This window comes from Haemaphysalis longicornis, unplaced genomic scaffold, assembly GCF_048455015.1.
Source record: "Haemaphysalis longicornis isolate Haplotype H1 unplaced genomic scaffold, Haemaphysalis longicornis Haplotype H1 scaffold_8, whole genome shotgun sequence".
Taxonomy (NCBI): Eukaryota; Metazoa; Arthropoda; class Arachnida; order Ixodida; family Ixodidae; genus Haemaphysalis; species Haemaphysalis longicornis.
Genome location: NW_027526445.1, coordinates 140,486,045 through 140,630,223, shown reverse-complemented (window position 1 = coordinate 140,630,223; position 144,179 = coordinate 140,486,045). Strand labels below are relative to the sequence as shown.

The 144,179-nt window shown below is 47.8% G+C and overlaps 1 protein-coding gene and 1 long non-coding RNA gene across 2 annotated transcripts; one reads left to right on the top strand and one right to left on the bottom strand.

Moving 5' to 3' along the window:
• Nucleotides 1-61,636: 61,636 nt before the first annotated feature.
• Nucleotides 61,637-142,278, bottom strand: LOC144149797 (homeobox protein six1a-like). Its single transcript, XM_077681439.1, has 2 exons — nucleotides 140,973-142,278; nucleotides 61,637-67,984 (listed from the first exon to the last, which is right to left on the bottom strand). The coding sequence occupies exons 1-2, from the start codon at nucleotides 141,566-141,568 to the stop codon at nucleotides 67,465-67,467; spliced, it is 1,116 nt and encodes a 371-aa protein (XP_077537565.1). The 5' UTR covers nucleotides 141,569-142,278; the 3' UTR covers nucleotides 61,637-67,464.
• LOC144148876 (uncharacterized) lies at nucleotides 101,308-104,482 on the top strand. The gene is made up of 4 exons (XR_013318088.1): nucleotides 101,308-101,665; nucleotides 102,708-102,789; nucleotides 103,259-103,345; nucleotides 103,997-104,482. It is a non-coding gene; the product is annotated as an uncharacterized LOC144148876 (long non-coding RNA).
• Nucleotides 142,279-144,179: the final 1,901 nt, after the last annotated feature.

Below are 144,179 nucleotides of genomic sequence, written 5' to 3'. Positions count from 1 at the left end.
TATAGCGGTGAACCGTTACGCAGCTCATTAAAATTCACGCAAGTTGGCCTGATAAAGCCTCCTCAGTTGACTCTATCTCCGACACTCATCTTTGAGGTAGTCCAATGGGTTCGTGCACACTTCCGCATCACGGCATTGAACTTCCGGGAATCTCACGAGTGCTTGCTTTGAACTGCCAGAAGGTGCCATCATGCCCCGTCATCTCGATCAGTCGACAGGTAAATGAATTGCAAACGTCCGCACGCATGTACGCACGCACGGACGAATACACGCACACACATCGCAATGGGTTTTGTGCGTGTGCATAACGACGACCACAGGAAAAAGAGCAGAGGACAGGAGAAAAGTGTGCGCGTTTTCGTACGCACACTCGCGCGCACAGACGCACAAATGTCGCACTGTGGGGGCGTACACGTTAAAAAGTTGGCGCGGCTTTCTCCTATCTTCCGTTCCAATTTTTGTTATCGTTGTCGTAGTTCCGCAAGTATTGGTGCCGATGCTCTGGCGACGTCGGTGTTCAAGTGGTGGCACCCACGAAGCGGACGGCGTCAGCCGGGCCGTATGCACGCCACACACCGCGCGCGACATCTGGCGGGCAGGGTGCTGCGGGGTGCGGAACGCATTGAGGAGGACTCGGCCCCGTGGCCCGCTACCAAGGACGGCCACACGGGTGGGCTGGCTCGTCAAGCGAGCTGCCATCTCCCCGACAAATCTCTGGGACGAAAGAAGGGAGACACCGGCGAGGAAAAGAGCAGCGCCGACCTGTTGCTATAAGGCCGCCTTTCTTCTAAGCACATGGATCAACTTTGCCTGTATTATTACGCGACCGTGCTCTCTCTCTCTCTCTCTCTCTCTCTCTCTCTCTCTCTCTCTCTCTCTCTCTCTCTCTCTCTCTCTCTCTCTCTCTCTCTCTCTCTCTCATTTAACTGTCGTAGGCTTGTGCATGTTGGAACCTATGAAGTGATAACTGCACGATGAGCGCGTCCACCTTCCTCGTTTCTTGTTTTTACGAAGCAAACTTTACAAAATGTATTGACATACCCAGCTTTCTCGCTCAAAATTACAACCTCTCGGGACCCTAGCAAAACCACTGTAGGAAAATGATATTTGGCATAAAGCTAGAAGCCAACATGAAGATTAAAACTCTAAAAGAATATTTCAGGTTTCTGACTATTTGTTTGTGTAATTCGCTGTCAAATCTAACTCCCCATGTATTTCTATGGGATAGTTCCCATGGCTCAGGAACCTAGTCGCGCAACGTGCGCGACTTGAAACTGTGCACAAAGCAAGTATTCACCCCAAATATTAGCTGTACAAAAAAGTTTTCATTTCGCTAAAAAAATTGCAGAGTAATCACTGTTGAAAGGACTGCCATGAGCGGGAAAGCTGCACATGATTGGGAGCTTAACGCGCGGAAGCTGCACTTCTAAACTGTGAGTTAAGCAACAGTCGAGCCTGTAGCTATGTGTTGACACCGCCAGTGCCCATATCGCCAATACGCGGTAACATTCGTATTTCGCCTCCACGGAAAAAGAAAGGAAGGAAGGAAGGAAGAAAAATATAGTGCGAAAAAGGGAGGGAGGTGGACCAGGGAAGTGCCCTGTTGGCTTCCCTACCCTACAGAGAAAGCAGCCTCTGCGGCCTCGGACAGCAAGTGAGACCGCACGTGCAGGACCGCAAAAACATTTTTGATGCCATAGCAGTACGTGCGCCATCATCAGATTCCCTCGAACTTGCATGCTTCACTGCCCCCAAGGAAACGAAAGGACCTCTAGCTCTTTTCTCGTTGGGTGAAAGGATGTAGCCTTTCGATGAGGCCCCATATCATCGTTCGGCCGGCAGGCCAATGCAGTACAAAGTAGCGATATTCCGTTCCAAGATAGGCACATGCTGCAGCTGCTTCCGGTGCGATGCAGAATGCTGATTAAACGTGCTGATATTCCCTGGCCCACCCCTAAACCTACCTGAAATGTACCATACCACCCTTATTTAGGAAAATAAACCGTACAATTGAGCAGAGAGAACATTTTACAATAAAAAATTACGGTTCTTGTCAAAATTTCTGCACTGCTGGTGTTCGAACCCTTATTGTTCGCGCTACAATGTGCGGTTGTACTTGCTAGGCTATAGTGAGACCGGAGAGCGGGGTCTTGTAGGAGATGCCCAAAAATACAAAAAGTGTTCAAACAGAAAAAGCAGGGTGCGAACAGTAAGTAACGGGCTTGTATCGACAAGGAAACGGAATCTCACTTCAGAGAAATAGGGAACACGTAACTTTCGAAGATGTAGCGGCCATTTCGTGGGACGGACCTTTATAGAGTTACGCGAGTCCCACCCGAGGACTATAGTTCTCGAAGAGGTTGCGTTGTACTATTCTCCTATGAACCGTAATTGTTACGGAGGTTAGATCCGCACGGGGACCTCCTCGTTGCACTATCTCTTGGCGCGGAAGAGAAGCAGAGAGGAAACAAATGAGAGATTTTTTTAACAGCGGTAGTGGTTCTGTAAAAATAGCAAGCGCCAGCACAGCAGAACCCCTACCCGCCCCCGTGGAAGGAGCACGAACTCGCGTGCGTCCGTTGACAGCTGACGGACAGACCGGCACAGGTACGCTAAGCGTCATGAAACGAACACTGAAAACATTGCTCTGTTATTCGTTGCGTTGAGGAGGACCTCTTTAGTCAAAATTGGGACATGTCCCGTGCAACTTTCCGTTAAGGGAATTCTTGGACGCGGCAGGCATTTGGAGATGCTAGCTTCCAAAGGAGAAGTTCCCGCAGTCGCGTCTCGAAATGTTCCCGTGGTACTATAGGCTGGAACGCTCGAATACGACCCGCGCAGAATGAAAAAAAAAACCCCTAAAATTACAGGTCATCCATGACGTCATCATGTTTCTGTATCCATGGAGCAGTCATTGTATCATTGAACTCTGAGCCAGCGATCGTGTAACTGTGGCAGTTGACAGGCTGATCCAAGCACGCATGTGGAAAGTCCAAAGCGAGTTCTATAGAATGAAAAAGGTCTATACGTGATAACTAATTGTGAAGGCACTTCTGAGTCCGAGCCGTTACCCTACTCGTTCTTTGTATGTGTTTCAAAGTTGTCCTAAATTCGATTGCGTTACACTGACTTGTAGGTGCGAGCAATGAGGCGTTCATGGTCCTGGCACCCTGAACTGGCCAGCTCGCGCTCCCACTCTGATTCGCTGCTTTTGGACGCCACCCGCTTTTATGCTCAATATACGTTTTACAATCCAATCAAACCTAGTTGCACTACCTTCTGCATACGACAAAAAAAAAAAAAGGTGACAATATAATCGCGCTTTCTTCATTCTTGCCGCCCGGACATGTTGAGTATTTTCTCAGCGACGGGACAGTTTTCGATCCAGAGTGCCATAGGTCCCTACAGTTTTCTCCTCGGTCCGGTATCTGGGAACGAAGTCTTCTTTCACGGAGCATCTGGCATATTCCGTACACAGACAAATAAAATATTCCCGTTGAGCAGCGCGTGTCTTTGCGTTCCTAAAAAAAAAAAAAAAGTGTTCGTTATAAACGCGCCTCAAAACCACTCCGGGGACTCGGGCATTGTGCTATCGAAGAGCCGATGGGCGTTGCGATAAGCAATCAATGGGGAAGTGGAAAGAAGGCGAGATGGCATACGGGTAGAGGAAGAGCCTGTCGGGATCGGGGGCAGCAGCGGGGCTAATCCGCGAAGCGGCAGATCCACGCCACGGGCGACCACCCCACGCACGCCTGGTCGTGATGAGTGCGTCTCAGATAACGATCGTCAAATTGGCCCGATGCGACGGAGGACCGCTTGTCGACAGGCGCGCGCGTCAAACGAAGAGCGCGAGTTCGAGGGCCGCTTCCGTCACCGCCGTCGTGGCCGCTTCCCGTCCAGGCGGCCACAGAGCGGGGAAAGCGACGGAGGGTGTCCGCAGGGATCGAGGTGGCCCGCGCACAGTTTTTATTATTATTACTATTGTTTTCTTTTTCTTTTCTTTTTTTTTTTTTTTTTTCTGGCGTTGTACAGACGCCATGGCACGATTTCTTCTCTGCGAAACGGGTGGTTGTTAGGGCTGAAAATTGAAATATATGGCAAGATTAAAACGACGAACGGTACTGAGTTGGTAATGAGTGGCAGCGTGTGGTTCCATGCCGAAATTACCTTAGGCCCAGTGTTCGCTGTCCAACTGTTGCGGTAGCTAAGAAAAAAAAAAATAGTGCAGAAAAAGGTAGCCCTTTAACCAGGTTGGCTACCTTGTACGAAGGGACGACAAAATTGGGTTAAAAGAGAGAAATAACAAAACGGCACTTATAAAACTGGAAAGCATGACAAAACGACTGTAAGATAGTTCTGTCGAAACAAATGTGAAAACCAGGAGAAGTGAAACGCAGCACTTTCCGTACGCAGTGTTGCACGGTAACAAAGGCACATCAGTTAACGCTTGAGGCCTTCAAAACGCGAAACGTGCTTCCGTCGTTTTTTGGCACAAAGGTGGTAAACAGGTCCATCAGTATGGTCAACACCAAAACGGACGGATACGTATAGTATTAAGAAGCGTTGCTGTTTCTTATCTGTGAAATAAACTGGGGATGGAAGCATGTGTTCAGTAGTCGCACTGATAACACTTGCGTCACACGGAGCATGGTTAGGGATGTCGGTAAAGTTGATGCCACTTTTTTTTACATTCAGACCAATCATACTTCATATGTGAAGCTGGCTTTTTCTCATTAGCAACGTACTTGCAGTGAAGTATTATTTGCAGGCCCTAACGTGATTGTATTAGACATGAACTCACGACGTCGCTATGCTTCGAACATCTAATCATATCCTTATTCGTGAAGTTGGCTTTCTTTCATTAAGCACGTACTTGCAGTGAAGTAATATTTACAGGCCACAAAGTCACTGACACGGACGCACGTCAGCAAAATGCTTTGAGATGTCCTATCATTCGTGAAGTGGGCTTTTCCTCATAAATCATATAGTGGCAGTGAAGTGTTATTTACGGGCCACAAGATGCGTGCAATCAGATAATACGGGCGGACGCCGGCGGTGAACTATGCACGTTCGCAGTTTGTAGCCAACGCTGTAAAGCCCGTGAAGTCCAAGTTAACTCAAACCAAATACAAGCCAGAACAATCTATCGTGCGTCCAGCCCCAAAATGTTAACGTATGACTGGCATCCATGCTGTAACACCCCACGCCATGTAGGACTTTAAGTTGGTTTTCCGAAGAGTTCTAGTTACGACAGGGTTTTGTTAAACACGAAGCGAGGAATTAACCCGCGCAGCTTTCGAAACACTCAACGCTTGTCTTCCAAACGTTCTTTTGCGGTTATTACCATTGGTAACATGTCTTCTGAACATGCAAGCGTTAACCGGGGCCATGTAGAAGCTTGCAATTTACTTCCTGCATTGGCTATAGACGGATGATCTGCATGTTTTTGGGGGTTGCGTCAGGGCGAAATAACCAAGCTTTCGTTCATAACTTCCAGGAACACTTACTGGTGGCAGTTAGGCTGCACGGAAGTCTTCTGTAGTTCCTGCAGATTATGTTTAGACAGGCATGAGAAGCCCTTTAGAAGTCAAGAATTTCTTGTCGTTCCTACTCTCAAGCTGCCTTTCCGGCGGAATAGCAGGCAACTTCTTCTTTGCGCGTGTTATTTCGTACTTGTCCCGAGCATGAATCGTTACTGCCTCTACTATTACAATGTTATACAGCGTGAACACGAAAGCGCCGCGGGAATGTGGTTGCGCTTTTGTCGCTGGAGGGGGAGCATAAAAGCAGTTCGAGTGCGGAGCAAGAGGGGTGGGTGAGGAGATCGGCGGTGATGGGGGTGGACTGCGGAGGGAGACCCAAAAGGTGTCCCCTTTTGGAGGAAACAAGCATGCTCCTTTCTTCACCTCTTGTCCCCACATTGTCCCCTGCCGGGGAGTGAGCTTATTGTGCGCGCCCCGCGACACACACGCATGCAAAAGGAGTTCCGTATGCTCACCGGACGCCCCTCCGGTCCCGAGGTTAACAAGCTTCCTTTATTTCCCGTTCGCTTTCGAGGGCTGCCTTATCGCAACGCTTCATCTCCCGTCGCACGCCCCCCTCCGGCGTCACTTCTCAGTTCTCTGTCACTCCACCGGCGCACGGAGGAAGAGGAGGATGAGGAGGAGAAAGAGAGGAGGGGGATGTACTCTATTGTGATGACCTGAAAATGCCGAGCAGTCTGGGCCAGCGGGTTCACGCGGACGTCGAAATGGCACGCGGGGAAATGTAAGGCAAAGAAAAAGGAAATGGAGGGGACAGTCGGTCCGAGTGAATTATACGGTACCGAATGTCCTGCGTGCCGGGTAACGACACCTTTTTCGAGGACGATTCCGCTCCGTGAAGCATTCACGGTTTTGCTCCGACGGGAGGGTAGCAGATACGACTGCCAGCACCACTTCAGCGTCCTTTGTACTGTAGATTGTCGCATGGCTCTGCACGTTTTCAATGTGAAAAGGTGTGTGACCGAACACCGATGACGGGGTAGCGGCTACTACATCCGGAGCAGTAGAGAAAATGTTGAGCCTTTCGATATGGGGGGAGGAGGTAATGCTTGAGTTATCTCTGTTGTTAAAATTCGGTAAATTACTTGTCGGGACAAGACTTGGCGATATGGAGCCCTTCACTGAAGGTGTTCCGTGCGTTCATACGATATTCCCTGTAACTACTTCGCAAGCATTACAATGCCAAAAGCACTCACGTGACACAGTAGAGTACAATGCGTTTTGAACTTCTCAAGAAATATCACGTCTGAACAGGAGCTATAAGTTATTTAACTATTATCCCAATGACAAAAAATAGCCACAAATTTGCCTCAAGACCAAGCCAGGTCAAATTTAATTAAGGTACGCTAAACGGAGTTAGAGAGGTGGGTGGTTTCCGCTACCGTACCATTAAACTCATGGGACCATATGTAGTCGTCATTTGATTGATGCATTCAATTTTCAGACTGTGGTGGTTAACCATCTGTTGAACCATGTAGTGTGAAACATGGTGATCAGAAGGACTTCTTTTGAAGCTCGCAGTTTAATTACGTTAGCCCATCCGCGTCAAACGGCAACTGTGTTAAAACTTTACTCGCGACGTCCGAACCAACTCTTCGCTCCATAACCAGATTACCAGAAACTAGGCGTTGGAAGGAAGGTACGGCCAACATACAAGAATAGCGCACTGGGTTATCGTGACTTCGAAGCAGGGACCATTAAAGGGTATTCTTTCTACGGCTTTCTGTTTTCTTCTGCGGAAGTCTACCCAGAGGAAAAGTCCCCACCGAATACACAGGCGCCTGACACTTCATAGGGGCTTGACTTGGTGCTGTGGGTTTTACCGCGTTACTCTCAACTAAAAAAAAGTTTATATCAAGCTTAAAAATAACAAAGGCGCTAATAAGACAGGATATACGCTTCATATTGTCTATAGGTAAGTTTTGCGAAGAATACACGTATTTTCAACTGACATGCCTTTGAGATCGCTACTTTGCTCGCTGCTACCGTCTGAACAGGATGTCGAGCACGGTCTCGATATCGTATTCCGCGAATGCGTGAACGTCTACCTATAGGTAGGGCACGTACAAAATGCTTCGTGCCTTTAATGAAGGCAGCATGGCTCTTACGTGTAGCTTTAAATTTGTGGTGCTTCCTTCAAGTCGTGTATATTACGCGTGTTTTGTTCATTTCTGTCTCGTTCATTTTTTTGTTTTTCTTTTTCTAGCGCAACTATCGCCCTGAACGTGCGAACAAATAACAAAAGTGTCGTCCAAGGTATGTCTGTATGAAGTGGCATAAGGCGAGGACAGTTGTACACATTGAGCGGACTGTGATTTGGGCGAGTTGGTGAACGTTCATATTGAACGTTTGATTGAACGTACATCATGACTGAACGTACATGATTTTCAATCATGCACGCATTGAGCGCTGCACGATCAAAGAGTCACTGACACGGCTTTGCCCCTAACCTACATAAACAGTTCCGACCAAGAAAGGTAGCCGTAAGGAATGCTTATAAATACCCTACCCTCCGTTTAGGGAATCGGTAAGAATACGGAGCATGACGAAGGGTGGCGAGTGCATTTGTATAGACACGCAAACTGCTCCGCAGTTCCCTCCTCCCTCTACTATGATTTGCAAACATGGCATTAATCTTCACGCAATATTACCGGTCCGACAGACAACACTTCCCTTCCCATCACCCTGCACTATCCAAGGAAGAAGAATCGCTGCTTTGCAGACTACAAACCAACACCTTTCCTCACCCAGTTCGCCTGCATCATATGTTTCCAACTCAATACTCTGCTGTATGCCAGTTTTGTTCACGACCCGGAACTCTAGCTCATATTATAATACAGTGTGTGTGCAATCCCAAACTTCCGCCTCTCCGATCCCCTCTTCCCACCCTTGAGCTGTAGGAGAACCTGGTGACCAGCGGCCATCTGGACGTCCAGCAGCTCCTGGCATTCAAAGCGAAGGCGTTTTGCTCACTTGATGAATTCCCGGACTAGGGAACCACTCGCACTTTAGAAAGCTCGAATAAACATTTCTCTCTCTCTCTCTCTCTCTCTCTCTCTCTGGAGGAAAACGACCATGTGTACACGCTTATGATTCCGCTGAATGCCACGTGACCGCACGAAGAAAGATCTTATTACGCCCGCTTCATAACAGGCAAAATGGCGGGTCATTTCACTAAGGCGTCCCGCCGCCCGCAGCTTTCGGCTCGCCACTTCGCAGAAGTAGCGTGAGGAATGGCTTTTTCTAGGTTACGTAACAGCGTGTCTTCGTGATAGTGAATGAGGATGATAACAATGGCGACGATGACGACAGATGATTCTTAAGGTGGTGGTGATAATGACAATGGCGATGATGATGGTGCTGATAAGGAGAAAGGGCAGACCTTGATGAGAGGAGCAAGTTTCGCTTCAAGCCGTGTACTTGCTGTATTCTGTTACAAAATCGCACCTCGCTATCCGGACACTGGCGGAGCAACGCCCACAGCGGCCGCCTTCCTGGCATGTTCAGGACGGAAGCGTGGGACAACTTCATATAGACCCTTTTTCAGAAAAGTTGGCAACATAGTACATACGCGAGCTTTCATGATGACAACACTGAGGTCATTCGCAAACGTCGGCCATGATAAAAAAAAACGCGGCTCCATCATAGCGCGGCTGCGCGGCGCTCTCCTAGAGCCACTCGTAGTCACATCGGTGTTCAGTCTGATTGTCACGTGAACGGATTGTGGGGTGGTCTTAACCAGCTCGGAGAAATGGACACAGGGAAGCCGTTGACGAGTTTGACATACCACACATTTAATGTACACTTGAAAAACCTAACGCAAAGCACACAATAATTAAACTGCACACAAATGAACACACTCAAACCTCTAACAATCCCAAAATACAACTCACATACAAACCCCTAACAGCTCAATATGCAATTCAAATCAAAACTCAAAAGTCTCTACAATAAAGTCCTACACTAAGTATCCTATAAATACCCTCATACAGTTCTAGTTAAAGGGGTCCTGAAATACCTTCCGCCGATGCATGGATGTACATGTACCCAAATAAAGCAATGTATTTGCAATCTCCTCCCGCAAGAATTATGTTAAAGCGATGAGTATTAGCTGAGAAATCGTAAATCAAAAACCGCGCATTATCGTCGCGCCGCGTTTCCTCCTCCTTTCGACTTACTCTCCGCTGTTGACGGCGCGCCAGCCTTGCCTCCCATGATGCTGCGCTCCGCAGAGGTGACGTACTTCCGCTATTGTCGTCTGCTACGGGCAAGCTTTGTTGACACCATGAATCATGCACTCCGCTCAAGGCTGGAAAAGCGAACGAAAAATCTGGCCGCATGTATGCGGCGCCCTGGCCTTGCCCTTTCGCGGTGTACGTTGCTGGCGGCCCATGACTTTTTATCGGCGGTGAACTCGCAGCCGCACGGGAAGGGTCGTGCGCTCGTTCCCTTGATGCACCGCGCACTGTTCATCCAAAAAGCGCCGTATCAGATGTGGCCCCGCTGGTGCCGGGTCTTATTTTGCGGCGGTGGTAATTCCTGCCGGCGGCATGTGAAGAAGTCATATTAAATCGATACAGAACCCGTGCACAAAACGCTTCAATCATGTGACCAGTTCAGCTTGGGGCGACGCGTGGTGGAGAGCGGCAACGTTGGCAAAACATGCTCCGTCGCGGCTCTGAGCTTTCTAGCGCTGGAGCGAGCGCCATTTCTTTGACAATCTCAAACATCGGTTGCCTTGGCAACAAGGCACAAACCGCTCCAGAAGTCAGTTACGGTTGCGTGATCCCGGTTCAGCTTGGGGCCCCACTTCGCGACATGTGGGAACTGCAGGCGTACCACTCACTCCCATTGGGAAGTGCGAGATGCGTTTGGCATTACAGGAGGCGATGGTGTGTGTGTTGTGGACGCCTTTGTTTCGCGATGAAATGCGACGTTGTGCTTCTGCGGGTGGATAGTGCTTCCCATGGTCTGGATTATCTTTCTCGTGCGACGTACGACTCAACCTCGCATGGGGTATGTGCAGTGTGCGTGGCTAAAAGCCATCGGCTTGTGCGCCAGAGTTAAGTGACTTGCTGTTCGTCCCCGCAAACCGCGCGCGAGGTGAGTACCGAATTTACGACGGGCAGGAGGCAACCCATCCTCTGTCAATTGTGGTTCAGACTTTCAACGCATGTTGTGACGTTGTGTTCGTTAGAAACGCATCTCTGGATTGTTTTGAAGTTGAATAAAATGTATGCGTCAAACCCGGGCATTCGGCTCAGGGCGTTCTCTGCGATTGCACGAAAGAAGTGCCACGGGGCTTCAACGCTTTCTTTATGGAACGTACTCAGGTAACAGAATATCCATGTCGTGTTATGGCCGTGTTGCATTCAATACAAACGGTTAAGCGTTTGTTTTACACTTGTTTCGTTTGTCGTAAAATGCCCAAGCACTCCGCTGGCAGATCAGCCGGCGAGCCGACGCTGAGCAGACGACTCATCTCTTTGCCGGAAGTGCGTGAAAAAGCCGCCCAATAGCAGGATGTCTAGCTCATGACGAACATCTGGGAATCGATGATGTAGACATGTGAAGATGGCGGCGCCCAAAAACACGAAGGGAAGGGTGAGAAAAAAACGACAAACTTTGCAACAAAAGTGTGAGCTTTCCGCTGCGCGTACAAGAGTAATACTTGGCACAGAGGACGTTGACGACCCAATCTAACGGTTGCGCTAGTTCATTTAGTGTGCTCAAAATGCCTTTCAGGGCCCCTTTAATCTCTCTCGAACCACAACTCCCTAGTTCTGTCCTTGACAACTGCGTCCCTACTGGACTGGCCTACCCCGGTCGTCGGCGCTGACGTGTCGCACCCTTGCGTGGCCGCGACTCGGTGGCAGCCGTCCTCTTCTTGCTTCGTCGGTGCCGGCGTTCTATTGCGCGCGGTCACTCGCTGGACGGCGTGGGCTCCGCGCGTCCTCACTTATTTTCTTTGTGACTACCCCCTGGTAGCCGCTCCCGCTGGATGTCCTTGATGCCGGCGTTCGATGCGCGCGGTCATCCCTTCGGCAGCGTGCTTCCTCGGTGGCTACCCCCTGGTAGCCGCTGCCGCTGGAGGTCTCAGGTAGGCTTGGCACGAACGTCGCCTTTCGGGGCCGTCGAGACGAACGTCGACGGAGCGTGGACGCTGGCCGCTGGTGCCCGACCGACGCCGCTGGGGCCACGAAGACACAGGTTCGTGGTGCACCTAGGATGACGGTGCCGATGCGAAGTCGGCCCGCTCCCGCCCAGGCTCGGATGGCGTGGTCGATGGCCTGGCCGCGTCCCCCTGGCTCGTTCGTTGAAGCGCACGTGCTCCGGCCGCCTCCTGGTTTCTTCGGTTTCTTGTCTACCGTTGTCTTGCCTCCTCCTTTCTCTTTGTTGTCTTGCCTCCTCCTTTCTCTTAGCCGACCCGTGTGCTGCCACCTTTTCCCAGGATTCCTTGGTGCGTCGGCGCTGGCGCTTGCTGATTGGTGCTGTCCTGGCGCGCACTTCAAAATTCTCGTTCCTTTGTTCTTCCCTTCTATTTTTCGAGGGGTTTCATGCATCCCCTCTCGGGGGGTGCCCTTGACACATGACACTGATCGAATAGGTTTCTGAGCTTTTGCTTGCTGTTTTGATTTTATCACCACATGCGGTTACGAGTATACCAGAGAGGTTGGTGTGCCACCCGGTGATAGGAAAGACCAATCCCCGCGACGCAGACGCCATGTCATCCAGACCCTCAGTAATGCGAGTCCGTGAAGTCCGAGCTTAGGCGATGCTTGAGCGCACTGAGCCGAGCATCCGGCACAAACGCTCTGTTTACTTCATCATGGCCTCGCGCAACGTTGCTCGACTGGCCTTCCGCTTGTCCGCTATGCTTGATAGTATTTTGCAAAGGGTCTATTGCGCCAACAACGATAAATTCGTTGGAACACTTGGGGCAAAATAGGCGGACACGGACATGCGTGAGTGGGAGCTGGTGGGACGGTTGGTTAGGGGATCATGTGACCGCGATGCTGCGAACGATTTCAGACACGACCTGTCACTTCGTTAGAATTATATGATCAGGCCGTTCGGCCAGGCTACTATGCCACGAGATCAAGCGGCCGAAACGACGTTAAAACATTCATTGGGATATAGATGTGATTAATGCGTGGTTATACGCTAATGTTGTTACTCCTGTTATGCGACTGACTTGCGTTAATCAATTGAATTCACTTTCACCTCCCCTCTTGCTCCGCTATGTCCTCCTCTACCTTTTTACCGGTTTCGCGCAGACGTTTCCCGCCATTGTGGCTGCTGGCGCAGTCAAATGAAGCATCTGACGAGCATACGCAGCAAGCACAGCCAGCCCTGCGCCCAACCCTTCGGCTGCGTAAAGCGTTAATGGCACATTTGAAATACGTGCTGGCAGGAACCCGAGACGACAACTGAGAATACCTGGCCCATTTAAAAGCACAGCAGACGCAGTGTATTCAAAGGATTTCGAACCCCTTATTGCTTTTTTGCAGTCTACACTCCAAAGGTCGCGAACAAAGCACTAAACGCTCCCCCTAAACGATATACGAACATTATCCTCGGCTGTCAGTTTCATCGGCTTCATTAGAGAAGGACAGCTTATCGTATTTCCTGTCTGCGCGTTCGTGACCGCCGGCGCTTCGACGGTGTGTACCCAACCTCCTTCTAACAGCCGTAATCGACGTGCATCGTGGTGGCATGCATGCTTAGCGGAGTATAAAACAACAACAATCCGGAGACTGAAAGTGGATGGTCTCGTTTTTACCCAAGCGCGTGTCTCAACCGGTGAATAGCGCAAACGGGCGTGCTCCATACAGCCTTGCGATAAACATCGTTCTCGGCTGTTGCTGAGCGCATGGCGTACCCCAGGGTGCCGACTTAGTGCCGACAGTTTTCCCTCCCTTTTTCCTGCGCACAAAGAGAAAGGAATGGATCGTTTGTCATCCCTCTGCTAAACTGCGGCCCGAACGCATTGTTGTACAAATCGAGATCCCCCTTGCTCTGCCCCCTCTCTTTGTTCTCCGACGGTGCGCTTATCAACGTTGTCATCATCATCGACCAGCGGGCGCCCCTTTAAAGCCCCTCCGCCACCGAGCGCGCGCACTTCAGCGAACTGAATTCGAACAAAACAGCGCTGCCTCTTCTTGCGTTTCTAAAGCAGCGTGCGTTCATTGTGTCGCCGCCGCACGCGCGCACTTTCGCTCGGCGCTTTTCGGGACGACGAGAAAAGGTCGGGTCTCCTCTGGCGTGGGCACAGCGGTTTGCGGGACGAAACTCGAGCTGCGGCGCGTGGTACGTCGTAGGCGCACGTGCAAGAAACCGCATTTGGGGGCCGGTTATATTTTCTGGGGCCGGTTATATGCGTGTATCGCGTGTCCTGTTCAGTCGGTGACGCTGGCCCGTGGGCGCGGGACTGGGTTCCTGGGGAGAAATTGAGGAGCGGGAGAGTTGGTCGGTGAGAATGAGGAAGAGGGGCGGGAAATTTGGTTTCTTTGTTTATGCGGTTCCGCAGTTACCGGCTTTGTTTGCGCTAATTAATTTTGCGTTTCCGTTTATGTGATTTTGTTGGCAACGCCATTTCGAAGCGTACGTGAACACTTTAAGGGGCAATGAAGAGAAAATACAAGTTTGGTAATTCAAAAGACGGCTTTGTCACGAAACCACGATCCCAGTTTTCACCCAAGCATACAACTAGGCTATACAGGGTGTTTTGGGGAAGACTTTGGGGAAGACAGTGTTTTGGGGAAGACAGTGAGTACATACTAAGAAACACATATGCTCTTCTTGCTTTTATAGCCAGCAGAGGAAAGTCTCTGATAGAGACGGTGGGCTTGTCGCAAAAATGAGATATTTTAGCGTTAATTTTGAAATTATGCATTTTAATGTAAGCATATACATGTCAGCACGCGGATTTGCAAAAACGTCTTAATCGTGAAGTAGTTATAATGTTCAATAAGTCATTAAACTTTATTAAACATCAAACAAATATTTCACACTATTTGAACACCCACCAACAAGGGCGATCGCTATTTCAACACACTTTTTCCCACAAGGGTGTAAAGCTACAAATAAGGGTCTTCGAAAATAAGAAAATAAAAGTGTGAAACACCGCTAAATAAGAAAATGGGGTGTAATAAAAGACCAACTTTCGAGTTATTGTATACCCGTTTACGCGTGTGGACTGAACATTTTCTACAAGCGAGGGGATGCTTTGTACCTCGTGATGTTTAAAACAATATATATCTGTATAATTTATTACCATCGGAGCTGTTTAAGCTTGAGCTAGGTTCGGTGGCGTTATCAAGAAATACAAAGAAGAAAAATTAGCCGCGTATCTGCTCCTTTCGTTGCAAATGTCGTCAAAAGACGATTGTCTTTGTAGACATTTGCCAAGGAAATGCCCCCCTTTGCTTTCCCGCCCACCTCTCATGCTGTTCCTGTACCGTCGCGCTCATCCCAAGGTAAACACACTAACGGTTTGCGCAAGGCGATTTGAATTTACCGCGTTCCACTGCTACAGGCCGGGTTCCTCGATGCAAGCGCTGCAGTACGCCGGAGACGCGCGTGAATGGAGGCGGCCGACTTCAAGGTTTATAGAACCGCGTGGCCGTGCTCCACGTGCGCTCCAAGCAGAACGTGGAGCCTAGCTAGTGGAACCTTTCGTTTCTGTTGCCGCGAGATTTTCCATATGCCACCAGGAGGCGGCGATTTTCTGCAGTAGATGTAGAATATCATTTGTTATCGAAAAACCAAGCATCCATGATTTTTTAAATAAAGGAACACTGCAATTATCCCTTGTGTACTAATTTCCTGTCTTATATTTGCGTAATGTCTTGTTCTTGTTCAACAAAGTTGACAAGTATGAACACATAAACCGGGCTTAGACGTTTACATTTGGCTGTGAGTATATAAGACTATTGCGCAATATCAATTTTACTTTGGCCGGGTGGCTGAATCGAGTCACAGACAGACAGACAGACATACAGACAGACCAAAATTTCTGGGTTTAAGTAGCCCAAGGAAGGCTATCGTCTTTAAAACTGCGCCACCTGCAAAGGGTGCACCACTGCAGATAGGGTATTATAACAGTGAAGCCGGCTTTCGAGCCTTAGTGTGTGAGCACAAGGGCGCATGCGCTTGCGTATACCGTTTCGAAGGTAGCAGTCTTCTTCGGATACTAAAACGCAACGAAATTGGCGTAGCTTGCACTATAGTGGTGCAAGGCTATAGAGAAACAGCAATGCTGGGGGTGGACCTATCTGTTTCCCCCTTGCATCCGCTGTCAGTGCGGGGGACACGCTGGAACAGCCTTGTAAAATCCGGCTAATCTTGGCTTCTCCCTTCAACAGCTAGCCTAGCGCAGCAAGAAGATCGCAAAACCTAACAAAACTTTGCAAGGAATAGCAAAACTTAGCAAAGCTTAGCAACTCCGGAAGAAACTAGGTCCACACGAGGTATCCACACGCAGTATCCGCAACGAGGTATCCACACGCAGATAATGCATGTATGCGTTCTTCGGTTGAAGAGTTCTATGGGCGGGCAGGAAACTAGAAAAAAAGGTGCGTTACTCTCATGAAGGCATGTCCACTTACCGAAACGTAAGTACTAAACTTCCGTGTTGTCGTTTTTCATGTGTGCCCGCATTTCACTCGATGGAATGCATGCCTGAATATCCTCCTGCGTACTCGGAACGCTTACTCGCAAATGTCACCCATCATGTGCGTTGCACGCCGGAGTGCAATTACACGGGCAGAGCCAACGAGCAACGCAATCCGCTGCTTATAGATAGTAAGGGAGCTGCAGCGACATCAGATGCAAAATAGTAGTTGGCGGGCAATGTAGTGCGCTATTTAAGTTCACGCGAGGCAACGAACGCGCAGGCGTATACCAACGGTCGAGAAAAGTGTTCGATATATATTCGCGGCGCCCCCCGCCGGCTAAGTTTACGAGGTGTGTCTACATGTTCGTTGCTGAAGCACCATTCGGCGGGCCACTCACAGTGGTCATTTTGCGGAATTTGCGACTGCGCCTAGGTAATTGGCTTCCGAGCTGCATGCCGTCGGCGTAATGGAGGCCACCAAGAATCTTCCAGAGTCGGGTGCGTAGACGCATGTCGTTCTGGTCGAAGCTATCGCATCGGAAGTAATTTCAGCCCGAGCGCTGAAATCTGGTTGTGCAGGATCGACTCCTTTCTCTGCGGTCGTCGTGTTCGGATCATTATTAATCGCTTGGGAACAGTAAATGACCGCGAGACGATATATCGATGGCCACGTTCGAGCGCTCCGAACGATCGTCTTGTGTGGCCACCTGGACTCTCCTTGTGGCAGTTACAAAGGATGCTCACACGTGATTCTTGATAAGGCGGAGAGAGAGCGAGGGGATTGCATGTATAATTGACAGACAGACAGACAGACAGACAGACAGACAGACAGACAGACAGACAGACAGACAGACAGACGGACGGACGGTAAATTTACGCTTCTATGGTTCATGTCAACTAGAAACAGGCTGCCCAATAAAGAAAAGCGTTCGTACCAACGCGCTGTATGAACTGATAAAGCTATGAAATGGTGTGCTTATAATATTGTATCCGGTTATTAGAGGGCGCTTCAAGAAGGAAAATCAGTTTTACAAGCCCTTTAAATTCTTGGATACAAGCTAACCAACGAAGTTATGGAACACACTCGTAGCCCTAAAGAAAAAGTAAACCTTTACAACGACGAAGGCAGTGCTGTGCCGTCTGACCAGTGTTGTTAAGTGTTACCAGATTCATTCACTCTTTTATTCAGAAATGACCCTTTTTCTGCTTTGCGTTGTAGTTAAAACAAGTCCTCTCCGCCAATGAATATAATTAATGATTGGATAAGTTAAAATCACAAACCTATGACATAAACACTTCACCACGTGGATTTTATGAAATTCCCGCAAAATTTCTGAAGGATAGCGAAACGTATTCATTTACAATCCTGTCTTTCCTATGATCAACCCTCTCCGGTGATGGAAAAGTGGGAGTGGTGGCGCCGACGATTAAGCAAGGGTACGTGGCCGTTCCCTTGAGCTACAGGCCCATTACATTAATCAGAATCCCTCCAAAATTCTAGAGCATGTAATTTATTCTAATTTCAGTGCATTCTGTGAAGGAAACAATTTTTTACTGAATACTAGCAAGCCGTATTCTTGCGAAACTCAGCTATAACTTTTTACTAAGGATTCGAACTCTACTCTCATCACTGGTGTATACTTCTGTAGTGTGGGCTTTGAAAGCACATGATTCCATGTCACACTACCCCATATGTTGCAAACTGAGTAAAATAAATTTAAACCGGAGCCTATTAAACGTATTCCCAGCATTTTTAACAAACCCATCGCTATACCAATAATGACAAATAAATCACGTACGCACAATGTACATGTGGGGTTCCCGAGGTTCTTCCTTTGAGCCTATGCATTTTATTATTTATATTAATGATGGTGCAATGTAAAGTTCAGTGTAACCTTAACTACATGTAATCCTGGTGAAACAACTGGCTTATGAACCTCACCCAAAGTGCAATTACATGAGGATTTCGAACACTTGTAGTCACCGTAACACAAATCAATACTTTCTTAATTCAACTGCATTAGACACTGTTCTTCACTAGTACTGGCCTGCTATTCACATTAGTAACGATTTATCACGGCATAAGCATACTGTCTTCGCCACTAGGAGCACTAACCGCATGCTTTGCTGCTTGCGTCAAAATTGTCCACTCGCACCAAGTTTTTTTCCCATGTACGTCTTAGTGTTAACAAGCGCAACTTACCTTGAAAAAAATACTGTTGTATAAACCGCTTACGCTTCAGCGGTTTGAGACCGCCATAAGTCTTTTCTTTCCTCCTTGCTAGAGTAAATTCAAAGCCGCCAATCTTGATTTATTGGGTCTAATTATTCCCGCTCGGCTAGCATATCTACAATTAAATCTAACCTGGGTATTGCTAATTTATCGAACAGGAGGGAAATCCCTGACATTTCTCTTTTTCACAACATTCACTTCTCCCTTACTTGTATAAATACGCTTTCTATTTCATTCCAATGTGCACTCCCGGCGCCCTGTACCCCCAGGTATGGGAGTGCCAACAAACTCCAAAGCTACTCCATATCCCCTTCCCATCTTTTGAGCAGTGGATGGCTCGTCTGGCCAATCCGTAACTTGGACACCGGAATGAACTGGCAAAGACGGCCTGGACGGCAAGTCGCAGCTTGGGTGCCCTCCACCGGAGGGCATGCCCTCCGCCGGACGAGTCCCCCGCCATCAGCACTTACGCTCAATAGATGTTTGCTCTTTCTCTCTAACACCACATGCTTATATATTAAAGTACATTGACCATAGATTTAAAGTTTCCCCGGCAGAATTTGATCGAACATATGGGTACTTTAAATTCCTTTCCAGGTTTTGAACATATTTCCCCGTGAGGATAGCGGTTCAACCGATCGTTAGTCAGTAAGGACTCCAATGTCGGCCAACTAATGCAGTTCGAGTAAACTCTACGGCAACAATAATCACGCCTGCTCGCAGCGTATTTAATAAAAACGGGTGCCTCCTCAACTGCGCCCAGGTTGTAATGTCTCGCAAAGGTGGTAACTTCGTCATGTGAAATTACCTCGATGCGAGATGGGCCTCTTCAGCGCTTAGTTGTGCGTGCGCCAGAATGATAGGCGCTCCATCGGAGGAAAAGTATGGCCGCGATAATCGTTACGAAGCAATGGCTGAAGAGGCTGCAGAAGACTCCGTCCCAACTGATGCTCCCGTATCCCCGGGTGGCCCGAATGGCGATGGCATAACATCCTCTCAGTCGCAGGGAGTGGCTGTTCCGAACGCTCGTTAGCGCTGATTTATTTGTTTACGGGCTCTTGTAAGCGGCGTATACGCGAACAGAGGAGCTGTCCGGAAGAATGCCCGTATCTCAAGGGGAACTGCGTTTCTGTGGCAAGGGCGATCTAACGGCTCCAGGAAGCAAACTTCGCGCCATCGAGTACACCTGTTTGTTGTATGATAAACAGTTTGCGAAAAAAGAATTGCCCGGCGGAAGTGGCATTGAATAAGATCGCGCATGTGGAGCGGTCGTGCTTGTAGTGCTTGTACTGCTCCCTACGTTGCGCAGGGCTCGTGTAAATCAACCAAGAATCACTTTCGTGGAACTATCGGTATGTGAACTGCGTTTCGATGTTTGAAATTGCTGGCGCGTGTGCAAAAGAGTTCGCGCGCAGTGTTGATTCAATTGATGATTGTAAATATTAATCTGCCCTTCTTCAATTATACCCGCTCCTTTCTTTATAGACGGCTGAGTTGTTATGCGTGAGACGAAAATCCCGGCGCACCTGCTGCAATACAGAGGTTACATTACAAGGTCCTTTGGTTGGATTGTAGACATGTGTGGCCATTCTGACTAGTGACAACTATATCATCCTCCTCAACCTCCTGCTCGTCTTCATCATCATCTTCTTCTTCATCGTCTTGTTTCGGTCACACCGCTGGGCTATTTGGTTGCGTTAGGGACACGTGTGGACATTCTGACTGCAGACTGCAGACAACGTCATCGTCATCATCATGAACATCATGTTTCTGTCCACTGCAGGACGAAAGCCTTGTTCCTGTCGTCATTCCTGTCTTGCGATTTTCTGATTTCGCCCGTCGATTGAGTGACTGGTCTTCCTCTACTTCCAGCCCCATCTCCCGCTAGCCACTCGGTTTCCCTGATTGTCCACGGTTGTCAGTTTATTCCACCAGTACCTTCCACCAGTGTTGGTTCTCTGATTTTGGGATGATCCCAAATTTACTAGAGGATGCATACAATTATGGAATGCCCGTGGCTGAGGACGGTTTGCCGGTTGCCAGTCTATTTTCAGAGTGCCTTTTGAAACGATTTACAGTCTTACGTATAGAAAGACATCAAAATGAAAGAACTTTGCTCTGCAGTCTACGTCTAAATGGCGAGTCGTCGGGAGAAGCGTCGGCTGTCATACTTCATGTGCGTACCATTGCCTCAAAGGGGCCATGAAGACAAAATACCAGCTTGGTTCATTAAAAATACTGCTTCGTCCGGTTGAAAATTGCATTATTTTTTATCGCAAACTTCCAACAAATGATAGAGATATAAAAAAAAAACATGTGACGCAGTGGCGAATCCCTAGCCACTTTCCAGAAACCTTTCTATGACGTCACAGAATCTTCTTTGTGTGATTGGCGGCCGCCGAACAGACCCATAACTCAGACACGTGACTGGGCAACTGTAGTGAGTCCTCTAGTTTCTTTTTATCGCATCACTTGAATGCCATCGTGCGGTTAATACACTGATAAAAATGTTTTTAGTGCTTACCCGTATGAAGTCTCTCCTAGCCATATCACGTCATTATCAGCGAAATTTTAAGAACTTCTTGCATCCTCTTCGGTGAAAAAATCGTCTCTCGTTCCTGGGAGGATACTGAACGAGACAATGAAGCTTATTCCTTTCAAATTAAACAAAGTTGTATTTTGTGTTCATGACCCCTTTAACTACCAGGTCGCGGAAAACTACTACACCGCCAACGGACTGTATGATGGCGTGCATGTTCGCTTCTGAATTTACACTAACTACGTACAGACCGCGTGAAGACCCAACTCACCTGCGGATGGAAATTAAGCCACTGCGCGTGTAGTAATTTCAGGGCGCCATAACACTCTGGCGATCATACCAAATGCTTGGCTTTTGCATTCGCGCAGCGTCTGGGCACGAGAGACAGCCCCTCCTTAGCCGATGTGTATACCGCAGTCGTTGGCATCGGGTGGTCGCCGCCGCTCCCTTAAGTGAAAGGCGCTGCTCGGCGGGAGACCGTCGCACGAGAAACAAAGAAACCTCGTTAGCGCGGGCCCTTCCACACCAAAGGCGTCAAGTGTTCGCTATAATGGGGAACCGCGGGGTACCAGCACCGGCGTTGCAGTACCAGACCTCGACTGTCTACAAGGAGGCACAACCAGACCGCGGCGGACGGAGCCGGCCTGCTATTCTTCACGCCGCGTGCGACCTCGCGGCCGCATAGACACGCGCGCACAACTTATGCTGCACCGGCGACTCCCCGCCACTTCCCGGGTGGCCGGCCAACGATACCGGGGACATCCATCTTCGCTGACATCCAACACCCCAGACACCCACGCCGAGCGCTAAGATGGGTGCGCTGGAGCTCCTCGCGGGCGCGCGCGCCATATCGCAGAACTAAGCCTCGTGCTGCTCGATGAAGCGCAAATACCAATAAGCAATTGTATGCACACTCCGACGGGGGTCGTCTCTCTCCGGGCGCGAGGGAACCGAAGAATAACGCGCCTCGCTCTCTGCGGGGAGCTCCGACGGCGGTGAGGCGCGGTTTCCCTTTGCTCGCGACCGCTGCTTCTCCGAGGTGCCGGAACGGTATATATATGTATCTATATGGAACGGCTCAGGTGAGATGAAGCCGCAGTCGTGGCCGGCACGAACACGTTTAGCGAGTGCTTTGGCGCTTCTTTTGGGAGGGAGCGGCAACCTTCTTGTAGGTCACTCCTGGACTTGCCGATTGCCGGCTTTGCGCGCTAGTCCGGACACAGGCTAGCGGACACTTCTCTCCGAATGAAATCACCTGTTGGTAGCAATGCCAAGCTGTGAATTAGTTTTCTCATGATCCTACAAGGCCATCATGATGGCGTTTGTGTTCTGTTCTTGAGGTTCCTCTAAGACCTCTAGTTAGGTAATGTTGTGGTGATGTGCTAGTCATCAGAGCCGTGTTCTGTGCCAATTATGCGCGTCATTGATAGAATTTGCACGCCAAATTTACGGGTGCACACTTGCCCACCAATGCAATTGAGGCTGAAATAGTGTTGTGTCTCACCGCATGCAAGGAGGTCCAGTTCGGCATGCAAGGTGTCCGTGTCTCACGGCATGCAAGGTGTCCGTGGCGGCGTTCCGCTTTCTGTCTTACTTACCATGTAACTGTTGTCGCGCAGCTTTCAGATCGCCGTGCCCGTTGAAAATAAAGCTATATGTGGCAAAAGCAAGCAATCTTCGTGATGGTCGTGAAGGTTGAGTACAGCTTCGCTACCTGCAAGTCTTACGCGGTAGTGTGAGCTTCCGTCATTTTTTTTTCTGTTTACAGCGGGGGCCATTATGGTGCCATTTGCGTTGTCGTGGACGATGTCGACTACAACCATAAAGTCACCTTTCGTGTTTGATGGGACACCTAAGACTTTCGCCTTCAAGACACGGGAGCGACCGGCAGCCATCTCTGTGGTTTTCGTCACTGTGTCTTCAAGGTTCGGCGCACTGGTTTCTCCCAGGAGAGTCATTTCAACTAGCACAGCTTTGTACACATCTGCAGTGCCAATCGCCACTATTATGCAATTAGTTCTGCCGTTAAAATAGCGTTAGGCAATTTGAAAAGTACCAATTCCTTCCCGCAGCAACCTCACGAAGTTGTGAGGAAGCCGTCCTGAAACATTCCAGACGGACTTCCCCGCGTGAACGAGTACATAGGTGGCCTCCGAATAGCCGCTTCATATCGCCCTACAGGTTCGACTCGGGACACCCATTAATACGAAATTTTGCACAGGAGCAGAACGAACCACTTAAAGCGATACAAATCAGGAGAACCCGGTGTCATTGTACGCTAGCTTCATGGTGGGCCACGTTTCTCTGGCGCCGATAATTAAAGCTGGCCGATCGGAAAATAATTCCTTGTGGTCAATGCTTGCCACTTCATGGCGACAATAATTAGTCTCGGAAACCCCAAAGGACAGGCATCGAGTCGTATTACGCAACGCACCCGCCGCGCGCGTTCCCAGCAATAAAACTCCAGCGAAGCGAGCGAGCAGACTTAAACTTTGCTGCACCCAGCTCGCTCTTGAAAGGAGCCGCCTGGATTCCCAGTTCTAACTGCCTTCTCCGTCGGTTCTCGGCTAATTGAACTCGCATCTGGAAAACCATTCGGCGCGAGGCAGCGGGAGCTACGTGAGAAATGAGCAGCGGCAGCGGCAGCGGCCAACCCATGAGACCGCCACCTGGCTACTGCGTGCACCTTCCGAAAACACATCCACGGGTTATACGCCTCGTTGGAGCGGAGGCGAAACGTTCCGCGCTCTCCGATGTCCTTTTCAAGTGCGAACCAGTTCCATTTCTTGAAACTGCCCCCGGGAGGCGCGTCCTGTGGCATCTTCTACCCACCCGGCCCGAGAGACAAACTGGAGGGGGGTAGAGAAGTTGCTCTTCGTTCTTGTCTTTGTTATTTATATCGTTCGGAGGCACAGGGTAGTTTCTTATGCGTACTCGCTTAGGCATGCAATATCACTTTAACTGCACGCGGCGTGCAGTTCCTGGGGGTGCGGCCCTAAAAAGCGGCGCGGCTGTTTCCATTGAATGTTCCGATATATTTCGTACTCAAGAATTCCGGCTGTTGGGAGCTCGTTTCAAAAACGGAGTTTATATGTTTTCCAAAAATGACAGATCCAACCTTTTGAGATTAAACGATCCGTGACAGACTGCTGATGGCTTTTATCTATCCGAAGCTAGCAGAAATGTTTCAGATTGAACGCAACGCGTGTAGTTATTGTTGGTGCCTGAGAAACGTTGGCGAACATTCAGTGTTTATGCTGAAATTACTCTTGAATGTATCGTAGGGGGCCGAAAGGCTGGACATCGGATAATTTCGGAGCTGTGTATTTTTGAAGCGTATGTACCTAACCAAACATTTCAACTATCAATGCTCGTTCCGTCGAAAGTGGAGAAAAAGCAAAATAGTTCCTCCCGCGACACACAGCAGACTATACTGTGACTGCGGTTCCTATAAAAGGCAAAGCTGTAAAGAGAATAGTACATGCATTGTTTGTGTATGCTTCACAATGCTATGCCAAGCCATTGCGCAGTGCACTGAAGTTGGCGCCAATTTGCAGCGCACGCCCTTGTATCGAAAGAGAAACTACACTTAACAGAAGTGTTTTACTGGAATGTCTCAACACGACTTTCTTGAATCGAGGAAAATTCAGTGCTAGAAAGAAAAAGAAACAACAGCTGGAGACACTTAATAGGAGCAGGCTGACATGTGTATAGATCTCATGACGTCATTTTTGTAGCTGGAGGATTACACTTATCCCGCTCAACCCCCTAACAGCACGCACACCCCACGATAACGGCGAATCTGTTTCTTAAACAATGCTTATGTATGAACTGTTACTTCACTAAAGTGGCCATGGAGACAAAATACAAGTTTGTTTCATTAAAAACATTGTTTGGTCCAAATAACAACTGTATCCTAAACTTCACGAAAATAATCGTGATATTAAGGAAAACAATTAAGCAATGGGGACTCACCAACCATTTTCTTTACGGGTATTTATGACGTCACGGGATCTTGTAAAGCGACTGGCAGCCGCCGAAACATGTGTGGGCCAGGAAACATCTATGGGCGATTGGATTGGGTCCTGTAGTTCCGTTTAAGTATATATCTTGCATGCTATCGTATTTTGATGATGTTTGGATTTTAATGGCGCAAGACCAGCTAAGGGCAAAGAGCGCCAAACAAAAGTGATTTCATGAGAGCGACATGAAAGTAAAAGTAGAAAATTTCAGTAAAAATAAACAGAGTAAAACACAACGCAATGAAGATGACTGGTGTAAAGGGCCAGGTTTTCAAGATAGAAGTTAAGAAATGATATGTAAAAATTTTACCTCGGTAAGAAACTCAAAAAAAATATGTTTGATTGAAAACATGGGCTCGTCTCCTAAGAAGTATGACGGGTGTGGTGGAATATGTTGTGTGTATAGTTGTGGGAAGTGTTTGCGTCGTGTTGTGTCAAGTCCCTTGCATTGAATGAGTATGTGGATTACGGGTAGGACCTCTCCACACCCGCTGCACATGGGTCTTGGAGATCCAGTGGGCAGATACGAGTGCGTTGCATGTGTGTGCCCTATCCGTAATCTAGCCAAGGCGACTTCTGTGTATCTGTTGCGTGTGTCGGTGGTGTATGGTCGCAAGTGTGGTTTTATTACGTGTAACTTGTCGTCTGTTTGTTCACTCCAGTGTGTTTGCCATGTTTTGCGAAGTTGTTGTCTGATGTGTGTCTTCACGTCGGTGTTGGGTAATGTTGTTACGTCTACTGTATTCAAGAGTGTAGCAGCAGCAGCCATTCGATCCGCGGCTTTGTTCCCGGCTATACCACAAGGGATCCAGCAAAAGACCAGTTCAAATTTGTGGACATACACAGATATAATACCCTTGACTATAAGATTAAGAACGTGGTTTTTCGAAGACTTTGTTGACGACAATGTCGCACAACACTGAGGGAATCTGTATAGATACTGGATTGTGGAATGTGCATTTGAAGTATATGATTAACAACAAGAAGTACACCATAAGCCTCTGCCGTAAAGATACTAGTATTACTATTCAGAGTTTGAGACATTAAGGCCGGGTTCATGCGCAGCGCAGGACACAGAGGTGGTAGTTTTAGAGGCGTTCGTATACAATTCAGAACACTGATACTTCTGCTGCAAATACAAGAAGTGCTGCAGAATTGCACATCTGGGATCTCGGTTTTTATCTATAAGTGTGAAAGATGTGTCGCATGATACAGGGAGGAGATGCCATGGTGCTATAAAATCTGTTACAGAAGTTTGGATGGTATCTAGAAAGGAGACGGCAAGCTCTGACGCTTCCTCTATAACTCTGTAAGAGAAGGGCGCAGAGAACGATGGTCGATTTAGCAAGAGTTCAGTCATTGACGTATCATAAAAACTGATTTAAAACGATGGTGAAGCATTGATGAAAGTTTCAAAGCATAAAGGAGATCTGTGTATGCTTGTTGACGTTGTAGATTCCATTTATTACACTCCACATAGAGGCTTTCGACCGGGCTAGTGCGGAAGGCGCCACATGCCAGGCGAAGGCCCAGATGAAGCACTGGGTCCAGCATTTTCAGGGATGTTTTTCTTGCTGACCCATAAACTACACTTTCATAGTCCAATCACGAACCTATCAGGCTAGTAAAAACACGTAAAAGAAGTTATTTGTCAGTACCATATGAAGTGTGGGAGAGCACCTTGAGTATAATCATAGCCTTTAAGCATTTATGTTTAAGTTGCTTGATGTATGGGATGAATGTGAGCTTCTCGTCAAGGACTACACCTAAAAACTTCTGTTCATTTCTGACTGGGATTGAGACACCATTGAGTTTGTGGTCTGGATCCGGCGGAATGCCATGCATTTTCGAAAACAAAACACAAGTACACTTCCCTGGATTACATTTAAAACCGTTGCTATCTGCCCAGGCAGCTAGCTTGTTAACACCAAGCGGTACTTGGCGCTCGCAGGTAGACAGGTTAGAAGACTTAAAGGATAATTGCACGTCGTCTACATAGATTGAGCAGGACTGCAGGAATGCCTTTCTGAGTGAATTCATTTTTACAATAAACAGAGTGCAACTCAAAACTCCCCCTGGCGGCACGCCATTTTTGTGTACATGAACCCCTGAGAGTGCACTTCTAACTCTTACATGAAAGGTTCTTTCAGACATGTCGCTGGCAAGTGTGTTAGAATTTTACCCGACATGCCAAAGGACTTCAAATCGCTGAGGATGCCGTACCGCCAAGCAGTGTCGTACGCCTTTTCAAGATCAAAGAATACTGTCATACAGTATTGCTTGTGGAGGAAAGCATCTTTAATATGTTACTCTAACGCAACGAGTTGATCGTTGGTATACGTCCCGCCCTAAAGCCTGCCTAGCAGCTCTCGAGATGACTTTTGTACTCTAAGAAGTACACGAGTCTTCTGTTTATCATCTTTTCGAAGAGCTTACACAGGCTGCTTGTCAGGGCAATGGGACGATAACTGGCAGGAGAGGAACGGTCCTTCCCTTCCTTCAGGAAAGCCACTACTATGGCCTCCCTCCAAGAGCGTGGAATATGCTCCGAAAGCCATATTTTATTGTACGGGCGTAGGAGTGTTTCAAGAGCGTCTGGGTGTAGGTGTTGTATCATGGTGTATGTAATCTTATCTGCACCTGGAGCTGAATGTTTACATGCGGACAGAGCGGCCTTTAGCTCATGTATTGAAAAAGGAGAATTGTAGGAAGTGTGCGACTTGTTGCTATTGCGCAGGGATTTCGTTTCTGCAGGTGTTTTGTGTTGCATGAAACTGTTTGTGTAGTGTGCTGAACTGGACACGTGTTCTAAGTGTTGTGCAAGTGTGTTATCCTGGTCTTCAAGTGTGTCCCCTGTTGGGCTAACCAGGGGCAGGCTGTGTGTCTGCTGTCCTTTGAGCTTACGTATATGTGTCCAGACTTTGTGTGTGTCCGTGTATGAATTAATTAATGTCAAGAAGGTGTGCCAACTCTCTCTTTTTGCCTCACGGCACACACGTTTTCCAAACGCCTTGGCCCGCTTGAACAAAAGAAGGTTACCCGACGTGGGGTACCGACGAAGGATACCCCACGCCTTGTTCTGGGCCTCTTGCGTCCGCCTAAAGTCCTCATTCCACCACGGCCTCCTCTGGTTGCGCGGGGCACCAGAGGTGTGGAGAATGGACTTTCCGGCGGCGTCGAGGATATGCGTCGTGAGTAGTTGGGAAGCTTCTTCAATTTGTAAATGTCTTATGGTTGTGTAGTATACTTTGTATGCCTCTGTAAATGTATTCCAGTTAGCTCTTACTTCACTGAACCTGTTCTAGGAAGATGGACTGCGTGGGATTTTACCTATATTTGTTAGTGAGTTCGGGACCTGGTCACTGCCATATGGGTCAGTGCGCACACCCCACTCGAGAAGAGGAAAGAGAACTGCGGAGCCAATAGCCAAGTCACGATATGAGTGTGTTGTGTCCTATATTAACGTATGTGGGATTATTTTTGTTGAAGAGGCATGCTCCTGAAAATGTAAGAAAATTCTTGATTAGGCGACCTCGGGCATCTGTGTGAGAAGAGCCCCAAAGAGAATTGTGCGTATTAAGGTCGCCTGTGAGGATGAATGGTTCGGGCAGCTGGTCTACCATCGCCTCGAATTCGGAGCTCGAAAGTGCGAAATTGGGAGTAATGTAAATGGAGCATACAGTTGTCAACCTATTAAACATTGTTGTGTGATTTGCTACAGCCTCAAGGACAGTGTTCAGAATGATAGGGTGCCATGCTAAGGATTTCCGGGCGATTATTGCCACACCGCCAGAAGAGTGTGTTTAGTCATTCCTATCCTTTCTGAATACCATACAGCTATTGAAGAAGTTTGTGTGATTTGAATTCAGATGTGCTTCCTGAACAGACATTACACTTGGCTGATTAGCATGCAGGATCTCGTACACATCGTCCAGATTATTAAGAAGGCCTCTGCAGTTCCATTGAACAATAATTTCTCTTCCCATTATCAAGTGTTCAGAGCTACTGGAGTGTGGCTATTTATGTAAGGTCTTTCGGGGTTGGACACTTGGAAGGGTTTTTTTACCTTCTCTGGAGGTTTGGATGAAGGGACCCGCTCCTTCCGCTGCAAAGCAGGCAGGAAAGGTCCCACATCCATCTCATCATCGGAGTTTTTTTTTTGAGGGGGGGAGGGGGGGAAGGGGGTACCAGGTGGACTGGACCCTTTGGACTTGGCACCCTTTCCAGTGCCCTTGGTTCGACCTGCGAGCGACGAGCGCGTCAGGAGCGCCCCGGGTGGCGCAGGCGGTGCAGCGGGGGTGGGAACTGCCGGGGGTGCACCTACGCCTCCGTCTCCTCCGTGCCCTCGTGTGTGCTTTGGGCTGGTGGAGAGGAAGCAGTGGATGCAGCGGCATCCCAAACCGACGTTGTTGCCACCACAGCCGCTGCTGGCTCAGCGAGTGGGGCGGAGGCGGGTTGGGCTGCCTGAAGCAACCCAGGGGGAGATGGGGGCAGGATCAAGTCCGACTCTCGGTACTGGGTCCCTGCCGAAACCAGACGCCGCTCCGCCCCCCGGCGAGCTGCGTCAGCGTACTTCCCCAGAGGGAAAGAGGCGAACCTCCTTCGCACCTCTGGGGATGGGTGTTCTCGTTGACTTTTAAGGCAATGATTTGTTTTTCCTGCTTGAATTTTTCACAGCTCCTAGAATAGGCAGCCTGCGGTCCCTGGCAGTTCGCACAGGTGAAGCTCTCGGATTCACAATGGTCGGTTAAGTGATCATGCGCTGCACATTTTACGCACGTCAGGTTACCACGGCAAGAGGTTGTGCTGTGCCCAAACCGCTGACACAAAGCAGCGGCGTGGGTTTGGCACTTTGGGTCGGACCGGACATCCCATGAAACCTTGGTTGACCGACTCACTCAGGAAATGTTGAGTGGTCAAACGTCAAGATTGTGTGCCTGGTTGCTATTATTTGATCATTTCGGCGTGTGGTGATTCGCCTAACTGCTGTCACGCCCTGATCACGAAGGCCCTCGAGCAAATCTGCTTCAGTGTCATTTATTAGATCCCCATCAGAGATAACGCCCTGGAAGCTATTGAGGCTTCGATGGCGTGTGATCTTAATGTCAACATCGACCATGCGCGTTTGCTTGAGGAGGTTAGAGGATTGTTGTTTGTTTTCGATTTCAATCAAAATTTCTCCCGTTGCGAGTTTCTTAGCCTTGTACGACCTTACGATAAGGCTTTCGAGAAGATTGGAAATCAGAAAGACAGACTGGGAGGTGATGGGTTTTGACTTATTCATGGATTCCATTATCAAAAAGCGCGAGAAATTATCCGGCTTCGGAAGAGACATCGAAGGCAAAGGAGGGAAAGAAACTTCGGTGCGGCCCCTTTGCAGGGACCGAACACGTTTGGGGTGGGGGTTGAAAATATCGTATGCTATAGTATAAAAGCAGGGGACGGGGGTACTTTCTTCGCTCGGGTTACCCTGATACCGAGAGAGGTCCCGAGCTCCCTGCCTGGTAAACAGACAGAGAGCCCATCCGCCGGAGCTTGACCTGGGCTCCGACGGCCACCGTTTGAGGTTTCTACGCTTCACCTTAAAACACATTGCCACGGTTGGTTCCAGCTTATTTTGGGGGGCTCGGGGTCCGCGGTGTCGCCAATACCGTCACCAAGCTTACTCAAGGTGCCACGTGAGGGGGCTATCGTATTTTCAGTGTTTCCTTTCTTTTGTCACTGCTTTGGGTAGCGCACAATATTACATAGTTTTAATACTTTTTACCTTTTTTTTCTTCTTACAAAGAATGAAGGAAACTCCCACTAACGCGTAAGACTTGAAGGTAGTGATGCTCTACGCAAACTTCACGAATATTACGACGGGTTAAGTCGGCGATTGCAGCTGATTCGCTTCTTTGCTGCCGCCACAACCACAACAACTCCATCATTGTTGCTGTTAGTGTGAGCTTCCCTAATCTCTTTATTAGGAGGGGGGCGGGGAAGTGGTAATCATCGAACATCACCTTGGAGGGGCGTACGCTATGACGTGTCTTTCTTGTTCCGAGCAAGTGTTGCCACGATTATGAAGAACGTTCAAGGTCTGTCTTTCTAAAGACGGTAGTCTTTCTTAGGCTACTTAAACCCGGAAATTGTGGTCTGTCTATCTTTAGGCTACTTAAACCCGGAAATTTTGGTCTGTCTATCTGTCTGTCTGTCTGTCTGTCTGTCTGTCTGTCTGTCTGTCTGTGTCTGTGACTCGACTCAGCCAACCAGCCAAAGTGAAACGAAGTCTACGCAATAGTCTTATATACTATATACTCACGGCGAAATCTAAGCGTCTGAGTCAGGTTTATATGTTCATATTTGTCAAAATTGTTGAACAAGACATTACGCAAATATAAGAAAGAAAATTAATACACAAGGGATATTTGCAGTTACTTTATAAAAAAAATCATAGGTGCTTAATTTTTGTGAAATGAAATACTACATCTACTGCCGAAAAAAAATTCACACTGTCGCCTGCTATCGCCCGAGCCACTATAGCTTCTGGTAGCATTTTAAGAATTCAATCAGCAACAGTTACGAAAGATTCCACTAAATAGGTTCCACGTTCTGCTTGGAACACAAGTGGACTAGGGCAACGCGGTTCTATAAACGTTGAAGTAAAGCGCCTCGATTCACGCGCGTCTCCGCCGTACCGCAGCGCTGGCATCGAGGCACCCGGCCTGGAGCAGTGAACGCGGTAAATTTAAATTGACTTGAGCAAAGCTCTAGGGTGTTTACCTTGGGAGGAGCGCGATGCAAGAGGGACAGCCTGAGAGGTGAGCGGGAAAGTGAAGGGTGGCATTTACTTGGCAAATGTCGACGAAGACTACCGTCTTTTGACGACATTTGCAACGAAAGGAGCAGATACGCGGCCTTTTTTTTTTTGCTGGCCAATCTTGGCCAATCTTCCAGGTGGGTATGCTTGGCTTTCAAACGTGCGCAGGGAACGCTGGGCGGTCGTCGTGAGGTACGCGCATGCGCTATAGTCATTTTCTTGGTTTTGTTAACTGCAGGGCGGTCGCCGCGAGGCCAGCGCTCACGTGCAAGCGCTCGGCAATTTCTCGGTATTTTTAACTGGGGACACAAAAAATTACGATCTGCTAAAGATCTTCGCTCTTAAAACCGCATACCGAGTCGATAATACGGCTTAGTGAGTTACCAATGGCTGGTTCTTTCATGTTAAATTTGTATTTTGTCTTAGTTGTCCCTTTAAACGGCGGGCTGTGACGGTGGCTAGCAAATTAGGAACGCGTTAAACGAGTCGCGAAGTCACTGAGGACCCCCACGGGAGAGGGTCGGCCGCAAGCGGGGTTCGCGGCGATGCGATGAATGCGGCCGCGTTTGCGCACAACGGCTGGTTCGTCGCCCCCGTGTATTAATGAGTCCCAGTGGGGGGCTGGCTTTGGACCGCGCCGCGCACGGGCAGAACGATTCGTACTACAGGCAAGGAGACGCACACATACGGCTTCAACAAGACTATTGAACGGCGGAGGGGACGGCGCTGCGGACGCTGGCGTGGTTTCAGGAGCTCTTCTGCTGGCCCCCACCCGCCTGTTTCTGCCGAAAATTTGCCCGGTACGCTGTTAAGCCTTTCGGAAAAATCCTGAATTCAGGGCGCAAAGAATAAATTATCCCCGCTTTCAGTGAAGTATCTCTTACAAAGGATTCAGTTTCCATTACGAGGGCTCGTAATGATGATTATTTAATAATGCATACTATTCCGGGTCCTTTTGTGCGCGAAGCATACGATTTTGTGAGCCACGGCCGCTTCTTTTTGTCGAATTTAGTCTACGTGGACAATAGATTGGAAGCACATGCACTCATTCATGCAGGCACACCGACACACACAGACACAGACACAGACACACACAGACGACGACACACACAGACACAGACACACAGACACGGACACAGACACACAGACACAGACACAGACACACACACACACACAGACACACACACACAGACACACACACACACACACACACACACACACACACACACACACACACACACACACACACACACTTGCCGTATGTACGTGTGATTATCCAGCTGAAATAACAGCATGAAGGAACACGAAGGACACGCAGAGAAATAGATTTTCCTATTCTGCTAGCATTGGTGCCACTTTGCACGTCGGTGTCAGTATTGTCGTGCACGGATGAAACCTTGGGGCTAATTTCAGCCGAAACACGAGTACATAAGTGAAGCCGTCGATGTTCTTGCAATCAGTATGTGTAATGCGTCCGATAGGCAGGGGCAGTTCAAACGCTCGCGGTTAACGCAGTCTGAAGAGATTTTTCTTTACTGATCATAAAATAGCACTATAAAATTGTATAGACCCCATTTGAAACTAACCGATTCAGTTCGTTTCCGCACCTCGGGCATTTATTTCATTTAGCAGCTTTGCAGGGATAGCCCAAACTGCTATACATATCGCGCACAGCGCGAGAACACGTGCATGGAGAGGGATTAGGACCCAAGGTTCAAATGTTTGGCCCGCTACTTCACACCGGGGAGAGGCCAGTTACGGTGGACAATGAAGAAAAAAATAGAACGAATATAGAAGACATTTGAGATTACAATGGAAGCAACCGATGTGCTATATACTCACAGTCTAGCAAGCGACGGGATTCGAAAAGGAATAGACGCAGTTTAATATACAGCCTTTATGCCAATATTACTGAAGTGAAATGGCAAAGAAAAAAATTCCCCGCATTTCCCCTAGGGGAAGAATGCGAAAGTGCGAATGCACGAGTTGAATTTGCGCGGTTCCGTAATGTTCGCGAAAGAGAGATCACACACACACACACACAACTACAAAGAAAGAAAGATGCATTTATTCACAGACACCTATTTGTGTTGTCGTTGTACTTGATTGCTAGAGCGGATCTCAGCTTTGAAATTTCGTGTCAGTACTCCTTTAAGCGGGTGCATTAGCCCTTCTCACGCCCGATTCCTGGTCAATCCCCCACGTGGGTATGTGCCATGTCAGCAGGAACAACAACAAGAATGAACAACAAGAATGGGGACGCGGCCAGGCAGCGCGCGCCCATCTCCCCCCGTTGCTAGGGAAGACGAGGAGCGCGCGCACCCGCAGCTGTTGCTATGCGGACTACGGCGGCGGACGATTCAGGCTCGCTTAAGAAGTGCATTCGCACTTAAAAATCCGCTGTGTAAGACGGTCTGGGATGTGGAGATTTCTATGCAGAGCGATTTAATTTTACTGCACACTTTTGTTTCTAAGCGTCAGCCCACGCTCGGAAAGTCATCGTTTTTGGCAGAGGGCGAAAGTCCAAGCACAGCAAGGCTACATCAAGGTGCAACAGTTATACTTCAGGCAAATGTTGAGTACATACTGTTTGCGGACGATGATATGGATGCAGCCTAAGCTTTCCTCGCAACTAATTAATCGAAGGTATCTGCGCGTAGAGCTACACCAATCCAGAGTCACTGCAAGATGTCCGTCGGCTAGTACGCAGTCGAGGAGGGAGTCAGAACTTTTGATCGGAGTCTATAGCCTCCACAGCCCTCGTTGCCGATTTCTGGGGTCGGTCCAATGCATGCAAGGTAGCAGCGTCTCTAAGCGTTGAATAGAGTATGGCGCTGATGTCTTGTCTTGTAAACGTATTTATAAGCTATTCCCCTTTGTGTATATATTAGGGGCGAAGCTCTTTAGGGGCTCGGGCTGGCGGTGTCTCATGTCGTCACCGTCGTACCCGTCGTCCAGTGTTGTACGGAACGGCATTCCAAAGAACGGCGTTCCTGGAACTAGTTCCTTTTGGGGGGAACGGAGGAACGCCACCGTTTCATTTATGGTCGGCGGAACTGTAACGGTAACTCGTTAGGTTTTTGAAGGAACGGCAGGAACGGTGTTCTGTCTACAAACGTAACACCACTAGGAATTGGCTGTTCTTGATTCCAAGGCTCGAGTACAAAAATCGACAAGTCACTACTGTGTTTCTCTTCCTGTAAGCTGGCCAATTAGCCCGCCCTTCAGCGGAACACGCTTCCTCGAAGGTCAAAGGTAGAAGAACAACCACGCAGCGGGCCGCAGCTTGTGCTTGCTTTCATGCTGGTTAAGGTTACGCGGCCTTCGACGGGTGAATAGCACAGCCGCGAGAATTCTTTTCCCCTTCCGTCGTTTGTCTCAGTAGGCCAGGATGCGCGTCTGGCCGATAGAATTGTTCGCTGACGGGGAAAGGTTTTTAAGTCCGAGCGGCGCTGCAGGTACCTCTTGAAACCACCGTATATTGTCAGGGTTAATTACCGCATTAGTGCGCGCGAGGCGCGGGTGCGTTGCTGTCGAGGGAGTTGCTCTCGCTGTGAGGTCATTCGAAGGGTCACCGAGATTGCAGGGTCATTGGGTCGCCGGGAATTGCTCGGGATTGCTGGTTTGAACCCCTCAAAGGAAAGCGCGAGCTGGTTGTCGCCAGTTGTTTAATCCCAAGGTTTAAGCTATCATGGATCCCAGAGAGCTCTATGCGAGACAAGGCGACCAACGACATAAAGACAGAGCTGGCTGCGGTGACCCAGCCATCCAGCGCAGATTTGGCCACCTCGTCCACGCCCGATGACTTCTTTTCCTTTGGACAGCAAACCCTTCCAGCCGAGGTGCAGGATGAGCTATCGCGGTACCTGACCAGTTGACTACCAGCTGTCGCAGATGAAGGACTTCGAGGGTGTGAACCAACTTTTCTCCACGTACAACACGTCAGTACCCTCAAGCACTTCTGGGGAACGGCTCTTCAACATGCCAAGGAAGTGTTGACGAAAAAACGGGTTTGTCTGTTTGACTCCAACATCGAGATGCAACTCTTGCTAAGTTCAAACAAGAGGCTCTACTTAGTTGCGATTATGCATTCGGGCATTTTGTCCCACTAATGGTTTTCATATTTTTTCATTCATTCTACATTTTTTTATCTTCTGCCATATCCTGTAACTTTGCTATGTACTTAACTTTTTTCTGCTTGAACAACCAAAGAATATGTCGTTCCTGTACTAGGGCACGTGTTTTCTTGTTTCATCGTTACTTTTTATGTATTTGTTGTTGTTTCTTTTACTTTATAGAGTGCACTTTGTGTCCGACTATATTTTTGTAGTGTAAATGTTTTTTGCGCACGTGATTAGACTCCGTGTTATTTCCTGTGCTTTTCCCTTATGCGTATTTCTAACCACAGCATCTGATTTGTGCGTTGCATCCACATACATGGTTATCATTCGTTGTTTCCTTTATCTACTAGCCTGATTGTGTTCGGCATACTTTGTAATTCTTGTGCGTAGGTTTCGTGTGTGACTAAGCTGTTGGCTTTTTTTTTTCTTGTTATCGTCTTCCGACCTAAACAATTGGATTGCGAACCTCGTAGTCATTACTTGTTCTGCTGTGTTTTGTAACTCGCAAATTTGTGCTGTATGATCCGCAAAGATTCCCTTTTGTAACCCACTTACTAAATTCCCTGCAAAAGGTCCTGTAAGGTATTTTAAAACAACTGTAATATTAAATCAGCATTCATTAAATTCCTACGTATTGTTCCTTTCGACGCGGATTCTTATGCAATACATTTAATTGCGTTGCTGCATGTGAGTAACTTTCTATTTGCATATCTGAAGCGCAGGAACCTTACTGCGCATTTGTAAGACCGAAGTGGAAAGTGTCATATGTGTGGCACCTATAACAGACGAGCACCAAAATCGCTGTTAGACATGTCTGGAGTTTGTCTTGTGCTCCCTGAAAAAAAATCATCTAGCAGCGTTTGTTTGGATTCTTTTTATCTCCAGATAAACTACTGCCGGCAGTGTTCATATTCCTATAATATACGTAGTTGGATGTGAGCTTTAAATTTCTCACTTTATTTCGCTTTAGGAATCCGACACCATATTTTGATTACAAAAATGAAATCTAAAGTTGATGTACCGACACGTTCCAATGTTTAAAGTGGAAGTGTAACGCGTTCCTTTGGCACTTGTAACGGGAACTCGTTTCAAAACTGGGAAGGAACGAAGAACGAGCTTTCGTCCCTGTTTTGGAGGAACGCGTACAACACTGCCGTCGTCTCATGTAGTCACGGTACTGAAACATCGGGGCACTCGTTTACGCCCCGCGCTGGACCGCTTCGTGTCAAATAAGAAGAAAGACCAAGGGCCGCGAAGTTTCGGTGATACGGTGGAGTTTCTGTTTACAAACTGGCGAACGAAAACGAAGCAGGTCGAGCTAGAGCTGCTCATGCGTGATGATGGGAACCAATGATGATAATCACGTCTGTGCCGCAATGATGATTATAAAGTTTTTACAATTCGTACTTCGGACACGAGACTTTTAAAGCAAAGTTGGATACCTGCCCTCTCCCCCCAACGGTTTCATCTACGTTGGAAAAAAATTCCGTAATAAGACGGATAGGCGGGCTAGTTGTTTTTACATCTTAACGGTATCTTTTGCGCACTAGAAACGGGGACACAGAAAAAAAAATTTCAAGGCGCTAAGTATGCACTTCTACAATGCATGCTTCGCCCCTCCCAAGTTTTCACATTGGGGGAGACGGCCCGTAATTTGTGGTGCTTTGGCGTCTGCCCGTTCATTTCGTGGGATACGACAGTGGTAACTGAGTGGTGGAGTTTTTCCTGAAGCATCACAGTGCGGCCCTTTTCGCGCAACTTTTTGAATAGGACAGCAACATCTATACGGTCTACTGCTTATACCCGTTTATCTTGTTATTAGCAGCAGCGTTGACTCAGAGTACCAGCAGATAGTACCGTGTCCCTACACAGCACTATAAATAGTCCACCAGCCGCGGTGGCTCAGTGTCTAAGGCGTTGCGCTGCTCAACACGAGGTCGCGGGTTCGAATCCCGGCCGCGGCAGCCCATTTTCTGATGGAGGCAAAAGCAAAAACACATGTGTGTATGAGAATTCGATGCACGCTAAAGGTCCCCAGGTGGTCGGAATTAATCCGGTGCCCTCCACTACAGCGTGCCTCAACGCCTGCGTTGCGTCGGCGCGTTAAATCATACAATCAATCGAATTGTGCGAATACTTTAACTTTACCCAACTCATTACGGAGCCTACCAGAACAGGCCCTACTTCCTCCAACGTTCTCGATCTACTTCTTAAAACTTCACCCGACCTTGTGCATTATATTTCGCATATCCCCGGGCTTAGTGACCATTGTTTTGTGCACTTGAATCTAACAAGTTATGTAGGGTGCCGTGAAAACAATCGTAAAACAATAAGAGACTATTCGTAAGGTGATTGCGTCTCGATTAACAGGAAACTTACTCTTATTTTGAGAGCTTTTTTCATGGCTTCGCGCAAACTGACCATTTCTGCTCCAGTAGGCAATCTTGTAGGCAACACTGGTTCGGTGACGCTCCTTCTCCTTGAATCACAACTGTTTCCGAAGATGTAGATGCGCCATGATCAAGCCATCAACGAGATCATGCGACGCATCAACGTGCAGCTTAGAATTTAGGACAACGCAAGTTGCCTAAGGCCCGTAGCCGGTATCCGAATTTCTTGCAGGCTCCAGTAATTAATAATCGCATCGGCATCTTGGGTAGAACTTACAAAGTCGTATCTGAAATTTTGACTGTGAATCCTGAAGACATGTCATCTTGATGGACTGATATTTCCGGGTTAACTTGCATTCGGCGGGAGCGTTTAATCCCTATCGTGTTGTCAACGTCCAGACACATCTGAATGACATCTGAAAGAACGTAAGCGTCATCCATTGCCTATAGGTAGGCCACTGCCTATAGGCAGCGGTTGACGCGATTGCGTCGGTCAGATGTCAAAGGTGCACAGGCGGTTCTTGTGCACGAGCACAGGAACATGTCTTTGCGGTACGCTACGGCTCTGCGGTACGGGTGCACTGTACCACCAATAAAAAAAGCGCATTAGGTATATACATGTGCAACAAGGAATAAACCGATGGTCACAAAGCTTCCCAGCCATGCACCGGAAGATCGCGGTAAAGGAAAGAAGGAAGGAAGAAACGACACAGGAATGGCAGAAAGGTTAACTAGGCAAAACTATTTGGTTGGCGACTCTATACCCACGGGATTGGGGAAAGAGAAAGAAATGGTATAATAAGGTATAATGGTATAATATAATTGTATAATGATATAATATAATGGACCTGGTACGCCCATTATTGGAATATGCGGACACCATCTGGGACCCGCACACAAAAAAATACACCGCTTGTATTGAGGGCGTTCAGAACAAAGCGCTAAGGTTTATCTATCACGCGTATGGGAGGCCCGTTTCTATCACGGAATTACGCAACAGGTCCGAGCTCCCAACACTTGAATCACGCCGCAAAGTTCACCGCCTCAAAACCCTGTTCAACATTTTCAATGGGCACACTAGACTAAACTATCATGACTATGTACAATATAACACAGCGCGCGAGACACGCAGGAAGCATGATAAGACAATTCTGGTTCCTCGTAGTAAAACAAACGCCCACCGTTTCTCTTTTTTTCCAAGGAAGATTAGGGACTGGAACGTTCTTTCGTATCATCCTTGGATTCTTTTTTGGCTACGCTCGGTTCTAATCCTTGAACGCAGAACTCAACCTGCATGTCTTATTTGAAACCCGACAACTGCTTAACTCTGATTTCGTACATCTGAGTGTCGCTGAACCATTCAATAATATCTATTCCGACGTGTTGGCTGTTGTCTATGCTGTTTTTTTCCAAGCCTGTATTTCCCCTGCTCATGTATTTTTTGTGTTGACGCCATTGAAAGCATTATGGCCTATATATGACTTTATTGCCTTTTTCTGTACTGCATAAGCTACAACTAGTGCTACGCCTGTCGTACACTTTTTTCCAGTGTGTACTTTGTCATTCACATGCCAAATCGTACTGTTACGAACTTGATCCTCACAGATTACAGAATTCAGTAATATTCGTTTTTGTTTCTTTGTTGTTATCGTTCTTTCAATATTCAGCATATTTGTGTTATGTCTGTTATCTCTTGTTCCTCTTCTGTGCTCGCAGTTTGCAAAATCCATTTCACTGTTTTGTACACTCCTGCCATGGCGGCTAAAAGGCTGCTGGCAGTATTGACCAAATAAATAAATAAATAAATAAATAAATAAATAAATAAATAAATAAATACAGGAGAGAAAATGATGAAAAAATTGGAAAAAACAGGGAGCGAAAGTGGTAAGTACAATTAGAAATTTTTTTCATTTCCTTTTGAGTGCGCAGACATGCTTAGGCCATCGTAGGTATCGGTCAATCGTCAGATAAAAAAAAAAAAAACTTAAGATGAGTGACAGACGGAAAAATGCACCTCCGAACGCAAATATAGTATCATATCGTAGGCTTTCGTGCCAATGCCGATGTTGTGCTCTTGGATATTAAAATTTCGACTTCTTGCACTGTAGGTGCCTACAAATGGCAGAATTTGCTCTTTGGAGGAGTGCTTGCGCCTGAATTTGCGTTGCACTTGATGTCTATGTGAAGATATCTCCGACATAGGCAGTGACTGAGATGGTTTCAGCGAATAACTTAGTGAGACCTATAGGAGAACCTGGGCGAATTAGGGCTGAACAATTCTTTGAGGCCCACCGTGAGTTACAGGACGGTCGGCTGCCTCACTGTAAAGCTATAACCCTGAAATTATTTCAACTCCTGCGACTATGTAGTAAATTAAAAGAAGTGCACACGGCCGATTGCATGTTCCCACCTGCTATTTTGAGTGCTTAAAAAGCTGGTCTACAACTTTCTAATCAACACTCTCAGCTTCAAGGAAATAATTGAAAAGTTCTTCCGATAAACATATCGCCAAACGCCAAAACATTCCTGCCCTGGTCCCACCAGAGCCAAAACAAGCGAGGAACTACCAGGGCTTCCTTTTGCGACATTGAGAACAATATGCAGCGAAGGTGAATCTAAAGCAAGCATTGTAGATACTCTGTGACAATATCAGGTATAACAGGACAGTTGATACGTGCACCACCTCCTATAGCAATACCGTAAGTTGGTCTAGTTGGAGCATAATTGAAAACTTCAAAGCGCACAAATAACGGGGACAGACAGGAGCGACACACACTAGCACTTGTGTGTGTCGCTCCTGTCTGTCCCCGTTATTTGTGCACTTTGAAGTTTTCAATCACCTATAAACCTAATTACCCTCAAATACCCCTTAATTCGGAATACATCCTCAAACCCTTGACTATTACTCGGACAGCCCTTTTCTCCAACACGAATATTTTTTCCTTGTTATGAGGGAGGGAGTTAGTGAGTGAGTTAATGAGTGAATGAGTGAATGAGTGAGTGAGTGAAGTGAGTGAAGTGAGTGAGTGGGTGTGTGTGAACCGGCGGACCTCTATCTTTCCAACGGGCTGCACCGGCAGTTGATGAGCTAGAGTGGCACCTTTGTAGAACTATTCCCGGGAAATCACAGTCACAAGGGTATGCGTCCTTCAAAAACTAGAAGACTAACCAAAAGATGCCCCGCGTAAGAATCCAGTGTGCGATCGGGAAAATGACGGCGTTGTACAACGTGGAGGGAATTTTCTTGGTATTTGCAGATACGCCGCCATGCGGAGCGTGGGATGCACTGAGATGGCAGATGGAAAGCGACATCGCCCCGCAAATAACGCCCACCTAAAGTGGTCGCGCATGTATTTTTTTTAATAAAAACTCTTGCTATCGTTTACTGAAATGGCAGGCACGTGCGCGCGTTCGTATACGATGGCCCGACGAATAATTCGATTTGCTTCTGTAGCACATATTGCAGGCTTCATTTAGAATCTGCAGCTCTTCAAAAAAAAGGAGAGGAAGAAAAGTTTGCTCAATTCAGAAAAAGCACTGACGTGAAATGGATAAAATATAGTTTTCTTTTTGCACAAAGTTTTTTTTCTGACTTAAGAAACGGCGTACGCAATAAGTACGCCAACATCTGCTGATGAAAAAAAAGTTCGGAAGGAAACAGAAGCCAAGTTTTGCGAAAGAGCGCCAGTCATTTCAACAGCTAAAAATTTCCAGAGGTTCTGAGAATTGTCTTCAAATGCGTAGGAATTCTGGCGCCACTTCTACATTTCACCATCCTCACATTTCCGCAGTGGCAATAAAATAACCTCTCAACCTGCACATCGTTTTCTTTGAAGGCAAAAGCCTTAAGGGCCATATTCTGCGAAAAGCATTGTTACGGTAGTACTGCTTCTTCATCCAAGAAAATGCTCCCGCTATAACGGGTACATAGACAAACAGACGCGCGATCTAATGGGATTATAACCTGGGTCTACACAGCTGCAGCCCAATTCTCTACCACTGCGCTATCCTACCACTTTTTATGTCTTTATTCTATGGCATTAAAAGAGCGCCTGGAACAAACCTATCTTCATAGCTTAAAAAATCGGTCACACTTATACCGCATGCATATATATATATATATATATATATATATATATAGGGTTTGGAAATGAGGGGCTCGTTAGGAAATATCGAAAGAAATACCGGCAGTCTACAACGCCAAAGAAAGCATAGGGGAATGGTTAGAATATTTTTTAGCGTTAGTCATGTTACATTTTTTTTTAATTATTAGTATGTGAGAAAGAAAGAAAAACACGCGCCCAGAGTGGGGACCGAACCCACGCCTTTCGATTAGATCTCGAATGCCTTACCAATTCGTGCCTTACCAATTCGTGCCTTTCATGCCTTACCAAGCATGAAATTTGCCCAGATAGCAGAATTGGTAAGGCATTCGAGATCTAATCGAAAGGCGTGGGTTCGGTCCCCACTCTGGGCGCGTGTTTTTCTTTCTTTCTCACATACTAATAATTAAAAAAATGTAACATGACTAACGGTAAAAAATATTCTAACCATTCCCCTATGCTTTCTTTGGCGTTGTAGACTGCCGGCATTTCTTTCGATATATATATATATATATATATATATATATATATATATATATATATATATATATATATATATATATACAGAAACATAGGTCGGCAGTCTACAACGCCAAAGGAGGCATAGGGGTGTGGTTAGGCTCTATTTTTTACTACGGTTAATGAAGTTAAGATTTTTTTAAACATAAGAAAGAAAGAAAGAAAGAAAAAAAATAAAAACACGCGCCCAGAGTGGGGACCGAACCCACGCCTTTCGATAAGATCTCGAATGTCTTACCAATTCGGCTATCTGGGCTTTTTTTTTATTGTCGGCTATCTGGGCGACTGTGTTCTCCTTCACTTTCTGGGCTATTTATATTTACTAGAAGTGTATCTGATGCTTGAGGGTGGTAGCCAGCACCACTCTGACTACACGGGGAGAAGGGGACCTTCTTTTCAACCCCCGGGGCGTGACTCAAACGTCTACAGCCTGTCATGAGCGGGTAACTGGCGGGAAGCCCTCTTATGCTACCTAGGCATCAAGGCTGCCAGAACCGAGACCCTCGCTGGCTTTCGCAGAATAATGTAGTAATGAAATGAGGGGCTCGTTGAGGAAATACAGAAACATAGGTCGGCAGTCTACAACGCCAAAGGAGGCATAGGGGTGTGGTTAGGCTCTATTTTTTACTACGGTTAATGAAGTTAAGATTTTTTTAAATATAAGAAAGAAAGAAAAACACGCGCCCAGAGTGGGGACCGAATATATATATATATATATATATATATATATATATATATATATATATATATATATATATATTAACATGTGCTTTCTACATACAACATTACATGTACAATGCGGAAAGATATGTACCATGTTTTTCCAGAAAAGTCGCATGAGACGATGAGTCATAGCGGGGGTATTGCGGCGTGTCAGCCCTAAGGCTATGGCGCACCGCAATACGTTGCCCGCTGGGTGCAGCTCTGCTATACACACCTGTGATACACACGCACCCAAGGTCTGTCTACCCATATTTACAATATAACGTGTAAATCCCGGACAGTAAAAAGTTTTTCGAATTTCGTAAATCAGTCAGGCGGCTCACTAATCCCTTAAAATGCACTCTGCGTGGCGTTCACCTCCTAGCGGAAGCAACGTCAGCATTCAGATCTGCTAACCGAGATCTACACAGACTGTACATGCCAAGCAAAAAAAAAAAAGTTCATAGGGCACTTCATCCCGGGAACACACAGGCAAGTACCGTGTGGAAAACGGACGGAGGACAAACGACTTTTGGAGAGTTCTCTGAAGGGTGCCCCAGAAAAACACAGTCCTCCGACAGTGTAAGAAGGCATGATAAAAAGTTTCAGGGTCTCCACATATACCACAATTTACAGATGGAACAAATTTACCGTGTTCATGCAGCCCTGATCTTACACGCGGTGTTGCGGACTGTACTTTAAAAGGAAAATTTTATTCCTTGGAGCAATGGGCGTACGTTTACCACGGTTCAGAACATCCCCGCCGTTGCAATTGATGTAGGGAATACGATATAGCGAGGGAGGAAAAATGTACCTAATGATGTCAGTATAAAGCATTTTTATAGTTACAGTAGGCGAAACAATACGGAGAAATGAAGTGACAAGCATTTAACACTCTCGTTCACCTCTTTTAAACATGGGCTCAGTTGGTTCTTGGGCATGGGCTTGGTTGGAACGTTCTTACAGCTGGTAAAAACGTTCTTGCAGAGTGAGCAGTCTGTCTATATTAAACTTAGTTGTTGACGCCAATACCAAGAGGCAGCAGTTAAGTCTAGAATAGAAAATGCCATTGTAACTCAACCTCAGAATATGGCCATGGAATACATAACTATGCCTACTAATTGTGATACGTTCTCGTAATGGAGTCGATGTGGATGTCCCACGACATTGTTTTTTGTAAAATAACGCCCGGGGACTACTGAAATTGACCACCTTAAAGTTTTAGCTTGTGCAACTATGTTTTTGATCTTAGCATGAAACATGACTGCTTTCGCTTTGTGAACGTTTATTCTTAGGCTATCTTGCTGGCTCCATTCTTTCACTTTTTTGGGCTTGACATTTGAGGCCGCTGCTAACTCACAACGTGGCTTCCCGGTTGGAAAAGAAAATACTTGTATCATCGGCATAACTTATAAATACAGCGGCTCGACCATTACAGTAGACATAACTTACTTACATATTAAAGAAAAAGGAGCCTAGGACGCTACCCTGTGGCATGCCATGTGAAACCTGAAGTGAATTAGGGAAGGATTTCTCTACTGCTACAATTTGAGTACGATTTTTTAGGTAGCATTCCACAAGAGCACCGGCTTTTCTTCGAATGCCATATCGAAAGCGTTCCGGAAGTCAATATAGATGCCCAAGACTAAGTTTCCATCTTCCATTTGGCTCAAAATATCTTAATTCTGTGTTCAGTAAGCAAGCTGCTTACTGAATTCCTTCTTGCATGTTTCACGGCAGTGCGACGCAGAAGAAAGTCCGGTACCCCACAATGACCTTCACTACGCTGAAGACACGCAGTCCTGTCTTCTTGGAAAATCATACGAACAAATGACAGAGCTGTAAGCCCGCACGGACATGTGCGTCGGTACTAGCTGCCTTTCCTTTCTTCTTTCTTCAATTCAAGCATTTCTCTTTGGAGGAGTTGCAGTCGCAAGCAATGGCACTCGTTGGTATAGGTTCCTTTTTTTAAAGATAACAGTGAACAGATTCCGTAGATTCCTTCGTTCTGTGGAAAACGCCCTTTTCGCTTTCGCGGGCGTTTACATGTTATGACAGAAAAAAGAAATATCGCTGGCATCTGGACCAGGATCAGGGCAGACGGTAAACCTGTTAGGACGTGGACGACCGGAAGGTTCTTGTCTTCGCGTATGCGCCTTATACCGCGTGGTGGTCTCCCCCGTTTTCTTTTTCCAAATCCCGTGTCAATTAAACCCCCCCCCCTCAAGCAATTTGCAGGTAAGCTAGGGGACACTTAATTAGCGCAATGGAGGCTATATCTGCCATCGGCATTTCCCATCTTGCTCGAAACCGGGCGCTTTATCGGCGCCGTAAGACGCTAATAATTACCGCCGCAGTCCCGCACTTCATCATTTCAAGGTTGCCGTGCACCGATCAGGTTTCGCGATGCTGTTTAGCCGCACCTTAGGACCCGGGCCCCGGTAATGGAGTCTGTCGTGCCACGCCGAACTATATAAGGGCCTTCCTCGCTCACGTCCACGCAGCGAGGCTCACATGACGAGCGAAAATGAACGCCCGCTGCTGCGCCAAAGGCGTCGGAAGAGGAAAACTTCTCAATCTTGTGAAACCCGAGAAGCCGCGACCTGCCCTGTGCCGTACAAGGTGGCTAGACGAAGCAAAAACAAATCAACCGAAAACAGCGAGTAATGGAAAGAACGGGGCTGGGCTGCTGGCGGGCACACACAGGTGAACGAAAATGGGGGCTTGGCATACGCACACAGGTGTTTGACCGCTTTCGACGTATACACAGTAATAGTACGATGCCGGGCTGAGTTCGGTTCCGCCTTCCGTCGTGGCTGAAACCATCGTAGACAAAATTGGTAATTACACAATTCAGGGTGCGGCTTAACCCTCCAGTGGGCTGCGGCGAAGAGTTCATTAAGGTTCGTAGAAATCAAATAAACTTGAGGCTACTATTTATACAGCATGTCGGACGATATGATACTGCGACGAACCTTAGTCTAAACACAGAGCGCACGGTGAGATATCTTCGCATGGTTGTCGAATACGAGAGCTTAAATTAACTGCTGCAATATTTTAAGCGAGATTGTATGAATTTACTCGTCAGTCTCCATTTCGGGCTCTCCCTCATTAGCAACTTGAGGACTAACCGGTCACGCTCCTCATTAACGACCGCAAACTCTGGTCAAGGAGCATGTGGTAGGGGGCGGGGAGTCGTTAATTGCTTTCTAAGTTAATATGTGTACTGCAAAATCCCGTTATTTTAATTCCTGCAGTGCGATGATGATGATGATGACGACGACGACGATTATGATGATGTTGATGATTGACTTTATTCAGTGATTAGGCTCGTAGCCAAAGGTGGGGGATGGGGGCAGGGTTTACAGGAAGGAGATTGTTGGGTAGACTCCTTCGTGCCTTCAGGATCGCTTCAGATTGCTGTAGGCTACTCTTCGCGCGTAGCGGCCAATTTTCCTGAGCAAAGATGGTTCTCTGCGGAATAATCCGAGATGTGCATTTAGGTTGGTAGGGGCTTGCCCGTTTGTGTGTCGCGCTGTTGTGGCTGCATTCAAATCCCAAAGAGGCGTTTAATGGTATTGCTGCCACAGTGCTAGTTTTTCTGCTGTACGTCATGTGCATTGATATTTCTTCGTATTTTGCAGATGTAACTTCATCGACTTTTTTCACATTGAAGGGTTGCTACGCCTGCAATGTGCAACTTCGCCTCAGGGGCATATTCTGCTGAAAGATTGGTTGTCTGAGAGTAGTGTTGTCGTCACTGTCGCAGCAAGAAAAAAATTGAAAAGAGCATTTCATGCATTCGTTGGTGCTGTGCTTAAGGAACAAAATATACCTTTCGGGACACGTAATACAGGCGAAGAAGAGAGGTCACGTCGCTGTTTCCCAGGAGCCTACAACCTCAACTTTATTTCACAGTACATCAAGGAAAATCTTGGTCGGAGTTGCAATTTAGTAATAACGTTAGGTACATTCAGATGACAGAGTTTATTAACAGAACTTACTAATACACGTATACGCTTCGGTGGCCTGCTGATAAAGCTATCACCGTTGCGGCTTCGCTTGCTTTTTTTGCGAAATTTTTACACTCGCGGCACTTCGCGGTACACCACCAGGTGCCTAAATAAATACATGTAGCTTCCAAGAGACATAGTGCAAGCTGTTCACTGACTGTGGCCAGGCCTGGGCACAATGGTGAATCGGTCCCTGTGGTGATGCTGAAAATTTCTGCTCATTTCTGAAAGTGCCTCCACACGGAAATTGTAGAGAGCATGCCCTCAGACGTTCCAGGCAAGCCAATGAGCCCTCGATCCTTCCAAAAAAAAAAAAAAGAAATCCAAACCAAGAGCCAATCCCCTGGGAACTCTGGCCAGAGTCGTTTGTACAAGGTCTTGCCACAGGGTTTCATACTTGAAGGAAATTTGTTGCCACAATGGGCGCCGCCACAGCAGCTGGAAACCTTCCTTTCGGACTTGTCCTGGATTGCAATGTGCCGTCTTGTGGTGCAAAAGCGAATTCCTAACCTATACATGTTAACTCAGATTGTGGGAAGCTTGTGAAAAATGCCGGACAAAAACGTCTTTTATGAGCAATACTTCTATGTTGATAAAAACTTCAAATAATCTTTTATTAACCACAATTTTGGTTTTTGCAGCTACTGGCAGCTTGTTTGCGAGCCATGGCATGTAACGGAGGAACGGTTCCACGCGGTATACAAGATGGCACGGTCGCTGAAGCGCGGCTCCGTAGACACCAGTGCTAGATTTCCCTTTAGCGCATTTCAATATGAAAATCATCAATCACTTGCTTAAAGACTAGCATAAAGCGAGCGATAATGCCTTCCAACGTTCATTGGGGTTATAGTGTGAGGTGAGCACTAATAAAGACAGCAAAGCGAACGCGAAGGCTGTATAAGTACACCACCACGTACAGACGACGTTAGCCTATGGATTACGTTCCTTGAATGGACGCGCAGCCTTTACGTCCTCTTCTTGCTGCCGCCGCAGCCCCAAAGAAGGTGCGGCACCCATTCCTGGACATACGTTATCGCCTAGCGTATACGGGACGGTGCAGGGTAATAAGGCACACGCGAGCGCCTATCCGCAAGGTTCCTCGTTCTGCGCGGCCAACAACTTTGCAGTGCACGCATGGCAGATAGGCGCGCACGCCTGGCGCTCTCCTCTGGTAATTTGAGACACTCCCTCGCATGGTCTCTATCGCGCGGCCACGAAGAGATTGCCGCCCGAACCGGCAAAGTGGTTCGGGGCGGCGGCATGGGCTTGCATGTATGCGAGTGCGGGCGCGTCATTTTCATTAAGATCGTGGGCTCGTTCGGTAATGGAGCCCGGTCGTACTCAGATGCGAGTTAATGGGGGATACCTGGTGCTACGGCCGTCGCTCGTGCCCGGTAAATGCTCGCCACCTGCTGCTTCGGTCCTATCGAGCAAAATTTTACCACTTTGGTGTGCCTAAACTGTTTGTTCGGTTTCACAGATGAGAGACGCAGTCTAGACAAAGTCTAGCCATGTGATGCCCAAAACTTTAATATTCCTTTTGCTTAAGATTATGAAAAACATTTTTTTTTGTCTGAAAGAACTTCCGACATCACAAATATGAAGTCAGAAAAAAAATTTGGTTCATTAGGACGGACACAATGACCCACTGGGCACTGGGAAACACTGGGCACCGACTGCCCGTAAATCAGTTGAACAAGAAAGCTACTTTGATCAGCGTGACTTATGGTTCAAGTAAAGACAACAACGTAAAGTTTGTATTGCTGTCGCTTGTATTAAGAATAAAACTGCCCAATTTCGCTTACCCGTCACAAGCACATTGAGCCCCCGGGCTCGACACGAGTTGACACGCATTAAAGGGCAGTTGAAGAGCTTTCCAAAAAAAAATTTGCTGGGGGCATTAATTAATGGTTTTCTTGACGCTGAATTCGAAATACGTGTTTAGTTTATGTGTAAAACCACCCAAACCATCTTTCTTTTTTGTCAAAACAAACGACCCCTGCCCGGGAGCGCGGTCAGAGTCCTGGCTGCCTTTCGCGATTGGCCGGCGGCAGATGACGTCATATTCGGAAGTGCCAGCACTGCGGTGACCGCTCGGCTGAAGAGCTCATTCTGTTTGCGTTCAGGTACGGGCCAGAAAGTCCTCTGGTCAATGCAAGACCCACACAATATTTCCTTAGAATAAGAGAGCCCGAGGAAAGTATAAACGCAACAAGTTCGCTCGCGGCGAGCTTTCGAAAAGGGTTCTTCCCCAACGGCTCATGGCCGCCGACTTCTGTTTCTCGGATGCAGGGTAGTTGTGCAGATATTGGTTCACCGCTTCCACCACCAGCGGTAGTCGCAATTCCTAGCACAGTTTTTCGACACACCATCATCCCCTTCTTCACATGTGTAACTTTGTTTTTACATTCGGGCAGGCGGTAACAAGCTCTGTGTAGTGGCCTGCGATGCGCACAGGCAGCAGCTAGCTAAGCGGCCGCCGCCTGTCGCCTTGTCGCGCGGAGGTGCTGGCGCCAGGTCGCGTGTTTCCAAACGCTTCGCTGCAGAGAGCACCCACGTGACATGTGTGATGTCACTTCGCGTGCTATTATTGGTGCTGACGGCTTGGGTTCGACCCCCGGCAGGTCTATCCCTTAATTTTCTTCATTGCTTAATTTCATCTTGAAATTAAAATTTTTTTCTTAACTCAGATCTACGCGTTTTGTAAATAATGTTGATTTGGTTCGTCTTAGTTCGCTTCAGGTTTGGGGGGCAGCCAATGACCACGTTGAATTACCCTTCTCCATCGCGCTAACAGACACGCCACGTGGGTGCTCTGTGCAGCGAAGGGTTTGGAAATACGCTGCCGGTTCGCTGCGCGGCTGGTCAGCGGAACGTGGCAGTGCTGCACAAACGCAGTTTTAGAAGAGGGGAACCCAACGTTGGGGGGCCCCCGAAAAGGTAGGGATACCAAATCTCAGCACGCTGGTCCGCGACGAGCTTTACGTTTTCCCCAACAGCTCCAGCCGGCTTTGGTTGCACGGATCGGCTGGGATATTGAGAGCTTTGGGCTTAGCACCGAAGCAGATATTTGGTCGCTGCTATCTCTACAACTGCGAATGACTATCCTCAACACAGTTTTCCACCACACTGTCATCCCTTTTCTCGCATGCGTAACTTTATTTTCACGTTGATAATCATTCTAGCGATCGGTGCTGTGTTCATTCTTGCGCGCAGGTAGTGCCATCCGTCGGCCTCTCGCCGCATCTCGTGCTCGGGCAGGCGCATTTGCTGCCGTTGACGAGCCTCCGCGGCCGTTCGGCGTTTTGCATCGCGGTACAAGTTCGATCAGCTCTTTCAAAATCACCTCGTATGACAATCCCTAGCACAGTTTTCACCACACTGTCATTCACTCTCTTGCACGTTTACCTTGCTTTTCGTGACTGCCTTGAATCTGGACGGCAGCGAAGAGCGATTGCTGCCGCGGCATGCGCGGTTCGAGCCGCTCGTGGGCCGTACGGGCATGCACGACCGGCGAGTGCGCGAAGTTTTCCGCGCGCAGAAACGCTTCATGCTTTTATGCTTGCTTGTTGATTTATTCTTAAAATCTACCGATTTATCTAAACTGTCGTTATAGCCAACAATGTTGATCGGGAAAATGAGCAAGAAGTTCGGGAAACACGAGCGTTGGTGTCCCACAAATTTTCTGTCCCCTTATAATAATGGATCAGGAACTTTAGGCGCCTACGTATTTGTTTGAGCCCGTCGCTTCGCGTATGAAACACGGAGCACCCGCTCGGGCGCTAAGGTAGGAAATCACTAGGAGCCACGAGCGCTAGGATAGGAAATCTCTGGTATCTAAGAGTCGCTTTAGGAAATCTCTAAAAACACAGCAGCATTACGGTTAAAAATCTACGCAGAAGCACCTGTAGACAATTAGGATTAGTAAAGTGAAGATTACACGCCAGTTTAATTCGTAACCTCGCCCAGAAACCTCGACACAGCGAAGCGGCGGCGCACGCCGCTGGCCTTCTTCCGAATATTATGCTACTTCCGATCGCTGCCCCTCGCTTTCTCGCACTTCCGGCGATGCGGGATGGAGCTGTGGGCGGGGCGTAGGGTCAACTTTATCGTTGAATACCGCTGTACCCAAGCTAAAAATAGCGAAAAGAAGTTTACAGGCACAAATTGACCAATGTAATAATTGTAAAAAATACAATTTTACCCGATTCAGTAGCCCTTTCAGACGAATTTTTTTAGAACACGGATGTATGTGCTACCCTCTCTTTTTTCATTTTCGAAGGTCCGACAAACTTTGTTTGTCTACAGATGGAGTTAAATGTCGCAAAAAAAACACACAAATTGCGAGAGAAGAAATATTGTTTGAGTTGTTGCTACTGAGAAACATTGGGCATTAAAGGTCTACTGGTATGCGCCCGATGAAAAGTGAAGGCAGAAGTCATCCTATGAGAGATAGTTACCAGGAATATTCGGTTTGCATTGTATCGTTGTGGCGGGTATGCGATCTGTAACGCTGCCTCTAACTGACCGCTGGAGTTGACTACCCTTCTGTCTGCAGAAGTCCAGTAGGCGCGACGAAGAACTGCCACCAGGCATGTGTCATTGCGCGTACGAACTCAACACATGGTGCCATCTCTATGCACAATGCTCTTGAGGTGATCGTTCCGTTGCGGTCTGCGCTAGCACTCGATTCCGCACACCTTCTGTACAAGCGGTAATTTGGATGAATGACGGAATCTGCGTCTGCCCTCGTTGGTGGCATTCCTGCAGTCTTATCTTGAGGAATAGAGTTTGAATAGGTTCACAACTTCAGTGGAGAATGTGCATGGAGGAACCTGAGGATATGCGTGCTTGGAAAAGAACATTTGGGCCCGCGGCATGTGTCATTCACATTACATATTAGCAATCTTTTATACCCTGTTTCTGAAAATCAGTTTATAGATGCGAAGCATCTCATGCTCGGGGCTGTGTCCCTCCCTCCCTTGTCGTTGTTGTCCGCCGTCCGCTCACCCACTGCGCATGCCTCCAGGCACCGCTGATGATGATTGTGGCAGGATGCCCCTAGGGATTGGCCAACCAAAGAATTCATCACGAGATGACTTCGCGTTCAACCACCGTCGTCATCTTCCCGTAGGGGAACCCTAAGTACCACACCCCCACTTGGCATGCCTGGCCAGGCAACGCTGGTGATGATTGTGGCAGGATGCCCCTAGGGATTGGATTAGATGCGAAGAATCTCATGCTTGGGGCTGTGTCCCTCCCTCCCTTGTCGTTGTCCGCCGTCTGCACACCCACTGCGCATGCCTCCAGGCACCGCTGATGATGATTGTGGCAGGATGCCCCTAGGGATTGGCCAACCAAAGAATCCATCACGAGATGACTTCGCGTTCAACCACCGTCGTCATCTTCCCGTAGGGGAACCCTAAGTACCACACCCCCACTTGGCATGCCTGGCCAGGCAACGCTGGTGATGATTGTGGCAGGATGCCCCTAGGGATTGGATTAGATGCGAAGAATCTCATGCTCGGGGCTGTGTCCCTCCCTCCCTTGTCGTTGTCCGCCGTCCGCACACCCACTGCGCATGCCTCCAGGCACCGCTGATGACAATTGTGGCAGGACGCCCCTAGGGATTGGCCAACCAAAGAATCCACCACGAGATAGCTTCGAGTTCAACCACCATCGTTATCTTCCCATAGAGGAACCCTGAGTACCACACCCCCCCTGCGCATGCCTGGCCAGGCACCGCTGATGATGACTGTGGCAGGATGCCCCTAGAGATTGGCCAACCAAAGAATCCATCACGAGATAGCTTCGCGTTCAACCACCATCGTCATTTTCCGTAGGGGAGCCCTGAGTAGTATGCGAGGCATTCCTCCTCTCCTCTCCGACGCTCCTCTACTCTCCGGCATTCCTCCTCTCCTCTCCGAAGCTTCCATCCTCTCCGGGATTGCGCAACGAATGGCAACACCTGCGGCTCCGCGCGCGATAATGCGAAGCAGCTTAGGGTTAGAGACGCGACGGCAGCCGCTGCATACTCCGCTGGGGGCGCCACTGTAACTCCGCCGTATAAATAGAGAGTTTTAGCAGTACGTATGCTCCGTTCGTTACGTTCGTTACGTTGCTACCGGGTTTACCGGGACCCGACTGCGCATGCGCCATTTGTTCCGTACGCGACCGGCGTCTCTCCCGGCGCTCTGCTTCCGTGTTACCGTATCCGGAGCCCGCAACCGGCTTGCTCGGGTGTTAGAAACTTTAGGCTTAGCGTCCTGGCGAATATTTGATCGCCGCTATCTGTGAAACTGCGAATGACACTCCGTAACACAACGTTTCACCTCACTATCATCCCCTTTCTCGCATGTGAAACTTTATTTGAGCTACAACTGCCGTGAGCGACCGGTGACCGAGACATCTGCGTAGCCTGTTTCGATGCTTCCGAGGCAGGTATCGCCATCTCTCGGCCACTCGCCGCACCGCGCGCCGCGGCATCCATGGCCGGTCAGCATATGCTTGCATCGCGGCAGATATATCTGATCGCCGCTTTTAAAATAAGCCCCGAGAACAATCCCTAGCACAATTTTTCACCACACTAACACCTACTTTCTCGCAGGTGGAACTTCGTTTTAGTGATCAGATTGATTTGGAAGAACAGCGACAAGCGGTTGCTACCGTGGTCTGCGCCGGTTCGAGCCGCTGAGTGTGCCGAGCTGGCAGGCGCGACCGGCGTGTGCGCGGACTGTTTCCGATGCAGAAAACGCTTCACGATTGCCTGCTTTATCCATTTCTTGCGTACAAACCCGCGGAATCTACAAATTCAGCTCAGCGATCGTCGTAGTTGACCATGGTGCAAAAACAGTGGGCGGAGCGGCGCCGACGAGGCATCGCACACCCGCATCGGGCCATGTGTCTCAAATTCACGCGTACGACTAGTCGTGGTGACAGTCGTAACGATCAGTCGCATACGAATCGCGTGTACCAATTGTACATGTGTCTAGCGCTTCAATCGGGCAAGGCCAAGGCCATTCCTCCACGTGAACGGCGCGCGACCATGTCGTCACCTGCGCTCGCTCTGGTGCCGTCGCCACCACCGCAGCCCCTGCCTCACAATGCGTCCGGCCGAGCGCGATTTATTTTAGATTTGCAATGCTTTAGGGGAAACTGCGTTGTTTATTTACGTATTTTTAGCGTGCGGATTTTTGCAACTACTCGGCTAATCAGCCGTCACACGGAACGAACGGTACGACGCTACGGAGTGCTAAAACACGTTTTCCGTCTCACTCTACGGAAAGAACCCGGTACGTACGCGCGCATGCGCAGTCGGGTCCCGGTAAACCCGGTAGCAACGGAACGAACGTAACGAACGTAACGAACGTACTGCTAAAACTCTCTAATGACGCGCGCTCACGCTCCGCTCCCCGCATTCTCCTCCCGCAACGCCGCGATCGAACTGAAAACTAATGGGAACTTGAGTCGACCACATGGCTGCTTCGCATACTACTCAGGATTCCCCTACGGGAAGATGGTGAAATTTTTTTGTATGTGTTGTTGGGGAAGGCACTGATGACTATTGAACTATTGCCTTTGAAGTTGTTCAACTAGTGAACACAGAATGCACCTTATTTTTGCCTCCGATGTCACAGTATTTAAAAAGCACCGAGTATAATCCCATTTAGCATTTCTTAAAAGGCTTGTTTTCATAACGGATAACCTCCTTTGTTCGGGTGCACAAATCAACCCGCAGCCCGACCGAGATCCCCTGTCAATGGCGCAGGGGAGTTCTACAAAAGCGTTTCCTAATTTTTGTTGTTCAATGGGAAAGAATGCGCGGGCACTAAAAATATCATTGAAGTAGCGGCAATAGCCAAAATCCATAACTACACCTGCGACACCAGAAGGTTTCAGACGGTCTCTCCTCGTGACGGGGAACGCGATGTTTTGGGCTATGCTGATCGGCTGCTAATATCACGTTCGTAATAAGGCGTGCTTATTGCTTTAGAACAGCCGCGATTTTCTAATGATGCTACAGTACTACTGCTATGTATACGCACCGAAGTACTAATGCTATGTATACGCACCCACACTAAATGAACATAAACGAAACAGAGTGGATTGTTTGGAAGGCACGTATACAGGCGGTCTTGGGGTCTTGAAAGAGCACTTTTCGAAGCCACGTGTAATTTGTGAGTGGTTTGCTTTGACTTATGGTTTGCATGCGGAAAACTTCCACACAATTTCGGGGTTGTGCTGCAGTCCAAGCACTTACGTAGAGCCCAGTTACACAGACTTGTCGGTTATTCAAGCCCTGTAGCAAGGTTGTTGATGTAGCACTGTTGCGTTGTCCTGAGTTCTAAGCAGGGTGTCGAACCGGAATTTTTTGGGGTTCGGTTCGGGTTCGGGTTCAAGCCTTTCGGGTTCGGTTCGGGTTCGGTTCCAGAGCACCATTCCGTTCCGGTTCGAACCGGTTCGAACCGGAACGGAAAAACATGCATAGGCGTGTTTTTTTCTGCTAATTTTTTGTGCTCGTTTTTGGACCGCCAGCCGAGCTCAGGGTATCCTGGAATAGGGAAGCCCCCCACCGGGCGGGTGCCCTAACATCTGCACCAGCTTGACAAATAAAGATTTATTCATCATCATCATCGTTTCCTTTTCAAGTCGGCATAAAAACAAAGTAATAATGAAGGTTTCTTTGTCCAAATATTTTGTCTTCGCCGAACTAAAGCGACCCTGCAACACTTTTTTCAGCTTTTTTCTAAATCTTGAGTGCTTGCAGAAAGTAGTCGACCGACACATTAGATTTCGGGGTCGCAATGTGCCTCAGCCAAAAATCACTGCTCTCTTCTCGTCAGATAACATAGAAACTTGCTCAAAATATTTTTCTCTCCTTCCCGGTCTTCCCGTTCTTCGACCGCTGAATAACGTCGTTACAGCGGTGTAGCGACTGTTAGCCGGCTTTCTTTAAGTTGCAGAATAGAACGCATTTGATAGCCACTTAAAAAAAGCCACAAACGGGAAGCAGAAACTGAAGGTGTATCCGTAGCGACGAGCAAATCACGCACTGTTGCTCTGTGCTGGCAATAGCTATAGTTTTCGCAGTGCTTCCAGATGCGAAGAAGAGTGAAAGCGTTTATCGAAAGTGTTTATTTATTTATTTATTTATTTATTTATTTATTTATTTATTTATTTATTTATTTATTTATTTATTTATTTATTTATTTATTTATTTATTTATTTATTTATTGTTTAACGCGCCGATGCAATGCCGACGACGAGGCGCGCCATAGTGAAGGGCTTCGGATTAATTTGACCCCCTGGGGATCTTTACATGCGCCGAAATTTCGGACACACGGACGTTTTCGCTTTTAGCTTCCATCAGAAAAGCGGCCGCCACGGCCGGGAATCGAACCCGCGTCTGTGTGCTCAGCAGCGCAACGCCTCAGCCACTAAGCCACCGCTGCGAGTTTATCTAAAGTGTTGAAGAGCTCCTTTAACTGTACTTGCAAAATGCTTTGTATGGTATAGTGTGACGAGTATGTGGCGCCGACTGCCAAGCGTGGCAGGTGGCATTTAGAGAAATTTCCTTCTGCTCATCTTTTATCTGCTAACAGACAGAGCAGTTAGAAAGAAAGAATGGCTATAAAGACTCATTGGACGGCATGTGGCATGTATAGGACGGCATTGGATGGGGAACCAGCGGAGATAGGAACTTGCTAATGGCCCTTCAGCGACCGGTGACAGCGATTGGGCTCTTGGAAAGATGATAGCTAAGTGAAGTCACAAGCAGCAGTAATGATCACTTGGAGAGAGAGAGAGAGAGAGAGAGAGAGAGAGAGAGAGAGAGAGAGAGAGAGAGAGAGAGAGAGAGAGAGGGAGAGAGAGAGAGAGGGAGAGAGAGAGAGAGAATGAAGTTTAATTAAATTGAGGCAAAGTTTCAGAGAGGCGTCCTCATTCGAGGGGGCCGAATCGACAGCCGTTTCCACCAAGAGCAACTGATCTTCCAGGCCGGAGCTGGCCATGGCTGTCATCCAATTCTCTATGGAAACGTGGAGGTTCGATGGATCTACGGCACACTTGTCGCAGCCGCCTACTATGTGTATGAGGTTCCCAGGCTCTCCACAGAAGCAACGAAATGGAGAGAGTTGTGTCCTGTCAAAGAGGTGAAATATGGTGTTGTGTGGGAAGGTGTATGTCCACAAAGTGCGGAGTAATCTTTCCTGGTTAATCGGTAGGGATTTCTGCGGGGAGGAATACGTTCTATGGAAGAGGCCATAGTGCTGAGTAACTTCCTGGTCTGTGACTGCAGGATGCATGCACTCGGGCCGGGCTTCATCAGCGCTGGCTAAGCGAGTCAAATCTCGACCCGCGAGGTTGGTGATCTTGTTTGCCGGGGATATCAGTATGAGCTGGTGCCCATACAATCGTGACTGGTCTCGTTGGTGGCCTCTGATTGATCATCGGAAGTGTTGTAACATGCAATCGACCGTTGGCAAAGTTGGGCCACGCCTGATAACAGTCTGTTATGAGAGTTTTGGCGCCGCTTTGGCTAAGCGCACGTGCTATCGCCGCTTCCTCAGCTTAGAGGGGGCTGTGTTCGGTGGTTGAGATGCTACACCTGTGGGAGGCTGCAGAACGGTAACACAAAGAAAGAGAAGGTATTGAAGAATGCTATCGGGCGTCTCTTGCACCAAACCAGTTGATCGTTCCTCCCTTTTTTTCTTGCAGTTTAGTTTCTTTCCAACTGTCTCCCCTCATATGATACACACGTTTTGAAAACCCTTTGATGAATATAAAATATGCATTAGGCAATTAGTTATTAACTTTAGTGCGAGATGTCAATTTTAATATAGCAACAACATAATAGCGCAATACGGGCATAAAGAAAGACCTTTTATAGCTTTCAGGGGGTCGTCACATAACTTTGTGGCTACTTTGTGCGTGACAAAATTTCCTGATTGGTCGAGAAGGAGAACGCTGCAAAATTTCCAAATGCCAAGGACCCAAACGATATTGCCGCGAACCATGCATGGGTTTGTTTATTTATTCTTTGTTTTTACTGCCGGACCACACCCAGATGTGTTATTTGCGTTCCAAACGAAGCGCGTCTTCCATTCTTTATTTTTTATTCCGCAAGGGCTATCTCATTCAGATAAGCAGACTGTTTCATCTTAACGTCACTAGCCCAGAATAATCTTTTCTGATCTACAATGTTCTGGATGTAAATCGACGGTTCCAGAAACACTCGCGCCGAAAGATAGAAGCCTGCAGAGCAGACGTCGCGGCATTCCTTTCGACGATCCTCGCCTGCGCAAGTCAATTTGTTGACCGCTGCTTCGGCGCCTCTGTATTCTTTTGAGTTGTTAGGGGAGCACAAGTTCGCTCCAATAAACTTGTTTTCCTTGAAGACAACTGCGCCGTCTTTGGCCACGTGACAAAATCATGTTTGGTCCGACCGCTGAATCCGCCTTAACTGACCCGCTAATTCCTTTAATCCAAATTAACACACCAGTCCCACTAATTCACATTAGCTCATTCACTCACCTAACTAATTCACCCCAGTCTACCCGCTAACCCGCACTAATCGACTTCAATCCATCCGCCTCTTAAGTTTAAGGTTGAGCAGATTCAAGATAACATGAAAATGCTATCAAATATACTTTAAAAGTGTGGAAATTAGGATTCCCCATTTTTTATATCTCATGTTCTCTTAGAGCAGTAGCCAAAGGACACAACGGCACTGTATACAAGAAAAAGTGACGTTGATTTTGAGAACTGCGAGTGTTAGTGTCTCAGTGCTGTTTGTATATAATTGCCCATTCAAACTAGAATCAGTGGAAGATATGGATTTATTGGTGATGGTGTCCCTGAAGGCCTCCACAAGCGGACAAGGATGCATGCGAAGTAACAACACATTGAAAACTTTACACGATTTTAAACACCATGTAGATAGAAACCATGAAGAATATTCCATGATATGTTGCCTCGTAATATGTGTTATAACTAAGTTATGCTAAATGTAAAAGATAATTGGGAGAGATGGGCAGTACCTAACGCAAACTGATAGTATATACGGACAACTTTACATTAAATTGAGGACAATAATTAGAAGAGAACATGGTGGGCCTTGGGAACTGCAGACTACGCAAAATATTTCATGGTGCTGTCTGGCGAGTGGCAAAATATCTTCAGACGCAAGGTAGGGTACCGAAATTGAAAACTAGAAATCACATTTTTGAGGCCCCGGAACCGGTTCGGAACGGTTCTTTCGATTCGTTCCGGTTCGGGTTCAGTTCCAAAATGGCGGAAAAAATATGGTTCCGGTTCAGTTCCGGTTCCGGGCAAAAATTCGGGTTCGGTTCCGGTTTTCGGTTCGGTTCCGGTTCTGGTTCGACACCCTGGTTCTAAGAAGCAACTGCTGTGTGGAGGCTCTCAAAAAAAAATCTAGACTATGAAGGTCTCAAGTTATTGCAAATACTCGGAGGCACTGCAAGCTGAAATGGCTTAGGTGTGCTAAGCAACCATCCAGTACCCTCTCCAACTATCTCAACTTACGTTGTATATATTGTACTTGAGGTTTTGTGTACTTTATATATTTATTACTTTTGGAAATTAAACACCCGATGTGCTTCCTTTACACCCTGGTGTTGTAGCTTAGTTGAACTGAATTTCCGATCTCTCTCTCTCTCTCTCTCTCTCACACACACGCATATATATATATATATTTATTTATATATATATATATATATATATATATATATATATATATATATATATATATATGTAGAGAGAGAGAGAGAGAGAAATAAGGGTTGGCAGTCAAGTAAACCTCGGAAAGCGAAGGGGAGAATTTGGTAGGTCCTTGAAACAGATGACGAATGTGGAAAGACAGAATGAAAGTGGAGGAGAAAAAATGCCTGCCGGGTAGGATCCGAACCCACGGTCTCCAGAATACGCGTCTGGTGTGATAACCACTACGCTACCGGCGGTGCTGTTTTCCCTTCCACTTTCTCGGGTATTTATGTTAAGGTATTTTGTTTCCTGTGCTTGGGGGTGGTAGCCAGCGCCACTCCGACCACTCGGGGTGAAGGGTACCTTCTTTATAACCCTCTGGCCGTGACTTGAGGGTCTACGACATGCCAAGAGTGGTCGAGCAGCGTTGAACCCCTTTAACACCAAGACTCCCAGAACAGAGGCCCTCGCTATGCATGTAGCGAATCAGAATTGGAAAATGAGGGGCTCGTTGAATTAAGACAGAAATAAGGGTCGGCAGTCAAGAATACTTCGGAAAGCAAAGGGGAGAATGTGTTAGGTCATTGAAACAGACGACGAATTTTCGAAGACAGAAATAAAAAGAGAAAAAAGTTCTCGCCGAGTGGGATCCGAACCCACAACCTCCAGAATACGTGTCTGGTGCGATGACCACTAGGCTACCGGCGGGGCTGTCTTCCCTTCCACTTTCTCGGGTATTTGTGTTACGGTATTTTGTTTCCGGTGCTTGGGGGTAGTAGCCAGTGCAACTCGGACTACTCGGGCTCATGGGGACCTTCTTTTTAACCCTTCTTCGTCTTTTGCTCTCTCTCTCTCTCTCTCTCTCTCTCTATATATATATATATATATATATATATATATATATATATATATATATATATATATATATATATCACCTGACCTGTCGTGTTCGGTAGCTACCAAATACAAGACATGTTTCTGTTAGTGGTCGTGTTTCTCTATATTTAACCATTTCATCGAATTCTTGAGCACACAGTTTCGAACCTATTGGTCACGCAGGTGTTTGTGGGTATTTCATATGTCGGGCCAATGCGCTTTTGTGCCTTCAGCTTCCAGTTGCAACTAAGATATGTCTCCCAATGTCGGTTCTGAAATAAACACAATTTCACGGTAAATTGGAGTATCCCTTTTTTTCTCTACAAGGATTTAGGGTGACTCACTGCCACGCTGATTCGCCTGGATGCGCAAGTGAATCACACACCCGAAGCGAAATACTCAATGCTAAAGAAAAGAGACAAGCATTCACGCAGGTCCATTTTCGCCCATCCATTTATTTATACTATCATCTCCCTATTTACAAAAGGACAGAAAAACACAGAGGCATGTACACTTTTGACAAAAGACGTTGTCGTCACACACGCCGACTCTTATAATAACTCTCGTAAATCTATACACTATTAGCATGTGCACGGCAGTCATCGCACAAGACCGCCGTTTACCGCCAGGTATAAGCACAACTGCGGTCGCGTGCCGAAAACCTGTGAAAAGGTTGCACGTGTCCTTTCGGTGACCTTTTATGCAGAGCGTGAGGCCAACCATTCCTTTTGACGGGCAGGATTGGGACAATATGTATACACACCAGGAAACTTTAGCAGCATTCTTTCGGGTCCGTAGCTGCTCTTTTCCCCACATTGTTTTCATTTCTTACATCTTAAGGGTTTTGAAACCGGGGCCACTGGAGCAGTCGCCCTCGCACGAACAGAAAATTTCCCCAGGAGGTGGCGCAGGTACCAAAATTGGTATTCATGGAACTTGCCGTTCCTTTTCGTAGCCAGCAAAACAAGTCTATAGCAAGTCTGAGCCACATGGGACAAGCTAACCTTGTCTAACCTGGACTTCAAAGTCAATCACGCGGAAGAGACGGATGCCTAAAACGACCGCAGCAGCGGAACACGGCTGAAGTGTCACAAAATAGTTTGGAGCCGGTAAGTGACGTCCAAGGGGATTCCAAAGATTGCGCTGTGCGGGCAAGCTCCGTGGACGATGCAGGCAACTTGCCAGACTAAAACCGGTATACCTCTGACGTGCAAGCCTGCTTCATACGTTCAAGAGGACTGAAGCTAAAACTACGGTGCAGAGAGAAAATGAATTAATGAGAGAAGGAATCGCATTGCAACATTTACTAAAGAGTAGAGCCATCGCCAAGGTTAGGGTGCTAGAGATTTGAAGCGGCTGCCAGAGACGCAGGTTTGCTGCATGGATGATAAAGTGTTTTATACTAATATGTAACCTCGCTACTGTTACGCCCTTTAGCAAAATGGGACACTCACTAAATAAAGAATAAATGAAGAACTTCAGTGGTGTGCTCGCCAAGGAACTGAGTGAGCTCAAGCTCGACCCAAGAAACAAACGAAGCGAAATTTTCGTGCCCCACGTTAAACACGATGTTACACAGCAAACGCAAAAATTGGTCAGCTTAATTAATTATTAACGTCCATCAGGAAGGCTGAAAGGGTCTGGTCACAAAGCTACCTAAAAATAGAGGGAAGCCTTCAATCATCCTCATTCACCACAATTACCATAGGCAGCAGATTCAAGTACAGCTTTTGATATCGGGTTTTGTGTAATTCCGGGAACGAAAAGATCTGCCTGGTGATGACGTGATTTACTCGCGCACATTGTTTGTGCTATGGGAAGCATGAAAAAATTTACGGAACCCACGAGATGCATAAGCCTCCCGTGAGGGCTATGTGCATAGCCACACCACCCGCGCACTCGGTTGAGGTAAGTTGTCTTTTAACATAATTCTACTGCGGAGCCTTACTTTAGGAGTCAATAAAAAGCGTAATCGAACAATTATAAGAAAGACACGATAAAAAAACAAATTTGCAATGAAGGATCTGATTATGTACAAACAAAAGTGGCTTGTGTGATCAATACTTAGCACCCTCCCCATAGCCCGAAACATTGGCAGCTGGAATCCGGACTAATTTCGTTTTTCGGTAGCCCGCATTTCGTTTTGCCTTGGGCACCCCGCGTTACTCGTCTCTTCACAGGTAGAGTTATTGCTGGTTTCACGCCAGTGCCCGTTCCCAATTTATAACAACAGGCTGTCACAAATAGCTTGAGCATCCAGGAGCAAAGACGTGTATCTCGACATGGAAAAGGCTGCTAAATTCTTCCGCCAAATGCCCGTTCAACGTGTACCCATCCGGAAAGATTACGAAGCGCCACAGATCTATGTGACGCGTCACGGGGGGAGAGCCATCGAGATGGACTGACGTCGTGTCCAAGAACTGTGCCAATCACGGCAGCCTCAAACTGTGCGTACTTTCTCACAGACCTGGCGCTGTGGGATATCTACGGAATCAAACCCATCGCTAAACATTGCATTGCAGCGCTATTGTGAATAATTTCCCTTTCTTATTTTATTGCAGTTCAGTTCGTCCTCACGAGTCGTAAAGTCCTGCTGGCAAGCACAGCTCCCAGCACAGGTAGTCTAGCAGACGCGTTGAACCCATAGCTGAAGAAACCACCAAGTGATTTTCTACCCAAAAGGAAATGTTATGGTCATGGTCTAGGGCGGTAATGCCATGGAACAACTTTTGAAGATGGCAGAAAATTGACGTGGAAAGCGTTAATTGGTCTTGCCCACGCTTCGACGCTTGCACACGTAAATAAATACGACTTATTCTTGCTTTCTTCACATCTCGTCCGTCGTACAGTCTCTGTTGCGGCGCCCTTACTCCGCAACGTTACCTCAAGCAGCAGGGTCATTTTTTGCGCTTTTGGAATAATACGTCACAGTGCTATCACAATAGCTGCGAAGCGAGAAAATACACCATGGAAAACAACTAAAAACACGTAATAGAACGAAACACCCGATACAAAAGACATCTCTTTCTACTTCCACTGGTCAGAACAAAAAGAAGGGCCCGTGAAGTTGAACAAAGCATCCTCAACAACCCAGGTGAGTGAGACAAGCACGTATTTCTACATACAAAAGCTGCGATTTCAATTGTTCTATACACTGCCTCTCTTGAGTACACAATGTTGCCACAGGTTCGCACCACCACAAGGCTAAAGATAGTCTTGGTGTCTACTGAAAACATGAAACTAGCAAAAAAGTCTTTGCTCTCAGAATTGTGACGTTTAAATAGCAGAGACCGCCGGTGTTTGCACTGTCACAAGGTTACCATTCGCCACTTGTATACGTTTTTTATTCGATGTCCAGCGTGCCTGCTGCACTCATGCTGCTTACTCCTGACATAGACATCATACCACTCAGAGGTCCGTTCACCTTGGCACATTGCAAATTGAGGCCCAGACTCAAGCTTTGTTGTCATAACCAACACCAACGCTGAAAACTCCGATATGGTATATTTCGTTATTAACACCCTTCAGACATCTATAAGAGGCATTCGAGTTCAGTTGTCGGTGACCACTGCTTTTAAAGCACTGCACAAAATTATTGGGACACGACATGCACCACCTCCTTATAGTGTTATGCTACGGCACCTTAAAACCGATGTGCTTACATTATAAAAGGTCAACGTAATAACTCAGTCGACTGCTAAAGCCATCAGGAATACTATGGTATGCTTTATTGCCGGAAAAACAGCGGTGACACACTTCTGATGTTTTTTTTTTAATTGTGCATTTTGCCGCCAGCTCTGATTGTTATTCCGCACGTGCATCAACTTCCACAATTGCTGGAGGCTATTATTGCGACATAATACTAATTTTTCCCTTGAATGGGTGGATATCAGTTCAGTTGAAAGAAGTTCTCTCTTGCGTGGTGTCAAAGGAAGAGGCATTTTAAGTGCGGTATTTAATACGGGAAAAGACCACACCCCGTGTGACGGCGCCTGGCTATCAAATCGCTGTCCATTCTTAGATTGCCGTCAGAATAAGGAGCCTTCAAGTCCTGGATTTACGTTATTTAATAAACACGACCCTATACCATCCACGGCACTCTAGTTTTTGTCCCTTTAACGTATACAAGCGACAAAAGAAAATGCTTCGAGCAAGCTTGCTGTGTTAAATGCGTTGAAGATGAAGGTGATGGTGGACGCAGGTATTGATTTGCACTAAGTTACGAAGTAAAGGGAAACAGAGCATCGGCAGCAGCGTGCCCACATTGCACAGGGCACAAGCTCCTTTTTGCGAGAGCAAGAGACTAGAATCTATACACGGAGGGAAAAAAACTGGTTGAGATGCGCATCTATACGCACCTCAGAGTTTTGGTGCAAAGTATTTTTCATGTTTATACAATGTGGCCATCTAACACAAATGCTCATACACACCAAAACACCCAAGCACACACTACACACCATCTTCAATTCTGGATCAACAAAGTAGACAAACTGTGATGTTAAGGTTGCGATGATATCTTTCAGCCTTTTGTTCTGTGTACAATCAGCGGTAATCATCCTTCCTTATCAGAGTAGCTGAAATAAAAGAAATAGGGGTCCGTTTATAGACAGGGCCATCGCATGGGTGATGCGTACATGCTCCTTGCTTCTGCCTAGTCGCCGTAACAGGCGATGTTCCGCATACTGGAAGGATGATCACTGACGTTAGCTATATGTCAGCAATCAGCTCTGTTTGCCACGATAGCTCGTTTGATTTCTTTCGAAGTTGTCGGTTTGTCCAATGTTGCTCTAGCTTCAGAAAAATCACTTCAACGCATAGTGTACATTCTAAGCAGTCGCCAGTCAATGTCACCATGTTGACAGCAAACGTTTACCGAAAAATAAAACCAAAATTCCGGCCAGTAATCCGCGTACTGCAATAGGGGAGAAGCGACATGGTGACATGGCAAGCCTCTGCTTGCTTCTATCGCACTTGGTTGCGCCAAGATATCCATTTACCACTGCTTCACTGGCATTCGTACATGAAACAGACACACACACACTCAGGGGCGTCGGAAAACGTAAGATGATGCCGCTGGGCACTATAGTCTCGCCGACCGAAGCATTCCGAGCTTTTCAACACTCGGCGACTAGCATGCTCGGATCTAGCAGGGCAGTTCGACGGTCGTTCGAGAGATGGCGCCTGTCCGACCACTCGCCATCGCATCGCGTACAAACTCACACTTTCGTCACAGTATGTTGGTTCACACACGAGGATACGACCTTCGGACACGTGTCACACTCGAGAGGTCGGGCGATCAGAAATTGGCGCTGAACTCGTTCGCTCTTGGAACCTCTGGAAGGAAGTTTTCGGTCGTTTATTGCGACACCGTAATTTGATATACGACGTATAACGCAGCTGGAGTTGTCAATTGCACGTTGTTGCATGAAAAATGCACCTACATGGTGAAACCTCTCGGCCAGGAATAAAGTGTTTTTGTAGTTTTGAAACGCCCCTTCAACAGGCCGCCATGTGGCAAATTTTAAGATGCCTGCATTTTAAACGGCTATTTAGATTTCAGCAGCTACTTCTTGTATGTGGTGCATTTAGGGCACCACTTGACGTAACCTAAACAAGCAGGGTTAGGTTGAAAAATGGGGCTTCTTGTGAGATTCCGTCCCGACAGCAAGGAGACCGACAAGCTTGACGTGATTTTCTTGCACCGTTCACCCCTCAGGAATTTGGAAACTACCTCAACAAACAAAAAACCTTCAATTGTGCGGTAGCTATGGTCCAATAGCACGACTGAACAAGTTCCCACATCAAGCCACTTCCAGAGATCCTGACCTCTGCAGCAGCGCAATCGAATTCAGCGCCAGTCCCGAAGCGCTAAAGACCTACACCAGGCACCACAGACAAGGCCGGCAAGGAACGAGTTTCCAGCTTCCACCGTCGTTAGCGTCGTCGTGACAACGATGATTCACGTCCAATAGTCTGCCTGGCACTCCGACACGAACAGAACACCGAGGGGCTCTCAGCAGCGCGCAGAACAACCGGCGGCGACACTGCTTGGGAGAGTCAGACGACGGTCGCGTGTATGCCGCAGTCGGAGCCCGAGGACCTCACTGTGGCGGGGAGGGTTACGTGCAGAACATGGACTCTGTCCTGGCCGCGGCTGCAGCGGCGGCGGCTCCCCTGGACTGCGCCGCCATGAGGTGCGGCTCCGGAGGGAGCAGGCAGAGCGGGGACCACGCCGATTCTCCGGCGGTCCCCGCAACTGATTGTCATAAGGCCTGGTAGTCCGGCGTCAGGCCCAGGCTGAGGTCGCTGAGGGCGGCGGCTGACACCAGCGGGTGGCCCAGTCGGAAGCCGCTCGCCCCGGTTCCCGGAAGTACGGAGCTCGGGTCCCCGCCCGCGGCGGCTGCGGCCGCCGCTGCCGCGGCCGTGAGTGTGGACGACGGGTGCACGGGGGGCGCGAGCACCGAGGCAGCCGTGGAGGACTGGCTCTTGAGGTCCGAGCCGAAGAGGCCGTTCATGCTGTGCGGGTGGTGCAGGGACAGCTCGGTGGTGGGCGTCACGGGGCTGCCCGGGAGGCCGCCCAGGTGCAGGTGGTGCGGCACGCCGCCAGAGGTGATGGACGACGCCGGGGGCGCGGGAGACGGCGACGCCTTGTGGTGCTGCCGCTCGGACTTGAGCAGCGTGCTGCTGTCAGGCGGGCTCATGCAGCCGCCGGAGTCCGAGCCGGACTTGCTCGAGTGGTTGCTGTTGCCGGATCCCTTGGTGGGCATCTTGTCGTTCGGGTCCCTGCGAAAGTCGACAGAAGAGCATAACGTGTGAGGCGTCTGTCTGCTCGCGGTTTTTGTGGGAGGACGATGCAGAACAGAGCATTGAACACTTCTGGGCTAAGATACGTTCGTCTTTTTTTTTTTTTTCAACGTGCAACTTTACTTTAGATCCGGATTGTTTTGCTGTGGGAATGTCGAAAGCCCGTGATTTCGCCTTCGTCCACCCACTGGTGTTACCGCAGCCCATAGCGCAATTATATATTACCATTTTCCTTCGTACTATTGCAGCGCTTGTGAAATAGGTGCTTGGGAGAGTGAGGCGAAAGGTAAGAAGGAGGGCCCACACCTTCCTGTTCCATCCCTTCCAGAAGCGTTCATGCCTTCACGGTGCGAACGCTTTTACTTTCAAGATAACTTAGGATTGCCAAAATTGTAGCTCAACATGTATTACGCATTTTCAGCATTAAACAAACAGAATTTTTCATATTGAAGAAGAAAAGTCGCATCGTTTTGCCCATCAGCCGACATTTCGGGCAGAGTAAGTAGCTGTGATAACCTTGGGGCTTCTTCTTATATACGTACACTATCCAACACACCCCATTGTACTTTTGAAGTAAACTTTGAAGGCTGCGAACGACCAAGTGTTCTTAATTATGGCAGCCCGAGCAGCAGCATGATTAATTCATTTCGTGTACTCGAAGATGATGACCACGTTGACAGTAGCCCTCACAGGCCTCAAGAAAGACAGACATATATGAAAGCATGAGAGAGACAAGAAAACCTTTTGAGACATTGAAGCACGAAAGCAAGTAGGATGAATACCAGAATTTGAGATCATAAAGCAACTTTTTAAGAGCGCGACTCATGAAATTTTCACAATTTTTGCTGTGTGTCTCACCGTTCGTTAATTTTACATAGAAACGTAAGCACGTATACACTCATGCCATACATTCCCCCAGCTCCGTAGCCCCCTTATATATGCCAATCACACGACCGTCATCCTCGAACCGGAAGTTCCGCTATGATCGTTCTGCCGTGCGCATCACTTGGACATGTTACATTTTTGCGCGCCTGTTGTCTGTACCCGTCACAGTTGCACCGCAGGTTTGGTCGAGCTCGCGCTGAACTGCCGTTTTCACCACAGCGTATACTAACGGCGCTTCTTTCGTCGTGGCCGCTGAGCCGAACACCGGCTTGGTAGCCCGTTTTCAGAGACTCACCACACAGGAGACCGAACAGACCGAAAAGGAGTCGGCGGATATGAAATAGTGCCAGTCGGCGCCCTCGTCTGGCGTGGTGGCTTCCTCGCGACCTCCCCAGACGCTGTAGCTACCACTCCCCTCGCTTTCTTTTTTTCGTGAGCATGTTCATGCCTCAGAGTTCCCTTCTCCACTACCATTGCCTCCCAACGTTCTTACCCATATTTCTCTCTCGTTTCCTCCTCTCCCCGTCAGATGCTCAGCGCCCGCAGCCGCCTCAATCGCCACTTCTTTCTGGCATGATTTATTTACAGCGTCCCACCGTGGCCCTTGTATCGTCGGTTGAGTCCCCGCGCAATCCCCTTCCTTTCTTTAATGTTTCTCCACCCCTTCGCCTCGACCAGACGCTGGCGGCAAACGCCGCCTAGGTAAAAGGCCTGCGAGTCGCATTAAGATCAGACGCTTGGTATACGTCCATTGTAATTCCGATTTAGGTGAGAAGAAAAACAGCGACACCAATAGCGGTGCGACACAGCCGGCCATGTGGTTACATTAAAGAAGTAACGGTGTGAAGCCGCTGCGCCTTGTCACCTACAGGTGGTGCTGGTGGCTGCGGCGTCTCTTATCTCCCGCGACGCTCTTGACAGTTCCTTGGCTTTGATTCATTCAAGGATTCGCGCCGCACTGAGCGCGGCGTTTTATATAAGCGCGTTCGCTCTGTCCCGACGCGCGAGCTCTGTCTGTCCCACATCCTTCTCCTTTCTTTTGCTCGCTCTCTTGTATTTTTCGCTACCGCCCTCCTCCCCGCTCTCGTTCGTCTAGCGGAGGAGAGAGCGTCATATTTTGCTCGGAGCATACGACCCTGCATGAGCACCCCGAGGAAGCAACAGACGCAAGCCACCGGGCACCCTCGCTGCCTTCTGTCGCTGCTTGAAGTCACTTTGTTGCCGTCCCGCTTGCCTGTTGTCTGGTTGGTATCTTTCTTTCTTTCTTTCTTTCTTTCTTTTTTTCTATCTTTCTTTCTTTCTTTCTTTCTTTCTTTCTTTCTTTCTTTCTTTCTTTCTTCCTTCCTTCCTTCCTTCCTTCCTTCCTTCCTTCCTTCCTTCTTATTACGAATTCACTGCTAAAGGGACCAAAAAGAACAAAATACGGCCTTGTTCAGTTTGAAACTAGGCTTCAGTAACAAACTCAGCTGCATTCCTGCCACGAAATACGTTTGTTTAACCAAAAAATAAACACAATAAATATGCAAAAATTACTAATTTCGTGCTATACAGTCACTCAATATGGACAGCATTCAAACTACGGTTATAACTGTGTTAACTGGACTTTTGAATTTAGGGGATACGACAGGAGAACCCACTACCATCGATTGATCGATTGATTATGAGGTTTAACACGCCGACGCTAGCTACACAGGTGACGAGGCGCGAGGTAATGGAGGGCTCCGGATTAATTTGGACCACCTGGAGATCTGCGCCGAAATCTCGAACACACAGCCGTTTTTGCATTTCGCCTCCGTCAGAAAAGCGGCCGACGTGGCCGGGAATCCAAATCACGTCCCCGGGTTCAGCAGCACAATGCCTTGGCCACAGGCAATTGCACAAACTGTGGCTCTGGACGGCAGTTTCCAATTGCACAAACAACACTCTGTGACGTCACACAGAAATCGACCTAAAGCGGCCGGGCAGTGGTCATTGCTTCATCCGTTTTGTTTGATATCTCTATTGTCTAAATTTTGCGATAAAATTGTTATCGTTTTTCATCGGAACGAAGCAGTCTTTGTAATGAACAAAACATGGTCTTTGTCTTCATGGCCCCCTTAATTACACATGGTACTGTAAATATGAAAATGTCCTGAGTCTTTGCACACCTGACCGATATGGTTCCGTTGGTCACGCAATGAAAAATGGTTTGATTGTAGACCAATGGGTACACAGTTAACTTAGGGCCGCGTTCACAAACTTTTGAGAACGGCATTAAACCACCAAGATCACCTTTCGGCTGGATTGATACTTAAAGTAGAATTGAACAGCGCAGAAAAAAAATCGGCACGAAAGGTAGAAACGCGGAGAGAGACAGAAGTGCGTTGCATTAGACGTGCTGAAGGATGAGGCAGCGTTATGCGAAATGATGTTATATCTTACTTTGCCTAGTATGTCAGTGACATTTTTTTTTCCGAGCATACTAAACACGAGGGGTACAGGAAAGCTGAAGACGAAAAAAAAAAACATTACGACGAGGGACCCTAGTTTGAAGCTTCTGCAATAGACGAGAATGACATCTGTGCGCGTTCCAAGTCCGCGCTGTATACTGCCGTACTGCAGTCGGCCAGACGTACACAAGAGCACAACTATTGCGGTTGTGCATGTATACACTTTCTTTATTCCCCGTTTTCAGCCCGAACAAGTCATGGGTTGTGTAAGCGCGCCTAAAGGGACGGCATCACAGAATTGACGACCCCAATGGAAGTGATTACGACAATCCCGGGGGGCACACAAGAGTGGTTACGTAACATATATTAACGGACAGGATGCAGTGCCGATGGTTTCGCATGCTCGAATAGTTGAAGTGCAACAACGGCTCAATTGTGCGTTATGGCGCGAGAAAATTCCCCAGCAGCGCGCGCCAGCCGTATTCTGCTCGTTACGAGCCCTCCCTATACAACGAACATGTATTATGTAATTCATGCTGCGTCATTTGCTGCCGATCAAGAACTTCATCGTCCATTCCTAAAGGAAGTTGAGGGAAGAGCGAAAGCTTCGTCCGATCCAAGGAAAGTGCTTCCAATCGATCGTCAAACCTCCACAGACCAAGATCGCAATTTTCGTGCGCTATAAATAAACGCATCTACGAACGATCTAAGTATATACCTAGATCGCTCGTAGATGGGCAGCCCCAATCTACCACTGGTTTACAAGACGTGGTTTATGAGGTGAAGGTATACTATCGTACTGCTTCTTTATGATCGATACGTGTGTTGTCTTATCCAGAACAGTTCATTTTCCGCGATCTTCTAGAACAGTTTTTACACAATGGGAGTCCGGTTTCACGCACGGGCTCTGTGTCCAGAGATCCTATCAGAGCTTTCGGGAAAATGCATTAGTCCTTTGACAGAGAGCCATCGGTTCCACAAAGAAAACTTTGGCTTCAAAAACTTACAACGAGTGCCCACAACACTTCCTACATATTGTAATGTCTGTGGGAGTCTAGGCTCCAGGGGCAAAGACCACCATGCAGAAAGGGCTACCATGGAGATCACAAGCTTTAACGGTGTCTTTGAGAAAGATGAAGCAGCTCGAGCGATCCGTCGATTGGTGACGGGTGCCGATAATGATGATATCACCGCTGCAACGACAATGATGATATGTAAAGATTCTACAAGAGCCTCGAAAGACGAGTGCTGCAGGACATATATTCTGCCGTCCAGCCGTCTTGGAACACCTGCAGTGAACCGGATGAGGATGTCTACGAGAATATGGGATAGACGATGATGATGAGGATGGCTTCGAGAAGTAGATGAAGCATACGATAGCATCCATAAGGTGCCTGTAACTGTAGTGGTTGTCAGTCAATGCACCGGACGTTGTGTCTCTCAATTATAACTGCCCAGAACATACAGCCTTACAGCCTCTTCGCGGTCACAGCAAGAGTATACATTATGCGATTAAACATGAAATTACACGGAGTTTCAAGCATTTCCTTGAGTAACATGACCTTAATGGACGTGGACGGGCACAAATATTTTTTAAATGGTCAATCATCTCAATGTAAACCCGTCCTTTCGTCTGTCACACTTCGCCGCATACGAAGAAGCCATTAATAAGAAGCTCTAGCGCCTTGCTACTTCGCTATCGCAATTCTTATGTTGCTTATCACATGGCCTCCCAGCATTGTACTTGTGTATAGTTGCGAAGCCTACTTTAAATGGTATCGCCGTATATTACTGGTGAATTTTTGTGAGGAATTATAAAGGTGCTTATTTGAAGGCCGTATGGCCCTCCCATGTCTAGTATCATACTCCTTATATGGCACATGAAGCGGTTCTTCCTATCAATGCACGGGCGTATATGTAGTGAAGCCAACTTTAGAGTGGCTTGGTCTATTCGGTCGAACCTTGTTACAACGGAATTGTATCGGTGCAGTAAATTGGTTCGTTATAGCCAATATTCGTTGTAACAGCGGAGGTGAAAATCGCCACTGACAAGTCGGTAATCCTGCTCGCGCAAACATCCTAGATAGAGAAACGCATTATTCTAGGCTTGGAACCCACTATAAATGAGGTAATCTTTCCCTGTCTCCTTGTGGCTTTTCAGCTATAAATATAGGCCGGAGCGTGAGAACTTGAAATTACAACGGAACAAATTTTCTTTCGCAACGCAGGCCTGCGTTCTTTTTTGCTTAAAGAAGGATGTGATCTTCGTCTCGTCGCTTTTCACAGCACTGACCAGGATGAAGTCTTCCACATTGTTCATGCCCGAAAGAACATTTTCTACGTCTGCAGTTTTACAACGGCGGGAAATTTCCCAAGTAGCTTCTCAGCCTCGCACCAACCAAATATTCCTTCGTTAAAGCCGATACCGCATTGCGGCTTCCGTTTCGTTATAAAAAGAATAATTGTCACTGAAGTAAAGCATGACCGAGAAAAGTTTGTATTTAGCTCGTTACATGCGATAATTCACTGTATCAATGTTTGTTATAACGAGGTCCAACTTTTTATAGCGCCTTAAACATTTATTCGGCAGTTCCCACTTCGGATTTCTGGGATATTTTCCTTCCTTCCCTTCCCAGTCCATCGAACAGAAATGCGATCGAAAAAAAATCCAGGGCCATCACCACTAACGTGAAGCCTGGGGAGGGGCGAAGCATGCAGTGTATAAGTGTACTCTTGGCGCCTTGGCTTTTTTGATTGATTGATTGATTGATTGATTGATTGATTGATTGATTGATTGATTGATTGATTGATTGATTGATTGATTGATTGATTGATTGATTGATTGATTGATTGATTGATTGTAGGGTTTAACGCACCGACGCAACGCAGGCGATTAGGCGCGCCGTAGTAGAGGGCTCCGGATTAATTTTGACCACCTGGGGATCTTTAACGTGCGCCGAAATCTGGCAAACACGGGCGTTTCTGCTTTTCGCCTCCATCGAAAACCGGCCGCCAGGGCCGGGAATCGAACCCGCGTCCTCGTGCTCAGCAGCGCAACGCCTTAGCCACTGAGCCACCGCGGCGTTTTTGCCAACGAGTATGACACCGTTTTGGAGAGGGGGGGGGGAGGGAGGTGTAGAGGTATACAGCTTTGCTGTAAAAGTTTCGCGTCTTTGAAGCACGAAGCGTTCTAGCGCGAGGCATAAACGATTGTCCCGGTGCTTTCCTCTAAGGCGTTACGAATCGTTCCAGCGCGAGGCGTACACGAGTCCCGGTTCTTTTTTACTACGCACGTTACGAAGCGTTCCAGCGCGAGGCTTAAACGAGTGTCCCGGTGTTTTATTTTAGTGCCGTGACTACATGAGACGACGGTTACGACGACGACATTAGACGTCGACAGCCCGAGCCCCTCTTCGCCCTTGAAAGCGCTCACCACGCGCAACCAAACATCGTCGCTCGGATCTGATCGACACACGGATCCCCCCCTACGAATTTCTGCGTACGTGATCGCGCGCGAGATGCTGCCCGCTCCTCGCTCATTTCTCATCCCACCGTCCTCTTCCTCGCGTTTCCTCCTCCTTCTCCTTATCCTTCGATTCCACGCGAGAATATCCTGTTTCATGCCACACGGGCGGCCGCGGCAGCAGCACCTCCAAGGCCGCCGCCACGCGTGAATATTGGCGACGGTATACGGATGGCACACGCACGTTCCTCCATTCCTCGAAGCGTGCAAAATCGGCGCTGGACACGACATACGTGCCTTAGACCCTCCGGACGTTTGTTCGGCTGGAAAAAACGGTGTCCCATGTCCGCGAACGCGTGCCAGCACGTTTCTTGCGCGTTCCGAAGCTTACTTGGTCGGCGCGTCTCAAAGCACATCAGTAGGAAAGGATTTACGCCGCGAAGCCTTTCCGTAATTTCTTTTTTGCGTGATGTGCTGAACTACTGCATTTATCTCGAGCCTTGAGGTACACGTATGTGCGAGGGGGTGAGATTACACGTATAAATCATTCACCAGATGCCTCGGTTTCATCTCCTCTACGTGTCCTCCGAGACACTGATACGCCTTACCCCCTGGAGAGAGTAAATGGTCTGATTTACGCCTCAGATAACACCGTCTATTTGGGAAATTACTCAGATATACCTAGATAGGTTTTGAAAACTGGCTGGCGTCTGCTTAGCGTTGACCTGGTGAGGAAGGCCTCAAAGCCAGCTGCAGGCAAGGTATATGGATTATGGATGCACCCCACCGGGCGTGTCTCCTGTCATTAGCCCCTTATTGATGCTCGATTCATCATTATCATCATCATCATCAACAACAACAACATAATCATCAAAAACAACGAAAGCTACAACAGACTATACTTAGGTTCAGTTCAGGACGAAGGCCTCTCCCATTGACCTGCAACCATCCTGCCCTGCGCTGCTCGAGTCCATCTCTGTCCCGAATGTCTTTATTTCGTCCCTCCATCGTTTATTATCCGTCCCTCCAGTCACTTTCTAAGATATCACTCATTATTACTGATCCGAATGACAACACTTCTCTCCTCCACATCCTAAACTTTCAAAAGAAGAACAGTCACTACTTATCCGACTGCTGAGCAATAACTTTCCTCACCCAGTCCGCCTCCACCGCATGTCGCTTACGCAATGTCCTGCCGAATGCAAGTTCTGTTTACCACCCGGCACTCTTTCTCATATCATAGTAGAGTGAAAGCACAACCCCAGCCTCCCCCCTCTTCCATTCCCCATTGCAACCCCTGAGCCGTGGGAAAACCTGGAGCCCAGCGGCGATCTGGACCTCCAGACACTTTCGGCCTCCAGAGCTCATCACGAGGCATCCTGTAATTGGGAACCACTCCAACTTCTCCGGCTCAACGAAACGTTTTTCACTAACTCACTCACTCACTCGGGTATTATAACTTATTCACTCCATCACATAACCCACCGCGATGGATCAGTGCCTAAGGAGTTGTGCTGCTGAGCACGAGGACGCGGTTTCGATCCCTGCAGTGGTGGCTGCTTTTCTGTAGGAGGAGAAAAGCAGCCACACCCGTGTGTACGAGATTTCAGCGCAAGTTAAAGATCCCCAGGTGATCAAAAATAATCCTAAGTCATCCACTACGGCGCGCCTCATTGCCTGCGTTGCGCCGGTGCGTTGAACCCTACAATCAATCAACTCCGGCACTTAGCTTTGAGCAGGTTGGGTGAAGAATAGGGAAACATCTTTGCTCCTAGTTTTCACCCAAGTCCACCTCCATGCTTCACTGTGCTTTACTGCAATGAAGCATACATATAACAGGAGCTCTTGTAACAAATTCTCGTGTGCTACCAATGAAGCCGACCATTTTCTCCTTGCACACTTCTGCAAGGATAAAACCCCTGGACCGTGACTCGAGTGTCTTCGACATGTGGAGAGTGGTCGACCAGCGTTCAACCCTCTTAAGCTACCTATGGCGCCAAGAGTGCCAGAACAAAGGCCCTCGGTATGCATGCAGCAAATAAGAATGGGGAATGAGGTGCTCATTGACAGAAAATAAGGGTTGGCACTCAACAATACCTCCAAAGCAAAGGGGAGAATGTCGTAGGTCATTGAAACAGATCAAGAATTTTGAAAGACACTTTTTCTGTCTTAATTCAAGGAGCCGCACATTCCCCATTCTAATTCGCTATATATACATACATACATACATATATATATACATATATATATATATATATATATATATATATATATATATATATATATATATATATATATATATATATATATATATATATGGGAAGAAATGCCGGCAGTCTACAACGCCAAAGAAGGCATAGGGGAATGGTTCGAATATTTTTTACCGTTAGTGACGTTACATTATTATTTATTATTATTAATTACATGAGAAAGAAAGAAAGAAAAACACGCGCCCAGGGTGGGGACCGAACCCACGCCTTTCGATTAGATCTCGAATGCCTTACCAATTCGGCTATCTGGGCGACTGTGTTCCGCTTCACTTTCTGGGGTATTTATATATACTACAACTGTATGTGACGCTTGAGGGTGGTAGCCAGCGCCACTCAGACTACACGGGGAGAAGGGGACCTTCTTTTCAACCCCCGGGGCGTGACGCGAACGTCTACAGCCTGTCATAAGCGGGTAACTGGCGGGAAACCCTCTTATGCTACCTTGGCATCAAGGCTGCCAGAACCGAGGCCCTCGCTAAGCTTTCGCATGATAATAGGGTTTCTAAATGAGGGGCTCGTTAGAAAATACAGGAAGAAATGCCGGCAGTCTACAACGCCAAAGAAGGCATAGGGGAATGGTTCGAATATTTTTTACCGTTAGTGACGTTACATTATTATTTGTTATTATTAATTACATGAGAAAGAAAGAAAGAAAAACACGCGCCCAGAGTGGGGACCGAACCCACGCCTTTCGATTAGATCTCGAATGCCTTACCAAGTCGGCTATCTGGGCGACTGTGTTCCGCTTCACTTTCTGGGGTATTTATATATACTACAACTGTATGTGACGCTTGAGGGGGTATATATATATATATATATATATATATATATATATATATATATATATATATATATATATATATATATATATATATATATATATATATATATATATATATATATATATATATATATATATATATATATACATACGTAATGAGGGAGGAAGGAATAGAGGGAGGAGGGAGAGCTGCCCAATCAGCGCAGTTGTCGGGCCAGTCATAAACACCCCGAGCCGTCGCCACTCGAATGAACCTTTCCCGTACAGCGAGGGTTAGGTGGTAAGCGGTCATTAGATAAATTATGTGGGCACGCTTGCGTGACCCCGGCGCCTCTCACGCAATCCTAGAGGCGACCAAGGGCACGAAAAAGCAGGAAAACAAGCTACACTTAAAACTGCAGCACTTTTCTTTCTTTACTCTGCAGGCGAAAGGTGCTGCTGTTGGTGGGGGGAAAGGTTCCGGGCCCGCTGCAGCTGCTTGCCTTTTTTCATTGTCTGCGCCCCACCACTCGGAGCTTCGTTGCAGGCGCAATCTTGAATAAGCATCTACTTTTAATATGCGCCTCCTCCCCCTTTTCCGCCATCGACCTTCCAGCAAGCTCTTCGTTTTGTGCGTTTTTTCCCGCCTGCATCGTTTCAACAAAGCCCATTCACCCGACACTTGCGCACCCCTTGCTGTATATATACTTGGCAAACGTAGTGATGATATGTGAGCACGGGCATTTCAGAGACGCGAGGAGCACAATCACATTTACCGCCATTCCGCTATAGTCACGCAAGAAGGGCGAAATGCCGCTTCCCTGCAAGAGGACCGGTTAAGCGATTGTTAACCATGAAAACAAAATACAAGTTAGTTTCCTTAAAAAAGCATCTTTTGTGCGTAAACAATGATGACCCCGATTTTGTCGGAAACTTCAAAAAACTAATCGAGATATTAAGGAAAACACATCAAGTAGTGGCATCTCCCCTGCCACTTCCAGGCAATTCTTGTGAATAATGCCGTTCGCAACCGAACGCGCCACGCATGCGCAATGGCTCGCTTGGTTGCTGGGTTGCGGGCCTCTCCGCTCCGATAGCAAACGGAGCGGAAAGGACCGTGAAAAACAGTCAGCTCAAAATCACCAATGGCGAGTTTTAGCTGATCGTCTTTCACGGTCCGCTCCGCTCCGATAGCGTGCAGGAGTGCCATTGCGCGTGCGTGGCGCGATTGGCCGCGAACGGCATTGGCTCCGGTTGCGCTAAGCGGGCTGCCGATACCGGAGCGGAGCGCCGACAACGGTTAGCTAAAACTCTCTATTATCTCTATTATTCGTTTGAAGTTTGCTATAAAATTGGTAGCGTTGTTATTGGGAAAAAAAAAGTCTTTTTAACTGCTTAAACTTAAATTTTGTTTTCTTGGCTCTTTTCATGCTTTCGCAGCCTTCTAAATATTGATTTCGACCCATTGCACTCGTAATATCCACGTCTTGTTTATTCATACGAATGTTCTATAGCGACTAAAATGTTCAGCAATCCGCTAAATTTGGCTTTGCGTACTTTGTATGTCGCCATGGCCGACGTCATAAAATCGGCGGGGGAGGATAATGCGAGAGAAGCCGCTGTTCAGCAACGCAATTTTCCGCTTAAAAACGCGTGTCAGTCAGCGGGAAAAAAAAAACTCTTATCATAATCTATTCATTCCATAATTAATACGTTAATCCTGTAAGGAGACTGAAGAAAACCTGTAACTCCTTTCAGAGCCCCAGGCGACAAACGAGCAGTATGGTATACACAGTATTAAGGAAGAGTAGTGCATCGCAATATATAATTCGGAATTCGTCGGCGTCACGCGAGTACCCGACGAAACAATCGTGACGTCATAGAATATGCACACTAATCGCAAACAGTTCGTACTATTCATGCAACCCTTCTTTTAAAGGCTACAGTATTTCTTGGGCTACCTAAACGCCAAAATTTCGGTCCTCGGCCTGTCACTCGATTGAACCTCTCGTGACAGAGAGCTCCTCATCCGAGCTACAGCTCTTGACCACCACCAGGGCTCAAGATTACCTGGCGCGCCTTCCTCACCTAAGGGACGCTCGTTGACTGAGCCTTGTCAGAATATATATATATATATATATATATATATATATATATATATATATATATATATATATATATATATATATATATATATATATATATATATATATATATATATATATATACATATCTTTCTCGTCTAAAAACATGTGAACGAGTGATTAAACACGAACTTTAAATAGGCAGGGCCGTTCCAAAAAAGGGCACCTCAAGCAGATTAGAAGGTGCGTTATCACTTAACCAAGAGTACCATCAATCTTCTGATTAGGAATACACGTTGGATTGGTTTTTACGATAAGAAATTTTAAAAAATGCATGTTAAAAGAGCTGTCAAAGAGAGGGGACACAAAAAATATTAAACCAGAAGACGTCGGGCTGAGCTGTTCAAAGAAAATATTGTGAGAAACTCTATGGTTCCAAGCACAACACAAACACCGACAAACACCGACAAGCGGGAAAATTGAATTGAACTTTCCAATCATCCCTCGTGGGAGAAGAGAAGAGAAAAGAGGGTGAGTTACGTGGCAGAAGCAGCGGAAGACTTTTGGCATTCGCAGTGAAGCGAGCACGTACGCAGGCGATATTTTAATGTGGCCCTGCAGCTGAACTACGTCATTCTCCTAGAAGACGTGCGACGACATATTGCCCTACAGCTTTCAAGAAAGCAAGCGCGCGCACAGCTGATGTGCGCAGCCGGAGTGGCTGAAGTGCCCGATCTGCGATGAGCATTGGCACCGCGCCATAAGGACCTTGCCTGCAAGTGAAGGCGCATACCAATCCAATCACGACCCTGAAGGTTTCTCTGCGTACGAACGACAAGGAGAGCATTACTAGAGGGAACTAGAATACTTGGTATTCTAGTTCACTATAGCATTACTGCGTTCGTGATTCGCCGAGCACTTTTGCTGTTTGTTTCGGGGCTACCTCCATTTTGCCCTTAAGCCCAAATCGCTTATACCTCTCTCTCTCTCTCTTTCTTCTCTTGGCCGAGTGTAAAATATCCCCATCTCTCCACCTGCCTGTTTATTCCTATCTGTAGATCTATCTGTCTTTACTTTGCATAATAGCCTCATAAAGTGCGCACGTGGGTCGCTGACTTGTGCGGGATCATGTTTCAAACGCTGCATGCGTGTACGAGCGTCGCCTCGCGGGCCAGAAGGAAGTCCCGCTGAGCTATTTAGCGAGCAGCGCTTAGCATTTTATCGCTCTCAAATCTTGTTTTTCTGGCGTATAAGCCGCCTAATAGACGCGGCTGCGACGGTACTTTTTTCTCTCTTCGCAGCAATGGCGGGAGAAGGCAGGTGCTCGTATAAAGTGTTGATTATGGCGCCCCAATGCAGGACCAAACTCACGCGCAAGCGGCAGAGGTTTGCATAAGTTTCTCGCCCCGACTGAGAAACACGGCCGAACCCGCTGCTATCCGTCAAGGAGTGAAGACTACAGCGCCGTTTGAAAAACAGGTTGCGCACAACCGGACCTATATATACAGGACGCGTCTGGAACCAAATCTGGCGCGCAACGTGGGGATCAGGAATTTAGTTTCCTAGACTGTGATGCTTTAAATGGACACGAATGCCTGCTTCAGCACACTATGGTGCTGTGAACATGAACGTACCATTCGTGTCAGCAGGAGTTGCTTCATAAAGGTTAAAAGATCAGAAGCGTGTGAACCACGATCACCTTCCAGTACCTTTTTTTTTTCGCTGTTCGATTTATGACACCACAAATTATAAAACGACATTGCAGGAGCGGGTGAAGTATGTTAGATTAGGCTACGCTGTTGGTTAGGATAAGTTAGTCTAGGCGATGTTGTCTAAATTGAGGCATTATTTGATCACGCGGGAATCATTGTATGGCGATCTCGTTGCGATCGCCGCAGCTACCGACTGTTTCCGTTGTGACATCCGTCGGACGCATGCTTTTTCCAAGCCACGACTATTTGGGACACGGCTGCGTTTTAAACAACAATGATGAAATTTGCGAAGGCGACCGCAATGCCCAAAGACACGGCCAGGGCTGTAGTACGGAATTAAGTGACGCGGACGTGTTTGCCGCAGACAAGACATCTGTAAAGGGGTTTGCCACGGGCTCTGGCATAACAGCCTGCACTTGGCGCAGCTGGCTAAGGCATCAAGAACTTGGTATAGAGGAGGGAGTACTTGGCCGCAGCGTCTATGAAATGTCGAGTGGACTGTCAGTGTCAAGTGGGGGTCACGAGATCAAAGTGGCATGAACGAATAGAAGGAGAGAGAAAGAGAGAGCGCGATCGTTAACGAAACTGACGAGGTTAGCCTGACAAAGACGATTGGCTCGCTACGCCAAATTATTAAAAGAACTGATGATAATGAGAGCTCGAATGACGATGATGATAATTATCTGCATGCCTGTATAGAGCGTTTTATAGGCGATGGTCCATTCCTGTATTTCTGAAGATAGTCAGCAGACATTTGATCGCACGGCAAGCTCGTTTAGGGCATGACCAGGGGCCCCAACGCATCGCTCAATGGCATGTCGTGCGGAGAGCGGCGTTCCCAGGGAGACCAAAACAGACATTCCGGATGGTTGAAAACCACGCACGTTCACAAATCAGGTGGTTTAAGTCCCAGCGCACGTTCCAGAGTGAGCACAGAGGCGAAGTAGCCTTAAATAGCTTGAAGAAGCTTTAAGATGAAGTGAAGATGAAGTACTAGCTACATTGACCCGCATCCGATGTAGAAATCGTTTCGTTCCTAATAGTGCGAAATGTTCCAAGGATTAACTGGAGCTCAGCGCAGAAACCGTTCTTCCCGGTCACTCATTTGTGATGCCCACATTCTTTCTGGCGTACTTGGTACAGCGAGCCTTTCGTATACGCCGTCGCAGCATCCGGTCTCAAGACTGCTTGAACACCGTGAACGTTCATTCGTCATCATATACAGTGCCTCCGATACCTAGCCTCATTCCATCTTCTCTTGGCGCGAATTACAAAAAAGGATGAACACAAAGGCAATTCGTCATAGCTTGTCCTTAACCTCTCTCCGCACGCCAAACACAAAAAAGGATGGCAACGTGGAGGTGGATGCAGGAACAGCAAAACAGCAACGGGAATACAAGAGAGGTATGTGTCTGCGGGGTGGGGGGATGGAAGTGTAGGCGGGAAGTTTAAACGGCGGTGTGCAGAGGGCGTTTCACGACTGGCCGCCAAATAGTTTTGTGGGAGGGTCGCGGTGCGCGCGTCTGGTGCGCATTGTGTGCAAGAGGGTAGGAAGACAGGAAGATTCATTACTTAAATTACAGGTTGCGCGGCGAGCTACGGAGGGCAAGTTACAAAGCGCTGAACTCTTTTTTGTTTTCTCTTTGTGCTGCTGTTTCGGTTGTTGTTGGCGCGCTGGGTGTACGCAGAAGTTGCTGCCGTTTGCGGTCGAAGAAACTTTTCGCTCTGTAACAGAAGGCACAGGTGCGTGGGAAAAAACAGAGGTCGGCGGAGAGCAACTCTATATCCTGGAGAAATTGCGTTTCGCACCTCCTTCGCTTTATGGGCGGTGATTTATTTGAGCTTTGTAAGTGGTTTCTTTTCTCTCTGCTTTCCGCTGTCTTTTGTGTGCGGATTTGCTGCTGGAGTTAACTAAGGAGCGCTTAAGACATTCATTAGTCCTGCGTTCCCAGGGCTGCGGAGAGCTCATTGTCTCAAGCGCCCTAAGATGCCCGCTAAGAAACTTGTATTCCGGCTATACTCCGAAACACAACGTCTTGCATTTCTCGCCATTCTTTCCGTGCTTCCATTGCTTGCTTTCGTGCCACCTGAGCCGAGAATGAGTCTTTCTAAAATGACGTTGAACCTTATAACTAAAAACTTTTAAACTTAACTTTCATGATGGCTACGTCCCCATTTGTAGTACTTCACGATACTTTCGACTGTCTACGGTTCGTTGAAAGCAGTGCGTGCGACAGTATACCAGGAATAAGTGTGCACTATACGAGGCATCGCAGCAGACGCTGCTAGCAAAGGACGTCGTTTCGGTATTTGAGCTTCCATGTTAGTCATACATTCAGCAGGAGAACTGTTACTCGTCCTGTCCTTCTTAGGTTCAGTCCAAGATGCCCATTTAAAGCTGTCCGCGTCACTAAGGACATAACTGCGGGGAAACTGCCGCGCGTGCACGCACGCACGCACTTACACGCACACACACACACGCGCACACACACACGCACGCACGCATGGTTCTTCGCTTTTGCGCACTTCTTAAGCATTGAGTGATTGAATGATTGTACGGCTTAACGCGCCGTAGCCATACATGCGATGAAGCACGCTATCGTACAGGGCTTTGGATTAATTTTGACCACCTGGGGATCTTTAACGTGCGCCGATATCTCGAACGCACGGGCACTTCCAAACCACCCCACTGTACTCGCATGTATGTTTATGCGAGTACATAGGGATAAATCTCCGCCGGAGGGGTAAAAGCATGGCTTCGCTGTGTCATTTTCTCTCCAAATGCTTTCCTTGCCAACCGAAACCCTGAATACCACACAGTGACCCTGCAGATCAGCCTAGAGTTCTAAAGTAGGCTACAGTTATGACTATACTTCGAGGAGCCCATTGCAGGCCGCGCACCACCGCACGCATCGCCTCGCCACGGTTTCGATCACCCAGCATATACAGTGCGAAAAGGTGGAAGGAATAAGGTTCCCAGACGACACGCAACATAGCAACAACTGCTTCTTCCAAAATAAATAAGATCGCCGGCGTACTAAGTGCCCCAACGGCTCAATGAGCCAGGCCCGCGGGGTCCTGCACGACTGCAGGAACCCTGACTTCCGGCGTGTAGGGAGAAAAAAAGAAAAGAAAGGCGTCTCGGCCGTGGGCCCGTCTAAAAATAAAACGTCTCCGCAGCAGCACTCTGCAGCGGCAGCCAGGCGACGCAGAAGGCCTCCTGCTCAAGGAGCCACGAGAAGGGCTCCCCAGTTTGCCGTAGCGAACGAAGAGGCCTCCTCGTCGTCGGACGGGCCTTCTCGACGAACGGCCGTAGTGAACACCACCCATACGCTACAAGGCCCTAGAGTTAAAACTTGGGCTTTAGCCACGGTGTAATTTCTGAGATTCAGTGATCTCAACTAAACAGAACGGTTCCCCGGAAAGTGGTACCGAACAGAACGGTGCAGTATCCTAAGCGTGATGACAGTGGATGGTCAGGCCTTGTTACCTAGGGGTTGTTCCTTGAAAAGTTCTTGCGTGCTTGTTTGTGGGCATGTATTGCACAACCGTGGTCCCGTTTCCTGTGCAAGACTCAGAAATTCCGAAACACTGTGGAGCTGCAGCCCCTTCATTTCTTTGTTTGTTTGTTTGTTTCTTTCTTTCTTTATTTCTTCGCTTCTCAAAGTCTTGACGCACGCACGCGGTTTTGCAAAGAATGCCCTCGGGCCGTGCCAGGAAGCGCGAAACCGGAACGATGGAGTGTTAGCTAAGTGAGCCCTGGAAATAGTTACTCTGAATGTTTGCTGGCACAAGCACGTGGTAGTAGCTTATAAGGCTTCTCGCATTTCCCTTGATACCTGCGCCATTGCGCCATCCTAAGGCACCGCCAGACCTGCATTCTATTTACAGGATGCTTTATTACGACTGCAAGTCATCCTGCAATGCTCCGCTATTCACGAGCCATTTCATCTCTCTTTTATAGCATCGCAGGTTTCTGCTTTGCTGGGTCGGATGCGTTGGCACCTCTCTTTTAAAACAGATACTTGGGTTTTCTTTTTGTTTCACTGTTGCGCAGCGTTATTTCACCGTTCGCAGCACCCGTTTGGCCTTGGTCCGAGCAACGCGTTGTCTGCAGGAAATCTAAATGTTGAATTCAGACTATTTTAACTAAGCCACTTTTACCAAAGTGAGGTCAATATCGTTGTTTAGAAGGTTTTTTATTAAGGCTCTATTCCGCTGAGTTTCAAGGCATAAGGTACAATTATAACCAAATAAGGCACGCGTTACCCCCTTCACTCGCCGTTAAACTACGCACACTTGCGCGGCTCGAGGATTCTACTTATCGAATTCGCCTCACCACTCTGAAGCCCCCTGCGACATTGTGGCGCAGGGCCCATGCGGTTGTAAAAAGATAGATGTAACGCCGTACAATGCGAGCAACGTTAACCACGAGATGGAGGGTCGGGTATGTACATATAAAGATGAGGACAAGGTCACTGAGAAGCTGTCATGACCACGGCGCAGTATACATATATGCCTATCATGTTCAGTACGTTAGAAAATGGTACGGTATGGGCCCTACTGTAACGCACACTTTCTTTTATGAGTATAGGCATTCAAAAATATCTGCGCATTACAATCGGACCACCCGCAACTCAAAACCACAAAGCCGAAACGAAGCCGCTCAATGAATGGTGAGGCTTCGCTCAAACGCAAAGTAATCGTCTTGGCGGAAATGGAAATCTTGGGTGTTCCCGATTGGCGAAAACAAGGGAACCACATTTTTCACGGAAGCGCTGTGTCACGCCACAGCGTGGTTGGATTTATTTGCAAATAAATGTTTTGTGCAATTTTGAGACGTCTTTCAACGGCATTATTTCATGTGTGAGCGGTACAATCGGCGCCAAGATATGCTTGTGGATTAGGGATGTTGAATTGTACGACGCGTTACAATTGCGGGCGCGTTAGAATAGTACGGTATGCAAGCTTGAAGAAAATGTGCGGCACCGGACCCGGCCCTCCTTGCTCTTGCATCTGGTCGTGCCTCGGGCTTTCAAGTCGTTCTTCGAATGAATTCGGGGGTAACCCGCTTTTGGGAGAACGGAACCAAGCCTTTCTTGGCTTGGGCTGCCCGCACCTGTAACCTGTTCCTTTATAAAATAAAGATAAGCAGTAATATGATTCCGTTTCTCTCCGTTTTGGAGCACGGACAGAGAAGAAGACATGCTGTGTAGAATAGGCGGAATTCTCGCGTTTGTTCATTTCATGTCAGTTTCAAAGTGTCCACTTTGAGGTAGCCCTGACTGCTTAAGGAAAAACGAGCGCTACAAACGAGGACAGAAAAAACGAAGAACGACGAGACAGATGCGCTTCGTCGTTTTTTCTGTCCTTGTTTGTAGCGCTCGTTTTTCCTTAAGCAATGAACCAACTAGCCCAACAGCATATTTTACTGAAGTAGCCCTGACTGGCTGAGGGCAGGCCACCGGATGTGACGCCGCACAGCCAAGTCCAGCCACGTCATTGGCCAGAGGCCTCGCAAGCACAACCACATCACACGTGAAATGGGCGCCAATTGGAGATTTCGGAAACGGACTAAACTGAGAATTCCACCAATGACCGGTAACCCCAATCGGATTTTGTCCATCTCAAGGTGTCCATTTCGACCAAGCCATTTTTGGCTGCAAGCAAATGGCCCGGATGTTACGCAGCACACAAGCAAGGTAGTTTTGTCGGTGGCTGTGCATATTAATATTTCTTACGCAAGTGCAATGACATCACGATCGAACTGGGCGCGAAATGGACATGTTCAAAACGGACACGACTCAGAATTCTGCCCTTGCACGTTCACACGCATCGCGTTTCCATGCTGTTGCGGCCCAGAAGACAAGACAGTGTAGCGTCCTCACATACGCGAAACGTGCGAACGTCGGCGTCGGCTTCTCCCGTTTCAGCAGTGGCTGTATCAGCCCGCGTCGGCCCGCAGAAGCGCACGACAAACGCGACATGGCTTAGCTGGCGGTCGCGATCTCATCGCTATCAGGGGCTCGGGTGTTGCCGCCGCCGGTCGGGTTTCGAATGTCGCTGACGCTTGCGGGCGCAGATTAGCAGGGCAGAGCCTGCGCGGCACCGTCGTCCGTTTACGGTGGTCTCCCGTACAGGGACACGCATGCGCTGACACTACAACCGGTGTACCAATACTTCGAACGAACAGTTCCCTTCCCTTGAGCAATATTACAATCCCGAATTGCCGAACTGTACGATTTGGTCTGGCTTAGCTCCGTAGAAGCCTACGTGTACAAAAAGCGCGCTACTTCGAGTGCGAGTAGGCCTCACCATGGACAATTCGAACTAGTGTGAAGCGTCACTGAGGCACGCAAGTGAACAACGGCGGCCATTTTGATGTTTATTAGTGTTGCCAGATTCCGCTTCTGGGGCCTCATCGCTAGCTTTGACGAGTTAATTTCTAAAAAAACTGCATAAGACGCTGCAACACGGCTTCTTCAGACACACTTCAGCAGCTGAAATACTGCGAAGTGCGTTATCTTTGATTCTCGTTCGGAACGACGCCATTCGTGCGCAGCCGCTAACCAGGGAGGAGAAGCTGAGACTACCACAGCTGACCGAAAAAAAAAATGCATGAACAACAAAATGGCGGCTCCCATGAACCATCGTAGTGTAAACAAATGTAACGTGATGCGAAGTGACCAATGATCGCAGCGATGGCACGGAACAATCGGAAAAAGCGTGCCGATCATTTGTAACCTTATGTAGGGACACTAGGTTTCACCACGGATAATTCGAACTATACCAATGCCACCGCGCCGGCAGCTTGGCGCCAATAGCACATGACCAGTAAACGGACCCGGTGCTTACACGTGGGGAAGCGTCGCCTGCGGAAAGGAGGGGAGAACGGAGAGAGAACGGAAAACCGGGCTAAACGCGATTTTCGTTTAAAATATGGGGTAAATGTCTTCGGGACTACGTCGACGTGGAAGCGAGAGCCAAGGTGTGCGGTGGTCGCAGCTGGTGACGACGCGGAGGAGAACGATGACGAAACACCGGTGCGACCTTCCGCTCGGAAGAAATGGCGGGAGGGAATTCCACCCGTATTTCCTTCCGTTTTGAAGAAGGCGAATAGGAGGCCTTCGGCTGCATTCGCTGGTTGGAGTGAAAAGTGCTTGGTGTCGCCGTCAAGGAGGAAATAAGGCAGACTTCGATAACGGACTATTTCAAGCATCAAATTGTTGACATGCACAAGTGATGTCCAATCGCATGTGTACTGTTGTTATCATTCACTTTCATTACTTCGAACTGGTCGAATTAAGAAGCCGTTACTGTATCAATATGTATATATATATATATATATATATATATATATATATATATATATATATATATATATATATATATATATATATATATATATATATATATATATATATATATGCAATAGTAGCTCAAAGCAAAGAGTTCTCGTTATCGGCATCGACAAAGATACGACAGAATGCGTCGTAACAGTACAAACGACGTAGACTCAAAGCGAAAAGCAAAATTTACTTCGCCTCAGTGGAGTTGCTTGCTAGATAAACCGAAGAGTAAGCTGAGAACGCTTCAGTGAATAGTTCACGTTGTGTTTCCTAAAGCAAATATAGTGATAGTTTAGCTTAAAATCATTTTGGCCTGGCGGTGTTTGACAAGAATGTCAACGTGAAACGAAAGCCCGCGGCGTTAGATCGTTAGATCAATTAGAGCGGCAGGGAAGTGCACCGGAGATCGCTCTTTGTAAATCTCGTTACGTTCCATGACGAAGTAGATGGTGACTTCCCAAAAAGTAAAGCCATTCCACTCAATGTGAAAGCTGCGGGAAGTGCAGAGCAGGGATTCGCCATAATGGGCTGTAGCGCCGTTGTCCGCTCACTGCTACCACCCAAAGCAATTCGAATTTCCCGCCTTCACAGTGCTCGCGCGCCCCCTGACTGAAACAGCACCAACGGGATTTCTGTTCTTCTTGTGCTTGTTTTTTCTCCCACACGTTCTGGCATTGCACCGCCACTTTTTTTCGCTTGCTATCGTAAAAAACAACCCAACGAGTGTTCCTAACTAAATGAACGCGGGCGCTGCCGGTTGATTACGTATATTTTGCCCCAAATGTACCTACAGTTTTCTTTGCGCTAAACAACGGGGATACGTATGACAAACGCCAGCGGTTCACGAGTTTCAAACGCTTATGACTATATGAACCGCTGGCCTTTCGGAGCCCCTGGGTTACGCCCCGACGACAGCCGTTACGACGGAACGCCGCATACTTCGGTCCAGTGAGCGAGCTACAACGACAAGGCGAGCCTCCGAAGTGCTCTTCACTTTTAAAAAATGTTGTTTACAGACAGCTAATTTACGCCGTGTAGCAGGCAGACTCGACAACAAACAGCATCAGTTCCAGAATGAATGGTGTCATTCAAGGCCTATAAGACTAGGTATACAAGGACCGAACTACCATATACCCTTCTGTTCTGCAACGGACTTATATGTTAGAAACGCCTTTGGACCCGGTTCCCGAAATACGAACGGGCCAGAGATAAACGTTAAGGCAGTATGATCATCACTGCCAACCAGATTTTCAGACAAGGTGATTGTTTTTTTCGCCAAGATCCCTATACCGCGTCTTCAGTTGTTCAACACTAGTCCCTCTAGGAGCATTTTTCGGACGCTTCAGTGCTGCGCGTAAAGGTCACACCGATAAACAACTTCCGATTTGCGGTAAGGCTTGCGAATAGTGTTCACAATATTCCAGAAGCCGTGAGTGCGAAGTACACAACCATCTTGACGGCTTGTAACACCCTAACGCAGGTTCGATGAGAAGAAAACAAACTTCATCTGAATCTACATGATGTCCAGATAGTCGAATGCCATACCGTCGAAGCTTCCTGGCTGTCAGATCCACGGAGAAGGAAAATTCGGCTTCATCTGAGATTGTTGTCTTAAAAGGGCCATGAAGACGAAATACCACTTTGTTTAAGTTGGAAGAAATAATCTTCGGTAACTCCCTAACCACGTTTTCTTTTAGCGAGAAAAAAACAACACCAAGAAATCTTCTGACCACTTTCAAGTTCAACGCTACACGACGTGAGAAGTGACGCATTAGAGGTCTGCTAACCGCAACGTTAGGATTGAAGCGATACGCTCGTACGGAACCAAAAGCACATCAATAATCGTACAATTATGTTTCCCTGAGGTGGCTTTTGTCGGCGGCCGCCAAAAGCGCAAACAAGATCTTATGACGTCATAAGAACCAGATTAGAAGTGTTTGGTGAGCCGCCACTGTTGAATCTATTTTCCTTGGTATCTAGATTATTCCTGCGAACTGTGCATTAAAATTGGCGTGATTGATACCGAAGCAAAGCAGCTTTTTTAATGAAATAAATGTGCATTTCGTCTCCGAGACCTCTTAATAAATGCGAGGCATTATTTTGCTTTGGACAATTACTCGCAATGACATCACAGTAATAAAAAAAATTCCCCCGCATTTCCCCGAAGGGGAGCATGGGGAAGTGCGAATGCACGGGTGATGCGAAGGAACTCTTTTTGGCCAATCGCCCTAAGTGGGTATGTGGTGCGGACGGACGGACGGCGGTGGACGCGTGATTCACTCCACATTACACCCGCAGCGTCAGGTCCTGATCATGCTTGCTGCCTAACCACAGGGAAATATTTCCTCCAGGAAAACCATGATACTTCATCATAAATAGCCTTCCTCTCGGTCTACTTCAGCCATTTCGGTACGAACAATGTGGGCCACACCAAGTTTGTATTTGGAGATTTTCTTGGCCAATCGCCCTAAGTGGGTATGTGGTGGGGTCGCTTTCGCACTTAAAAACTTTTCTTGGCCAATCGCCCTAAGTGGGTATGTGGTGCGGACGGACGGACGGCGGTGGACGCGTGATTCAGGGTCGCTTAAGAAGTGCATTCGCACTTAAAAAGGTTATGATCCCTGGGTCCTCACAAGAGAAACATTCCGTAGTGCCAGCAGTAAAAGTAAGCTTCACCGCAATGCAAAGGTTTGCTTCACCGCCAGTACACTATTTCTGCAGGGGTGCACCCTTTAAATGCGCGTGGCTGATACGGGGCTAGAAAGGCAGCCAGCCGGCAAGTCTTGCGATCGAAACAAAGATTATCACATAAATAATATTTCCCCTTAGTAACGGCTTTACGCATAATGGTGAAAAGCGCTTGTTGTTGTTAATATTCCATGGAGGATAGGGTACCGAAAATTGAAGTGCTCTTCGGGAGCCTACTTAAAAAAAATGTACCACAGCTGATAACCAGAGTTATCGATCTCATTTGCATCGTATACAAGGAACGGTTCTTTGTATGAGGACGCAATGAAGGAAATGAAGAAAGAAAGACTCGTGTATTTATCTCTGTGGGGATTAAACCACAGACTGGACCGCACGGTCCATGATCCGAAATCCAGACGGTGACAGACGAGAATTTTCTTCAAAAGTGCGCCAGATAGCTCCCTCTGGGGGACGGGGGGAAGGGGGCGGAAGGGGGATGTGCGAAAAAGCGATAAACAGCAGCGGTGATCAACAACAGGTTTACCAGAGGCTGCAGGCTTTCGAAGCCCGCTGACCACTTCCATCAAGCCGGTGATACACATGTCAATCGTAAGCTAGCAAAAAGCAGCGTTAGTGACGTAGCTGCCAAGTCAATGCCTGAACTAAAAAAAAAAAAAAAAAAAAACGAACGACGGAAACAAGTCCACTACAGCTTCATTACCCGACGGTGCTGACCAGATAAGTAGCAGGCCTTGCATCTTACAACAACACTTCGAGATAAGCAGGAAACGTCAGTTCGAACTTACAGTTCGTATGCTACTTGGCTCATGTTAATGACATCTCAACTTTAAAAAAAGTGGGGGAGTCGTAAAACGTCACTTGGTCCAAATAGAGAGCGCATAGCTAATCGCAGGACGCCGATAAGGCGGGGGAGCGGCCATCAGATATACGGCGGCCTTCCTTATCGCGCCGGTGTTGCTTACCCGCGCTAAAAAACTCGGGCGCGCCTGATTAATATTCCGCCGGCGAGCGCAGCGCTAAACTTTGCGCGCACGCGTCTCACGACCGTTTGTTGACCCGCAACGCGCCCGCCCTGTTTACAGACTCCGCGGCCGGTCTCTCGAACGGCCGCAAGCGTTTGCAACCCGCATCTCTCTTCTTGCTTAGCCTTTTGTGCGTTCAAGCTTCTTTGTGCCGACACAGATGTTATAATTTCGCACGTTGCGCCAGCGCTTGGCTTCTTTGCTTCTTTATTTCTTTCTTCCTTCCTTCCTTCCTTCCTCTTTTTTTCGCGACTTAATTTCCGCTTATTCCTTATCATAGAGGTTCATACTAATGTATACAAGAGATAAATCTGCCGCTGAAATCACGTGCCATCGTGGGCGCCGCCATAGCCGCTAGCAACGTTCCTCTCCTACTTGGCTTGGCTACTTATTTTCGGTTTTCAAGCCAAAATCAACCAAAGAGGGTACCATCTTTTTATCGATTGTCTGGAATGAAGCTTCTAAATCATCCCCGACAGATAAATCTGTTGGAGCCCTACTTTTCTGTTAATAAAACACTTTAAATAACATTTTACAGTAAATATTGTTGTTATTCTTTTGGAGCCAATGCAACTTTTGCGATCGCGAGCCAAGCTACGGTCAAGTTGAACATTCCTCCACGTTGCATGGCGGCACCCTCTCTGAAGCGCGGCTCGCCTAGACACTAGCGCGAGATTTCCCTCTAGTATATATTAGTATAAAACGCAATGTTTCACATCCCCATCCTCTGCCCCCCGCCATTGCTGTTTTATTCTCAAAGTGTATTAGAAAATGCATGTCCGATTTGCTCATAACGTATACTTAATAGAAGTTTTCCGTGGTCTAGACGCTTAACAAAACAGGAATGCGATTTGATTTTCTTTGTGCAAAAAAGTCATGGGGTCCGAGCGACACAGCTAATCTAACTCTTGAGAAAAAAGTCCGTATAGGGTCCTCACTTCGCGAAAATAAAATGAACTTTCGTGTGCACATGCGAGAGCCCTCTGAAAAACAAAAAAGTAATTCACGTTTTGAGCATCCCTAAGTTACACTAAAGCACGTACAAAATAAAAGACCTCTGCGTTACAGGAACAAGATTATATAAAGATTTCGGCGTTACAGGAAGATTGGTAGGCTGATAAAAAGAAAATTACGGCGACTGGAATGGAAAAGGCGTTGAAGGACAATTTGAATACCCTCGCGCACAGGAAGAAGATTGCCTCGAAACATCGTTTAAACTCATTTAAGCCGGGGCATCGACGCGATAACAAAGAAAACGAGTTCCTGGTGCACGACGAAGTGAAGGCGTTTTTCCTCCGGCGCAGGGTTGCGTTTGAATTTTGCATTTTACGTGCCACTCTGATTCGGCATTTATCGCTCGAAACGGCGCGAATGACCCGAATCACGCGATCGCGCGTTCGCTGGAAGGCGCCCCAGCTAGAGCCATCACGTGACTGCTACCACCCACCCCACGCCGAGAGCCTTCATTTCTCCCATCACCAGCCGTATTCTTTCATTTATAACTTTTTGTTGTATCGTCTGCTGCGAGTACGCGGGAAGAGCGGCGCAGAATTTTGTATCGTCTGCCGTCGCATCTCCGCTGCGCACAGCGCCTCCGAAGGTGGGGTGATCAAATAATCATTGCCCTACTACTGCCCTCAATGGAGCGCTCGCTCACGCAAAAGACCGCATGCAGCAGCAATCGTTGGAGGGGCCCTTTCAGAAATGGCGTGCCCGTTGCACCGGCGGTAATGCGCCTGGTTGCAGCGCTCGCCTCCGCCTCGATGGAGGGGGAGACGGGCGTCGTCTGCTCTTTTTAATTCGCTGACGCCCGCCGCGCCCCCTGGCAAGCAGATTGCGTGGCCGCCGCGCCATTGCTGCGGTTAGAAGGAGGGAAGAGGACAGGCTGCGGGGGCCTGAGGGTGGGGGTGGCACGCCTCGCGTTGATGAGGCCCGTACTGCGCATGCGCTGAGGATCAAGCGCGTCGGTGGCGCCCGGTAGTGGGTGAGAACAATAGCGGTGTGGGCAGGTGTTGACGCGCGTTTCGGCGGGGTTCGTTTCTCTCGCTCCGACCGGATCTGCCTGCGTAGATCTTTATTTCGTACGCGCCGTGGCTTCACTTATGATTGGTCGATTGTCTAAGCCCTCGTCACCCCCCCCCCCCCCCCTTTTCCTAACTTTGGGGGTCAGACGCAGATTGAAGGATTGCTGGCGTCGCTGAAACGAAAACGAGGCGTTATGCGGGTGTCGCTCCCTTCGTCGGAGTGGGCACGACGTCCGCGTCGACGCCGTTCATTGGACCCCCGCCCGACTGATTCGTCGCACTACGGGTTAACGCCGCACGGGGACCATGACCGAACCTTCTTTTCTGATAAGCATCTTGAGATAGGCTGGCATGCAGGCTAGACGAGATTAGTAAAACAGTGTTTTTTATATATAGGCGTATATATAGCGTTCGCCTTATAAAGTAGACGGATTTAACGCCCCTTCAACGTTCGGACAAAAAAGATAATTAAGCAAACATGGTCAGCCGCGAAAATTCTCGCCTAGGGCCCGCAAAATGCCGCTCGAGGCACACCGCTTTTTACTATCCATCAGAGGGGCCTCACTTTGATCAAAATGAAATAAGCGTCAACACCAGGGAAACCTCCCGAGGTGAACAACTGAACTGAGGTTAGGTGACAGTCAGCGAGTGGGGTTGAATCAGTGTTGCCTTAGGGTTTAACCTCGACATCAGCCGGCCACATTTTAGGTCGAAGCGTGCGCCTGGTAATGTTAAGTACCACATCTGCAAGCTTACAATTTAGCACGGACGCTTTCTCCATTTTTTAGCCATTTTGTGTGCACCGGAATCTAGCGCATCTAAAACAAACGATTCCTCAACTTGTGCCACAAAAGTTATGCACACACCTGTCTAATGACGACGATGGCTGAACGCGAAGCTTTCAAGTGAGGGACTCCTTGGATGCCGTCTGAGTTTGGACTTTCATTCGCAGACGCTTTGGACATTGACTCGTTGTGCTTTGTCACGCACGCAGTTTCGTCTTTCGATAGCATCGGCTTTGACTTTGACCTTTCGCTATTCGATCTGGCACGAAGAAAGCTTTGCGTTCAACCATCGGCGTCGTTAGACGGAGGAGTACGTGAATTTCTTCCTTCTCTACAAGCCCGTAACGTCCGGGATAATGCTAGGTTGGGCATTCTTTTTTACAGCAAAGCTGTATACGTCGTCCCCCTTCAACTGTTTCATCGCCGTGGGCAAAAACGATCTCCGTGGGCAAGAATTCCAGTGCGCCAAGGCCTAAGACGCCGAGCGCGGGCGTCAGGCTAACGGGCCATACAGCATAGAGCTCAGAATTATTTTAAGAAAACCACAAAAGAAGCATCAGAACCACATTATGGATGATAAGGTGCGAAAACGGAACGGACATGTATATCAGACAATACACCCACCGATCACAAAGAACGCGCACAATAGTATACCTTTATCTTATAAACCGCGTATCAATGTACACTTAGATCCCTCGTATAGATATATATGCGTTCACTTAGCGCGCGAAAAATTCCCATGGGTTTGCTCGTCGTTTGCCATTCGAGTCATTGAAGGTTTGGAGCACGATTGGTCGCCCCGTTTCAGCGAAAGTTGAATGCAGTTTTAGCGAAGGTTTTGACGCAGTTTTGATGTTACAGAGCTTTCGCGCTTCTGTAAACTTTCTTTAAAGGAGGGATTGTAAACTTTTTTTTCGGTCATGTTTGCTGCATCGTGAGAAATTCGATACTTGGTGTATTGTGTTTCGAAAACAACGATAAGACAAAGAAATCAGATTTGGTATTCTACTGAGCCAGCTTGCTCCTGAAATGTTCGTGCTGCATATGGCCTCGAAAATTTCGAAGTTTGACGCGAGTTTTGAAGAAGCGTCGCTTTTCAAACACGCCCACTAAACTTGCGCTATACACGCGGTTGTATAAATCGGAGTGCTATACAACGTGGCTTTCCAGCATAAGTTTCCTTTGCAAAACTAAAGAAAAAACTACTGTTTCACAACCAGCGAAATTCCTGTGAAAGTACCCGGTAAAAAAAAGAATACGATGAGAATACGAGCTTAACTTTTAAAAATCTGAATACACTGAAAGTTCATCAAACACAATAGACACTTTTGCTATTTTTCATCACCGAGACCTTGAAAACGAAAAGGTATTTAACGAAAAAGAGAAACAAGGGCCTTGAAAATTCCGGCTGACGAATTTGAGCGGAAAGGAAATAGAACAGAGGGCAGATCACAGCGTCTTTCCTGAGTTCATCCAGCCCCAACGGACGGTTATTCTGCGCTAAAGCGAACATAATACCCCGATGTACACAAATGTGCACTCACGAGCAGCACCGTAGAAAACGCACCCCAGATAAGAAGTTTAGTGCGTTCTTTCCTAGCGAATCTGCCTCCAATGGCTTTTTCCAAAACGCATTGTTACCACCTTACTGTTTTCCAACTTTGATATTTGTCATTGTACTGGCTGCTGGATAGCATCGACAATGCGGATGCGGTGTTCGGGCATTGTCACCTAGGGGGTGTTGACTGCACCGTAATCCAGGAGAAAGGTCTGGCTTTCGCGTGCGCTGATGAGGACGCCTCGACGTGAATCACCCGCTTCGTCAGCGAATGCCCGGAGCTGCTTTCCACTGCGGGCAAACTTGAGAGCTCGAAATACTTTCCCACGCCTTTTGAGCGAGTTCGCGTTGCGACAAACGGAGCAACTGTTCCTTTCTTAAAGCTCAAGACGCGTGAATGGGCGCTGCCACAAAGGAGGCAGCAGGAGTGTGTAATTAAAGCGATTGATGGATCGCCTCGGCGACGAAGGTCAGTGAAGAATAAAGGTGAAAGTGGCAGCTCTTCCGTTCGGCCTGTGTACGTCTTTTTTTTTTTATTTTTCGTTGTGTATCAGGCACATCCGGCGAGAAACGAAGAAGACCCTGCGCCCGCGCTGGGTTTACGTAAACTTTGCCTCGGCAAGAGTTGCTACGGTATGAGCAATAGAATTGCTCATCGCATCAATATTTCTCGCTCTTCCTTTTCTTACTATTTTTTTTTCTTTCTTCCTCATTCCCAGAAACGGGCGAGGGCGCTCAAGGACGGCGGTCATTGACAAACACCCATTCTGGCATCTTGTTGTCTTCCTACATGTGTTAATAAAGACTTAAACATTATGCGTCCTTACGCGTATATTACCTTTCAGTAATCCCACTTGTGCGGGAATCCCAACATCTTCTACAACCTTTCCATCCTCCGTATCCCTTCCTGAGTAAGCAAGCTGGCGCAAGGACCACTGTACAACACCAAGACGCCGCAGGCGTTCCGGCGCCGTGTCAAGTTATGGTGAGTGCAGCGCCAGACTACAACCTCGGAAGTACACAGAGAGCAACATGGACGGCCTTCGGCATGACATTGTTCGATTTATGTTGTTCGTTTGGAAGGAAACCGAAGTGGTTCAGAGGACAATCACAACCGAGAGCTCCTGGCACGACCAACATTTAGGTTAAAGATTAGACGTCAATCTTGCTCTTCCGAAATCTATAACACTCAGTCGGCTATGATAGCTTGCGGTCTCATTTCTACTGCTTAAAAACTGCCCAGGGACTGCCCTCGCAATAGAAATCTATGGACAACAAACAAAAAATACACGCAACTCCTAGCCAGGAGCATTAAGGAGGCATTCTAGAAAGTCCAAACCCCGAACGCTCAGCTTCGGCTGGTCGAAAGGGCCCGCCAGGCGGCGACCGCCCAGGGACTTCTGGACTGTAGGAAGACCTCTCCCATCGCCGTGGGTCCAGAAGTTAACTACTCTTTGGGCCAGTTGAAACGTACTCCTCCTTTTACGGAGCGGCTCTAGGGCAGTTCTCGGGCAGGGCAAACTGGGAAAACGAGGAGACTGTTCACTCTCGTTCGTTGTGCAGCACGCGAGATCTCTCTTTCGCCTCCTCTCTGCTTCCTCACGACGTGTTCGATTGTTACCGCGCAGTGAGTGACACGGCTCCGTCACGCACGGTTAAAACGACGTCCGCACCTCAGGCCGCTGACGTTCTCATTGGCTTCTCCATTCTTTAGCTACGGGCCAATCCAGAGCCAACGCGCCATTTGCCTCTTTTTACGCCTGATTGGTCCGTCACCGAGTCACCTATCGACTCATGCCATCTCGGCGGGCAGCAACAATTGGTCTGCTCGCCTTGCGAAAGAAACAATCGGCGCACGTCTCTCTATCCGACCCGCCGATCTTTTGTTTCCCAGCACGACATTGGCGGCAGGGGTCGCAGCCGCTATTGTTTCGCTGGGCAGGGTGCCTTAGTCGCATAGAGACGTCACGTCACAGCCGGCTTCACGGAGAGCATTGTTAACGCCGGGGCGAACAGTAGTACCACGTGGGTTGTACTTTTTTGTCTTTCAAATGCGCCTGCCAGAGCGGCGTCACTCAAGAGCCCCTGTATACTATCACGAGATCGTATCATGCGTGGGTCATTGTTGCCTCCTGGCCTCACGATGAAGCGAGAAACGATGACGATCTCCTGACAGACGTTGACGAGACAATGGACCTGTCAGTCACCTCTGGCGCCAGAGAGCTGCGCCGACGGGGCATGCGCAACCCCGTCTTATTTTTGCAGACCCCCGCGCTGGGACAGGGGTGCCACAGGGCTGTCACTCAAAAGTGTTCGCCGCTATTGTTTATGCGCGATCGTATCGGTGACGACGTCCTTATTCCTTGCTCGGGCTTCGTTAAGATGGCAGATCGTTAGGAACGTCTTTCTTCCACAGCCTTTCCCCCAGTCTTCCGCTACGGGCTTTCGCGTGCTGTCGCTCTAGAGTGCTGTTTACACAATAGCTGGACGACCACAGAACGTCGTCAATGACCACAAAACTGGCTATCCTTCTAACTGCACGGTTTCGGGCATGGGTGAATCTATATGTGCAGCTCCTTCAGACCATGGTGGTACATCCCCATGAGCAGCTAGCTCAAGAAATCAATGACCTGTCCGCGCAGGCTGTAAATAAGCACCACGTTCTTATCATGCAGTAGACCCCAGCTTAGTGTAGTGCGAAGAAGCCGACCGAGCAGATGCTTCAGCTCATTGCGAGTCGTTTATTACCCAAGTGCCTTTCACAAGGCAAAGCGGAGTGACTGGTTGCTTCTTCGATTGCAAGGTGCTCTCAGCATTTGCCCTGGACCGACCTCAGCCATGTAGGTGTCTTTACATGCACTCAACCTAGTCGGCAGCTTCCGGATGCCAAGTGGCGTGCGTAATCAATCAATCAATCTTTATTTTTCCAGAAAAGTCTGGACGGTACTTCGGGGGCTAAAAGCCGCTCTAGGTAGCTTGACTGGTCCCTGAAGACCGTTACATTTGCAGCATATGACGTTTACAGCAGCGTATGAGGTGTAAATGAACATTGTTGAAGAATGGGTTAAGGCGAAGTGTTTAACTTGGTAACGTGCAATTTACTACAAAAACAGTATAATAGAGTAGGATTCATTAAGACAGCAATGATTGACTTCAAACATATATAGCATGATCAACTTAATCGTATAAACAAAAGAAAACTCGACATGTAGAGAAAATATTGTAAGCCGAGGTTTGATAGGGTGAGTATACAACAATAAGAGTGCACAGAAGTTGCATTATGATGGCAAAAAGATATGTGGCACAAAGGCGGCAAGAATGCAATAAGAACATAAAAAGGAATAAACCGATGCTTGCAAGGAAAACATACGTGCACCTTCCCAAGGATCACACCATGAAAGCTGTTGCTCACAACGTAGATGCGAAAAGTTCGCGCAACTGTCGGTGTGTTGCTCTATTTAATTCACAAGAATTACTCAGAATTGATGGCAGGGTAGAGTGAAGTGCTTGTGACTTATACATAGTGGGGAAACGGTGCACAAACCAGGTTAAGATTAAGAGAGGTTAAGGTTAAGGTTAAGACACAAATCAGGTTACGGTTAAGAGAGGTTAAGGTTAAGGCACAAACCAGGTTAAGGTTAAGAGAGGTTAAGGTTAAGGCACAAACCAGGTTAAAGTTAGGAGAGGTTAAGGTTAAGGTTAAGGCACAAACCAGGTTTGAAGTTAAGAGAGGTTAAAGTTAAGGTTAAGGCACAAACCAGGTTAAATTTAAGAGAGGTTAAGGTTAAGTCACAAAACAGGTTAAGGTTAAGAGAGGTTAAGGTTAAGGCACAAACCAGGTTAAGGTTAAGACACGAACCAGGTTAAGGTTAAGAGAGGTTAAGGTTAAGACACGAACCAGGTTAAGAGTCCTCAAGCCATCGTGTATCGGATTACACTCAATGTGGCGGACACGGAGTATTTTAATACGAATGAATTAAAGCGCTTACTCGCATACCCACCACAGAGCAACCCTTACACGCAGGAGACATTCCGTTCCCAGATGGGCACGAGTCCAGCACTTCCTGCACGCACCCACACTCTAATCCTGGTAACCCATAATGTAACTTCTAAACGGGAGTAACCTATAAAATAAAGGTTACAATGGATTCATTTTGATGTTTTCTTTATCCCAGTCCGTTCTAAGGGTTACAAGCGTGAGGTTAAAAGCGATTTATGGGTTACAATAATGATTTATAGGTTACATCAACAAAATCTGACATGTAACCTCTACGTTGTAACCTATAAAACGCCCTGTAACCTCTAAGAGATGCTCGTCGTGCCTTCTCTCCCGGCGGCCGTTGATTTCTCCGTTGCATGACGGGATATAGAGAAATGGCGGCGCCGGCAGGCCCGGTGGCCGCGTTTTCGCGCCACTCGAGCCTTTTAACCGCTGTGATACCCCTACGATGAAGCGAGGATTGCTGTTACAAGACTTATTTGTCGGCGTGAATCGCGGAGGCTGCGGAGAGCCCATTTCTGACTGGCAGCGCTTCACGGCCCGTTCTTCTACGACCAGCATCAAGTTCGCATGTTGGACCAATGCCCCGGCGCCAGTGAAAGCGAACTCGGTGAGTATATTCCCGTGACGGTTTCGGTGTTTTCATTGGATGTATCTTTTCGCTGGGGGCTTTTCAATTTGAAATTGCAGCATTCGAGAGGGATTTTCGTTACCTGACTGGTTGCTGCGCTGGACGTTTTCTGTTGTCCGCGACGGCATTTGAATGAAATCACGGGCTTGCGTTCGTTGCGTCAGACTAGAGCGGACGATCGGGAAAGCACAGATAACGGCGCCCGTGACCTGCTTTCTGCTCTGTTTGCGCGCCTTCGTCATGTGTTGAGCGTTTTGTTTACGCTGTTCGCTGCATCGGGCGCACTTGACGAGTTATTGGCCCATGTAATTGTCAGGTAGCTCTGTTTGAATAATTGAATTTTTTTCCCATTAAAGTCTTATATTATCGCGCTATTCTCTGGGTATTATCATTTTGTTTCAGTCGTCGGGAAATGTTCATTTTTCTCGCTGCATATATTCGGAATGGTGTCCATTTTATTGGTCTTGTAGTAATATATCCGGATAAACACACGGTGTGTGCTGCAGAAAAGTAGTCCACTAAATGCTGCCCGAAATTTTTAAACTCACTTTTGTCCAGCACAAGCCTCTTTTTTGTGAAAGTTTGCCTTACGGCACAATAAAAAGTTTTCGTATGTACAACACTCCTCATTTTTTTCATTCTTTTCCTTGAGTGGGTAAATTTGGTGTTAGTCATTTTGAGACAGCGGGCTATTTCCACCATGTTGAGTGGTTTATTATTCTCATTCGCACAAATCAGTCGTTTATTTATTCGCGTGGAATTGCAGGGCAAATGATTGTCTCGCGTGATCCTAGTGTAGTGCAGTAAAGCGACTTTACAGAATGGTGGTATGTATGAGCTAGCATGCAGGCTGCTTGATTGTTGTTTTTTGATGATACAGAAATTGTGACGAATTACACAGTGACAGGTGCAGGTGTCAAAATGTGTTCTGCACCCTCATCGGATCCTGGCTGTTCAAAAAGTGTGGTTGCATCTGGCTACCTATGCTATGACTTATCAGCACTACTGTTTTTTCTTGCAGGCAGTGCTCCTTGAGCTGACAACCAGGACTCCCCTGCGTATGACACAAGTTGAAATGAAGTCTGATTTCAGCGGAAACAACGGTATGAAAATGCAATAACTAAAACATATTCATTCAAATATTCTTTGTAAAGATGGCACCCAGGCCTGCACAGACAAAAGTATGATTCACTTGTAAAAATGCGAGGCCTTTCTTCAAGTGTTATGATGTTATATTTCGTATCTTATTTTGCCTCATGTTTAGTGACTCTTTCTATCAGTTCGTTACTACATGAACGTTATGAATTCACATAACGATTTCCTCAGCATGGAGCTTTGTAGTTTTTCAGCAACTCTAGCTATTCTATAAGATGCGTAGTTTTGCAGAGCCAACAAGAACTCTTTTTCTAAAATAGCTCTGTAAGAAATCTCCAGTTGTTAGTGAGTGCTTGTGCTGTGTTCTTTTCTTCGTCTTGTCAAGTTTGAGGTGTTCTTTCATTATGAATGTATACCAACTGCCTAGCTCTAAAGCCTATTACATTTTAACCCAAATAACCCTTCGAGTCATTACAGGTACAGACCTCCTGGGAATGCCACTTGAAGATCGGTGCAAGTTCTAGATGTATCCTCTCCCACAACACATCTGGACGAAGAAAAAATGTAAGTTGGCGATTCCTTTTTACTGATAGCCGAGGAAGTAACCACCGATAAGAACACTTTACTTAAATGAAAAACGTTTCGGCTTCCACGTGGGATCCTTGTTCAAAATGAAACTGCCAGTACAAGGGGGGGGGGGGAGGAGGATGTTTAAGTACAGCCAAAAATGTGATGCAGGTGGCGTCAGCATCGTGAAAGCACGTTTCCTGGGTTTAGTGCGACGTTCGCTGTTTTGTGTACTAGTGATTCCACATGAAGGCGCGGAAACGTTTTTGTTTTCTCTTTGCAAATGTATGTCAGTTTATCTCGTAGCCCAAAGTTTCTGCCTGTTCTGGGTGAGCATGCAGAAACATTTCGCGAGATAAACTGGAACACGGCACGATTAAAATTCGGGAAGGTTGGCCGGTATGACTATAGTGGCTTCGCGTTGTTCTGAACAATGCGGCCAAATTACTCTGTGTAACGATTACTGAAATGATGTGAAATTATTAGGAAAGGCCGTAAATCACTCCTCTGATGTGGCCTTTCATTTCATTCTCTGGTCTCCGTCTTCATTTCCGTGCAATATATTTTTCGTACTTCACATGCCTGTGGTTTGGTGTGAGGGGCTTATGGTTGCACTGGATTTTGTTCTTTTTCTGAAATTTTCTGTAGATGGCTCTTCAAGGTGGGGAAATCCAAGTGACGGCCCCTCACATATATACCTCCATCTGCGGCAGCAGGGAACAAGTTATTCAGATGACCTGGGGAAATCTTCAGCGTGCCCTGATTTTGTGCCTGCTTGTGTACTACCTAAATTGCGAAGCTTATCTCTGAATTTTTCCAAGCGCCTTTTTTCATGCACGAAATTATAGATACCATTTAAAGTTTGCCCAAAAGACAGATTGCAATCGGCCTAGAAACTTGTTAGTGCTGCATAAAAAACGATAGCTTGGCGTGGGAATCACAACTCAGGTGGAACTGTAAAGAGGAACCTAAGAGGGAAGTGTAAAGATGGATTCGTAAAGACGAGTGAATTTCAAGTGTAATATTAGACTGAGTGAAACGGAGAATGTAGGGAACACAGCCATAAACACTGCTTTTTATGAAAAAGTGAATTTGTAATAAATGTTCTTTCTACTTTCCCACATTCTGCGTTTTTTCTGTGGGGAACCATGACCACAACGCTGTACTGGGAAAGTGCACCCCTGAGAACCATCTTATAAATGTAGCTCAAACTCGAATTCGTCTGAAATTGTTCAATGGCAGTATCCAAACAATTTGGAATGCTTTGCATACATCCGTGCAAATATTGAGGTAAAGAATTTGTATACTTGGCCATGTTTGTGAAGCTGTTCACGCAACATTTATTAAATAGGTTTAATAAGGATATATGAATAAACCGAATTTTACCTGGAAGTCTAAAGCAATATAGGAAACACCAATTCGCCCAGGAAACCGCACTCGTCTAATACTCATTAAGGAACGATAATAACGCTGGGGTGGTTCGCAGCTTTGCTTTTTAATAAATAGCCCACAGGTGTTTCATAATAATAAATGTAAATGTTCAAAACTACCGATGCCAAACTTCTGGAAATGCGCTCCTGTTAAATGCGCAAATATGTGTGCATGTACTGCAATTCTCTTTTGATAATCATGGCCTAGGTTGTCAGACAAGAATTTTTGGCTTAAGGCTATGTTATCATAACTTTGGCGTCCTTTTGAAGCATGCTATCAAGTGCACGTTTCCACTCAAGCTTGGTTTCACTAAAGCCTAATGTTGTTTAACTAAAACTCAATTTAGCAAAAGACCTATCATGCATGTTTGATACTGGTTTCTTAAACGGCACAAAACTGATGCAAACATCAAATTTATTTATGCCTATTTATAGGACTTAAGCGTTGCCAATACTCACGAAGATTTTTGGGTGACAATCTGGGTAACGATTATCGAACAGGTAATGCAATGCATATATATTAAGAGAACATTTTCAAGCTTTTTGGCACTGCTGTTTTAGGAATTATAAAAGTAACTTCTCTTTTAGTCCCAGCCATGTGGCCGGCAGTTTATTCAAGGGACGAAGAAAAAACACCCGACGCAAAAGTTTAGACGGCGCAATGGACAGCATGGTCGCACATATCTTCCACTAAGGCAATGTTTGTTTACCACGCGGGAAAGGCGCCTTCGGGGTGTCGCCACAGCGGCGCCGGCGAAAGCGCGCCTGGCGCGCAACATCACACCTTCCAATTTCTGTGGCCTTGGACGGCGGTAGATGTAACTTATATAAAGGTATACATGCTGAAAGCTGCAAAGTAACCCATAACTGCGTGACCCTTACGTGTATACGTATATAAAGGTTACGAAGATATAGGTTACATTTGTACCTTATAAATTATAGGTTACAAAAATTCGAAAATGTATACCTCTATTAAGGGTTACCCAGCTTAGAGTGCAGCGCCGTCTACTACTTCGCTGAAACACTCCTATTCATTTGACCAACGGCTAAAAGAACTCCGTTGTTCGGTCTTAGCAGCCTAGGGGTATAGAGCCGCAGATTTTGGAGCCAACAGCCTGGGTGCAAGCCCCAGAAATGCCAAAAATTTCTCCAAAGCCACGTCATGCCTTAATGTAAAGTTCTCTCTCAGCTCAATTATATGCAGTCTTACCGTAAATTGTGGGTTGGGTATCTTTTAGGTTGGTGTAGGGGGGGGGGGTGTATTAATAGGCTCAATTGACGTTGCTGATGGCACCATAGCTGCCCCGCTTCTACAGTGTTTCATACAGTTAATATATACTGCCCACACTGTGATGACCCTCCAGCACCTGCTGTGTGAATGTGCTCGATTCAGTGCTCAAAGTGCGTCCCTCGCTGTGTCTTTGGGACTGCCCCTTTCATTCGGCTAAAGGACGTTTTAGGACCACGGGCTTGTCTCAAACTTGCTTTACGGGCTAGGAAAGCTCTGATAGAGTACCTGCAACACACGGGTCTAGACCAGTCGCTGTGAATAACTCGCCGTTTCTGTGCGCATCAAGTCCTTGAACATCATCCCCATCATCTCCATCACGTCATCAACTGGCGTAGCAAGTTAGCCATTTTAGTCCGGCTAATATCGTTCTCTCTCTCTCTCTCTCTCTCTCTCTCTCTCTCTCTCTCTCTCTCTCGCTCGCTGCAATCGAGAGCTGTCGTGGGCGCCGCCATAGCAGCTATAATAGGTTTTCTCTCCTACTTGACTTGCTATCCACAAGGCTTCTTCTTGCTCTCGAAGCCGAAATCAGCCAAAAAAGGGGACGTTTTTGTAACAGCATATCTGTTTACGTTTGAGCTTGATCCGGTGGCGTTCGCAAAGAGCACTCACAAAAAAATATGAAAAAAAAAATACCAAGCGCACGTGAGCCTGCGCCTGGTGCGGAGCGCAGGGCGTCGTCCAGGCTTGCGCGTGGGCTTGCTCCACGTGAAAAGCTCGCAAAAATACCAAGGGAATACAGTTCACATGAGTTCGCCGCTGAAGTGGGTAGCACAGACGCTTAATTCGCGATCCTGGGGCGGTATTCTCGTGTTTTGTCCCTTTTGTGTCCCTTTCAAAAGTGTCCCTTTTGAGCGAGCCCTGATTGGCTAAAAGCGAACACCCGGATGTGACGCCTTACAAGCACGGCGGAGCTATGAGCCGTGGCTAGTCGGAGCAGACGATTTGGAGCAGACGATTTTTCGTCGCCTTATTGTTGGTTCGCTCGCGGAAAAATAAACACATAAAAGATACTCTGATACGGTTTCAGTTCTTTAAAATGCGTTTGCAAGAACAGTTACGGTATTTGAATCAAAGGCCCACTGCTTAACCGGAAGTACGTCACGATGAAAGGGACGCAAAAGGGACGTTTTCAAAGGGGACAGTTACGAGAATACCGCCCCTGGTTGCCGTGGCTCCTAGCTCGTGCTAACGCTGTCCACTTTGGGAGAGATGTGAAAGCCTGCAGACGAAACGATCCGGGACTGCCAGTCATGGAGAACTTTCCGCGGCAAGTTCAGAAATACAGGTGAGGTGCAACAGCAGGCTCTCTGTCCCCAAATAAGGGAGATGGGCCGCCAGCTCCGCTGTTTTTCCAACCTTACACCACTAGTGCCAGCTACGCCAATTTGTAGTCTTGCATGACTCTTCTAAATAATTCCTGTCAAGTGAATCTACTGAAGCTCCACTTTTCGGTTAACAAAACAGCTTTAAGTAATTGTTTAACATAATTTTTTTTTTTACAGCCTTAGGCCGTTCGCCAGCTTTTCATGAGGCATACCAAGGACAAGTGCGCCGTTCCTCCCCAGTACGTGACGGCACGCTCGCCGACACGCGACTCACCTAGACAGTGGCGCCAGATTTCCCCCTGGTGTACGTAAATATGAAACTCTACGGTACCCATCCCGGAACGGAACATAGTGAGTCGCCGACGCGCGACTCACCTAGACAGTGGCGCCAGATTTCCCCCTGGTGTGCGTAAATATGAAACTCTACGGTACCCATCCCGGAACGAAACATGGTGAGTCGCCGACGCGCGACTCACCTAGACAGTGGCGCCAGATTTCCCCCTGGTGTGCGTAAATATGAAACTCTACAGTACCCATCCCGGAACGGAACATGGCCCCATCTGAATCGGATCGCTCGTCGTCTACGTGTATCATCCCGTCGTGCGTGCACCGTTTTGCCGCCACGTGGCCGCGTCGTCTTTTTCTCGCAAGCGGCGCGAAGAACTCCGTGGGGGCTCTGCGCTCGGCGGGAGACACGGGAGACGACGCCGCAGCCTGTGCTCCTCGTTTCGAAATAGCGTCTCCTCGCCGCTTGGGCGAAGCAGCGGTCGGCGAGCCTCAACAGACTTCCCAGAATAACGCGGCGAGAAGGAGAGGCCTCCTCCTCCTCGTGAGAGGCCCCGATGCCGTGCGGACCGCTGCTGTTTCCCGGCTTCTGGGGGACTTCGACACTCGTGTCGCGCGCTGCGGGTCTCCGTCGACGTTTCCGAACGGCTTCCTAGCATAGGGCGGTACGCCCGAAAGCTTCCTCAATGAAACGCCGCAAACGTCAATGAAATCCAACTTTTAAGAAGCTTTATTTGGAGTACACGAGCGACAGAAAGAGTTTGAAAAAAGAAGAGGTCGGCCTGATAGAATAATCTTTGGCCTGGTATACTTCCCACTAAAGCAAGCGTGCGGGATAGAAAGAGCGAAAGTGGATGAGCATTGAAGGTATGATACACTGAAATCAGCCAATGGACTGTATACACTTAAGGCACGTGTAACGTGCATTTTACTGGAACCAGAAGCCTTCTAAAAGAAACCGTGGGAGCCGGAATTGGTGGCCGCTTAAGTGCGACCATCGAAATGACCGAATCAGAGACTGCGCTTGTGACGGCCTTTGCATAAATAGGCCATCTGCAGGTTCGAGTGATCCATCCATCTTCATCAGCAAGCGATCGGCTCCGCTTACGGTAGTTGCCGCCTCGGGCTGTCGTCAAAATCTTATACTGCACTTACTCAACAGGCCGTAGGCGCTGACCTTGCCCCAACTTTACCTCACCAAGTGAGCTTGAAGCCTGTTTTATAATACAGATCCGCCTCCTGAAGGCAAAACAATACATTTTTTTTTACCAGGTTGCTCACTCGCGGAGGCCTGTATATACATGCAGCGAATGCCTGAGGAATCAATTCGTGTTGTGGTTCCCCATGTTCCGGAGCTATAAACCGCGCTTGGAAACTAGTAGGCTTTGCGATACCGTATACGTCCTCGTCCAGCACGGCACGATGCCGTCTACTAATATTATAACCCGTGCGTCGTCACACTGTATTAGTCAAATTCGCTCGTTGAACAAACGATCCCGCATGAGGCAGATGCCAAGCCAGAAAGTCTATCGGCAAGGGCGGATGACGATGGCAGTCGATAAGAATGCCAGACGGGCATCTTCACTATGAGTCAGGGTTATACCTGAAGAGCGCTCTCAAGCTCGGGGAGTAAGTACACGCGTCGTTTGAGCCGCGAATTGGCTCGCCTCGCACATGGCATCGGACCAAGAAGTCATGAACGAACTGAAGAGGAAGAACAGCACGCAACGAACGCCACGGAAACCGCGTCGATGCCAGAGAATGCCATCGAGATCGCTTCCTGATCAAGTAGACTCTAGAAATAGTACCTTGAGAATGTCACCGACCCGAGGTTTTTGCTCATAAGCATCGGTTCGACCGCCATTTCCGTCACGTTTCAGGTGTTCTTTATTAGTTTCTGTCTTTCTTTAGCCGTGATTTCGAGTTTGGCAGACTTCCCCATAATAAATAAATAAATAAATAAATAAATAAATAAATAAATAAGATGTAAAAAAGAGAGAGAAACGATAACTGCCCAACTGATAACTTCCCAGACCTATTCGCGGCGAGAACGCGCAGTTAACTTGGACGCAACCAATGTCATTTTCTGATAGCACATCCCCTGCCTCCCTCTCTCCATATTCCCTCTCTGAACCGCTCCCCATGGCAGGAACGGCCGATTTGATGCTTTCACTGCGCAAGCTGACGAGGCGCTGGCTATAGAGTTTGCGCTTGAAGGTCAGTTTGACGCTGAGAGGGACGAGCCCTTTTCTGGGTTTGACCTTTGCAGTAATGATAGGCATCGCTTAAATATTAAAGCGGGCCATACGGCCGAGACACACAGAAAACTCGTTCAGCACCAAAACACGCCAACCCTTTCTCACGCTGTTTTAACCTCCTTCGCCTCCACTTGCCACTCGAGCCGCATATACGATATATAACACACGTGCACCCAAGACCCACAGCCTTTTCCCTATAGTTGCCGCCATATAACATCGTCCACCCGCTCACAACTTTCGGCAAGCGCGGTAACGGCCACCTTTCTTTCAACGGTTCTTCGTAGTGCAGTGGCGGTCCCAAGGGGGGGGCGAAGGGGGCGGTCGCCCCCCCCAAAGAGGTCCTCAGTTTCTTATTTTTAGTTTTTTTTTTAAGCATTCCACTTGCGCGAAGTTAAATCCCAGCGGGTTTCACCGCATACGCGCACACGCCTCCATGGTTATCACCACCTCCGCAGAATTGGCGCAAGGAGGAAAGCGATTCTTTATTCGCCTCGCCCCCCCCCCCCCCCCCCCAAAAAAAAAAAAAAAATCGCCCCCCCCAAAACCGATATCTGGGACCGCTACTGTCGTAGTGAGGTATATACGACACGTCTGCATCACGGCCCTGTTTTTTCTCTTCTGATACTCCAATAAACGATTCACCGTTTTTCGCTTCGCCCGAAATGCGACGGGAGTAACAATAGAATTCCCATCGACATGCGCCCATCGCCGGCGGAACTCCCATTCAGTTTACGTAAACGAAGACGGGCGAATTCCTTCCTTTATAGAAGGGCGGATAGAAAAATATGCGTATAATCGTTATAAAACTGCACCGAGACGTATACGGAGCAGGACCGGCGGTATACCGGCACGTGCTTTCGGTTGGGGCCGGTGTTTACATCTCTGTATCGCCCGGCTTGCTTTGATTATGTATACTGTTGAGGAACGCCGTCGAAGGAGAGAGAGAGAGAGAGAGAGAGAGAGAGAGAGAGAGAGAGAGAGAGAGAGAGAGAGAGAGGGTAAGGGAAAGATAGTGAAGGAGAAAGAAAAGGAGGGAGGAGGAGGGGAGAGTGAAGAGCGATCGGGGTCGTAGGAGTTTGAGGAAGACCCAAAGTTCGGGCGTGTGGTGTTTACACTTGAGGGGGAATAAACAGGCCTCTTCACTGCTTCGCGCGATGAAGGCCGTCGCAACGGTCTAACATCCGGAGTTAGATACGCGCTAAAACGAACGTCGAACTATCCTCCCTTCCGACGCAGCTAGACTTTTTTTTTTCTTTTTGTATCTTCTTTTCGGCTTTGTAAACAGGGCGGTAAGGCGGCGGTGCCCTACTTTTTTTACTTGGCTTTTTAAGCGCGCAAGTACAATTAAACATTAGTTATAACGGGATTGCTATATTCGTAGTTTTCCAAGGACCCCGCAAGCTGCAGTGAACGGAGAGCAAATCATTCCCGCTTTTAGCGAAGAACCGTTTATAACGAAGTAAGCTGGCTACCTCGAGGACATCATTAAGATCAGGGTTTAGTACTTACACCCATATGCAAAGTGTCAGAACCGAGGCTGCCATGCGGGCGAAGCAATTAATAAACGACACTGGTGACTGCGTGTGTCACGGCCCCCTGAAATCTTTCATGGGGTTACTTTGCCGCCACGCACCTCAACGACTAACCGCTGTGTCCAAGGCACAAAACGCGACGAATAAGGAGACTAGTGATGTAATGAGGCTCGTTAAATTAAAGTAAATGAAACTGCCTCGGCCGGTACTTCATACGTATCGCCGGATTAACTCGAATTTTAAAATAAATGAATTGGCTTAACGGCAAATGAAGTTCAGATCATCCAAGGGTGGAGATAAAATAAACGGGGAAACGTAAGCGACACCACGGTAAGGAGAACGGGCCCGGGGACACTTCCCTGATCTCTCCTGTGAAGTAGCGGGAGGGGTCGGGTTGTGAGGGGGTAGAAAAAAAAGGGAAGGGGTGTTACGGCAGTTTGGGGGTGAATGGGGAAAGATCTGACCCACCGAAGTCTGACTCCTTTAGAGGTTCTGTCTGCCACCTCGGGATGGGCATCAGGCTATGCGAATTAGAATATCGATGTATGCGATGGGACTCTAAAAAGACTGCTTGCGTATCTGCTCACTTCTCCACAAATGTCCCGGAAAGACGGCCGTCGTTTGCCGCCCCTGGCACGTAGCTGCCTCTCCTCTCTCACTCACCCACGTCTCACTCCCTTCTCCTCCTCTCTTTCTCCGCCTGGCATTATTTCAATGGAGGTTCGCCCACTCAGTTCATTTCTTTCATTCAAGACTGCAGGCTTGTTAAACCCAAACAGGAGAATTCAATCCAATTTTCCGGCGTTCTGGAATAGCTCGAGCCAACACCATTTGTTTTAGAGCTTGCTTCGATCTCCCGCCCCGTCTTCGACGCCGTCGCGTTTTTGACCCACGTGCATTGTTAATTTAAAAAACACTGGTATTCGCAGTTAGGAATCTTACAATTTGGCTTATATACACACACGCCTGATGAGCCGTTTGCCTTGAGTAATGTGGACATATATATGAACGATGGCAGCAGTTCAAGCAGTTTGGAAATGTCTCACCTATACGCATGTGAACAATTCGTCAATAATTCCTGTACAAAGCATTCTTTTGACTGCCATTTGGCCGGTCGGTTGACTCGAATGAGAAACAGACAGACAGAAAGGAATTTTTTCGCGTTTAGGTACACGTCAAGATACGAAAACCGTCTTTAAAAAAATTGCCCCAGCTTGCACTTAAAATGCAAGGCTGGAGAAACAGCAGAGCTGGCGGCCCCTCTCCCTTCGTCGGAGGCCCGGCTGTTGCGCCTAGCGTCACACACTGGAACAGCCTTGTCAAATCTTGCTAAGCTTGGCCTCACCCCTCAGCATTTAGCCTAGCCTAGTAAGAACATCGCAAAACCAAATAAAATACAGCAAAGTCCATAGCAAAAGCTTGCAACACCGGAAGAAGCTAGGTAGACCAACAGCTCCGCTGTTATTTTTTTTTTTCTTTGGCAACTGAACACCTATTTTACATCCTTTCTGCACACAGAAAACCGAGGGTGTTGCAGCTGGTCAACACCATTTTTGCCCCATAACAAGGGTGTAAAGCTACAAATTAGGGTGTTGGAACCTGATCAAAAGGGCGTAATGACTTCCGAACACCCATATCCCACTTATACTGCACCTTGTTGAGGGCAAATAGGGTTGTAAAAAACTTCAGTGTAATGGATAGCCATTTAATCCCGGCTTTTGGTGAAGTACCGCTTTTACAATGTCAGGTCTTCGTTCCGAGGGCTTCTATGTAACGAGGGTTTACTGTTATGTACCAGCGTGCATGCGATTCACACGCGAAATCACTGAACGTTCTGTGGTTTCGCTGGTTTCGATTCCTGTCCGAAGTATCCCGGCTAACCTCTTCGACTGGGCTTCGTTGGCCGGAGCCCAACTCGGCTCAAGGAAACTCAATACCCGATGAAGTCATCCCGACAAGTCTCTTCAACATCGCTTCAGTGCACTGTCACGGAGCGACGACACAAGGCGAGATTTCTCGGAAAGTGACGTATGAAGTTCACGCAAACCCTCTTAAGGCTGGATACACGGTGTGAACGCACTCAATAGTCGGCGGCTCCGGTTTCGCACTGGCGCAACTCCGGTGGCAACCACCTCAGGCCGTCGCTGGGTGAGCGCAGATCTGCGGCGAGTTAATTGGTCGCAAGGCGAGAGACAACGAACACCCGGCCGGCCGCGGCGCCGATTTCTCCTCTTTTGTGGCCGTTGCGAGCCCGCGTTCCTCGCTGCGTCTGCTGCTGCTGCGTCCAGCCATGCGGGCTTAATCCCCCGGTAACGACGTGCGCCGCAGAGATACGGCGCGCTTGCCAGCAACACCTCGCACTTTAGAAGGCCTGCGCACGCACATACCTGCTCCAACGCTCCCGATTTCTCCCTAGCCTACCGATCACTTATTGAAAGCCCCACGCCGCGAGCGGATAGCCTACAATCGCCTCTTTCCACGAGTCCATCTTAACTTAGGTGTCACCTCAGGCCTCACGTTCTAGGGGGTGTTTGCGCCGCTCGTGGCGTTGGCCGAAGCTGAACTCGGTCTGCTAAGGGTCTCTGCTGCTGCGCGTTTAATTAGCCGGACAATGGGAAAAGAAGAGCGCAACGTGACGCGGCGCATGCGGTTCGGCCGCTCGTGACACGGATCGCTTCCAGTTGAGGTCCGAGTGCGCCGCGGTTAGGGAACGTTAATCCGCCCTTTGTGGCGGGCCAAACCGCGCTTCGCGACCGCGGCCACGTCCACGAGGCTGTTAACCCTGCGGGGCCGGGAGATCGCGTTTCGGCTACTGCTGGGGCCGGCCCGGTGGACTGGCGGCTCCCGTAGCAGCGATGTTTGCAGCTTACCGCCCCTGACGGTAAAGCAACCTTTTCGCAGCGAAGCTGTTTAGCAAATCGTAATTTTTCCTGTCCGCAGTTAAAAATACCAAGAAATTGCCGAGCGCCCCCACAAGAGTGCGGGCTTCGTGGCGACCACCAGGCAGTTAACACAACCAAGAAAATGCCTATCCGCTCTTTCCAGCCCCAACAGGTGGCGCTGCGGAGAACGGCAATGGCGGACGAGATGGTGATCGGGCCCCCGTGGCAACATACGTGCCAGCATAAGTAGCGGCCTAAAAGGCCATAGTTCCGCTTGAAACAACTACTTTCTTTTAAAGAATGAACACAGGTATACGTTGCTGATTACGAGACAGCATTCGATTCGTTTCAGGGTGTGTCTGCTGCCGTGTAAAAAGTGCTGCGTGCGAGGCAATCCGCTGTGCACGGCTCAGGCCGCACGGAAGTGGTTTGAGAGCAATCCCGCCTCATTGGACAAACAACCTGCTGCAGATTGTGCAACGCTAAGCTTTAGGACATTATTGCAGTGTACGTCATCGCAGTGTACGTTTTACTTTAGGCGTGTTCATTTTTTCACTGTGTGCACACTAAGCAGAAGCCCACGCGCACCCCGCATGGGCGATAAGTGCGCCTTGCGGTGTTTTGCTTGGGTGTAGTAAAACTTATCTATGACTTTGGGCAGTAAAACCGCGAAGACAAGGTTCCCATTACGTCGTATCAAGTAGTATACAAACGAACGTGTTAGCATTTTATGAAAAAATATATATATATAAGCCTACGTATTTACTCGTGGCATACACTGGCGTGTCATATGGAAGCGTACATGAAAATACAGGCAGTATTTTACGGGTGCGCTTTTGGCTTGCGATAATGAAAGAGAAATCTCCTGGCTGAAATTACGTTATGTTGATTTGACTGCCGGTAAGATTTGTAAGTGCGTTGATGCTTGTGATAAAAAAAAAAGGGGGGGGGGGGCTACTAAATGATTTCAAGAGCTCGCGTTTAACTAGCAGACCCAAAGTTATAATACTGGCATTGCTAAAACATCTTGCTTCAACATAATTATATATATATTCAGTCATAATCAATAAACGCATCCCCACATTTGCTTTTCGCCTTCGCGTGCAAAAAGTTAGCATTTGTTTCTTCATTGAAAAAAAAAAAAAAGCAAGCGGATTGGACACTCTCTGCTGCATATATGTTTGAAAACAGTAAAATTGAGCCAACAACACCTAAGCCAATAGGTTGACATATTATGCGGTAGTGAATCTAAATAATATCTGAAAAAGACGATCACAAGGTTATACAAACAGCCTACAAACTCGGCGCCCTCACAGCAAGGAACTAGATATTAAATGATGGAGCCGTAATTCAGCAAATAATAATTTAAGCACCACGTAAGCACAGGTTGGTCCGAAAGACATGTTTTTCTCCGCAGCAGACACCGATGAGGCCCAAAACTCTTTCATTTACGCGCCGCTTTTATAGCTTCAAGAAAGTTTAGAGAAAATGAACGCTCGTTCAGCCTATCTTTTCCGATTATTTATATGGCATTTTTTATTACTATAATAGCGATTACTGTTTTATTTTCGCTTCTGCGAGGCCGCACGAATGCCGCCGGCCGCCTCCACAGGGGCGACCGGTGCGCCGATCACCATCTCCCGGCTTCGGACAAATTCCGCGCGGCGTCACTAGCGTCGCTGGAAAGAGCGAACACTCGGTTACAACTCAAGAACAGCACCACCTCATGTAGTGTATCGCTCCGCCAAAACGCCGGACCCGTGACGTCAGTGCGCGCGCGTTTTGAAAGGGGTTTGCTATGAATGCGTGATATCGTCTGCCTTGTCTCACGCAGTTTGTTTGTCGTCACTGGAGTCGTTTATAAGCATATTAAGTCCAAAAAATCACGGGAACGGCTCACGCCATGTTCAAAATATTCCCAGTAACGCCCTACTTGCGCCGCGCGGAGAAACATCCGGCTACGGTGATAAGGCACAGCGGCAACTTCCGGTGCCGTTCTTAAGTTGTCACCGAGTATAGTGCTCGTGTGTGCGTGCCTCACGGCTACCGCCAAGCGTCTCTGGCGCGAGTTTGTCCAGCCAAGCATACCCACTTAGGGAGATTGGCCAATAATAGCCAAAAATACTCCAGCGTTTGCCATGATCGTGGCAACACTTGCTCGGAACGAGGAAGACACGTCATAGTGCACGCCCCTCCAAGGTGATGTCCAATGATCCTAACTTACGAAAGAATTGAGAGTAGCTCACAGTTATACCAACAATGATCGACTAAATGTCGCTCCGGCAGCGAAGAAACAGCAAATCGGCTGCAATCGTGGACTTAAACCGTCGTGATGATCGTGAAAGTTCGCTACCTTCGCTACCTTCCAGTCTTACGCGTGACTGTGAGCTTCCTTCATTTTTTTTTTTAATACGAAATCATTAAATGGCCAATTGAGCAAACAACGCGTCTGTAGCAGAGGAATGCGCTTTCTTCATTTTCTTGACCAAGTGCCTTTAAAGCACTCCATTGTGGGGGGCTTTAATATACACGCGCTTTACGTCAGCGGAACGCGGCCGTCCATGCCACAGATGAAGTAAGGGATCGGAATAAAGATGCCGTCATCGTCCATCATCGTCGTCAGCTCTCCCGTTAGATGGCGTCAGGAACAAGCAGCGGGCCAACGCGTTGGAGACAGATCGAAGCCATTCGAAAGAGTAAGGCCGGAGTGGATCGCAAAGCACCACGTGTAGGCATTGGATTGGGCACCATTTCTTACGCATTCAGGACCACTGAAAGTGTTTGGACGTCCTCGGGACCTTATATTGGAAAAGATAGCACAGCAAGGTCAAAATGAAAATGTAGACACCATGCCTGTATGATCCGGCGTACTTTCAGCGTATACGTAAAGGAATAAGGAAGTTGAAGAGGCTGCACAATGACAACGGACACGAACACGAATGCGCACAGGATTCGCTCGCTAACTTCCAACTTTGTTCTCACTGACAGAAAAAAATACTACCATTAAATATATACTGACACTTGTCGTCGGTGCAGGCGTTGTCACAAGCAATCACGAAGCAGCATTACCCCGAAAAATTACCAAAGGAAAAGAACTGAAAAGAAGAAGAAGAAGAAGTGAAGAAGGAAAACCCTCGGTAACGCCCACAAGGAACTTTGTGAGACGAAGCAAACGGAGAGGCAAGAATCCGTAACATGTCACCAACTAAAAAGAAATGCGCGTAAAAAGCTTCCAATAAGAGCACGATTACGAAACGACAAAGAGCTGACGCGCAAGTGTTATAGGAAACCGCCCAATGGGCAGGCATGCAGAATGGCAATTTTGAATTCAAGGAATATAGCTGCTTGGTTTTGTAAACTTCCATATTCGTCTCTTATTTTAATTACTGTCTTATTTCGTAATCACTGTCTCACTTTAAGGTTTTTGCCCGTTTTTTTTTTATTAAAAAAAAGGTGATTTCCTTGCAGATTCGTGACATTGCTTTTGCTTTGCCTCACCAGGTTCTCTCTTGGTGTTGTTGGGTTTTTATATTTATTTTATTCATTATTTGTTTATTTCGTCTACTTCTTTCTTTTGGGTCTGAAAAACTGCGCTTAGGTGACGTATGCTAGCGCAGATAGAAAAATTTGAACGCGACATGCCGGCAGTAATGCCACGTTGCGAAGCGTGAAATAACTTGCTCTTTAATGCTGCTTACTCGCCCGAAGTTGTAGCTTATTGCCGCCAACCCCTATCTCAACAAAAAAGGCAGTCGCACAGAACACGGCCGGGCTAGAACAGCGGCGCGTGCTGCGCGCACGGCGCCGCTCTTGCCCGGCCGTGGACAGAACGACACAAACGTCGCGTTATAGTAAGTCAGATTGTTTGCTTCCGCAATGGGTGACCGTCATAATAAACCGACAGTAACTATCAGAGACAAATGCCTACAGCTCCCCTCAGTCTCGTTCGCCGAGAAATAAGCACTGAGACTTCCTTTCTTTCCTTTTAAACGACAATGTGCCGCCATTTACCACCCCAAGGTGTTAATTGTGTTAATTGGGTTACGGTAAATTAGGAAAACTTGTCATCATTTCTCAAAGAAGGTTGAGAGAAGGGAAAAAAGCTAAAAGTGCGTTCAACCTTCGCTGGAAGTGCGCCCAGTCGATCGTAAAACCTTCCAAGACTCAAATGGCAAACAAAGAAAAAACCTAAGCGACGATTTTCGCACACTACGCGCCCGCATTTAAACAAACGATCTAAATGTACACCGAAACGTGGTTTGTGAGATAACAGTATACTATCGTACTCCTCCTTTATAATCGCTGCCCGCATTTTCTTATCTAGAACGGTCACTTTTTCGCGATGTTCAAGTAGCCGTTTTGACACAACAGAAACCCCGTTTCAGCACGCACGCGCCATGTTTCCAGAGATCTTATCAGAGCTTTTCGGTCTACCCATCGGTCTATGGAAAAATGCTTTAGTTCTTTGACAAGACGCCAGCGGCCCCACTAAGAAAGCTTCCGCTTTAAAAAATGGCTTCTTCGCCATCAAAGCCAGGACAATCATTGTTGTCACCGTCATCGGCCCCTTCGAAACCACAGACAGACAGGTAGCGGAATGTATTTCGGCACGAAATGCCATTTCCGCAACAGTATACACCACCCACACATCCACCACTGTGAAAAATGTCACTTAAAAACGGTCGTCCAGAAAACTTCAAGCGAACGAAAACACACGGAATGGCGGTTTTTTTTATGAAAAAAAAAATACGTGTGCAGTTGCTTGAGAGCACTTACACACAAAGATATCACGGGTTAAACAAAAAAGAAGGTTAACAAACGTCTGGGCTCGAATCCACACCACTACAAACGCACGGATTGTACGTCAAGCCACGGAATTCGGACGGAAAGTCATTTTCAGCAGTTGGTCATAATAATGTTACAATGTCGCGAATATTAAAAGAAAAATTCCCCCGCATTTCCCCGAGGGGGAGAATGTGAAAGTGCGAATGCACGGTTGTCGGCCCGCTTGCGGCGCTTGCGCTCGGCCCCCGCAGCCCACCGCCTCGCCGCCTTCTCTTCCATCTCTTCCATCGGGTTTGTAGTATCACGTGTACACCACGCAGTTATCAAGCCGCTATAACGCCGCTGAGTCGCCAACGCACGCCGCTGACGACGTAGTTTGAGTGCGTTAAAGATATAAGGCGCGTTCTGACACCGATATCAGCGTCGCGTCCGTAGCTTATTCGGTAGAGCGTCGGGCTGCGGCCCGCAAAGTCCTCGGATCGAAACCTGGCGCCGGATGCTGTTTCTTTCTTAAATATAGAGGAGCACTGCGGACGCCGCCGCCGGCGGTGGATGGTTTGGGGTCGCTTATAAAGAGCATTCGCTCTTAAAACCGGTAGATGGCGTTAGGTGTTTTCCGGAAGGGTCAGTGCTGTACCGTTTAGGAAACAGAATGTTGCTCCAGAGGCAGCAGCGTAAAAAAGCACACCCGCTTACATCTCCTAATTGCACTCTGTTATTTTTTTTTATTTGCACACTACTTTGTGCGCGCTACGGTGCACACATTGAAAACTTATGAAAGAGCATCGCGGACGCATACAGCGGACACTTCGGGTGTCGTAACGCCCTCTCCTTTGTGTCCGGGTCGTTTACACCCGGCGAGGTGTGAATACCGCTGTATACGCACTCCCCTGCGAGCGTGTCTCGTTCAGCCTTCGCCATTCACATGCAAATGACCGTGTACGTATACGTGCCGTCACAGAACGCTGTTTTGCGCGCCCAGGCTCGCGTATCCTACAACAGAGCGGCCAGTATATTGTCTGAGAAAGAAAGAGAGAGAGAGAGAGAGAAAAGAAAAAACAGCTTGCTTGTCCCTTATTTTAATTTTGTTGTTTAAATTATTTTTGTTTCTTTCGCGCTTTCGCGTACCAGGCATGCGGGCGATTCATTAGCGAGTAACGTATACCAGACCCCTTCTTTCTTCTTCAGCGTGGAGTGAAACACGCCACGCAGTTTTCGAGGCCCCGTATGGGCAGGGCGCGCTAATTGGCCTTTGGCCGCCGGTCACTGGGGCCCGGATATCCATTGGTCACCCCGGGGCGTGTTCCTTACTCTTTGCTGAGCCGGACGCAGTTAGCGTGCCCCCCTTCTTGCACACCCATATTGTTGCACGGGCGGTGCGGGTGGGGTAGAGCGAACACCCTGCACCACCTATATGGAACAAGGCCCTCTGTACACCCTCTCTCCCCTCTCTGGGCAGGGGCTGTATTCTCGTGTTTTGTCTGTTTTGTGTCCGTTTCAACAGTGTCCGTTTTGAGCAAGCCTTGATTGGGTAAAAGCGAACACCCGGATGTGACGCCATGCAAGAACAGCGGAGCTATGAGCCGCGGCTTCTCGGAGAGCAGATGATTGGGAGCAGACGATTTTTCGTCGCCGTGTTGTTGGTTCGCTGGCGGAACATTAAACACAGAAAAGATAGTTTAAAATACGTTCCGTCGTTTAAAATGTGTTTAAAAGAACAGTTGTGCAAAAGTAAAAACAAAGCCCAACTACAACTGGAAGATACGTGACAATAAAACGGACTCAAATAGGACATTTTCACAACGGACAAACATGCGCACGAGAATACCGCCCCTGGAAGTGCTGGGAGGTAAACAGTGGCCAGTCTACACCCCCCCCCATTCCAGGCCGCTTGACTGAACGCAGCACCACACTGAGGTGACATTGGCCTCCAGTTCCCTTGTAAGATAGTGAATGCAAAGGGGCTTCTAATGGACGTACATTTCATAGCGTACACCGGAAACTCTTATTTTTAAAATCAAACTGGAATATAGGACTAGTCGGAATACTACGTGACGTTCATTTGCGGAGCGTAGAAAAGGCGGAACACAACGAGTAAGAAACAGAACCCCCACCCCCCCCCCCCCCCCCCCCCCCCCCCCCCCCCCCCCCCCCCCCCCGGACGCTGCGCGGTGTCCATTTCTAATTCGTTGTGTTTCAGCTTTTTTACGCCGTGCAAGATGAACCATTTTATTTAAACAGAATTTATCACAAGCATCTTGAAGCTCTCGGGACATTTCCTTAATCGATAGTTTCAAGGCGGTATAATTAACAGGTTACACGGACTGAGTGTCCCTTTTGCAGAAAATGTGCCGTGGTCATGGGTCCGTCGTCGTTATGTATGCACGCACGCAATTTCTTTTTCCCGTCGCAGGACTGCAAGTGCTGCTGTTGTGCTTCTACGAAAGGGAAAAAGGAAATGGTGGCCTGCGTACCTAGTAATTATTTGCCTTCTCTGCTGCTTTCAATTAGGTGGTCTGAGTGGGTTCACTTCCCTGCATATGAGCAACCGATCGCAACTATACGAGTGATTTAAGCGATCGGAAAGACGCAACCATTCATTCCCCAACCGAAAACTAATCTCCACTCATTCTGAAGCTTGCGTCCAAACTCTGACAAAAAGAAGAAAAAAGAAATCCCAGAAACACAGCAGGGTTCATTCCACCTCCGTTTGTACACTACTGCACTTTGAATATCGCCCTATCGCACTTTCCGTCACAGCACTTTGATCCCAAGGTTATGGCCTGCGGTTAATGCTTATTTGCAGACAGCGTGTATCATACTAGCAGTTATCATCACAAAAAAATGGGTCTGTGTGCCGAGGAACACAGCTTACATATGAGACGTTATATGGGACGTGACTAAGTGTGCAATTATGCCTGTGCCGAAATTCTCCGGCCTTGTCGTCTAGGCGGTGCCCTGAAAGGCCCGTGCTCTCCCTCCGCATGCCGGGGCCAGCTAGGTGGAGCGCTAGCGCTGCTGCATCGTGCCGGACTTTGCGGCTCGCACGTGGCACGGCTCGGTGTGATATTGGATAAGGTGCGGCTGGCACGCGCGTTATCCTGTACGCGGTATTCGGCGTTGCGGGCAGCGCTTAATAGACTGAGACGACGTTAATTGGCACGGCTTAATACGGACCTTGCCCCCACTCGTCATCCACGGCGCCCCTTACCCTCCCTTCTCTCCGCTGTGTATAGGAAGGAGCAGATGTGTTCATTTCTTCGTGAGGGCTAATATACAGTTTCACCTGTGCAGAAAATATGTCTGTACAATGACCATGTCCCCAGCTCGCGAACTATAATCCTTCTAGTTTCCTTCTTAAGCTTTATTTTTGTTCTCTCTTTTTGTATTAACGAAATTAGTCTGAGAGTATAACTGAGCTCCTCCCCACGTTAACACCGTCAAACTACGCTTACATCGCCATGCGCGGTTTTTATGGCACGGTTTCTTAGGTAATTTGAAACAGGCGCCTTCTGACAAGCAGTTACGCCGTGCAACGGCCGCATGCACATTCTTATGCAGATCACGTCGGTGTACTTGGGTTTCCGCCACGGCGTGGCCAAATGCACGCGCTGCCAGCTCAAACCTTAATAGCTGCTCCGTAATTGTGCCTTAGGGCGGCCCGTCTGCCGGCAACTGGCTCGACAACTCGTACGGCTTTTCTGCATAATCAAGTTCGTATACGCCTATGCGCTGCAGCCTTTATCAGTTGGCCGTACGACCCGCACGTCCTAATAGAGGCGATCCTATCGCCGTGCACAACGTGTTTATGGCATGTCTATTTAGAATGATTGCTGGCCTCAGAGAAGATATAAGCGACCAACTCTGCCTATATGGGGATCTATGCGGTAGAGGCCACTTAATACCGTCGTCACACGCTGCGGCGGCGCGGTGTGCCCCAAGGCTTCCCGCTGGTACCCATGCTGTTCCCAGTTTGGTTCCTGGCGGCGCGGTGGCTGTGTATCGCTGATAGATGCGGAATATATAACAGCAGTGAAATGTTGGGTCGCATTAAAGGGCTCCAGGTGGTCGGAGTTACTCCGTATCCGGACGCGTATCATGGTCCAGGTGCGTGTATATGCGGCGTGTGAGGCCCTAAAGTGCTTGTGTTGATCCTTTTATCCGTGAAGCGTGGAAACCAAGTAACCCTAGCGTATAACCCTTGTGCTTGGACGCTTGTACGGTTGATCAAAACTTGGTGGTTTAACACGCCCAAGCTATAAATCTTGGCTGTAAGGCGCGCGGTATAGTGACGGGCTCCGTATTAATTTAATTCGACCACCGGGGATCAATTTGAATTTCGCCAAAATCTCGCCAGACGGAAGTTGTCGCTTTTCGCCTCCAGGAGAAAAACGGCTGTCAAGGCGGGGTCGAGCCTGCATCCTTGGGCTCAGCAGCGTTGTATATCCACTGAATGCACGTTCGTGAACGGATATTCAAAATTTGTGGTTTTGAAAACACCCACGAGTTGCACATGAAATCGACGAATTAAAAAATAGGTCGCCTCCCGCAACGGTTGGAGACCTGGGTTCAAATACCAGCGGAGCACCAGTATTTTTTTTATTTACTGTTCACAGCGGCTACCATTTCCTGAAAAGTAACGTACAAAAAGAATTTTTGGCATACTGAGACCTTTATTTGAACGGAAAGTGAAAGACCTATCCGGGGAGAATTCCTGGGGAAGGGGGGGGGGGGGTCGGTACTGTTAATAGAGAAAAAGTCCTATTCTGTGCTGTAATGATTTGCCTACTGGTGTATAATTGATTTCACTTGGCGTCAGTTGGTGGGGGGTTAAGCCAATAGTTTTCAAATGGAAGTACGTGGACCACGTGGGGTCCGCGAGGCCTTTCGAGTTTTAAGAAATGTCCGCGAAACCTTCCTCACACTGAACTCCCCAGCCCCCCGTTTAGTACACATTACCTTTTCGCCAAACTGCCACCATTGCAAAAAAAAAAAAAAAGTGTATTCGCTGCATTACAGCTACGTTTATTTTTTCTCCGCCCTGCACACCTTTGCCTGCTTTTTGCGCAACACCCCAGCTATGGGGGAAAAAAAGCCAGACACACAAACGGTAGCACGTAAATGCTCGAGACATTGTCAGCTGCAAGAGAAAAATCTTTTGACTATAGTCAGAGCAAAAGCCAGACATTGAATGCGTGCACGGGCTACTTTAGCTGCATGTGCGAATTTCTTGACATTATGGCGTAGATCAATATAGTACATCGTGGGGTCATTCAACATGTTTGCAAAGCCAAAAGAGTTTCCCGGCACACTCATGGCTGACAGCGACAGTTCTGAGTGATACCTCGTGAAAAGAGGACAATCTTATGTTGGAGGTCTGGGGAGGCCTTCGTTTGGCATGGTATAGGATGATGATAATTATCATGGTGCTGGTGAAAATGAAGGTAATGATGATGACAGGTGGTAAATACAGGCAGCGTTTTCTTTCCGCCTGTGTCTAGAGCGCCATCCGACGGTATTATAGGCACTTCACTATATCGACGTCCACCGGCGTTTTATAACAAAATTGCCGCGTCTGCAACACTACATCGCTATAGATAACATAGTGCTAGACAACCTAACCTAAACATTAAGATAACACGACCTTTCGCACATAAAGAAATTGATCAAAACACCAAAACTAACCTTATCGTACACATTATAGTTCAATTTAAAGATGAAAAAACAACCGAGGCAAGAGCCGGTCCCGAACCAACGTCCTTGGGATTAAGGAGGTGCGACGGATTCACTACACTACAACGATAGACGTTTTGGTCGGTTCTAGCCTCGTCTTAAGTCACTGGAATGTCGTCTAAACGCTGCGTTTCTTTTCTTTCTCGAAGGTTTTTTTAAACGCGGCTGCAGCTTAATACATACTGCACGCACCGCCGATAATTTTACAGTACAGAGATGCATGGTCTATGCGGCACATACTGAAAAAATGTGAAGGCAGTTCCACTCAATTAGTGAAAGCTGTCAAGTGCGGAGCAGTGATTCGCCAGAGGAGCTGTGGCGTCCTCTCTTGACCAGTTTCAGTATCAGCCTGGCGTTGATACCGAAAGTAGTTGAAAGGGCGCCACAGGCCCTGAAAAGGTCTTTAAAGAGTCATTGGATTGAGTTTTTATTAATTTGAGGCAATAACTGCGTTAATTCGTCGTTTTCTTCCGTATTTTATATTATTGTGTACTCAGTTGCGGGGTGTACATATTAGCAATGGGAGCCTCCGTTACAACGGCACAGCGCAAAGATTACCTCGAACACTTTGCATATAAGGGACGTGTGTTTCTGTGGCGCAATGGGATTGACGTCGGCTTCGTAACACGAGGAACCAGGGGAAGCGCGATCTTTTCGGAGCCTCTGTTTGCGTTCGTGACGCCGCGTAAAGGGGCCAGATACCGAGACTCCGGGCAAGCTACGACGACAAGCCGGTTGCACAAAGTGTTCCGCACTTAGGAAGAAAGATTTGGAAAAATTGGCCCGAGCCGAGTGTAGCACGACATCAGCACACTCCTCGGATCGCTTCTGACTTACACGGAACACGCATGACTCGCGACAGCCATCCATTCGAAAGTGCGGAACCCAGGCGATGTTTTACGCGAAGCCTGCCTTTACATCGGCGGCGGCGAGGCGAGAACACCTCTTCTCCTCCGGCGAGGCGTGCGCGTTTCGGGGCGAGGTCGGCGACAACGTAAACATCCGGAAAACCGTGCCGCCGCTGCTTCGCGGCCGCACATCCACGACCGAGGAAGAGGGGGCTGTCTGCGATGTTCGCTGCCCAGCTGTTATTGCTGAGTGCATGCATCTCAAGCGGACGCCCGGCCGCTTTCACCGCTGCAGAATTCAATCGCGACGATTCAGGGTGATATCACTGTGCGCGTGCGCAGGCCTAATTGTAAAGGTTGTGATGATTGTTCTCTTCGCATTCCTCGACGCGCAGCGAGGGGCCACAAACTCTGAACTCCGAGTCAGCCGGTGTCCCTCGGAGGGTGAAACGAGTGTGTTGTGTGCTTGTTCTTGCGCTTGTGTGTGCGCCCTTCTCCTTCCCTCTCCGAGCCTGGGACGGCCGGAAAAGGAATTCGGCCCGTTTCTCCCGCTGTCCTGCAGCCGCGGCGACGTGTTGAGTTACGTTACGCAGAACCGTGCCGCGCCTGGGTCCAGAGACGTCACGACAACCAGTCTGCTGTTGCCAGCCCTCGGGACAGCACCACTTTTTTTACGGAGCTAACCAGAGGAAGGAACCTTTCCTTTTTCGACTTGTAACCTTTTCCTGTTTTTCATTTTTCCTTAATTAAAGTTTGCCTTTTTTTTTTTTTTGCGGGTTCGATTCCCGGCCGCGGCGGCCGCTTTTCTGATGGAGGCGAAAAGCAAAAACGCCCGTGTGTACGAGATTTCGGCGCACGTTAAAGATCCCCAGGTGGTCAAAATTAATCCGGAGCCCTCCACTACGGCGCGCCTCATCGCCTGCGTTGCGTCGGCCCGTTAAACCCCACAATCAATCAATCAAAGTTTGCCTTTAAGCCTTCCAATGTTTGCCCGTCAGCTTTATGGATAGCGGACGCATCGACCCTGTCGAACAGCGCGCCGCGAGGCCAGAATAATGATGATGATTGAATTTCCAAGGCGGAAGGCCGGCTAAGGGCAAAGAGGGTGCCAAAGAAAAGTTATTTCGTGAGAGTGCAACGACAGTAAAAATAAAGTATTTCAGTAAAAACAAACGGGAAATGGAACAAAAGGCAATGAAGATGCGGCTGGTGTAAAGGGTTTGGTTGTCCAGATGCATGATGGGAATGAGATGCAAAAATATGACGCCGGTGAGAATCTGAAAAGTCGCAAATAGGAAATCATGGAGTAATTACTTAAAAGTGTGAGGGGAGGCGTGGAAAGTGTTGTCTGCGTAGTTGTGGGAACTGGTTGCGTCGCGTTGTGTCGAGTGCCTTGCACTGGAGGACGACGTGCACTACGGTATAGGCCGACTCCACCGCTGATAGGGGTCTCGGAGGTACAGGTGAGCAATTTGGGGTGCGTTATTTGCGTGTGGCTTATCCGCAACCTTGCTAAGGCAACTTTTTTGTGTCTGTTGTGTGTGTATCAGTCGTGTATGGTTGCAAGTGTGGTTTCATTATATGCACTTTGTTGTCTGTCTATTTGCTCCACTGTATTTGCCAAGCTTTACGAAGTTGTTTAATGTGACTTGAGGTAAGTGCAGGGTACTGTTGTTATGTCCACCGTGTACGGATAGCGGAATTCGGTTCAGTATACAGTAAACTCTCGTTCTAATAAGATGGCTATAATCGAACTGATTTAATGTCCTCGCTGTAGTGAGCAGAGAGCAAATCATTCCCGTTTATAAAGTAGCCAGCTTTCTTTCCCGAGTACATTCGTCATAGCGGGTGTTTACGTAGTAGTTCGATCTGTATATCGGCTGTGTGCGCACTCGTATACACGCGTAAATGTGCACGCTCGCAAGTGAGTCGGTTTTGAACACGTCTGTAACCAATATATGAGTGAGGCAGCCCGGCATGTTCCTAGCCTCACTCACTAAGCATCATGCATCTCACTCGTGATTCTCCCGCGACATGAGTGTATTCGTGAAAGTGCACGACGTTTCGCGCAAAACTGAAGTGGGTATACGCTGTTGAAACTCGCATGGGCAAGGACCTTCTACAACCGCACTGGAATGGTAAGGTTCTCAATGAATTGAAGGCAGAAAGCAAGTCCGAATCGGAATATCGATTCCCGCCGCTGTTCCTTTTTGTTAGGTGACGCTGCGCGGAGTTTTCGTCCCTCCGCTATTCCCGCGGACGCCCGGTTTTTAGCCTCACGGGGCTCACAGTACTTTCTGATTAATACTTAACAGCGCAATTAGGCTAGTCAGCAAGCGGAAGCGGTTTTGCCGGTTAAGTGAAAATCAAGACAGCTGGCTCTCTTGCAGATGCGCGGCGCATGCGCGGAAAGCCGTGTAGTGCGAGGCAAGGCGTGTATCATGGGCGTGGAATAAAAGGGGTCATGAAGATAAAATACAAGTTTGGTTTATTAAAAAAAGACTGTCTCGATGACAATTATGCCGATTTTGTTGCAACCGTGAAATAAATAACGGAGATACTAGGCAAAACCGAAGAAGCAGTAGCGACTATGCAGTCACTTTCTGGCGACTTCTTTGTGACGTCACAGAACCTTGTTTGTACAATTCGCCGCCGCACGCAGATGCACCTAAGCCACGGCGCCGTCAAGGAACTGAACCGGGTGATTGTAGTGGCGTTAGTTTTGCTTGATCGTATTACTTGAATGATAACGAGCAGTTTACACACTGATAACTATGTTTTGGTAATGCCCATATTACGTCACGCCTATCCATATTAGGCAGCGCAGCTCCAAATTAGAAAGTTTTTTTTTAATATTTCTTGCGTTTCGTCGGTTAGAGAGACGGCTTTCTTATACTTGGAAGGCAGCTGAGTGAGTTATCAAAGCCTACTTCTTTCAAATCGAATAAAGTTGCATAGGGGGCGAAGGCCCTTAGGGGCTCGGGCTGTCGGCGTCTCATGTCGTCATCGTCGTCGTCGTAATCGTCGTCTCATGTAGTCACTGTACTAAAACACCGGAACACTGATTTACGGCTCGCGCTGGAACGCTTCGTGCTTCAAAGACACGAAAATTATGCAGCAATGCTGTGTACCTCTAATCCCCTACGGTTTCATCTCCGTTGGCAAAAAACACCAAGGCGTCAAGAATACAGTTATACCCTGCATGCTTCGCCCCTCACCAGGTTTCCCGTTAGCGGAGATGGCCCGGGTTTTTTTTTTTTTTTTGTATTTATGTCCCCTCTGGCGCACTAGCGTATACACGCAGCTATGTATACCAAGCACGCGGCGTCTCTTTCACGATTCACATTCCCAGCCACCTTGAATGTTGATGCCCGCCCGAAGCGTGTCGTTGACCGATAACCTTGCGTGTGCAGCCTCTGCCACGGCGAATGAATGCCTGGATAGGGCCACCCCGGTGCCCTCGTTACTCGGGCCAAGTCGTCGTGCACGCCCTTATTTACACCGTGACCTTTGCACTGAAAAGAGGCTCGAGTGAGCATGAACGAAGCATGCGAGCGGTTTGACCTCTGCGCGCACGCTGGTGACGCCACCATCTAGCGTCCGTGATTATACCCGAGGGGTGCAGCACTGGAACGTTCAAATGAGGACTCGCACGCGTGTGGAAGAATGCGTTGCGCGATCGTCGGAATCAGCTCTGTGACTTGCTTATAAGCGTTGTGTACTTTTTGCACGCCGAATAATGCAGATCTGATAGCACTTCTGATTAAAAGGTTAAGGTGCGCGTTTCCCATAGCTGTTCTTTTTTTTTTTTTTCGTGAGCAGGGAATGGATTTTAAGCAACGCAATGCTTTCTGTGGAACTTCACATGCGCTGAAAATTGCGAACTTCACTCGATCGGTGTTCCATTGGTATACATTGGTCCAGCTATAAACACGTCTGTATAAGTGACTAGATTTTGGTACAACTACAGGTGTAATAGTTAGTTAGGCGTCAGAAGCTGCAATAGGTTGTTGTTTTGCCTGGAGTTTCGTTACGGGTGCATTTGCTGATTTACTTTTTTTTTCGTTGAGTTCGGCCAGGAAATTAGACTAACATAACGAAGATTTATTTACAATCATCATCTGCTGACTTCATACTCTGAAACAACAAGCAGCGCATAATCGATAGCAATAATGCGTTCGTCACCCTTCCCGCTTTTCTGCGTGTATTATTACAACATGGTGCCCAAATAAAGGTGCTAGTCTCCGGGTGTTTTGACAGACCCGAGTAACCAAAGCTATCCGAATTTGTCTAGGGAGTCATGGTACAAGTGTTCGCGCATGCGCACGATCGGGATGCTGTCTGTATACAATAATTGAACCCGAGCCGCCTGTGGGCGCTCTTCGAGAACCAAGATAATATATTGGAGTTTTACGGACTGAAGATACGCCTGGGCTATTTTATCCCGCCACATTGAAGGACTATACGGATTGATTTATACCGCGGGGATCTCCATTGCGCACCCAAACCTCGACACGCGGGTATTTTAGTTTTTCGACTCCTTCAGATGATGTATATGACATAGGTCAGAGCTGCGCGAACGTCATGCATGCATGCATCTTGGCGTTGTTTTCATAGAGCTCAATTTATAAGTATGCAAACGGTAAAACGCTTGTCTATAAACAGCGACTGCAACTCAACTAGTTACCTATAAGTAACTACACCCGAAAACTGCCGAAAAATACTCTTTACAAACATGTTGGAAACAAAAGGGGTGCGCTTTGTCTTCAGAACACCGGAGCAGTTTTTTTATTTTTATTTTTATTTTCAAATCCCGCTGGGGAGAGGCAGATAAGGCTGAAAGTAGGAAAGCTGTGTATTAGACAAGCATTTTACCGACTGTGCATGCACCATTCTTGTTGATTAAGTCACATCGCAACGACCGAGTGCACGGACCCGCATGCTGACCTCATCACGGCCGAGCAGTTGTGAGTGCACCATGACTTCTTGTGTACGCAGAAAACTTCATGTGTGAGATAAAATGCAATTTCCTGCAGCGTGTCCTCTGACGCCAGCGTGATCGACGCGCACGCAGAGCCCCCGATTAGACGAGTGACGCAGACAAAACGCAGCTCGAATCGGTCAGTCAAAGCGTAGTAATAGTTCAATCTTCTGGGCAATTATCCGTTGCAACCAACTTCATTATTATCAGAGGTGCGTCTCGAGAGATAAAAACTGATTCATAAACAGTATTATTCCCGCGGGGAAGCGTCAACTTCGTCCTCTACGCGTAGCACATGGGGCTGTGAGGATGTGCACAAAATGAATTGTGTAAGATAATTCCTTTCTTTATCCAAAGATCTCAAAATATGACCTATCTACAATGACAAAAGCTTCGCTGGCCACTGATAAATACTGTGTAAGTTGATATTAAACGCCACAAAACCTTTTTGGCACCCATAAAGCTTCTCGGCAATATAGAGGCTGAACATATATAACAGGCGGAGGATTTTGTTCTTACTCACGCATGTTCTCGGTTTTTAAAGCGAAAGCTTTCTAATGCATTTCCCCATAGACCGGTTCGTCGACCGAAAATCTCTGATAAGATTTCTGGACACACGGCGCATGCGCGAAACGGGGATTCCAGTGTGTCAAAACGGTTACTTAAAAAAGGAACGGTTCTATACCTAAGAAAATACACGCATCGATTACGACGAATGAGTACAATATATAGTTTTGACCCACAAGCCAAGTACCCCTATGCATTTAGCTCGTTCGTAGATGCATTTACTTGGTGCGCGAAAAATCACCCCTTGGGTTCGTTTTTCGCTTGCGATGTCGACCATCGAAGGTTTGACGATCGATTGAACGCACTTTTAGTATAGCTTTCGCGCTTCTCAACTTTCTTTAGCAACGGATGGTAATCTTTTTTTTTCTACCGCACTCGATCAATTTCTCGCACAAGAAAGCTGCGTTTGTTGTCTGAATGCTACGCCAAATACGTGCACATCACACGCCGCGGTAGGGTATTCGGGCTTCTAATGCTTGTCTTTTTAACGCCCGAGGCCGCAATGATTTCAAGAAAGCAGGCGGCGGAAACCTAGAAACGCCTGCAGTGGGCAAGATCAACTCCACGATAACGAAAGAGCCAAGTCGCTCGGATTACCCTACAGCGGTTTATCTGCATCGCACGCCTGACCCCATTTACAGCTTTCTAGCGTATGCTGTAGATATATAGGTGGCCCAATAGGTTAGTTGTTTTTAATAATGATTGTATGTATCATATTCCAAGGGATTTTTCGCCTGTAGGGCAAATACCACGTTTTCAATAAAGAGAAGGGCGAATTGTATCATAACACATCTGCCGTTGAGGGATGCTGTTTAGCTTCATTCAGACTTGTTTCAGTTCGCTGATACGCTGCTCTTTCTGGAATGAACTGTGCGTGGCTCCAAATGAAGACTGCTGAATCGGGCCAGGAGTGAGTGAGTGGGCGTTATTGATAGCGACCAGGCGTACTGGCTTATATTAGTGTCACAGATAAGATACAGAGTACCGTCCCTCAGGAACGAAAGTGAGCAGCGGAGGCCATTTTGGCGCCTACCAGTGTTGCCAGATTGCCGCTTCTGCGGGTTCACCGCTAACTTTGACGAGGTAATTTGCAAACAACACTGCCCAAGAGGCAGCAACACGGCATATTCGGACGCACTTCTGCAGCTGAAATGCTGCGAATTGCGTTATCTTCGGTTCGCGTTCGGAACGACGCAAGTCGCGCGCAGCCGCAGAGAATGGAGGACCGACAGAAAAGGCATAGAAAACAATATGGCGGCGCCCATGAACCATCGCAGTGTAAACAAATCTCACGTGATGCGAACTGACCAATGATCACGGCGGCGGCACGGAACAATAGGAGCAAACAGTGCCGATTCTGTGTAACCTTATCTAGTGACGCTAGACTATATATCCTTGTAATGTGTGCCGGAAGTTTCTCTGTCCAAGTAGCACCTTTAACAACTAATCGCTTTTAATCACAAAACTCAGATTATGCAGTCACAAAATGCAGAGTCGATGTCTGTAATACAACGGGGCAACGTGGACGCGATAAACCCTAGAATGGGGGTTGTAGGGGTAATTAGAGTAGCGTACATTTAGAAACAAATCACGCAGAGTCTATCAAGGATTTTCCTACACGCTGTGACCCCTTCAAATTGAGGCAGCAGCCAAGTGCATTCATTCAAAAAGACGGGCATTCTATACGCTCTACGTCAAAAAGAAGTTTCTAGGGTGTGAGCGTCAGAAAACTGCTCTACACGAGTCGACTCTGTCGACGTAAATTTTGAGCGCGCAGGGAGCTGCTGTGCCGAGCGAAACTAAGCCTAGCTGTCATAGACACTTTTATCTTAATTATAAAGTGTCTGAGTACTATACTCCCGGGTGATATTGCTTCTCGCGAATGCGCACGGACGACATATTGGAGCGGCGAAACATGCAGTGCTCTTAAGATGAGGTAAAGACAGCTCAGAATCCGCCTCTTTCATTGCGGTGTGCTGCCACCTAGCGTGCCTAGCGGAAGTTGAAGCCGTAGGGTTTGCCGGCGTTTCCTCCGGCTGCGTTCTCGTTGTATGCACGGCAATCCCACATTACGGCGAGGAGCAGCCGAAGTTTTTCTTCTGTGTTGGTGTTATAACGCCTTAAGACGACAGCCCCTGGTCATCACATAATACCAGGCGGCTTCTTATCACTGAATGAGGGCTGGCAGAGAAATCTCGGACAGATCCGTGTGCCGTCCGAGTAGCAGAGCGAGCAGTACTTGGAGTCGTCTGGCATGAAGTACGATCGCCAGCTCAACAAAGGCCGGCAGTTCGCTGGACACATGTACGATTGGTACACGCGATTCGCATGCGACTGATCGTTACGACTGTCGCCACGACTAGTCGTACGCGTGACTTTGAGACGGCCCGATGCGCGCATGAGATGCGTCGTCGGCGTCGCTCCGCCCACTGTTTTTGCTCCATGGTCAACTACGATGATCGCTGAGCTGAATTTGTAGATTCTGCGCGTTTGTTCGCAAGAAATGGATAAAGCAAGCAATCGTGAAGCGTTTTCTGCCTTCGGAAACAGTCCGCGCACACGCCGGCCGCGCCTGCCAGCTCGGCACACTCAGCGGCTCGAACCGGCGCAGACCACGGTAGCAACGGTAGCAACCGCGCTTGTCGCTGCTCTTCTGAATCAATCTGATCGCTAAAAAGTTCTACATGCGAGAAAGTAGGTGTTAGTGTGGTGAAAAATTGTGCTAGGGATTGTTGTCAGGGCTTATTTTAAAAGCGGCGATCAGATATATCTGCCGCGATGCAAGCCTATACGCTGACCGGTCGCCGCGGCGCGCGGTGCGCCGAGCAGCCGAGAGATGGCGATACCTGCGCGGAAGCATCGAAACAGGCTACGCAGATGTTTCGGTCACCGATCACTCAAACGGCAGTTATAACTTAAATAGAGTTCCACATGCGAGAAAGGGGATGATAGTGTAGTGAAAAGTTGTGTTGCGGATTGTCATTCGCAGTTGCACAGATAGCAGCGATCAAATATCCGCCAGGATGCCGAGCCGACGCGAGCGACGCAAGCCGCCGTAGCCGATCGCGTGCGGCCGACGGGAAGCGATAGAAGCCGACACCGTTCCCTTTTCGGCACTCCGAGTTACAGCGGAACGTAGCACAAGTTGTGGGCATTGTTCCGCGCACAACGAGCACACACAAAAAATCAAACGATGTAAATACAACCACGACCCCTTCCCGCTTGTGCGGGAGCTGTGGGGAATGTCGTCTGCTGCCCCTACTGGACTACTTAGGGACTTGGCCGCTAGGGGATTGCGCATGCGCAGTGGGGTTGTGAAAGAGGCGGATTGTGGTTATTACCGTACCACGCCAAAGAAACAAAAGCAGTAAGCTTACACGTCACGTTATGTTTCACCAAAAATGTAATACATATCTCACAAAACACTACTGACAGCTCAGTCGGATAGCTTTCGTGTGAAAACTTTCTACGTAACACCGTACAACGCTGTTTGTACGCGTTCAAGTTACGTATACAGTAAACTTTCGTAATATAATGCAATCGTGTTATCCGAAATACCGCTTTATTCGAAATGTTCCGTTGCCACAACTCCAATGGAGTGACAGCAAATCCTCTCCACTTTTAAAAAATGGTTTCTTATAACGAAGCCAGTGTATACTGTCTGCAGGATTTTGTTATATACAAAGGTTTACATTTCCATGCAAACGTTGTGGTCTCAATAACTAACAATATACATTAATTATTCGTCATACCATTCAGCTCCGAATTAAAGACGTTTATTCCCTCTCTTTCTCTGGTCACACTGGCAAAATAACGATTACATGTACATATATACGCGGTCATGTTTACGTATACGATGTAAAGGGTATGGTCGCGATTATTCGCAATAATTAGATTAAATGCCCTTGGTTCGAAGTCAGTCAAAACTACGATTACACATTCCCAAAAGCAGGTGTTGCCGTTCCCGTTGCGTTCTAAGAGATTCCCCATTCACCCAAATGAGCCGAATCAAGCCACTACAAAAATCGTGCAAGTGAGCGGCGAGCGAGTACATACTGAGTTGAGGTTTTTTTTGTTTTTTTTTCTCTTGCCCGATACTTCGCGAGAAGCACAGGCTATTAGTTTTTGACTCGACTTCTAAAATAACGCGACCTAGTTTCTGGAAGGAAGTTATTTTTAATACTATAGTGTTCAAAATAACTTCCCATCGTTTCAGTGAACCATTATATAAAATTCCGGAATGGGAAAAATGATAACCCCTGCCGCACAATAACCAGTATATTTATCATCGGTAACAGGTTTGCGTTGCAGAAATAATTTAATATATAGCTCTTGGATTCCTTGAAAACAAAGCAGGGCAGACGAAAAATGGTAAGACGAGTGAAGACGCGCCAAAAAAATGCCGAAACGAGCCTCCCGACTGAGTAAACGTGGGAGTGGGGAAGCGAGTAAGCAAGGAAACAAGCATGCACTTCTATAGCCGCCGAAACGAAGACCTTCTATATATATATACACATATACATTATATATATAGTTGAGAAAATGGTTGACTCACGATAAAAATAAAAACAATGGTTTACTGACGTTTCGACTGGAGGACCAGTCTTCATCTGCATCTACTCAAATGAAGGCTGGTCCACCAGTCGAAACGTCAGCAAACCACTGTTTTTTTTAATCGTGAGTCAACAATTTTCTCAACTATTTCTTCTGGATGCTCGATATATATATATATATATATATATATATATATATATATATATATATATATATATATATATATATATATATATGCTTGCGTGTGGATCCAGATGTGTCAGTTATCTATCATCGTTACCTGGGCTGGCTTTTCAACCGGCTGTTCATCCGAACGCCGCAAAGATTCCGCTACTGGGAGTATTTTGGGAAGAACGCAATAACATCAGCCGCAAAAATAAAACTTCTGAACTTTATGTTCTGGGGAGTGTAAATTCTTGAATTAAAACTTGGTGAGGAAAGCAGGTGATCTCCCGCATTAAGCGCAATCTCAATTTAAAAGTCGTACGAGCTGAGTCGCTTTGGCGTACTAACACAAAACATGGGCTGTTGACGTTTTTTAACTTAATTGTACTCGATCATTGGAACAAATTGATTTTGCCATTCCTGACCAATTGTGTTTGTGGGAGACAATTATAGTTTCTGGACACCAGGAGGCGCTTGAATCAATAATACGTACTTCCATATACATGTATACGTATATTTATGTATGTGCATATGTGTAGTTACGCTTCTATGTATGTCTGTATGCATGGAGTTTACATACATGCATACATACATACATACATACATACATACATACATACATACATACATACATACATACATACATACATACATACATACATACATACAAAATTTGATAATTATGTGGTAGATAATTTCTCTCTATATATGCTTTGATTGCCCCAGCAATGAGGACATCGGTCGAATACACACAAAATATAGGTAGCTTTGCTTTGAGTGTGTGATTGATGACGTCACTGGTGCAGTAAAATGTGTAAAAATGCATGAAACCGTGCATGTCTGGGCTGTGGCTATCTTTAGTCATTCGCTGGTAATGCCATACCCTTTCCCTTCCGGATCTGGTGATTACGGTCAGAGCTGTGAAAACAACTGTTTTATTATCCACTATCAACAGTTGCTTCAGGGGTATAGACAGCCATTTAAAGCACAGAAATAACGCCAGCATTGGGATTTCATGCCTTGTTAACAGCAACCACACTCTGAACGACTGTCGTATACATAGATTCGAGTTATGGACTCCACGTCAACACGTAGCCCAACAGTGAACAGTCCAACAGCCATATAGTCCTACATGGACAGGCAGATAAATTTACTTACCGCCCAGAAAGGGAAAAGAAAGATCGTTACAAGACACGCGTCCTAATAACGTATACACCGTTGCTAAATGTGTAATTTCCTCTAAAAATAGTTCCAAGCTTCCCTGAAAACGCTCGGTAATACGGTTACGGAACGTATGAATCGACATGCAAGGGACATGTAATAGCTCTTCTCATGAAGTGTATATGCTACAGTGTGTCACAAGGGAAGTCAAGGGGCATGAGTATACCTACGTTTACCACCAGGTGCTCGTTCTTTACATTGCTGCCTACATTCCAAGACAAAGGCGCGTCGCTGAAGGAAAGTTTGTGATGTGTTGGTGTGTTGCTTTTTCAGGCCTCCGTCATCTTGAAAGGGGTGAAAAACTAACGCACCTGTATGAAGGTTTCTTTGCTTCTGAGGGGATAAACGGCATAATTTATAACAACGCTTCCAGCAACAATAAAGGAAGAAGTTTGAAGTTTCCACCCATACAGACAGGAGATGTTTTGTGAACGGTTTCTTTGGTTCGTGCGTGGCTACATGGCGCCTATACATCCAACTGCGATATGGGAGTTCTACGCCAAGCACATTGTACAAGACCACGTCTCTCCCTAAAATAAGAAGAAGGTCATGTTCCGCGATGCGAAACAGCTTGATCATCGTGAAAAAACCGATCAGTTGGTGGAAACACTAAGCGCAACTTAAGAAGTCTTTCTTGGTCGCCTGTGTCCAGAAAAGAAGGGAGCAGCAAGATAGACGTGGTACTGTCATGTTATCTCTCTCTCAGTGAGTTACCACACTTTTTATCCCGACAGCGAAGCCGAGGGCAGCGCCAAATGTGCAAGATAAATCTTCCGCGAAAGAAGTTCCGTCTGCGAAACAGGAGACGAAAGTTCACCGCGGCGGCCTCGTGTCTACAAGGCTGACTGCAAAACTCCTGCTGACGATTAGTTTGACCTCAAATGCAAAGCGCCAACTCACGAGGACAAAATCTACAAGCTAATTTAACGTGAACATGAACAGCCAATGCCAGATGAACAGCAGATTTCTCTGAACAGAATAATGAATATAACAGAACTAAGAAGAATGGGTCCAGTACAGGCCAGGTAAACAATACAGCTAAAATGAAACATCGCTTTAAGCTTACACCAATTCTCATCTAACCCTCAAAGTAGTCTTCAGAGATACTCAGTTTGAACGTGTAATATTCTGCCCTGCGACATAAAGGAAGACGTCCAGATTCGCGTCTATAGTTCTTACACATTCGTATCAGGTAACGCATGGCGGGAAGCAGGCTACGATGCTCTGGGAGCACGCCCTCGGTGGAAGCGACTGCCATACACAGATACACTCCAAGCGCGATAGGAATTTTTTTCTAGATCGATTGTTTATGTGTTAGTCGTATTCATGATTTTTTGCTGAATGGATCACATGTCGAACATTTCCGGACATTGCCTTAGTCTTATTACTAATGCGTTAACAATCATTCAGCCCTTGATTCACAGGCACAGTTCTTCAGCATGGTTCGCACTCAGAAGCCAAAACCATACCGTTGTGTTCAATCTCAGGCTTGGAAGTCAGTTTTATATAATGCAGGTTTCAAAGAGATGGCAGTCAACGGGCTTCTGTGGATAGCAACTTGAACTTCCACTGACAAATTACCTTAATGTCCTGGAGATCTCTGAATAAAGTTTGTGCGTATAGTTAGTATTTCGTGTAAAATCTCGGTGGACGAAATATTGGCGCGGCATACAACAGTTTACGCATAGGTTACTCACGAAGCGTGCAATCGCCGAAAAACATCGTCTGGATGGTGTCTTTCTTAAAGGCATGCAGGTAGACGAATCCAATTCACGAAGTCGGCATCGGACTGATCAGAGTAGCCACTTTTCCCCTCAGTGACAGGAAGCGCTTATCCACATCGCAGGCTCATTTTATCCGCGTCTTTCGTCCAAAGAAGATGATAAAGCAAAGCAAGTTCCACGGCCAAAGCATGTGCGACGAGTGTTCTTTGATAAAACAGACTTTGCTGTTACATGCTACTACGGGTTTTACCAAGGCAGTGAGTGGGACCGAGGGGCAGTGAATATATTAAACTCTGCAGTGTTGCACGGACGCAAGTGTCAGATCCACACGTGTACATGTGGTTCTGCCATACGTAGATGTATGTTCATCATAACAAGCTCGCGTGAATGGGTGGCTGTGAAGACATAACAGCCGGTCCCCCCCCCCCCCCCCCCGCTATAGCATTCCGTCATATTTGGATGAGTAACGCGTCAAGGATCACTTTGTCCGAGTCCCGTCGAACAAGAACGATATAGAAATTAGCATTCAATCCCAGCGAAATTCTCTGTACGGGAAGTATCTTCGCACCTTGAATAGCCAGGGAAAAGATTGAAGACCTCAGGCACGTTATTTGCCTTTACTGGTAACGCGGAAACCCATATGCACACATTGAAGCAAATAAAAAGTAAACGTCCAATGCATTCCTGTCAGATAAACAATTAGGAGGGAACTCACTCTAGTCCTCATCTGATTCCGTATCATGCATCAACTCTGCAGTATCCAGACAATGAGACTGGTGCTTGCACAAATAAGGACGTCCATTTGGGCGAAAAAAGATTGCTTGATAAGAATTTTGGTGGTGTTTGGTATGCCACGAGCTTTCTAGGGATTTACCCGAAAATAATTCAGTCCAATCTGAAATGTATACTGTTAACGCCATGTGAAATGTTAACGCCACGTGTATACTGGTCACTGACACACCAACCAGTCGTTCTCTGAACTCTGTAGTGCATCCCAATAGTAGGGTGTTTTAGATCCGTTCAATCGGATCAAAACTAAGCCACTTAATTAGCCTACTTTCCATAATCTGTCCGTACAATACCACCGTCGTCTTTGAAAGCAGAATACGACTTCATCACACCATTTTCCACCGATTTATTCAGAGCCGATTTTCTTGATTCGTACCTGCTCGGCATTTGATTCAGTTTTTCATGATGTCTTTCTGACATCCGTTGGTGTTCTTGGGTGGGGCGGAAAACTTTACGGTTGGATTTCAAGTTATCTGCAGGGGCGACAACTTTTTATGTGCACGCCGGAAGGCCCAAATTCCAACTATGTCATACGAAAAAGGGTACCTCAAGGAGCCGTATTGAGCCCTCTGCTTGTTAACATTCCTCTATCCACCTAAAGCGAGTGTTGCCCCCGTCGTCCACGCCACACCCTATGCGGATGACATCTGCATTTGACCGTGGCACAATCGCGTCGTATACGGCGCAGCAAAGGGTATACAGAAATCTCTCCGGAATACCACATCGCAACACGTCATAAGATATATCAGACCCTAGTAGTATACGAATCCATTATTAAAACATTTCGGTCGCACACGCACCACCATTTTGAAACCTTGTATTTTTCAAAAATTTCTGCATTCTAGTACGCCCTTTCTTGCAGGCTAGGTGCACGGTCAGGTGTTACTGAAGGCTTGGTAAAATATAGTGTTGAAGGCAAGACCTTACTGAGTTGGTTTCCACTGACTAGGGTTTCCCTTTTCTGCTTTATAACCCACGTTCTCATAGAGTTGTAAGTAAAGGTGGAAAAAAACTAAACATAAAATCGAACCACAGACACGTAGGGTCAATTCCCCACCTTTTCAGCCGAACCCCAGTTCAGATTACAAGACCATGGGTGTTGTAAAAGGACGCTGGCACAGATAAATGGTCTTCCAGATTTGATAGCGCGAAAAATATTAGAGGCACGTTGTGGAACCCCAAATGTCAATCGATGCTTCAAAGGGCGTGCGTGGTATACAAGGACAGCGTGGAAGAAGAAGAAGTCCTGCTCACCTGTCCTTGGCTTCGGCGGCCCTGTCTCGCTGGCGGCGGTTCTTGAACCAGTTGCTTACTTGCGTGGTGGTGAGCCCCGTGGCCTCGGCGAGCTCGCGCTTCTCACGCGGCGACGGGTAGGGGTTGTGCGCGTACCACTCGCGGAGGATGTTGCGCGACTTCTCCTTGAAGCAGTAGCTGGTCTCCTCGCCGTCCCAGATGGTGCGGGGCAGGGGGAACTTCCTGCGAATCCGATACTTCCCAACTGCGCCCAGCGGCCGACCGCGGAGCCGCTCGGCCTCGATGTAGTGCGCTTTGAGCCACAGCGCCTGCAGCTTGGGGTGCGAGGCAGCGGAGAAGTGATGGGATTCCAGGATGCGGTACAGTTCCTTGAAGTTGCCCCGGTGGAAGGCCACCAGCGCCTTGGCCTTCAGCACGCTCTCGTTCTTCTGCAGGTGCTCGCACGCGGGCAGCGACCAGAGGAAGCGGCCCAGCCGCTCGATGTTTCCCGACTGCTGGAGCACCTCGCAGACACACGCAACCTGCTCCTGCGTGAAGCCGAACGACGGAAGCATGCTCGGAGTGGCGCCGACGGACGGCCCGAACTGCATGGACATGCACGGTCGTCGTCCGCTCAACCTCCCGCCGGCCGCCGAGAGGAATCACAGCACTGGGAGGAACGCGTCGTTTTCCTCCTCCTGGGTAGTCCGTGGTGGTGGGTGGTACCGCGGAAGCGCCGCCGCTGAGGCCACATTCACGATCGGCGTGGTCGTAGCGAACGCAGCACCGGAGTAGCCACCCGAACGCGGGACGGGCAGCCGCGATCGCTGCTGCTGCCGCTCCTGTCGTCGTCGTTCCGTCGTCGTGGCTGCTCCTTTCGCGCCGCTGCACGACACATCACTCTCCTTGTTTTGTTTTCACCCCTCCACTCGCGGATCACCTTCCCCTCCCCCTCTTCTTCTCCTCGAAAACCAGAACCGATATCGCCTCGAAACGTCGAGTTTTTCAGCGGCTGTAGCGTTCAACCTACACCGCCGGTGCGAAGGGCAACCTTCGCCGCTACGGACTGACGCGGCTCTCCCGAGTGCGGACGGGTCTTGCCGGGCGAGGCGGCAGGAGGCTCCGTGCAGCAGACCTCCCTCCAACGTCGTCCCCCTCGACGCTCTCCTCCTGTTTCGGGGGTCGGCCGGTAGGGGCTCCAAAGGCGGGACCTGTGCGGGGCGGTCGTATTCGCCTCGTTCGGGGCGGGTTTTTCCTCGCCTCCGTGCGACGTTGCTGGACCGACGCCGTTCGATAGCTTCCTCTTTCGTTTTCTCGCGTCCCCCAACACCCTCGACGAATTCTTTCCCCTCCGCTTTTAATACTGATCTATCGAAGCCTCCCTCCCCTTTCCACGCTCGTCTCCCCCTTTGTCGTCCTAACTATCGCACACCGCACGTACGCGCGAGAACCTTTCCACGTCGCCGTCCGCGTCGTCGGGGTGTCCCGCTTTCGTGGCTGTCGAGGAGGGTAGACACGGAACCGGCCGCGGTGACATTACGATGCGGTTTCGCTACCCGGTGCTTTGGGTGCGGCGGACGCCGATTGGCTGTCTCCATGGCGATCGAGCGACGCCCGTTCGAGGCTCCGCCCGTGCCGCTCGCTGCGTCGCGACTTTTTTGCTGTTCCGTGCTTCGTTCCGGCCGTCGCCCGTTCGCGCGATTTTTTTCGCGTTTTTTTCCTTTTCATCGTCTGTCGTTCCGTCACCTCTCTTCGCAGTTCGTTTTCCCTTGTTCTCGCGCGCGAACTCGGAGTTGCCTGCTTGGCATGTTACGCCGCTGACAGGCTCGGAGAGAGGGAAAGTCGTGTCGTTTGCGGGGGGAGCAAAATATAAAATATGGCTCTCGAATGCTCCGAACGTATCGCCGCTGCGGGTCGGCAGTGGTTGCGGTGGCGGGTGATTCGGCGCTCTAGCGGCGATGTTCCTTTGTTGTAGGCCGCTTTCGTCGCCGCCGGCGGTCTGTTGGCGGGTAAGATTTCGCTGGGCTGCTTAATGAAGTCGCATCCTGAGCCAGCGCTGCGGGATCTCAGTATCATATGTGAGAGATGATTATAGATTGTACGTTGTCATATTTGCTTCTCCCCTTTTACGCTTTGTTGTTCCTAAATACAGCGTTCGATGTCAACTGCGTCGTTCTGTTCGTTTCGCGATGCAGGCTAGCCCGCTACGAGCGCCGCACAACCACACTGCTGAAAATCCTCCTTTGTGCACCATAAACTTAATAACACGCGACTTTCTTGATGCTTTCGTCAGTAATTAAGAAAACAGGGCTTTGATGGCTTTTTCGGAGCGGGTAAAGATCACCGCGTGGTTGTGTGCGAAGATTAGTTGCTATAGTTTCTTTTAGGTTACTTAGTTAACCTTAGTTGATTAGCCTGCATCAACAGCACTATGCTGCAGCAGAATGGCGAGCTGGGCTATTAAGTTGGTGAAATTGCATGTCGAAACCTTAGAAAGGGTACATGTTCTTCGTCTTTTCTGGTTAAACTTCAGTTGTGAGTAAGCGCTTGTCCTGTGTTCTCTTCGTTTGTGTCGCGTTTTTTCAAGTGTTGCACTTTTAGAACGTTTCGACATCAATAGCACTTTTGAGGCTGAGGGGCAAAGCGTATAAATGATGCAGTGGTTTGCTCCCATAAGCGCGCAGTATTGGGCTCTGCGGTGAACGTTCAAGTCTTTTCGGCACTCATTTATCAAATAAATGTATCCGTGTGCAAACGTAAGTTGTTCTTTCGGTGGTTTTGAAGCAGCTAAAAACAGAATTCAGAGGAATTGGCCACAGCTTTAATATTGCCACGGGACATGGCAATGGTGGGCCATGGCGCCATGGTCCACCATTGAGGACGACTATACGCTGAGGAGGTGTGGCTGGTATCCGGCGCAAGCTCCGTACAGGCCGCCGTGTACAGCCAGATAGACAAATGAAACACGACCACGGAAATGTGAACCAAAACACGCAAGCAGCGCAATGTCTTTCCGTATAAGTCAAAATGACGCGTGGCTTGTACCCCTGCCACACTAGCGTCCGAATGTTATTTGAACCAAATGTCATTTGACTCAAACGCGAAGTCGTGCTGCTCCACTATGTTTCCAAATGCCATTCGGCTCAAATGACATTCGGACCAAATGAGCACCCAGAGAGACATTTGGGGCTCTCGAGTGCCATTTCTATAGCCCTCTCGCGCGCAGTG

Excerpts from the sequence above, each read along its gene's own strand:
- LOC144149797 (XM_077681439.1), bottom strand. The coding sequence starts at position 141,568 with ATGTCCATGCAGTTCGGGCCGTCCGTCGGCGCCACTCCGAGCATGCTT. Across the intron at positions 67,985-140,972 it reads GCCGCCGAAGCCAAGGACAG|GGACCCGAACGACAAGATGC; the intron begins GTGAGCAGGACT and ends CGACTTTCGCAG.